This window comes from Pseudophryne corroboree, chromosome 1 (assembly GCF_028390025.1).
Source record: "Pseudophryne corroboree isolate aPseCor3 chromosome 1, aPseCor3.hap2, whole genome shotgun sequence".
Classification (NCBI taxonomy): Eukaryota; Metazoa; Chordata; class Amphibia; order Anura; family Myobatrachidae; genus Pseudophryne; species Pseudophryne corroboree.
The window spans coordinates 1,156,882,828-1,157,027,006 of NC_086444.1; the positions used below are offsets into that span (position 1 = coordinate 1,156,882,828).

The 144,179-nt window shown below is 48.7% G+C and overlaps 1 protein-coding gene and 1 pseudogene across 2 annotated transcripts; both read left to right on the plus strand.

Moving 5' to 3' along the window:
- The first annotated feature begins 12,051 nt into the window (after positions 1 to 12,051).
- SLBP (stem-loop histone mRNA binding protein) lies at positions 12,052 to 70,254 on the plus strand. Of its 2 annotated transcripts, XM_063924856.1 has the most exons (9): positions 12,054 to 12,271; positions 24,655 to 24,789; positions 27,613 to 27,744; positions 52,522 to 52,629; positions 53,410 to 53,472; positions 53,972 to 54,103; positions 55,100 to 55,246; positions 61,583 to 61,631; positions 67,970 to 70,254. In XM_063924856.1, the coding sequence occupies exons 1-9, from the start codon at positions 12,234 to 12,236 to the stop codon at positions 68,069 to 68,071; spliced, it is 906 nt and encodes a 301-aa protein (XP_063780926.1). In that variant the 5' UTR covers positions 12,054 to 12,233; the 3' UTR covers positions 68,072 to 70,254. The 2 variants fall into 2 exon arrangements, with proteins under 2 accessions (XP_063780928.1, XP_063780926.1); XM_063924858.1 differs by lacking the exon at positions 52,522 to 52,629 and having other exon boundaries at positions 12,052 to 12,271.
- Positions 31,185 to 31,300, plus strand: LOC134932603 (U6 spliceosomal RNA; annotated as a pseudogene).
- Positions 70,255 to 144,179: the final 73,925 nt, after the last annotated feature.

A 144,179-nucleotide genomic window follows, 5' to 3' on the forward strand; every position in this document is an offset into this window, starting at 1 on the left:
TATCCCCATTTTACACAGTACGGCAGGCAGATATCCCCATTTTACACAGTACGCAGGCAGGTGCCCACATTTTACAAAGTGCGGCAGGCAGGTATCCCCATTTTACACAGTACGGCAGGCAGGTATCCCCATTATTCCGCGAAAAACTCCGCCCCCCGAGCAGGAGCGCTCGGGGAGAGGAGATAAGGAGTCACAAAGTGCCGCGGCGGGCGCCCCGTACGGTTGCACGGCTCGCCCGCCGCTAGAAACGGCACTGCCTCAGGACCCCACACAGTGCATGTTTTGCAGGTCACCCAGCACATGCACAGGTGTATTAATTACTCACTGACACATTTTAAAAGGTCCACATGAGGAGCTAATTATGTCACTTGTGATTCTGTGTGGAGACCTGCAAAACATGCACTGTGTGGGGTCCTGAGGACCGAGTTTGAGAAACTGTGGAGTAGAGATGGGTGTTACGTGGCTGGAACAGGGCTGTTTGGTTAACAGCCTGACAGCTGCATTTTTTGCACCAGCTGCAAGTGGTGCAATTATTTTGCTGGGAGACCCAGGTTTAAGACATTGCAGTAGTCTAGGTATGATGATACAGATGCATGTATGACTTTACGAAGATTTTCTGAGGGAAATAGGTGCTTGTTTCGTGCTATGTTCCTCAGATGAAAGAATAAGGATTTGATTGTGGCAGCCACTATCCAGGACAACACCAAGATTCTGCACATGTTCAGTTCTATGTAATTCGGAATCCACAATTGTTATGTCCAGTCAGTTGGTTATGGTGGAGCCTTGTCCTTTGACCTATCATGAGGACCTCTGTTTAATCAGGATTTAGTCGCAGCCAACTGGCACTCATCCACTCCTGGAGCTCATCTAGACAGCCATTTAAGGTTGTTATTGGGTTCTCGGTACCCAGAGCAAAGGATAGGTACAGTTGGGTGTCATATGCATAACAGTGGTAGTCCAAGCCATGATGTCTGATTATTGCACCCAGTGGTAGAATGTATACTGCAAAAAGCATGGAAGATAGGATATACTATGGAACGCTGCATGGCGGGGGTGCAGATGAAGTCGAGTATGTATATTTCAGTGCTATGTCTTTTCCTGAATCCTGACATTGCATTAATTCATCCACCTTTGAATCCAATCCCAAGCTATATAATTTGTTAAACATTCTTTGGTGTAATTGTGAGGCGGCGGCGGCACGGGCCGGGGCACGGAGGAACTGGGATCCGAGAGGATCCAGGTTCCTCCAATCAGCGCCCCAGGATTTAAACTGGGCGCCGGACGCGAGCCAATCGCGGCTTGCGGTTTGGCGCCCAATGAGGAGTCGCCGCGGCGGGCCAATCAGTGCTCGCCGTGGCGGACCAATCGGAGTCCGCCGCGTCATGGCTCCGCCTCCTCCCAGCGGCTTATATCAGGCGCTGGGCGGCGGCGGAGCTCAGTTTCGCGCCGGAGCCGGAGCAGTGAAGAGCTCCAGAAGACAGCGGGAGAAGACGAGAAGCAGCGGCGCCGGAGGAGGATGAAGAACCAGCGACGAAGGAAGACGGCAGCCGGCGCGGAGAAGACAGAAGAGGCGGAGCCAGGAGTCCAGCAGCGGAGGTCCGGCGGAGAGTGCTGCAGAGAGAGGGAAGCAAAAGAGCTGACGAAGCTCCCCTCTGCAGCCTCTCCCGTCGAGGCGGGTAAAAGGCCTTGGGCCTGCACCACCCTCTTGTAGGGTGGTTCCCCACTAGACCACCGGGTGTTCGGGCATTAGGCCCGTGGGTAAAGTCAGGCCCTTCCGGCCTGTGGGCATTCAGTCGGGCCCTCCCGGCCCGTGGGCATAGTTAATCAGCTCCTCTGGTCCGAGGCTGCGAGTAGTCGGGGTTCCCCGTGGCCCGGTCTGGAGCAAAGGGGGCACGCATACCCAGACGGTGGTTTGGGCGTTAGGCCCAGCCGCCCAAGCGGCGCAGTAGGCGGGCACTAGGCCCGGGGGCAATCCAGGCAATAGGCCTGTGGGGACACTAGAGGGCATTACTGTCACAACTGAGGGCTGGTGCTGACCAGGGGGAAGCCTCAGTTGTAGCGGCTGAGGTATATGTGTACTTGGGAGGCAGTACAGGGTTCTTGGACATGCAGGGAACCTTTAGAACAAATGCCCGAAGGCGTGACCACGACAACAAGGGAAAGTTCAAAGGTTTTATTAAACACAGTTCAGAGGAATACTGATGACTTGGTACTGGTAATAGGAAACACAGTTCAGAGAAATACTTGGGATCGATGACTGAACACCGATGGTGACTTGGAATCGATGACGGAACACTGATGGTTACTTTGGGATCGTTGGTAAGCTTTGAGTGAAGCTGGGGTTCGCAGATAGAAATGCACTATTGTACTTAGAAGCACAGGTGAAGCATGATGCTGGGGAATGGCTGCTGGGAAGCCTGAATTCAGACACAGGTGAATCAGGGTAGACTGTAGAGGGTTAATCACTGGAGTGTCGGGTTACACTGCAGAGTATAATCACCAGGGAGTCCGGCTGTACTGCAGAGAAAGCCCATGGGAGAACTGCACACTGGAATAACTGAAGACAATTGAAGCACTGACATCTTTCCACCCCAGGAACAGGATATTTATACCTGCTGGGAAGCAGGGATTGGCTGGCTGATTAACCAGAGACCAGAGTGCAGCTGCTGTGTAATCAGGCTGAGAGCAGAGTGCAGCTGATAGGCTGAAAGGTAACATGTGATTAGGAAAATATGGCTGCGCCCATGGTAGCTTTTGGAGGGAAAGATTGTTTGTAACTTGAATGTGAGCTTTAACTATGAAGCTGCCAGAATCACAGTAAAGAGATTTGAGACAATGAGATGCAGCGTGCTGCACACAGACAGTGCAGATGGAATCCAGGCTTGGAACACTGGGACAGTCTCAGGAGGCATTTGGAAGGTAAATACTGATAAGGAATTACCTAGATCGTGACAATTAGGCCCTAGTGTATTTTGGCCAATTAGGGCAGCATACGGTGACCCTGGGCACCAGGCCCAGGTCACCCAACGAGGGACAAGTTAGGTGGGCGCTAGGCCCGTGGGTGAAGTCAGGCCTCCGGCCTGTGTGCAGTCAGGGGGCGCTAGGCTCAGTGAATAAGTGCCCCGAGGTGAATAAAGGTGGCACTGGGCACTAGGCCAGGCTACCCTGAGGTGTTAGGTAGGCAGGTCCGCTTGACCTGAGCCCCCGAAAGTGCACAGGAGGTGGGCAGGCTGTGTGGCGCCCACCCCCTTCCAGCGGTAGGGATTTAAAGGGACAGCACCGTTTGATGTTGTACTCCAATATGTATGTTGTTACCGTGCAGGGCAAAATGTTGTTATAGAGGTTGTACATAGTTTGTGTTGCACCACTTACACTTGAGCCAGTTTGAGGGCTTTGTTATGCAGTTAGTGTAGCGGATGCACACTAGATTAGAGTTAGGCCCTGCACGGCTGTTTCTCTCTTTGCCTCCTTACAGGGACCTGTAAGTGGAGAAGATCGGAGTACAAGACGTAGGACGGTGAGTAACATCTGTCTGTGTGCCCTACCTGTCTCCCTTCCTTCAGGGCGAACGGTGAGCCTTGCACGCCGGTGCAAGGTAGAATTTCCACCTGGTGCGAGAGTGCCAATAGGTGAAATTCGGGCTCTAAGGCGGACGCCTGGGATGACCCTCACCTAGCCCGAAAGCACTACTTTACTCGGCTCCGGAGGGCGTTTCGGTCCACAGTCAGGAGGACAGCACTCAGTAATCTGCTTCCTCCTAGGTCATCGTGTCCGGGTCCGACAGAGGAATTTCAGCCAGGTCCATTGAAGGTTCCGGTACCTGAACGTGAGAGATTGCGGCGGCTGGTAAGTGGTGAACCTACACCTGCACGGCAGCAGGCACTACACGCACCGCCGTCTCCCTCTTACATTTGGCGTAGTCGGCAGGATGACGGACGCGGAAAACAACGCTCCTCCGGGAACGGAGAGGAAGTTCAATTTTGGACCGGCATTGACGCATACCCCTCGGTACGATGGGCAGAATATGCCGTTGGCAGACTGGAAGAAGAGGCTGGATGGAATCATCCAGCTGTATGGGGTGCCCCCTGAAATGCAGTTGCACTTGGCCTTGAATACGCTGGATGGAGAAGCCTGGCGGTCTGTGATCCTTGTTCCAGATGAGGAGCGGAAGACGTTGGAAGAGGTACTCGCGATCCTCGAGGGTGCGTATGGTAACACGGCTTCTGCTGGAACCCTGCGTCAGCAATTGTTCAACCGATTCCAGAGGGAGGACGAGTCTATACCCCAGTTTGCCAATGCACTGCAGGAAATGTTGAGTGAAATCACGCGGCGTGACCCGTAAGGTTTGGGGTCCCTGGGTAACCCCAGCGTGATGCTGAGGGATCAGTTTGCACTTGGCCTACGGAGTATCCCTATTCGACAGATCCTGTTGGATAAGATCGCAAACGACAAGAAGATGACCTTCCGTCAGGTCCAAGTGGAGGCGGTCGCTAGGGATCGAAATGCCAATTTTGGACCTTATGCCATGGCCCCACAATGGTTGGCAATGGTTGGCACCGGTGTCTGCTGTGGCCAGCAGAGAACCCAGCCCAATGGAAGCCTGTGTCCAGGACCTTAGGGCGGCATTCGCCAAAGGCACTCTGGAAATGAAAGCAGAGATCTCCCAGTTGCGAGATGAGGTTCATAGGCAGGGAGGTCAGGGTGGGTCCGAAGATCGGGCACCACACCGTCTGCACCGTCTGCACAGGGAAGCACGAGCCACGTTGGGGGCGCTTGTCCCAGGGAAGGTAGGGGTCCCCGTTGCTACCGCTGCAATAGGTTTGGACACATTGCCCGGGAATGTAGTGAGCCTAGGCAAGACCCTTCGTTAAACTAGAGTCCCTCGCGGTATCGGGACCACCCGCGAGGGAGATGAGCGGAGGGGGAACCACTATAGTGGATTCGGCCGATATAGTGGGTGAGTGTCCCGTTGTGGTTGGTTGTCTTGGGGGAAAGGAGCAGAAATGCCTGTTGGATACCGGCTCGCAGGTCACCACCATGTCGGAGACTTGTTTCCTGGAGCATTATTCTCATTTGAAGGATTCGGTGTTGGAAAGCTGGGTTACCCTTACGGCTGCCAACAACCTTCCTATTCCGGTTGTCGGAGTGGTGTGGATGGAGATCTCGATCTGTGGACAGGCAGTGGGGAAGAAAGGAATACTGATCGTGGGAAGCTTGGGTTTGAGTCACGGACCAGTGATTGTGGGCATGAACGTCCTCCAAGATCTCAATCAGCTTTTGTTCCAGGAAAGGGGTCCGCAGTACTGGAAGGAAATGGGTGTCCAACGGCCGGTGCAACAAGCATTTCAGCAGGTGGGGAGAATATGTGAGGCTGGACATCGGCAAGAATCCCTGGGGGCAATTCGGACCGGTCATCGGCAACAGATAGAGTTACCTCCCCGCCAGGAAATAATCCTTCCCCTCAAGGTGCGGACTCACCAACGCTTGGAGGGATTGGAAGTGATGGTGGAACCCAATGGTTACCTTGGAATGGACTCTGGAATCATCCTAGCCCGAACCCTGGCGGTAGTAAGGGACGGCAAGGTGTTGGTTCGGCTGTGTAATCTCCTGGATGAGACCAGGAAAATTCCGGCTGGAGCCACCATTGCCAACGTAATGGCTGTCGCCCGAGACGGAGTTTCAGGGGGGCGACAGGTCTTGCTGCATACGGACGAACAAGGACCATGGTCCATGACGGTGAGCCTGGATAAGGATGAGGAACCCAGTACGGATTGGTGCGGCCGGGTTATCCGAGAACAGATGGATGTCTGTCTAGACGAATGTAGCCCCGTTATGGTACAGAAGTTGGAGCATATGCAGTGGGAACGGCGGTAGGCGTTCTCCCGGCATGAGGAGGATTTCGGATATACGGAAGATTTGAAACAAGAGATACGTACTGGAGAGAGCCCTCCAATCCGGGAAAGGTATCGTCCCATCCCACCTAAAATCTATCAGGAGGTCAAGAAGATGTTGCGGCAGATGTTGGACAACCAGGTCATTCGTGAGAGCAAAAGTCCATGGGCTGCGCCCATCGTGTTGGTACGGAAGAAGGATGGCTCCATCCGGTTCTGCGTGGACTATCGGCGGTTGAATAGTAGTACCGTGAGAGATGCCTACCCGTTGCCCAGGATAGAGGAGTCTTTGGCAGCCCTGGGGAATGCTCGGTATTTCTCCACGCTGGACTTGGCCAGTGGGTACTGGCAAGTGGCGGTTAACCCACCGGATCAAGAAAAGACCGCCTTTACAACTCCGATGGGGCTGTTTGAGTTCTTGCGCATGCCTTTTGGGCTCACCAATGCCCCGGCTACATTCCAGTGGATGATGGAGAGATGTTTGGGAGACTTGAATTTCGAAGCTCTGCTGATATATCTGGACGATATAATTGTATGTGCCCCCACTCTGGAGGAACATTTGACGCGTCTGGATGTGGTGTTGCAGCGCCTGGAGAAGTATGGACTCAAGCTCAAGCCCCGCAAGTGTCATCTTCTAAAGTCAAGCTTGGAGTACTTGGGGCATGTGGTGTCCAGAGAAGGAGTCTGTCCTACGCCCGGCAAGATTTCAGCAGTCCAGGACTGGAAGACACCCACCACTACCACTGAACTGCGTGCGTTCCTGGGGTTGGTCGGGTACTATCGGCGGTTTATCAAGGACTTTGCGAAAATCGCGGAACCATTGCATGCCCTGCTTCGAGGGGTGCCCACTACAAAAAAATCGCTGGTGATAGCCTGGGGTGAGGCACAGGAGAAGGCATTTCGGCGACTGAAGTAAATGCTCACGGAGGCTCCGGTTCTGGGGTATGCTGATTTTGAGAAACCATTTCGGCTCTACACCGATGGTAGCCTACAGGGATTGGGAGCAGTCCTTTAGCAAGAACAAGATGGCCAAGAACGGGTGATCGCATATGGTAGTCGAAGTTTGAGGGAAACCGAGCGGAACCCGGACAACTATAGCTCTTTTAAGTTAGAACTGTTGGCTGTCGTCTGGGCCGTGACTGAGAAGTTCGCCGAGTACTTGACCGCTAAACATGTGGAGATCTACACGGACAACAATCCCCTGGCCTATCTGGAAACGACCAAGCTGGGCGCCCTGGAGCAGCGTTGGGTAGCCCGGTTATCGAAATTCAGCTATAAGATACACTATCGGCCGGGGGAAGAGTAACGGGAACGCGGATACGCTGTCGCGGTTTCCTATGCCCCTGCCCCCGACTTCGAGGTACCTCGAGGACGAGAGCACTGAAGTCCCAGACTTGACCAGGATCGAAGGCCCTGTTACCACGGGAGGGCCAGCAGTAGTTGAGTGTGCTGCTCTGCTCCGGAACACGGAACAAGAGTGGGCTTCTTTACAGAAGAACGATCCAGGACTGAGCATCATAAGGCAATGGAAACAAAAGAGACATTGGCCTAGCCGGTGGGAGAGGAGTCGGCTGACTCCCTACTGTTGAAGGGTCCTGCGGAGTTGGGACCGATTACTCGTCTGCGCCGGAACGCTGCGTCGACTAGTGTACCTTCACCACGAACTCAGGGTGGTGGAACAGATTGTGGTGCCAGAGGCGGCTCTAAGGGCTTTAGTGATGGAAGCGCACGAGGGCGGAACCCATTTGGGGGCAGCAAAAACCTTTCAGTGGATGCAGCGCCAGTTTTTTGCCCCTCAGTTGTGGACGTTGGTGGAGAGAGTGTGCCGAGAGTGTCGGAGATGTGGGGTTGTCAAACCAAACGCACAGCATGCACCGGTACATACTGTTCAGACGAGTCGTCCCCTGGAGTTGTTGATGATTGATTACGTTCTGATTGGGGAGTCCATTAGTGGTCATCAATATGCCCTGGTCATGACTGATCACTTCACCAAGTTCACGTTCGTGGTCCCCACCAGAGATTAGACGGCGGAGTCTGCTACCAAAGCCATGGTCGAGCATTTCATCCGGCAGTTTGGGTGCCCCGAGAGGGTCCATTCAGACCAAGGGGCTTGTTTCCAAGGGAGACTAATGGAACAGCTGTGTCGACTTTATGGGATGCGGAAATCACGTACCACTCCGTATCATCATCAGGGAAATGGTGCCTGTGAGCGTTTCAATCGGACTTTGCTCCAGATGCTGCGGACCCTGGAGGACACCAAGAGAAGGAGGTGGCCCGAGCATGTGGCCGAGCTGGTGTGGGCCTATAACAACCGGGTTCACAGCACCACCGGTTACTCCCCTTTCTTTTTGATGTTTGGCCGCCCAGGGCGTGAAGCACAAGACCTGCACTTGGCTGAATTTCGGGAGGAAGGGGGTTCGTTGCCCTCAGACTTGATCGCAGAACATCAGCAGCGTTTAAGGGTGGCTCACGAAGTAACTCGGAGGAGGATAGCCGACCACACTCATATACCCCCTAGAACTCGAGGGGCGGAGCCTTTTGACGTAGGACAGCGGGTGCTGGTCCGCATGACACGGCCGGGCGGCAAACTGGCGGAGAAGTGGGAGGTATGGCCCTATGTTGTCCGAAAACGCCTTCCGAAGAGGGTCCGGTTTACCAGGTGGAAGCGACAGATGGGTCTGGTCGGTTGAGGACCCTTCATCGGGATATGCTGCGCCCTTGTTGGTTCCCAGAGGACGGGGAGAACGATGGTGCCCCCGGTCTGGATACGGCTTCAATGGCTGGGGAGGACACCGCGTTGACATCTTTGCCCAGGGGAGCTGGCCTGGATGAAGATTGGTGGGTCCCAGTGGTCCCACTGCACGACAGTAGCCCCCAGGATGCTGTGGCCCCCAGGCCTGTGGTACCTCCTTTGCCTCGGCGGTCCCAGCGTTCCAGCCGCGATGTGCCTGGTCCTCGGTATGCCGACCCGGATTTTATCTGGTCTCAGGCTTCCTTTGTAGGGACTACAAAGGACAAACGGGGGGGAAATGTGAGGCGGTGGCGGGCGGCGGCACGGCGGTCGGGCCGGGGCACGGAGGAACTGGGATCCGAGAGGATCCAGGTTCCTCCAATCAGCGCCCCAGGATTTGAACTGGGCGCCGGACGCGAGCCAATCGCGGCTCGCGGTTTGGCGCCCAATGAGGAGTCGCCGCGGCGGGCCAATCAGTGCTAGCCGCTGCGGACCAATCGGAGTCCGCTGCGTCATGGCTCCGCCTCCTCCCGTCGAGGCGGGTAAGAGGCCTTGGGCCTGCACCACCCTCTTGTAGGGTGGTTCCCCACTAGACCACCGGGTGTTCGGGCATTAGGCCCGTGGGTAAAGTCAGGCCCTTCCGGCCTGTGGGCATTCAGTCGGGCCCTCCCGGCTCGTGGGCATAGTTAATCGGCTCCTCTGGTCCGAGGCTGCGAGTAGTCGGAGTTCCCGGCCCGTGGCCCGGTCCGGAGCAAAGGGGGCACGCATACCCAGACGGTGGTTTGGGCGTTTGGCCCAGCCGCCCAAGCGGCGCAGTAGGCGGGCACTAGGCCCGGGGGGCAATCCAGGCAATAGGCCTGTGGGGACATTAGAGGGCATTAGGCCCTAGTGTATTTTGGCCAATTAGGGCAGCATAAGGTGACCCTGGTCACCAGGCCCAGGTCACCCAACGAGGGACAAGTTAGGCGGGCGCTAGGCCCGTGGGTGAAGTCAGGCCTCCAGCCTGTGTGCAGTCAGGGGGCGCTAGGCCCAGTGAATAAGTGCCCCGAGGTGAATAAAGGTGGCACTGGGCACTAGGCCACCCTATAAAATTATCTGTCCAATCCATGTGTTTGGAATGAAAATCTGGTAGTGTATGAGATAGGGATGGCCATCGACCATTGATGATTCATAATCATTGATTGTTTATGGCCGATGTTGAATATTTTGCCATCGATGAAAGAGAAAATCAGATAGTTCCCCCTCATCGATGGCTTAGCATAAATTATTTTTATTTTTACAAGGTCCCAGGACACAGTGCATAGCCCCATCCCTGACACCTGTGAAGCCCTGCCCCCAGGCTATGATGCTATGATTGGCCCGCGGGCCACTGAAAGAACAGGGATAAACATTGGTGGGTGAAACCATCGATGGGCTCCCATGGCATAGTTAGCTACCATCGATGGCCACTCGCAGTTTCACCATTGATGGCAACCATCAATGGTGAACACACCAATGGCCTTCCCTAGTATGAGAGCAACTGATAATTGGCCATTTGCTCCCAAACACTGGAAAACAGACAAAAATGGATGTTCAAATTGGTTAAATTAATTTGATTAAACCAATTTATCTGAAAATCCATTTTTGTCCATTTTCCGGCTTTTGCGAGCAAATGGTTGATATGTCATTTGCATACCTCCCAACATGACCCTCTCCAGGAGGGACATAATGCTCTGCTCCTGCACTTCCCTCTTAATTTATGCTTGCCATCACCTGTGCTGAAACACCTTTCTTATCCATTAACCTGTTCAATACAGGTGCTGGCAATCATACATTGAAAGAAAAGTCCAGGAGCAGAGCATTGTGTCCCTCCTGGAGAGGGTCATGTTGGGAGATATGCATTTGCTCCCATATATTACCAGATTTTCGCTCCAACCAGAAAGACTGGACAGATGATCTATAGCAGAGGTTCTCAAACTCGGTCCTCGGGGGCCCACACAGTGCATGTTTTGCAGGTCTCCTCACAGAATCGCAAGTGAAATAATTAGCTCCACCTGTGGACCTTTTAAAATGTGTCAGTGAGTAATTAATACACCTGTGCACCTGCTGGGTTACCTGCAAAACATGCACTGTGTGGGCTCCCGAGGACCGAGTTTGAGAACCTCTGATCTATAGTGTGTAACATAGAAACATAGAATTTGACGGCAGATAAGAACCACTTGGCCCATCTAGTCTGCCCCTTTTTTATCCAGGTATTCTCAACCCTTTTTGAACCTTAATTCGTTGTAAGGATATTCATATCCCTACACCAAGCATGTTTAAATTGCTCTACCATCTTAGCCTCTACCACCTCTGATGGGAGGCTGTTCCACTTATCCACTACCCTATCTGTGAAGTAATATTTCCTTAAATTTCCCCTGAACTTGAAGGAAAAATTACTTCACAGAAAGGGTAGTGGATAAGTGGAATAGCCTTATTGGAATAGTACCCAGCTTTAGGTTCCAGCCAGGGCCGGTTCTAGACCTTATGGCCCCCAGGGCAAAAGTTTCCTGTGGCTTCCCCCCCCTCAGTAAAATAGAGTTGGTGTGCGACAAAAATAGGGGCATGGCCACAGTTATCCCCCTGTACTTGTGCCCCCAGTAGCTGTGCCTTGGGGCCGCGCATCGTTCATCGTTGGTGCATACACACTGAGCGATCAGAACGATTTCTCATTCATTACTGAACGAGATTGTTCATATTGGCTGCACATATCAGCAAGTGTGTAGGGCGCATTATACTGGTAAAGCGGACCCTTCTCATGCGATATGTCTATGAACACTGCTTATATCATCCAATGGGAATTTCAGTTCCTCAAATGTTATGTTCTAACAACTCCCAATGCTGCAATTGCCATTTCTTTTATATATGTTCAACTGCATTAAGAGCTTACACGTTTAAATTCTATACCCTTACTTGTAGTTCAGCCAAGCATTTCTAAACTTGCATTGTTCTGCTCCTGCTTTAACCCCAATTAATGAAACATAAAATAAGGCTCCTTTAAGTTATTATTTGTCTTTGGATTCTTGCATTATTATTATTATTATTAGTAGTAGTAGTAGTAGTAGTAGTAGTATGTTAGGGGGAGGAGCTCACTATCTCTGCTCTTCCGCTTTAATTTTTTTATTTACTTCATTATTTTTTTTGCTTAACTTTTTATTTTTTTTGCGCCAAAAATATCTAGTCCGGGTTTGGCGGGGAAACCGGAGTCCCTCCCCCCCTCCACTCAAAGCACGTCTCTACACAGGGTAGCCAATCAGATCACTGAGCCGCCGTCGCGGGGTCCCGCCCACCCGGTGACTGACACCGCGTCCGGCCAGTCGCGCGACAGCTGCTCTCTCCCGCCGGCCAATCGCAGGCAGCTAGGGAGAGCGTTCCATAAGCAGCGGGCAGGGAGGGGGGAGTGGATTCTCATTTGGTCAGAGTTAGCCCGTCGGTGAAGTAGCAGTAAGGCTGCATGGGGTTTAGTCCACCCCTACAACTGGTCGGTGGTACATTCCGGAGGCGGTATAAGCCCGTGTTGCTGGCGCGCTTGGCTTTCAGTAGTAGTAAGTGGGGAGAGCGGTGGTGTTGTCGGCAGGATAATAGCAGACAGTATGTATAAGCCCCTGAAAAGCCGCCAGAGTGAGCGCAGGTAAGTCCCACAGTGTGCCGGCCTCTGGCCTGTCAATTACTGGGTTGTGGGGATCCCCGCAGCCGGGGGTGTGAGCGTAGGCCTGCGCATCCTGGTGCGGGTTATGGGGTGTTTATGGCCCTGGCTCAGTGAGGAGGTGCGAATGATGGCTTTGTGTCCCCTGTCCTGCGAGCTTGGCTCCCACCATAGGGCTGTAGTGTCCACCAGGAGGGAGGGTTCCCGCCTGGCTGCTTCCTATGCTCTGCTTACATTGCTACTTTATTTGGCTGCCAGGTCACTTATTCCTTCTGTGTTTTAATATTAAATGCCATGTGCTACATAATGTGTCCCAAGTGCCAGGTAACTCTGTCTCCATCACATGCTGTGTATCTCCATTGTGTTGTATTGCCTATAGCTAGCTTGCATACAATCTGCATTTGACTTGGCTGTGTATGTATAGTGTGTATGTATAGTGTGTATATATGTGTGTGTATATATATATATTTCTCTATCGTCCTAGTGGATGCTGGGGTTCCTGAAAGGACCATGGGGAATAGCGGCTCCGCAGGAGACAGGGCACAAAAGTAAAGCTTTCCGATCAGGTGGTGTGCACTGGCTCCTCCCCCTATGACCCTCCTCCAAGCCAGTTAGATTTTTGTGCCCGGCCGAGAAGGGTGCAATCTAGGTGGCTCTCCTAAAGAGCTGCTTAGAAAAGTTTAGCTTAGGTTTTTTATTTTACAGTGAGTCCTGCTGGCAACAGGATCACTGCAACGAGGGACTTAGGGGAGAAGAAGTGAACTCACCTGCGTGCAGGATGGATTGGCTTCTTGGCTACTGGACATCAGCTCCAGAGGGACGATCACAGGTACAGCCTGGATGGTCACCGGAGCCTTGCCGCCGGCCCCCTTGCAGATGCTGAAGTAAGAAGAGGTCCAGAATCGGCGGCAGAAGACTCCTCAGTCTTCTAAAGGTAGCGCACAGCACTGCAGCTGTGCGCCATTTTCCTCTCAGCACACTTCACACGGCAGTCACTGAGGGTGCAGGGCGCTGGGAGGGGGGCGCCCTGGGAGGCAAATGAATACCTATTTTGGCTAAAAATACCTCACATATAGCCTCCGGAGGCTATATGGAGATATTTAACCCCTGCCAGAATCCGTTAAGAGCGGGAGACGAGGCCGCCGAAAAAGGGGCGGGGCCTGTCTCCTCAGCACACAGCGCCATTTTCCCTCACAGAAAGGCTGGAGGGAAGGCTCCCAGGCTCTCCCCTGCACTGCACTACAGAAACAGGGTTAAAACAGAGAGGGGGGGCACTAATTTGGCGTTAGAAATATATAAAAAAGATGCTATAAGGGAAAACACTTATATAAGGTTGTCCCTATATAATTATAGCGTTTTTGGTGTGTGCTGGCAAACTCTCCCTCTGTCTCTCCAAAGGGCTAGTGGGTCCTGTCCTCTATCAGAGCATTCCCTGTGTGTGTGCTGTGTGTCGGTACGTGTGTGTCGACATGTAGGAGGACGATGTTGGTGAGGAGGCGGAGCAAATTGCCTGTAATGGTGATGTCACTCTCTAGGGAGTCGACACCGGAATGGATGGCTTATTTAGGGAATTACGTGATAATGTCAACACGCTGCAAGGTCGGTTGACGACATGAGACGGCCGACAAACAATTAGTACCGGTCCAGACGTCTCAAAAACACCGTCAGGGGTTTTAAAACGCCCGTTTACTTTAGTCGGTCGACACAGACAGGGACACTGAATCCAGTGTCGACGGTGAATAAACAAACGTATTCCTTATTAGGGCCACACGTTAAAGGCAATGAAGGAGGTGTTACATATTTCTGATACTACAAGTACCACAAAAGAGGGTATTATGTGGGATGTGAAAAAACTACCATAGTTTTTCCTGAATCAGATAAATTAAATAAAGTGTGTGATGATGCGTGGGTTCCCCCCGATAGAAAATTATGGGCGGTATACCCTTTCCCGCCAGAAGTTAGGGTGCGTTGGGAAACACCCCTTAGGGTGGATAAGGCGCTCACACGCTTATCAAAACAAGTGGCGGTACCGTCTATAGATAGGGCCGTCCTCAAGGACCAGCTGACAGGAGGCTGGAAAATATCATAAAAAGTATATACACACATACTGGTGTTATACTGCGACCAGCGATCGCCTCAGCCTGGATGTGCAGAGCTGGGGTGGCTTGGTCGGATTCCCTGACTAAAAATATTGATACCCTTGACAGGGACAGTATTTTATTGACTATAGAGCATTTAAAGGATGCATTTCTATATATGCGAGATGCACAGAGGGATATTTGCACTCTGGCATCAAGAGTAAATGCGATGTCCATAACTGCCAGAAGATGTTATGGACACGACAGTGGTCAGGTGATGCAGATTCCAAACGGCACAAAGGTGTATTGCCGTATAAAGGAAGAGGAGTTATTTGGGGTCGGTCCATCGGACCTGGTGGCCACGGCAACTGCTGGAAAATCCACCGTTTTTACCCTAAGTCACATCTCTGCAGAAAAAGACACCGTCTTTTCAGCCTCAGTCCTTTCGTCCCTATAAGATCATATCTGCCCAGGGATAGAGGAAAGGGAAGAAGACTGCAGCAGGCAGCCCATTCCCAGGAACAGAAGCGTTCCACCGCTTCTGACAAGTTCTCAGCATGGCGCTGAGACCGTACAGGACCCCTGGATCCTACAAGTAGTATCCCAGGGGTACAGATTGGAATGTCGAGACGTTTCCCCTTCGCAGGCTCCTGAAGTCTGCTTTACCAAGGTCTCCCTCCGACAAGGAGGCAGTATGGGAAAAAATTCACAAGCTGTATTCCCAGCAGGTGATAATTAAATTACCCCTCCTACTACAAGAAAAGGGGTATTATTCCACACTATATTGTGGTACTGAAGCCAGAAGGCTAGGTGAGACTTATTCTAAAAAATTTTTTGAACACTTACAAAGGTTCAAATCAAGATGGAGTCACTCAGAGCAGTGATAACGAACCAGGAAGAAGGGGACTATATAGTGTCCCGGGACATCAGGGATGCTTACCTCTATGTCCCAAATTTGCCCTTCTCACTAAGGGTACCTCAGGTTCGTGGTGCAGAACTGTCACTATCAGTTTCAGACGCTGCCGTTTGGATTGTCCACGGCACCCCGGGTCTTTACCAAGGTAATGGCCGAAATGATGATTCTTCTTCGAAGAAAAGGCGTCTTAATTATCCCTTACTTGGACGATCTCCTGATAAGGGCATAGTCCAGGGAACAGTTGGAGGTCGGAGTAGCACTATCTAGGATACTGCTACAACAGCACGGGTGGATTCTAAATATTCCAAAATCGCAGCTGATCCCGACGACACGTCTGCTGTGCCTAGGGATGATTCTGGACAAAGTCCAGAAAAAGGTGTTTCTCCCGGAAGAAAAAGCCAGGGAGTTATCCGAGCTAGTCAGGAACCTCCTAAAAACAGTGCATCATTGCACAAGGGTCCTGGTAAAAATGGTGGCTTCCTACGAAGCAATTCCATTCGGCAGATTTCACGCAAGAACTTTTCAGTGGGATCTGCTGGACAAATGGTCCGGATCGCATCTTCAGATGCATCAGCGGATAACCCTATATCCAAGGACAAGGGTGTCTCTCCTGTGGTGGTTATAGAGTGCTCATCTTCTAGAGGGCCGCAGATTCGGCATTCAGGATTGGATGCTGGTGACCACGGAGCCCAGCCCGTGAGGCTGGGGAGCAGTCACACAAGGAAAAAATTTCCAGGGAGTGTGATCAAGTCTGGAGACTTTTCTCCACATAAATATACTGGAGCTAAGGGTAAATTTATAATGCTCTAAGCTTAGCAAGACCTCTGCTTCAAGGTCAGCCGGTATTGATCCAGTGGGAAAAACATCACGGCAGTCGCCCACGTAAACAGACAGGGCGACACAAGAAGCAGGAGGGCAATGGCAAAAACTGCAAGGACTTTTCGCTGGGCGGAAAATCATGTGATAGTCAGCAGTGTTTCATCCCGGGAATGGAAACTGGGAAGCAGACTTCCTCAGCAGGCACGACCTCCACCCGGGAGAGTGGAAACTTCATCGGGAAGTTTTTTCCACATGATTGTAAACCGTTGGGAAATACCAAAGGTGGACATGATGGCGTCCCGTCTGAACAAAAAACGGGACAGGTATTGCGCCAGGTCAAGAGACCCTCAGGCAATAGCTGTGGACGTTCTGGTAACACCGTGGGTGTACCAGTCGGTGTATGTGTTCCCTCCTCTGCTTCTCATACCTAAGGTGCTGAGAATTATAAGACGTAGAGGAGTAAGAACTATACTCATGGCTCCGGATTGGCCAAGAAGGACTTGGTACCCGGAACTTCAAGAGATGCTTACAGAGGTCTTATGGCCTCTGCCGCTAAGAAGGGACTTGCTTCAGCAAGTACCATGTCTGTTCCAAGACTTACCGCAGCTGCGTTTGTCGGCATGGCGGTGGAAAGCCGGATCCTAAGGGAAAAAGGCATTCCGGAAGAGGTCATTCCTACCCTGGTCAAAGCCAGAAAGGAGGTGACCGCACAACATTATCACCACATGTGGCGAAAATATGTTGCGTGGTGTGAGGCCAGGAAGGCCCCACAAAGAAATTTCAACTCGGTCGTTTCCTGCATTTCCTGCAAACAGGAGTGTCTATGGGCCTCAAATTGGGGTCCATTAAGGTTCAAATTTCGGCCCTGTCGATTTTCTTCCAGAAAGAATTGGCTTCAGTTCCTGAAGTCCAGAAGTTTGTCAAGGGAGTATTGCATATACAACCCCCTTTTGTGCCTCCAGTGGCACTGTGGGATCTCAACGTAGTTCTGGGATTCCTCAAATCACATTGGTTTAAAACCAGTCAAATCTGTGGATTTGAAGCATCTCACATGAAAAGTGACCATGCTCTTGGCCCTGGCCTGGACCAGGCGAGTGTCAAATTGGTGGTTTTTTCTCAAAAAAGCCCATATCTGTTTGTCCATTCGGACAGGGCAGAGCTGCGGACTCGTCCCCAGTTCTCTCCCTAAGGTGGTGTCAGTGTTTCACCTGAACCAGCTTATTGTGGTGCCTTGCACCTACTAGGGACTTGGAGGACTCCAAGTTGCTAGATGTTGTCAGGGCCCTGAAAATATGTTCCAGGACGGCTGGAGTCAGGAAAACTGACTTGCTGTTATCCTGTATGCACCCAACAAACTGGGTGCTCTTGCTTCTAAGCAGACTATTGCTAGTTGGATGTGTAATACAATTCAGCTTGCACATTCTGTGGCAGGCCTGCCACAGCCAAAATATGTAAATGCCCATTCCACAAGGAAGGTGGGCTCATCTTGGGCGGCTGCCCGAGGGGTCTCGGCTTTACAACTTTGCCGAGCAGCTACTTGGTCAGGGGCAAACACGTTTGCTAAATTCTACAAATTTGATACCCTGGCTAAGGAGGACCTGGAGTTCTCTCATTCGGTGCTGCAGAGTCATCCGCACTCTCCCGCCCGTTTGGGAGCTTTGGTATAATCCCCATGGTCCTTTCAGGAACCCCAGCATCCACTAGGACGATAGAGAAAATAAGAATTTACTTACCGATAATTCTATTTCTCGGAGTCCGTAGTGGATGCTGGGCGCCCATCCCAAGTGCGGATTATCTGCAATACTTGTACATAGTTACAAAAATCGGGTTATTATTGTCGTGAGCCATCTTTTCAGAGGCTCCGCTGTTATCATACTGTTAACTGGGTTTAGATCACAAGTTGTACGGTGTGATTGGTGTGGCTGGTATGAGTCTTACCCGGGATTCAAAATTCCTCACTTATTGTGTACGCTCGTCCGGGCACAGTACCTAACTGGCTTGGAGGAGGGTCATAGGGGGAGGAGCCAGTGCACACCACCTGATCGGAAAGCTTTACTTTTGTGCCCCGTCTCCTGCGGAGCCGCTATTCCCCATGGTCCTTTCAGGAACCCCAGCATCCACTACGGACTCCGAGAAATAGAATTATCGGTAAGTAAATTCTTATTATTTATATAATGTGTGTATGTGTGTATATATGTGTATATATATATATATATATTATATACATGCAGAGAAGAAAGGCGGCACTCGGAGACTGTGGCAGATATGGTGAAACGAAACCAATCAGTGTTTAATCACGTCATTAAACAGATCGGTTTCGTTTCACCATATCTGCCAGTCTCCGAGTGCCGCCTTTCTTCTCTGCATATGTTGAGGTAGCAACAACCTCTAAGGAGGGCACCGGAGCAAGTAACCTGTTCGGAGCGGTGAGTGCCGGACCACACAGAGGATTATATATATATATATATATATATATATATATATATATATATATATATATATATATATATATATATATATATATATATATATATATATATATATATATTTTCACTTGTTTACTGTAAAATAAGTGGGCATTTACCTTCATGTGAATCTAATGCTACAGTGCCTGTCACAAAGTGAAATACAATTGTGCAATACAGTGCTTTGTGGTTTCCTACATTGCAATAGACCATGGTGTCTCTGCATTTCAGGATTTAATTGTTTGTCTTTGGCCTGCACATATAACTGCCTGAAGATGGGCAATTAAAGCCTGGAACATTACAGATAATCTTGCGTGAACAGCCTCTTTTTTATTATTAATAATACGTCCTAGTGGATGCTGGGAACTCCGTAAGGACCATGGGGAATAGACGGGCTCCGCAGGAGACTGGGCACTCTAAAAGAAAGATTAGGTACTATCTGGTGTGCACTGGCTCCTCCCTCTATGCCCCTCCTCCAGACCTCAGTTAGAATCTGTGCCCGGCCAGAGCTGGGTGCTCCTAGTGGGCTCTCCTGAGCTTGCTAGAAAAGAAAGTATTTGTTAGGTTTTTTATTTTCAGTGAGATCTGCTGGCAACAGACTCACTGCTACGTGGGACTGAGGGGAGAGAAGCAAACCTACCTGCTTGCAGCTAGCTTGTGCTTCTTAGGCTACTGGACACCATTAGCTCCAGAGGGTTCGAACACAGGGCCTGACCTCGATCGTCCGTTCCCGGAGCCGCGCCACCGTCCCCCTTGCAGAGCCAGAAGACAGAAGAGAAGCGATGAAATCGGCGGCTGAAGACTCCTGTCTTCATTAAGGTAGCGCACAGCACCGCAGCTGTGCGCCATTGCTCCCATAGCACACCACACACTCCGGTCACTGTAGGGTGCAGGGCGCTGGGGGGGTGCGCGCTCTGGGCAGCAATTATAAGACCTTTTGGCAAAAATACACATAATAGTCTCATAACTGTATGTGTAAAAAACCCCGCCATTAAAGTACATAAAACGCGGGACAGAAGCCCGCCGCTGAGGGGGTGGGGCCTTCTTCCTCAGCACACCAGCGCCATTTTCCCTTAACAGCTCTGTTGGAAGCAAGCTCCCAGGCTCTCCCCTGCAGTATACTGATACAATAAGGGTAAAAAAGAGAGGGGGGGGCACATAAATTTAGGCGCAAATAATATATATTAAGCAGCTATTGGGTAAATCACTTTTTGTAGTGTGAATCCCTGTGTTATATAGCGCTGTGGTGTGTGCTGGCATACTCTGTCTCCCCAAAGGACTTTGTGGGGTCCTGTCCTCAGTCAGAGCATTCCCTGTGTGTGTGTGTGTGTGTGTGTGTGTGCGGTGTCTGTACGGCATGTTTGATGAGGAGGGTTACGTGGAGGCGGGGCGGTTAAGTGTGGTGTCGCCCCCGACAGGGCCGACACCGGATTGGATGGATATGTGGAAGGTCTTAACCGACAGTGTCAACTCCTTACATAAAAGGTTCGATGACGCAGCAGCCTTGGGACAGCCGGGATCTCAGCCCGTGCCTGCCCAGGCGTCTCAGAGGCCATCAGGGGCTCATAAACGCCCGCTAGCTCAGATGGTAGACACAGATGTCGACAGTCTGACTCCAGTGTAGACGATGATGACACAAATGTACAATCTACAAAGGCCATCCGATGCATGATTACTGCAATAAAAAATGTATTGCACATTTCTGACGTTAACCCGGTTACTACCAAGAAGGGTATTATGTTTGGGGAGAAAAAGCAGCCAGTGACTTTTCCCCCATCTGATGAATTAAATGAATTGTGTGAAGAAGTGTGGAGTTCTCCTGATAAGAAACTAGTGATTTCTAAGAGGTTACTGATGGCGTACCCTTTCCCGCTAACGGACAGGTTACGTTGGGAAACATCCCCTAGGGTGGACAAGGCGCTCACACGCTCATCAATAAGGGTGCCACTGCCGTCTCAGGATACGGCCGCCCTAAAGGAGCCTGCGGATAGAAAGCAGGAAGCTCTCCTGAAGTCTGTGTATACACACTCGGGTACTATACTGAGAAATGCTATTGCTTCAGCATGGATGTGTAGTGCTGCAGCAGCATGGACTGATACCCTGTCAGACAACATTGATTCCCTCGACAGGGATACTATTTTGTTAACCATAGAACATATAAAAGACGTCGTCTTATATATGCGGGATGCACAGAGGGACATTTGCCTGCTGGCATCTAGAATTAATGCAATGTCCGTTTCTGCCAGGAGAGTATTATGGACTCTGCAGTGGACAGGTGATGCTGATTCTAAAAAACACATGGAGGTTTTGCCTTATAAGGGTGAGGAATTGTTTGGGGACGGTCTCTCGGACCTCGTATCCACAGCAACAGCTGGGAAGTCGACTTTTTTACTTCAGGTTCCCTCACAGCCTAAGAAAGCACCGTATTATCGAATCCAGTCCTTTCGGCCTCAGAAAGGCAAGCGGGTCAGAAGCGCATCCTTTCTGGAGAGGAAAGAAGCTGCACCAGGCAGCAAGTTCCCAGGAACAAAAATCCTCCCCCGCTTCCACTAAGTCCACCGCATGACGCTGGGGCTCCACAGGCGGAGCCAGGTGCGGTGGGGGCGCGTCTCCGAAACTTCAGCAACCAGTGGGTTCGCTCACAGGTGGATCTCTGGGCTGTACAAATTGTATCTCAGGGATACAAGCTGGAGTTCGAGGCGACTCCCCCTTGCCATTACCTCAAATCAGCCTTGCCAGCTGCTCCCAGGGAAAGGGAGGTAGTACTGGCGGCAATTCACAAGCTGTACCTCTAGCAGGTGATAATCAAGGTTCCCCTCCTTCAACAGAGACGGGGTTACTATTCCACAATGTTTGTGGTACCGAAACCAGACGGTTCGGTGAGACACATTCTGAATTTAAAATCCTTGAACACTTATATAAGGAAGTTCAAGTTCAAAATGGAACCGCTCAGGGCGGTTATTGCAAGCCTGGAAGAGGGGGATTTTATGGTGTCGCTGGACATCAAGGATGCTTACTTGCATGTCCCCATTTACCCACCTCACTAGGAGTACCTCAGGTTTGTGGTACAGGACTGTCATTACCAATTCCAGACGTTGCTGTTTGGTCTGTCCACGGCACCGAGAGTATTTACCAAGGTAATGGCTGAAATGATACTCCTTCGGAAGAAGGGAGTTATAATTATCCCGTACTTGGACGATCTCCTCATAAAGGCAAGGTCCAGAGAGCAGTTGTTGGTCAGCGTAGCACTCTCTCTCAGGAGGTGTTGCAACAGCACGGCTGGATTCTGAATATCCCAAAGTCGCAGCTGATTCCTGCGACGCGTCTGCTTTTCCTGGGCATGATTCTGGACACAGAACAGAAGAAGGTGTTTCTCCTGGTGGAGAAGGCCCAGGAATGGTCATCTCTGGTCAGGGACCTCCAGAAACCAAAACAGGTGTCGGTGCATCACTGCACGCGAGTCCTGGGAAAGATGGTGGCTTCTTACGAAGCAATTCCCTTCGGCAGGTTCCATGCAAGGATCTTTCAGTGGGATCTGTTAGACAAATGGTCCGGATCGCATCTTCAGATGCATCGGTTGATCACCCTGTCCCCGAGGGCCAGGGTGTCTGCTGTGGTGGCTGCAGAGTGCTCATCTTCTCGAGGGCCGCAGATTCGGCATACAGGACTGGGTCCTGGTGACCACGGATGCAAGCCTCCGAGGATGGGGGGCAGTCACTCAGGGAAGGAACTTCCAAGGACAGTGGTCAAGTCAGGAGACTTCACTACACATAACTATACTGGAACTAAGGGCCATTTACGATGCCCTGAGTCAAGCAGAGCCCCTGCTTCAAAACCAACCGGTGCTGATTCAATCAGACAACATCACGGCGGTCGCCCATGTAAACCGCCAGGGCGGCACAAGAAGCAGGATAGCGATGGCAGAAGCCACAAGGATTCTTCGATGGGCGGAGAATCACGTGCTAGCACTGTCAGCAGTGTTCATTCCGGGAGTGGACAACTGGGAAGCAGATTTCCTCAGCAGGCACGACCTCCACCCGGGAGAGTGGGGACTTCATCCAGAAGTCTTCACGCAGATTGTAAACCGTTGGGAACGGCCACAGGTGGACATGATGGCGTCCCGCCTCAACAAACTAAAAAAATATTGCGCCAGGTCAAGGGACCCTCAGGCGATAGCTGTGGATGCACTAGTGACACCGTGGGTGTACCAGTCGGTTTGTGTTCCCTCCTCTTCCTCTCATACCCAAGGTACTGAGGATAGTAAGAAAGAGGAGTAAGAACTATACTCATCGTTCCGGATTGGCCAAGAAAAACTTGGTACCCAGAACTACAAGAAATGATCTCAGAGGACCCATGGCCTCCGCCTCTCAGACAGGACCTGTTGCAGCAGGGGCCCTGTCTGTTCCAAGACTTACCGCGGCTGCGTTTGATGGCATGGCGGTTGAACGCCGGATCCTAACGGAAAAGGGCATTCCAGATGAAGTGATTCCTACGCTGATAAAAGCTAGGGAGGATGTGACAGCAAAGCATTATCACCGCATATGGCGGAAATATGTTGCTTGGTGTGAGGCCAGGAAGGCCCCAACAGAGGAATTCCAGCTGTGTCGATTTCTGCACTTCCTACAGTCAGGGGTGACTATGGGCCTAAAATTGGGGTCCATAAAGGTCCAGATTTCAGCCCTATCTATGTTCTTTCAAAAAGAACTGGCTTCACTGCCTGAAGTTCAGACGTTTGTTAAGGGAGTGTGCATATTCAGCCCCCTTTTGTGCCTCCAGTGGCACCTTGGGAACTTAACGTTGTGTTGGATTTCCTGAAATCCCACTGGTTTGAGCCACTTAAGACCGTGGAGCTTAAATATCTCACGTGGAAAGTAGTCATGCTATTGGCCTTAGCTTCGGCTAGGCGTGTGTCAGAATTGGCGGCTTTGTCATGTAAAAGCCCTTATCTGATCTTCCATATGGACAGGGCAGAATTGAGGACTCGTCCCCAATTTCTCCCTAAGGTGGTATCAGCGTTTCATTTGAACCAACCTATTGTGGTGCCTGCGGCTACTCGGGACTTGGAGGACTCCAAGTTACTGGATGTAGTCAGGGCTTTGAAAATCTATGTTGCCAGGACGGCTGGAGTCAGGAAAACTGACTCGCTGTTTATCCTGCATGCACCCAACAAGCTGGGTGCTCCTGCTTCAAAGCAAACTATTGCGCGCTGGATCTGTAACACGATTCAGCAAGCTCATTCTGCGGCAGGATTACCGCATCCTAAATCAGTAAAAGCCCATTCCACAAGGATGGTGGGCTCTTCTTGGGCGGCTGCCCGAGGGGTCTCTGCTTTACAGCTTTGCCGAGCTGCTACTTGGTTGGGTTCAAACACATTTGCTATGTTCTACAAGTTTGATACCCTGGCTGAGGAGGACCTTGCCTTTGCTCATTCGGTGCTGCAGAGTCATCCGCACTCTCCCACCCGTTTGGGAGCTTTGGTATAATCCCCATGGTCCTTACGGAGTTCCCAGCATCCACTAGGACGTCAGAGAAAATAAGAATTTACTCACCGGTAATTCTATTTCTCGTAGTCCGTAGTGGATGCTGGGCGCCCGTCCCAAGTGCGGACTCTCTGCAATACATGTATATAGTTATTGCTTAACTAAAGGGTTATTGTTATGAGCCATCCGTTGAATGAGGCTGTTATTGTTCATACTGTTAACTGGGTATGGTTATCACAAGTTGTACAGTGTGATTGGTGTGGCTGGTATGAGTCTTACCCTGGATTCCAAATCATTTCCTTGTCGGCTCTTCCGGGCACAGTTTCCCTAACCTGAGGTCTGGAGGAGGGGCGAGGAGGGAGGAGCCAGTGCACACCAGATAGTACCTAATCTTTCTTTTAGAGTGCCCAGTCTCCTGCGGAGCCAGTCTATTCCCCATGGTCCTTACGGAGTTCCCAGCATCCACTACGGACTACGAGAAATAATTACCGGTGAGTAAATTCTTATTATGTGACCACGTAGTGCTGTCTTTTGGATAATTTACTATATCTCGAATATATTTCTTATGATAGTGTAGGTCCAATCATTTAATCATCTTTGGTGTGTTCAGGTCTCCACCGCCCTCCAATTGGTCTCAGGGAAGCAGTCAAGTGTCGGATTATTACTTTAAACGGCGTGAGGATGAGCGTTTATCAGACACTGTTGATGCAAAGCATGTTAAAGAGCCGAACAGATGCCATGACAGGTAACAAATACCTTTTGTGAGTCTAAAGCCATATTTGTTTGTGGCAGCCATTTTGTTTCTACTAGTGACTGGTAATTGGATGAGAGGCCATGTTTAGTTTTGGCCTACGTGTTGTCTGGAAACCAGTCATTGTTCACTTTCCAGCTGGAGCGCATGTTTGGTGTAACTTGTTGGCTATAATCTACATGGTTTCCTACACCAAGATTTATATCTGATATTTGGTCATGGCCTGGTTTTGGGTGGGCAATGGTTAGGAGATGGGGCAGGCTAGGTAACTGTGAAGACTGTTCCATCTGCTCTCAGGCTGAGTGATTTACTAGGGTATTCAATTATCCGCAAATTCGCTGCAATTTTTCGCAGCAATCGGGCGAAAATTGCCACGAAAATGCTCTGTTTTTCGCCCTATTTAATTCCAAACGGGTTTCATGTAAAAATTCTTGCAGTGAAAAGTGCAGGTGAAAATGGGGAAATCAGCCTGTACCCCAAAAAATGCTGAACTAACATAGGAAAACAGAAGAGAAGTGTTAGAGATCTCATTAGAGCGTTTTTGGGGACTTACCGTATATACTCGAGTATAAGTCGACCCGAATATAAGCCGAGGCACCTAATTTTACCACAAAAAACTGGGAAAAATGACTGACTCGAGTATAAGCCTAGGGTGGGTAATGCACGGTGCCAGGGGTTTTCCTGCTCAGGGTGTCATGCTCGTTGCCAGGGGTTTCATGCGGTACGTGTTATGCTTGTTGCCAGGGGGTAATGCTTGTTGCAAGGGTTGTGCCCCCAGTGCCATATATACCCCCAGTGACAGATATCCCCCCCACAGTGCCAGATAAAAACATGCCCCCGTTGCTTTGCCCCCAGTAGTTATGCCCCTTCTTTGCCCCCAGTAGTTCTGCCCCCTTTCATTGCCCCCAGTAGTTATGCCCTCTTTCTTTTCCCCCAGTAGTTGTGCCCCCTCTTTCATTGCCCCCAGTAGTTTTGCCCCCAGTAATTGTGCCCCCTCTTTCATTGCCCCCAGTAGTTGTGCCCCCTCTCTCTGCCCCCAGTAGTTGTGCCCCCTCTTTCTTTGCCCCCTGTTGCTGTGCCCCTGTCGCCGCTTACAAACACACACAAAAACAATACTTACCACTACCCTGCTCCTGCTTCCCGACCGCTTCTTCTGCTGCTGCGCTGCTCCGCTCCGTCTGGCCGCCCGCTCCGGCACCCGATCATCTCTATGGGAGAGACGTCATGACGTCTCTCCCATAGCAACGCCGCACAGACACTAGAGGTCAATAATGACCTCTAGTGTCTGTCCCTGGAGCCGGCTGCAGCGGACGCCCACACAGCCCACGGCGTCTGCTGCAGCCGTTGACTCGAGTATAAGCCGAGGGGGGCTTTTTCAGCATAGAAAAATGTGCTGAAAAAGTCGGCTTATACTCGAGTATATACGGTAAATTGTGTGAAATGGCTGTTATATGCATTTTTTTTTAAAAATGCAAAAAAATTATAGAAAGCAAGTTTTGTTTTTTTTGAGCAAACTAAATGCTCTCATTAAACTTGGGGTACATGAAAATGGGTAGAAGTATATATTTGGGTCATTTTAGGGTACTTGGAAAAAAAAAAAAAAGTGGAAACAGACCGATTACTCCCATCTGCAAGCCTAAAAACACCTGTCCCACTCATAAAGCACCCCAATATACCTGTCCCATACCTTGAACCCCAATTTCCATCACGTTGTACTTTTTCACCCCAAAAATGACATGTCATTATTGGCCAATTAAAAATAATTAAAAACCTCAACGTGCCTAATTAGTCATTAAGGGGGGTGTCCCAGGAGTTCTGTACCATATCCAAACATTTTTACCTTAAAATAGTGACACTTCCCAACTTTTCACCTGGTCAGAGTAGGTGAAGTGAAATTAGTGAAAAAATGATCACGATAAATTTTCTAGGAAAATTGAATAGGCTGTAATTGCGTTTAGCTGGAAAAGTCTGTTTTTTCGCGCGAAAACCGGACTTTCCACGCGAAAAGTCTGTTATCGCTGCTACTTGAATATACCCCTATGGATGTAATACTGAAGGGGAGTTGTTCAGAAGTTTCATTGACTGACTGGCATGGATGTTAAGTATATAGCCCAGCTTGGTGTTACTGGGAAAGGATTGGTCTGGCTTAGCAGAGGGTGAGTGTGCTAGCTAGGAGTCCTGTCTATTTGTTCTAGTTGCTATACAGAGCTAGTTGCTCCCACCCAAGGTAATTACAGAAGCGCATCCTTTCCAACCTCACATGGTGCTAGCTTTTCCTTTATAATTTTTGTTAGCAACTTTGTTACCTTTTTATCTTCAGTATTAAATTATATTTGCTGAACTGCATAATAGCATGTTATCTAAAGCTTTGTGATAGCCAGAGGACACCTATTTTTATTTTTTTACTACATTCACTACTGCTAAAGCCCCCCCACATGGTACATTGTGTACCAACGATGCGACTGAGGGGCGACCTGATGCCTGCTATGTCATCTTCCCCCTCCCGTGCATAGCTGTGCATGGGATCATCGACCACATCAAATGCAGAAAGATCATGTGAAGCGATGGATGACCCCCCCCCCCCCCCCATTCGCACATGGAATATAGCGGTTTTATCGTTCAAATGTGTTGAATAGTACGCTATATCGTACAGTGTGGCGGCCTTCAGATCCTTAGCAAATTTACCAGTCATGTAAGCTTCAGGAATTTTGCTTTTTCTTTCTACTAAATATCTTTCCTGTATTGTCATTGTTCGGCTCGCCAATTGTGCATGCAGTGTGAAGAAATACTTTTTTTTTTTTTTTTTTTTTCTATCAGGTGTCCACCCCCATCCCGTTGGTCTCAGGGACGCAAGCGGCATTCAGATGGTAACTTTAGACGTCATGATGATGAAGAATCCACAATCTTTGATGAAAAGCATGCCACAGAATCAAATGCGCGTCCTGAAAGGTACTGTGTATTGTACGGCATCAAAACCTAATTACTCTGGATTGTTACTGAGCACTAAAACATGTTTGCTCAAGGTTTCTAATACAACACAATGTTTCACAGTACAAATAAGCAGGAGTCTTTTCTTTTAAGTAATGCAAAACTAGTTTAAACATCTTAATAGGGATAATCATTGGTGGTTATCCATCGATGGTATCATTGATAGATCAATGGTTTTACCTATCGATAGCAACCCCTGCATTACAGTAACATGAAATGTAGGCTAATCAGAGCCCGGGGGCATGGCTTAGTGGCTGTCAGGGGGTGGGGCTAAACTCCATGCCTTTACACTTTGAGGGATTAAAAAAAAAAATCTGAAGCACTGAACCATTGACGGCGGGAAACTATCTGGTTCTCCCCCATTGATGGTAAAAGTTTGATGTTGGTCATAGACCATTGACTTCGAAACGCTGATGGCCATCCCTACATCTTAATATAAACCTGGGTTTTTTTTCTTTTCCATCCCTGGTATAGCTGGAAGGCAAACAGGGATGACTTTCTGCATGTAATGGAGGCAGGGCAGGAGGGTGTGGGGGGTAACGGCTCAGAGGACTACTTCAAAGCCTCTGCCCTATTACATTGTGTGATATAATTGTAGTTGCTGTATGGAAAAATCTGCAGAATCTCTAATGGCAGCCTTAAGTAACAACTGAGGGAAAAAATATTCATTGCTCAAAACTAAGTGGATGCTTCAGAACTGGAATAGAATGCAGATCACTGGTGTCCTACAGGGGGCTTATTTAGTGCAGCTGTAAACTACACTGGCTCCACCCCTCCCATTACTACCCTGGCATCACCCCCACTGATACAAACATACCACCTCAGCTCTACCCTTCTGCTCCTGTCCAGTGACCTGCTACCCACACTGAGTCTTCACACTAGGCTGTTTGAGTAGGGTGCATGCCCAGCTAAAACAACTTCCTGCGTGGATAGATGCTGTGCGCACAGCATCTATTCATGTTAACCCTTAATATACCAGGTCTACCTCATCAATGTACTTTCTCTATCGTCCTAAGTGGATGCTGGGGTTCCTGAAAGGACCATGGGGAATAGCGGCTCCGCAGGAGACAGGGCACAAAAAAGTAAAGCTTTTACCAGATCAGGTGGTGTGCACTGGCTCCTCCCCCTATGACCCTCCTCCAGACTCCAGTTAGATTTTGTGCCCGAACGAGAAGGGTGCAATCTAGGTGGCTCTCCTAAAGAGCTGCTTAGAGAAAGTTTAGCTTAGGTTTTTTACTTTACAGTGAGTCCTGCTGGCAACAGGATCACTGCAACGAGGGACTTAGGGGAGAAGTAGTGAACTCACCTGCGTGCAGAGTGGATTTGCTGCTTGGCTACTGGACACTAGCTCCAGAGGGACGATCACAGGTACAGCCTGGATGGTCACCGGAGCCGCGCCGCCGGCCCCCTTGCAGACGCTGAAGAGAGAAGAGGTCCAAAATCGGCGGCTGAAGACTCCTGAGTCTTCATAAAGGTAGCGCACAGCACTGCAGCTGTGCGCCATTTTCCTCTCAGCACACTTCACACAACAGTCACTGAGGGTGCAGAGCGCTGGGGGGGGCGCTCTGAGAGGCAAATAAAAACCTTATTAGAGGCAAAAAATACCTCACATATAGCCCACAGAGGCTATATGGAGATATTTAACCCCTGCCTAACTTCAAAAATAGCGGGAGACGAGCCCGCCGTAAAAGGGGCGGGGCCTATCTCCTCAGCACACAGCGCCATTTTCTCTCACAGAAAAGCTGGAGAGAAGGCTCCCAGGCTCTCCCCTGCACTGCACTACAGAAACAGGGTTAAAACAGAGAGGGGGGGCACTGATTTTGGCGATATTGTGTATATATATAAAAGATGCTATAAGGGAGAAACACTTATATAAGGTTGTCCCTATATAATTATAGCGTTTTTGGTGTGTGCTGGCAGACTCTCCCTCTGTCTCCCCAAAGGGCTAGTGGGTCCTGTCCTCTGTCAGAGCATTCCCGGTGTGTGTGCTGTGTGTCGGTACGTGTGTGTCGACATGTATGAGGACGATGTTGGTGAGGAGGCGGAGAAATTGCCTGTAATGGTGATGTCACTCTCTAGGGAGTCGACACCGGAATGGATGGCTTATTTAGAGAATTACGTGAGAATGTCAACACGCTGCAAGGTCGGTTGACGACATGAGACGGCCGACAATCTATTAGGACCGGTCCAGGCGTCTCAGAAACACCGTCAGGGGTTTTTAAAAAACGCCCATTTACCTCAGTCGGTCGACACAGACACAGACACGGACACTGAATACAGTGTCGACGGTGAATAAACAAACGTATTTCTCATTAGGGCCACACGTTAAGGGCAATGAAGGAGGTGTTACGTGTTTCTGATACTACAAGTACCACAAGAAAGGGTATTATGTGGGAGTGGAAAAAACTACCTGTAGTTTTTCCTGAATCAGATAAAATAAAATGAAGTGTGTGATGATGCGTAGGGTTACCCCGATAGCAAATATTGGCGTTATACCCTTTCCCGCCAGAAATTAGGGTACGTTGGGAAACACCCCTTAGGGTGATAAGGCGCTCACACGCTTATCAAGTGGCGTTACCGTCTCCAGATACGGCCGCCCTCAAGGAGCCAGCTGATAGGAAGCTGGAAAAATATCCTAAAAAGTATATACACACATACGGTGGTTATACTGCGACCAGCGATCGCCATCAGCCTGGAGATGCAGTGCTGGGTTGGCTTGGTCGGATTCCCTGACTGAAAATATTTTATTCATGTAGAGCATTTAATAGGATGCATTCTATATTTCTCCTTCATCCACTAGGGGCCACTGGAGCGTAGTTACAATGGGGATATAGTAGGCAGTAATTGGGAGCTGGCACTTTAAAATTCTCAACCTGTGGCTAGCTCCTCCCCTACTATCTCCCCTCCAAGCCAGTCTTAGTATGTGCCCGATGTGAGCTGGTTCACTTGGGTTTAGCTGAAGAAATTTTTCTTTTTTCTTTATTATTTTATTTTTCTTTCTTACACTCACAGACTGGCAGCTCTGCCACTGCCAGTCTGCACCGTGGGAGCTGCCGGCGGGGTCCCATCGCAGCTGCGTGCGGCTAGGGATGGGCCCCGGCTGAGGGAGACACTGAGCTCTCCTGAGTCGGCGGACACCGCTGCGTGCGGCGCGTGTCGCGGCCACTCCATCCAGCAGAAGATTCCGGCAGCATGGCAGCGGTGAGTATCAAAAATGGCCGGACACCGCTGCGTGCGGCTCGTGTCGGGGCCACTCCATCAGAAGATGAGTACAAAAGGGACCGGACACCGCTGCGTGCGGCGTGTGTCGGAGCCTCGGGGTCGAGTTGGAGTACGCCTAAAGTGTGGTGAGTACAAACATCCCCCCTTGTCACTGATGTATGTTTTATCATGTGTTTGAAGTGCTTGCTTCGGCAGCACTAAATTGGAACGATATAGAGAAGTTTAGCAAAGCCCCTGCGCAGCATGAGCCCTGTGCAAGGATGACATGCAAATTCTTGAAGCGTTCCATATAATCCTGACCAGAATTAAACAGTTTCAGTTTTCAACATAGGTATGGTCCCCTATACTCCAGTCATAGAAGGCTGGAGTGCATCAAAGGCGCTTAATAATTTGAACTTGGCGCCATTATATGGGGGGCGGAGCTTCAGCCCGCTCTGTAAGCGGGCTCAGCGCTCTTCACTACCCGGCTGCAGAAGGCAGCCGGGGGATACACAGTGAGAATAGAAGCTGTATGCCAGAGTCTAAGGAGCATACTTAGCACATTATTATTTGCAAAAGTGAGTCATTATTGCTCACACAGCTAGGCTCCAGACTCTGGCACACAAGGTCACATGGGACTCGGTGCATGAAACGCTCCCCGGCCACAGCTTACAAGCGGCCGGGGAGATACAGGGCGCTTCCCGCTTATGGTAGAGCAGGTTTAAATTTGGCGCCGAAGCGGAGGGGGCGGAGCTAACTCCCGCTCTGTTCGGCGGGCTAAGCGCACTCCGTCCCCCGGCCGCTACAGGACACGCCGCTGCACTGTCACACCGCTCCCCGGCCGCTGCAAGCTCCCTTCCCTCTCCGGGCTGTTCAGGGAGGATAAAGGTAGGATGTGGGGGTGAAGGCTATTCCCGCTTTGCTCAGCGGGCTCCCGGCGGCGGATCGCAGCGTTCACTGCCTCTAGACACAAATCCTGTCTCAGGGGGGGTTTTTAAATTTTCTGTGCAGGGAGTTGCTGACATTCCTCCCTGCAGGAGAGTCCTCTGACAGGCATTTCATACAGGAGCCTGCTCTATTACAGGAGCTGGGGCTCATCTCATAATGATTCAAAAATGTGCACAATTTATTTACCATACATATACTACAGTATTTATCTACCCTAATGGGTTCACATACAGGGTTGGATTCACTGTGGGTGTGTATATATATATATATATATAGATGTGTATGTATGAATATATATATATATATAGATGTGTGGAGGTATGTATATAGATATATGCATACAATGCCGTATATAGGGCAGTGCGGATGGTGTGGTGGTTGGCGTTGCTGCCTTGCGGCATGGAGGGCGTGGGTCTGGTTCCTACCAGTGCCCTACTTTTGTGTAGTTTGTACAGAGGTGTCCACATACATCTTTAAGATAAAACAAACCACTTCCGCAATATTTTCTAATAACAAAATACCTCCTTGCCACATAACAATTTCCCCCATCTTTTCTCACAGTCTGGTCACCATTTTGAAAAGCCAGCGGAACCTCCGAGAAACATCTGGTGCACCTAAATTTAGCGGTACACTACATACAGTGTGGTCTTCCCTTTATTATTCCTTGGCTAGTTACTAATGCTATTTGTAATTTGGGGAATGCGTGTAAGGCATCAGACAAATAGCGCTGCGGCTCAGTACGCTAGTAGCGGGTATCTGTACAGGGGGACCAGGGTTTGAAAATAAAGAAACTTTAAGGGGAGCCCCTATAGCCTAGGGCTAAGACTCCTGTCCCACAGCGCAGCGCTACTGGTTCAGGTCTCCGCTGCTCCAGAAAGTTTATTTGATGTCGGTCACTATATATTATAGTGCAGACTTTACATATGGCTGTGTTTCTTTAACCCACCTTTTCTCCTCTCACCTGGGATAGTTAAAGAATTCCCTCTTAGGTGTGAAGTATGCGGTGGAGCCATCTGCAGAGCCCTCCACGCGCCTGCAGGACACTCCTGTTGAACAGCTCAGATTATACAGGTAATGTCACTATTAACCAGAGATCTTGTACGTCATTTCACCTCTCCAGGTTTCTAAAGGAACCTTGCTAACCTTCCAGGTTACAATACTAATGATGTCTGTTTTCTGTGGAGTCTGAACCAGTGTCTCAGAATATCCAGGTGCATTATACAGCAGTTCGTCTGGTACTGCAGGTAAAGGAGGCGGACACGTCAAGTCCATCAGGGTTCGACGCCAATGACGAAATGACAGCGACTGGCCCAGTCTCGGATGAGCTGTGCAGGCTCCGGTAGGCGGCCGTCAGACACCCGAACACACAAAATCAGGTATCAAACAATGTTTGTTTTCCCTACCCTCTTCCCACAGTCGTCAGGAGATGGTATCAGAACCTTTCTAGGATATACCCCTCGATGTACCGCCGGTCCAACAAGCTGCCGTTTTCCTGAGCAACCTTGTTCAGGGACCCATCGAAGACATATACGGCAGCATGTTTCTACCTTGTCCGGAACAGGTAGGTTGTGGAACAATTGTCCTCTAGGTTACAGGATGTTTCACATCAGGATCAATTGATACTTTGGTACAGGTCCGAATCACGATTCTGCTCTATGATCTTTGAAGGTCACCACGTCTGCAGACTCGGACCCTGCATTTTCGCTTGGGCTGTCTTAAACCGTCGACCTCTGGGGCTGCGACTGTGACAGGTGAACATGTAATCCTACGGGGCAGATGGTTCAGGGGAAGGAACTTTCTGCAGGATTTCTTGAACCATTGGAGGTAAGTCCACTTTGCTTTCTCCTAATACTGCCCCAGCTCCAAGACAGACCGTTACCGGTCTTTCCTTTAGATTTTTCCGTGACCCTTCGGAAACTTTCGACTCCACACGGGCGATATTTCAGTCGCCAGGGGATCTCAAAAAAAAAAAAAAAAAAAAAAAAAAAGCTGAAGCAGAGGTTCAGCATCATCCTTATAAACCCACTACAGGTCAGACTTTCCTACCACCTGGAGGGTCCCAGGGTAGGCGCAGGTCGGTGGTCCTATGGGAAGAACTGAGAAGGCTGGGGCAAACTAGATTTCGGAACAACCATCTCAGGAGTCCCTCGGCAGGGGGCGGCCGATTTACGATGACAAGAGTCATACTGCAGGCGGCGCTCCATATGCTTCTAACCGCAAAGAGTGTTGATCCCTGTTTTTCACATATCATTTGAATCGGGACAGTTCTCAGGCCTTTGTTTTCTTCTCACGTTCCGAAGCCAGTTGGCTCGGCCAGACCTATTCTGGCCTTACAATCCTTTCAGTCTGTGATTGCTATTTTTTTTTTTGAACAAGAAAGGGAGTTTTTACGTGTCCCTTGTCTTCAGAGATGCCTGTTTACTGATTTCAGTTGGACGGGCTTTTCTCAGATTCACATTACAGGATTCTCATTTTCACTGTCAGTCCTTTCCTCTCGGTATCTCTTCCGCTCCCACAGAGTTCAGGAAGATCACAGAATAACTCTTTCAAGGGCAGAAGGTGACGTTGGTTCCCTAAATGGACAATCTACTGCTGCTTTCCCACTCTGTACATTAGGTGGCTTCTGAATATCCGGAGGATCCAGGAGCTTATGGTTCAACACAGATCCAATTTATGCTCCTCATAGACGTTTCTCAACTTGGTCCGTCAGAGGATTTTTCCTTCCTCGGCACCAGGTACTCTATTCCTTCAGTCAAGTTGCGACGCAAGGAGTGGTCGCCTCCATTCCTCTCTGAGCGGGGGACAACATTCCTCTCTGAACGGGGGACAACATCCCTCTCTGAGCGGGGGACAACAATCTTCTTTCCGGGTCAAGCCACCAGGTCAGACTCCCGGGGGAGAAAACATTCCCCGGAGTTTTGTCAGCTGGTCCGCTGTGGGCGGAGATTTCGGATCGACCTCAGGGCGTTCTGACTGACTTTTTAACCCTTTACTACTCTCGGGCGTGAGCTCGGGCAGTAGCCGAGGAGGCCCTCAGGGCTCCGGGGAGTTTTCTGGTTATTCTATCCGGCCTCCCTTTTTAATTTCTACCTCCGGTTCGGTAACACAGGAGGGGATTATGCGTGCTAGTCCTCTCGGTGGCTCTGGTTGGGCCACAGATGTCTTGAAGATACAGATACACCTGTTGTCAGTAGAGGAGCCTATGCTACTACCTCGACTGGACTGTCCACTTCAACAACTTTTCCTTGTTCAATCTTACACTGGTTCCGTGTAACCGTGTGACTGTTCACGAGACCTCAGAAGGGAGTAGTTCCCTAGGTTGGTTAGGCCTACCGGGCCCCGATTTCAGAAGTCTGTTACCTCTTCTCGCTTTTGCCACTTTTGGAAAACTGTATCGGACATAATAAGCATAAAAGGGGTTTTCCCCTTCTTTCAGTTACCATTCAGCCGTCATCTTTGGTTTCTCTGGGAGGTTTTGCTCCGCTGCGCTTCATACCACACTGACCTGAATTTTAGGTCTCTGTTTTTTTTCGGTTTTCTTCCAAAAGAGATTAGCCTAGCGGCCGTAGGTTCGGCCTCTTTTTCAGGGAGTGCTCTATGGCATCTCCCCCGGCTGAGTTTCGGTCTCAGCGGTCGTTTCTTCCTGAGGGGATGTCCATTTTTCCGACAAATCTGACACTAGTGTTTTTTGGTCCTCTTTGAATGTTGTCATGGCTCGCCGACTCTCCCTACAGAGGTCTTCGGCTATTCGACAAAGTGTTTTCTTCTTGGTGCTGTACAATGCTCCCGTGCTAAATAGCCGGGGTCCCAACATACGCTGGGCCGTTGGATACATCTAACCATCAGACAGTCTTCTTGGAGGTTGCTAGGGAGCCTCCGTATTCCATTTCAGCGCACTTAACGCGCGTGGTAAGACCTTTGTGGGCGGCTGCCCGTGGGGTCTCCATAAATAGTTTGTCGGGCGGCTACTTGGTCGGACTGACATTCCTATTGTCAAATTCTACAAGTTTGACACTTTTGCGGCCTCTGCATCACAATTTGGCCGAGCAGTTTTTACAGGACTCGCAGCGCTCTCCCGCCCGTTTTTGGGAGCTCTGGGACGTCCCCATTGTAACTACGCTCCAGTGGCCCCTAGTGGATGAAGGAGAAAACAGGATTTTGGTACTTACCGATAAATCCCTTTCTCCGATTCCACAGGGGCCACTGGACGCCCGCCCAGCGCTGTTCCTCCTTGTTTTTTGCTTAACGGTTTGCAGATCACCATATGACTGCTTGTTGAGTTCAGGCTAGCCTGGTTTTTTGTCAGGTTCTGTTCCAGGTTTAGTTTGGGTTATCCTGGTTTACAGGGCGTCATTAACCTCCTCTACCTTAAGGTTTGTTTATTCCATCTCTCATCGGGCACAGTTTTACGTAGACTGGCTTGGAGGGGAGATAGTAGGGGAGGAGCTAGCCACAGGTTGAGAATTTTAAAGTGCCAGCTCCCAATTACTGCCTACTATATCCCCATTGTAACTACGCTCCAGTGGCCCCTGTGGAATCGGAGAAAGGGATTTATCGGTAAGTACCAAAATCCTGTTATATGTACGTGAGATGCACAGAGGGATATTTGCTCTCTGGCATCAAGATAAGTGCGTTGTCCATATCTCCCAGAAGATGTCAGGGACACGACAGTGGTCAGGTGATACAGATCCCATACGGCAGATGGAAGTATTGCTGTATAAAGGGAAAGAGTTATTTGGGGGTCGGTCCATCGGACCTGGGGACCACAGCAACAGCTGGGAAATCCAACCTTTTTTACCCCAAGTTACATCTCAGCTAAAAAAGACACCGTCTTTTCAGCCTCAATCTTTCCTTTCCCATGAGGGCATGCAGGCAAAAGGCCAGTCATATCTGCCCAGACATAGAGGTAAGGGAAGTAGACTGCAGCAGGCAGCCCTTTCCCAGGAAAAGAAGCCCTCCACCGCGTCTGCCAAGTCCTCAGCATGACGCTGGGGCCGTGCAAGCGGACTCAAGGTGGGGGGGTAGTCTCAAGAGTCTCAGGGCGCAGTGGGATCACTCGCAAGTTGACCCCTAGATCGTACGAGTATTATCCCAGGGGTAAAGATTGGAGAGTCGAGACATCTTCTCCTCGCAGGTTCCTGAAGTCTGCTTTACCAACGGCTCCCTCCGACAGGGAGGCAGCATTGGAAACAATTCACAAGCTGTATATCCAGCAGGTGATAATCAAAGTACCCCTCCTACGACAAGGAAAAGGGTATTATTTTTCCACACTATATTGTGGTACTGAAGCCAGACGGCTTGGTGACACATAGTCTAAATCTAAAATGTTTTGAACACTTACATAAAAGGTTCAAATCGAGATAAAGTCACTCAGAGCAGTGATAGCGAACCGGAAAAAAGGGGACTATATGGTGTCCCTGGACATCAAGGATTACCTCCATGTCCAAATTTTGTCCTTCTCATCAAGGGTACCTCTGGTTCGTGGTACAGAACTGTCAATATCAGTTTCAGACGATGCCGTTTGAATTATCCACGGCACCCCGGGCCTTTTTACCAAGGTAATGGCCGAAAAGATGTTTCTTCAAAGAAAAAAGGCATCTAAATTATCCCTTACTTGCACGACCTAAAAAGGGCAAGTTCCAGAGAACAGTTGGAGGTCGGAAGAGCACTATCTAAAGTAGTTCTTCGACGGCACGACTGGATTCTAAATATTCCAAGAATCGCAGCTGTTTTCCGACGATACGTCTGCTGTTCCTAGGGATGATTCTGGACACGGTTCAGAAAAAGGTTTTTCTTCCCGAGGAAAAAGCCAAGGAGTTATCCGACCTGTCAGGAACCTCCTAAAACCAGGAAAGGTGTCTGTACATCAATGCACAAGAGTCCTGGGAAAAATGGTGGCTTTTTACGAAGCAATTCCATTCGGCAGATTCCATGCAAGAATTTTCCAAAGGGATCTGTTGGACAAATGGTCAGGGTCGCATCCTCAGATGCACCTGCGAATAACCCTGTCGCCAAGGACAAGGGTATATCTTCTGTGGTGGTTGCAAAAGGCTCATCTATTGGAGGGCCGCAGATTCGGCATACAGGATTTGATCCTGGTGACCACGGACGCCAGCCTGAGAGGTTGGGGAGCAGTCACACAAGGAAGAAACTTCCAGGGGGTATGGACGAACCTGGAAAAGTCTCTTCACATAAACATTCTGGTACTAAGAGCAATCCAAAATGCTCTAAGCCAGGCGGAACCACTCCTGCAAGGAAAACCGGTGTTGATTCAGTCGGACAACATCACGGCGGTCGCCCATGTAAACAGACAGGGCGGCACAAGAAGCAGGAGTGCAATGGCAGAAGCTGCCAAGATTCTTCGCTGGGCGGAGAATCACGTAATAGCACTGTCAGCAGTGTTCTTCCCGGGCGTGGACAACTGGGAAGCAGACTTCCTCAGCAGACACGATATTCACCCGGGAGAGGGGGGTCTTCATCCAGAAGTCTTCCACATGCTAATAAACTGTTGGGAAAGACCAATGGTAGACATGATGGCGTCTCGCCTCAACAAGAAACTGGACAAGTATTGCGCCAGGTCAAGAGATCCACAGGCAATAGCTGTGGACGCACTGGTAACACCTTGGGTGTACAAATCAGTATATGTGTTTCCTCCTCTGCCTCTCATACCAAAGGTATTGAAGATTATACGGTGAGGAGGAGTAAGAACAATACTAGTGGCTCCGGATTGGCCAAGAAGGACTTGGTACCCGGAACTTCAAGAGTTGGTCACGGACGACCCGTGCCCTCTACTTCTGAGAAGGGACCTGCTACAACAGGGTCCCTGTCTCTTTCAAGACTTACCGCGGCTGCGTTTGACGGCATGGCGGTTGAACGCCAGATCCTAAAAGGGAAAGGCATTCCAGAAGAAGTCATTCCTACCTTGATTAAGGCAAGGAAGGAAGTCACCGCGAAACATTATCACCGCATTTGGCGAAAATATGTCGCGTGGTGCGAGGATCGGAGTGTTCCGACGGAGGAATTTCAACTGGGTCGTTTCCTACATTTCCTACAATCAGGATTGTCTATGGGTCTCAAATTGAGATCTATTAAGGTTCAAATTTCGGCCCTGTCAATATTCTTCCAAAAAGAATTGGCCTCAGTTCCTGAGGTACAGACTTTTGTTAAAGGAGTACTGCATATACAGCCTCCTGTGGTGCCTCCGGTGGCACCGTGGGATCTAAATGTAGTTTTAGATTTCCTCAAATCCCATTGGTTTGAACCATTGAAAAAGGTGGATTTTAAATATCTCACATGGAAAGTGACTATGTTACTGGCCCTGGCTTCCGCCAGGAGAGTATCTGAATTGGCGGCTTTATCTTATAAAAGCCCTTATCTAATCTTCCATTCGGATAGGGCAGAACTGAGGACTCGTCCGCATTTTCTCCCTAAGGTGGTATCAGCGTTTCACCTGAACCAACCTATTGTGGTGCCTGCGGCCACTGGCGACTTGGAGGACTCCAAGTTGTTGGACGTTGTCAGAGCCTTAAAAATATACATTTCAAGGACGGCTGAAGTCAGAAAATCTGACTCGCTGTTGATACTATATGCACCCAACAAGTTGGGTGCCCCTGCTTCTAAGCAGACGATTGCTCGTTGGATTTGTAACACAATTCAACTTGCTCATTCTGTGGCAGGCCTGCCACAGCCTAAATCTGTTAAGGCCCATTCCACAAGGAAGGTGGGCTCATCTTGGGCGGCTGCCCGAGGGGTCTCGGCATTACAATTCTGTCGAGCAGCTACGTGGTCGGGGGAAAACACGTTTGTAAAATTCTACAAATTTGATACCCTGGCAAAAGAGGACTTGGAATTCTCTCATTCGGTGCTGCAGAGTCATCCGCACTCTCCCGCCCGTTTGGGAGCTTTGGTATAATCCCCATGGTCCTTTCAGGAACCCCAGCATCCACTTAGGACGATAGAGAAAATAAGAATTTACTTACCGATAATTCTATTTCTCGGAGTCCGTAGTGGATGCTGGGCGCCCATCCCAAGTGCGGATTATCTGCTATACTGTACATAGTTATTGTTAACAAATTCGGGTTATATTGTTAAGGAGCCATCTTTAAGAGGCTCTTTCTGTTATCATACTGTTAACTGGGTTTAGATCACAAGTTGTACGGTGTGATTGGTGTGGCTGGTATGAGTCTTACCCGGGATTCAAATTGCCTCCCTTATTGTGTACGCTCGTCCGGGCACAGTACCTAACTGGAGTCTGGAGGAGGGTCATAGGGGGAGGAGCCAGTGCACACCACCTGATCTGGTAAAAGCTTTACTTTTTTGTGCCCTGTCTCCTGCGGAGCCGCTATTCCCCATGGTCCTTTCAGGAACCCCAGCATCCACTACGGACTCCGAGAAATAGAATTATCGGTAAGTAAATTCTTATTTTACCAATCTGGGGTCTTCAGAGGACTCCACGTTTTTTTGACTAAATTCTTAACTGATGCAGTAAATAAAGATTTTTTTTGGGGGGGTTTCTGTAGAGATGTTCTAGTAAGGGTACAACAGCATAAAATATTCTCTTTATTTCAAGCGTAGTTAGCCAATAAAAGCCATATACTCTTCATTAGTGTATACATTTTCTCGTACGTCCTAGAGGATTCTGGGGACTCCGTAAGGACCATGGGGTATAGACTGCTCCGCAGGAGACACTGGCACTGTAAGACTTTAGAATGGGTGTGCACTGGCTCCTCCCTCTATGCCCCTCCTCCAGACCTCAGTTAGATACTGTGCCCAGAGGAGACTGGATGCACTGCAGGGGAGCTCTACTGAGTTTCTCTGAAAAGACTTTTGTTAGGTTTTTTATTTTCAGGGAGCACTGCTGGCAACAGGCTCCCTGCTTCGTGGGACTGAGGGGAGAGACTCAGACCTACTTTACTGATGGGCTCTACGTCTTAGGCTACTGGACACCATTAGCTCCAGAGGGTCGGAACACAGGTGTCGTCCTCGCTGTTCGTCCTGGAGCCGCGCTGCCGTCCTCAGAGCCGGAAGATAGAAGCCGGGTGAGTAAATGAAGAAAGACTTCACAGGCGGCAGACTTCAGATCTTCAGTGAGTACCGCGCAGCAGTCACGCTGCACGCCATTGCTCCCACACACAAGGCACAGCAATGGCGCAGGGGGGGCTCCCTGGGCAGCAATAATTACCTCAAATAAGACTGGCACCAGGCTCAGATACTGCAGAGGCAGTATATGATAAAATCCCCGCCAGTATAAAAAAATTGTGCGGGACCGAAGCACGCCGTCGAGGGGGCGGGGCTTGATCCTCCAGCACTAACCAGCGCCATTTTCTCCACAGCATGCTGCAGAGAGGCTGCTCCCGGACTCTCCCCCGCTGAACCAAGTAACCGGATAAAATACGAGGGGGGCCACATTTATTTGGCGCAAATCATATACAAAAAAAGCACTGTATAGGCTGGGACTGTGCTTTCAGTGTCTAGTGGTGCTGGGTGTGTGCTGGCATACTCTCTCTCCCTCTCTCCCCCAAAGGGCCTTATTGTGGAGCTGTCCCCTTATTCATAGATCCCAGTGTGTGTGGGGGTGTCAGTACGTGTGTCGACATGTCTGAAGCGGGAGGATGCAGAGCAGATGGTGGTGCCTCAGTCGGCACAGCCGACACCGGATTGGTTGGATATGTGGAATGTGTTAAATGCTAATGTGACTTTATTACATAAGAGATTGGACAAAGCAGAGTCCAAGGACAAAGCAGGGAGTCAATCCATGGCTTTGGCAGTGTCACAAGACCCTTCAGGGTCCTATAAACGTCCCTTTTCCCAGGTAGCAGACACTGATACCGACATGGATTCTGACTCCAGTGTCGACTATGATGCGAGGTTACACCCAAGAGTGGCCAAGAGTATTCAATATGATTATTGCAATAAAATGTTATACATATCTCAGAGGACCCTTCTGTCCCTGACACGAGGGTCTGCATGTTTAAGGGGATGAAACCTGAGGTAACGTTTCCCCCATCTCATGAGCTGAACACTTTATTTTGAAAAGGCTTCGGAAACTCCAGACAAGAGACTGCAGGTTCCCAAGAGAATTATTATGGCGTATCCTTTCCCCTCAAAAGGACAGGTTATGGTGGGAATTCTCACCCACGGTGGACAAGGCTTTGACGCGCTTATCCAAAAAGGTGGCTCTACCGTCCCCAGCAGCCCTGAAAGATCCTGCGGATCGCAGGCCGGAAACTACCTTGAAATCAATTTATGCACACACGGGAGCCCTGCTCAGGCCTGCAGTAGTGTCTGCATGGGTTGGTAGCGCAATTGCAGCATGGGTAGATAACTTGTCATCTGACATTGACACCTTAGATAAGGATAGTATTTTGTTGACCTTGGGTCACATTAAGGACGCAGCGTTATATATGAGAGGCTGCGAGAGATATTGGGCTGTTGGGTTCAAGAGCCAATGCCATGGCAGTTTCTGCTAGGTCCCTGTGGACCAGTCAATGGACAGGTGATGCTGATTCAAAGAGACGTATGGAGGCTTTGCCTTGCAAGGGTGAAGTTTTATTTGGGGAGGGCCTTGCGGACCTGGTTTCCACAGCTACCACGGGTAAGTCTTCCTTTTTGCCTTATGTTCCCCCACAGCAAAAGAAAACACAATACCAGATGCAGTCCTTTTGGTCGCATAAGTTCAGAAAGGGTCGGGGCTCTTCCTTCCTCTCCAGAGGTAAAGGTAGAGGGAAAAGAGCACCAGCTACGGCTAGTTCCCAGGAACAAAAATCCTCCCTGGCCTCTACAAAATCCAGCACATGACGCTGGGGCACCGCTGCGGGAGTCCACACCGGTGGGGGCACATCTTCGTCTCTTCAGCCAGGTCTGGGTTCAGTCGGATTTGGATGCTTGGGTGATCGAAATTGTATCCCAAGGCTACAATCGAAGATGTGCCTCCACACCGATTTTTCAAATCTGCCTTGCCAGCTTCTCCCCCAGAGAGGGAAACAGTTTCAGCTGCCAGACGGCTCGGTCAGACAAATTCTGAATCTAAAATCCCTAAACTTATATTTGAAGAGGTTCAAATTCAAGATGGAATCTCTCTGGGCAGTTATCTCCAGCCTGGAAGGGGGGTATTTTATGGTGTCACTAGACATAAAGGATGCTTACCTTCATGTCCCCATATAGGCTCCTCATCAGGCGTACCTGAGATTCGCTGTACAGGATTGTCATTACCAGTTTCAGACGTTGCCGTTTGGGCTTTCCACGGCCCTGAGAATTTTCACCATGGTGATGGCGGAAATTATGGTGCTCCTGCGCAAGCAGGGGGTCACAATTATCCCATACTTGGACGATCTCCTGATAAAGGCAAGATCGAGAGATCCGTTATTAAAGAAAGTGTCTCTCTGAGTACTACAACAACACGGCTGGATTCTAAAGCTACCAAAGTCGCAGTTGGTTCCGACAACTCGGCTGACATTTTTGGGCATGATTCTGGACCGAGAAAAAGAGGGTTTTTCTCCCAATGGAAAAAGCCCAGGAACTCCAGAACATGGTCAAGGACCTGCTAAAACCAAAAAGTCAGTTCATTAATGCACTCGGGAATTGGGAAAGATGGTGGCGGCCTACGAGGCAATTCCGTTCGGCAGTTTCCATGCAAGAACTTTTCAGTGGGACCTTCTGGACAAATGGTCAGGGTCCCATCTACACATGCATCGGAGGATAAGCCTGTCCCCCAGGGCCCAGGGTATCTCTCCTGTGGTGGCTTCAGAGTGCTCACCTTCTAGAGGGTCACAGGTTTGGCATTCAAGATTGGGTTCTTGTGACCATGGACACGAGCCTCCGAGGATGGGGAGCAGTCACACAAGGAAGAAATTTTCAGGGAATATGGTCAAGCCAGAAGGCTTGTCTACACATCAATGTGCTGGAATTAAGGGCCATATACAACGGCCTACAGCAAGCGGAGAATCTTCTTCGCAACCTACCTGTTCTGATTCAGTCAGACAATGTCACAGCCTTGGCGCATGTAAACCGCCAAGGAGGGACAAGAAGCAGAGCAGCAATGGCAGAAGCCACCAGGATTCTTCGCTGGGTGGAAAATCATGTAAGCGCTCTGTCAGCAGTCTTCATCCCGGGAGTAGACAACTGGGAGGCAGACTTCCTCATCAGACACAAGCTCCATCCAGGAGAGTGGGGGCTTCATCAAGAAGTCTTTGCAGAGGTAACAAGTCGTTGGGGACTTCCTCAAATAGACATGATGGCGTCACGCCTCAACAAAAAGCTTTGGACGTATTGTTCCAGGTCGAGGGACCTTCAGGCAGTGGCGGTGGATGCCCTAGTTACACCGTGGGTGTTTCAGTCGGTCTGTGTTCCCTCCTCTTCCACTCATCTCAAAACTATTGAGAATCATAAGACGAACATGAGTGTAGACAATACTCATTGTTCCAGATTGGCCTCGTATTCAGATATTCAGGAAATGATCGCAGAAGATCCGTGGCCTCTTCCTCTCGGGGAGGACCTGATACAACAGGGGCCCTGCATGTTCCAGGACTTACAGCGGTTACGTTTGACGGCATGGCGGTTGAACCCCAAATCCTAGCTAGGAAGGGTATTCCGGGGGAAGTCATCCCTACTCTAATCAAAGCTAGGAAGGAGGTAACGGCGAGGCATTATCACCGTATCTGGAGGAAATGTGTCTTGGTGTGAAGCCAAGAATGCTCCTACGGAAGATTTTCAGCTGGGTCGTTTTCTCCATTTCCTACAGACAGGAGTGGATATGGGCCTAAAGTTAGGCTCCATTTAGGTGCAGATTTCAGCCTTCGCTATATTCTTTCAAAAGGAATTGGCTTCTCTCCCAGAGGTCCAGACTTTTTGTGCTGCACACCCAACCTCCTTCTGTGCCCCCAGTGGCACCTGAATGTGGTGTTACAGTTCCTGAAATCACACTGGTTTGAACCTCTTCAAACAGTTGAATTAAAATTTCTCAGTGCCTCGGTTTTCCTAACTCGAGCCATCCTGGCTACATAAATTTTTAAGGCCCTGACTACATCCAGGGACTTGGAATCCTCCAAGTCACCTGTAGCCGCCAAACTGTTTGTCCTGTATGCTGCCAACAAAGTTGGCGCTCCTGCTTCTAAGCAGACTATTGCTCGCTGGATCTGTAACACGATTCAGCAGGCTCATTCTATGGCAGGATTGCCGTTACCAGATTCGGTAAAGGCTAATTCCACTAGGAAGGTGGGCTCTTCTTGGGCGGCTGCCCGAGGCGTCTCAGCATTACAGCTGTGCCGAGCAGCTACTTGGTCGGGTTCAAACACTTTTGCAAAATTTTACAAGTTTGATGCCCTGGCTGATGAGGACCTCATGTTTGCTCAATTTGTGCTGCAGAGTCATCTGCACACTCCCGCCTGGTCTGGAGCTTTGGTATAATCCCCATGGTCCTTACGGAGTCCCCAGCATCCTCTAGGACGTAAGAAAATAACATTTTAAACCTACCGGTAAGTCTTTCTCCTAGTCCGTAGAGGATGCTGGGCGCCTGTCCCAGTGCGGACAAATTCTGCAAGGCTCGGATATAGTATTGCATACATAAGGGTTATGTTACAGTTGTGTTCAGTCTCTGGCTGATACTGTTTTGTTCATGTTGTTTTTTTCTTATACCATGTTATACGGTGTGGATGGTGTGGGCTGGTATGTATCTCTCCCTTAGATTAACAAAAATCCTTTCCTCGTACTGTCCGTCTCCTCTGGGCACAGTCCTAACTGAGGTCTGGAGGAGGGGCATAGAGGGAGGAGCCAGTGCTCACCCATTCTAAAGTCTTACAGTGCCCATGTCTCCTGCGGAGCCGTCTATACCCCATGGTCCTTACGGAGTCCCTAGCATCCTCTACGGACTAGGAGAAAAAGATTTACCGGTAGATTTAAAATCTTATTTTTACATCCGATTGGATACTGCATATTCTTGTAAAAAGGTAATCATTTTACTACTGTAACAATGCATCACTATTCATGTGTTGCCATCGCTACAGTCCTTAGCAGGGGTTCACTACGGCTGGCCGGCGGTCGGGCTCCCGGCGACCAGCATACCGGCGCCGGGAGCCCGGCCGCCGGCTTACCGACAGTGTGGCGAGGGCAAATGAGCCCCTTACGGGCTCGCTGCGCTCGCCACGCTACGGGCACGGTGGCGCGATACGCGCGCCACACTATTTTATTCTCCCTCTATGGGGGTCGTGGACCCCCACGAGGGAAAATAAGTGTCTGTATGCCGGCTGTCGGGCTCCCGGCGCCGGTATACTGAGCGCCGGGAGCCCGACCGCCGGTATACAGAAGACCACCCCTTAGCAGATGTCAGTGGTGGTTTTCCTGTATTACACGCATAGAAAACATTCTCATTTGTAGTATACCAAGCGAGGTCCCGGTGGGACCCCAGTTGAGTTTATTTACTACATTACACAATACCCCGGCTCTACCCCCTTATCTGCTGCCCATTGATCTGTAGGATTCCCCTAATCCCCCCCCCCCCCAAATCATAACATAATGCTCCAGACTGCTTCCAAGTGACTGTTATTACCCCAAATTACACATAACAGCCCAGCTCTGCCCCATTCTTGCTGATATTACCCTGCTCTGTATCATGTTGGTTTGCATCATTGTATGTACATTACACTGTGGCTGCTCACACACTGCCTGTACTTGTATATAGGAACGCTGTCCCATCCTGTGCCCTTTCGGCCAAGGGCAGCGTCTTCCTGTTACGGGATTCCTATTTCTTTTTCATCCACTAGGGGTCACTGGAGTACTCTTGGGATATGGACGGCTTAGCAGAAACAAAGGCACTGAATATTTAAATTTAGAACTCCCACCCCTCCATATCCCAGAGTACCTCAGTGTACGACCTCAGTGTTTTTTTCCGTGCTCACAGCAATAACGAGGCTTGTGGGGACTTCCCACACTTGGTGGAAGATTTTATTAATTTTTCATTTTTACTTTTTACTATAGAACATCCCTTCCCAGTTTCTGGAAAAACATGGGTCCGGGATAGTGCCGCTGCACAAAGAGCACCCTCACAGCCACAGGCCCACTGGCTCCTGCAACAGCTGGACGGAGCTTACAGAAAGAAGCCCCGTCACAGCCATGAAGAAGTGATCAAAGAGCTGGATGGAGCTTACAGATAGAAGCCCCGTCGCAGCTATGACCGGAGAGCTCTGAGCTTAGAAGCCTGTCGCAGACCTCCTACAAAAGGTATGCTGGGGAAACGGGGCGGTCAGCGCAGGCTGCCGCCCCGCTGTGTGGGGTCCGTTGATGTGCCCGCTCACTGCCACTTAGCCCAGCCGCTCCGTCCTCCCGGCCCAGGCGCTCCGTCCTCCCGCCAGGCGCTCTGTCAGCGCTGTATGGAAAGTGCAGCGCCCAGAGGGGGAGACCCGCCGCAGCTCGGCTAGCGACAGCTACGCGCCCCGGCCAGCCGCCCTCCGCTACTTTGAATGTCTCTCGCCTCCCTGCAATGAGCTTCCCGGCTCACCGCTAACACAGCGCTACAGGGAGTACAGAGAGGGGGGGGGGGGGGGGACCTGGCTGATTACAGCGCGGCTGCAAGGGGAAATAGCAGGCTGCCATATCTAGAGGAATGTTAATACAAAATTAACTGCAGGCAGTGTTTATATTAACTGGATTGTGACTTGCCTGTGATTATGCAGGGTATAATAGGCTATTGAGCCTATATTAACACTGAAGGCATGTATTGTAACCTGCATGTGTTTATTACGGTTTACTAGACAGTGTTTATCACTGTATAATAGGCTATTGAGCCTATATTAACACTGCAGCAGGTATTGTAACCTGTCCTGTGATTTTCAGTGTAAGCATGGCATGGGGGCCATTTTAATCATGTTTCCTGTTTCTTCCAGTTTGTAATTCCAGAACATTCCTGCCATACATCTCTACTCCACATGGAGGCGCAGGGGTGTTAGTGGGAATTTTGGTTCTTCGACATAAATATATATATTTTTATTTTATTTATTACACACCTTAAGTAAAGACTTTACTGGGTTGTGCAAGTGTCTGGCCTTTGGCTATTGTGTTGTCTGTGTGTATAAGGAGTAAGGCTCCAACACAGACTAAAAACAAGGTTTACTACAATGTCTGTACATAAATCTACCACAGATTCAGTTGCGTTGTAGGTTTCCACTCCGGAAGCCTGTTTATTCCCAGATCCTATGTTAAGCATTGGCAATTCAAATTGACTCCGTTCGACAGGAGTGGTAAGATCGGAGTCTCGGAAGTTACTCCGCCAGCTCTAACGGAGGAGTCTCAGACTTTCCAAAGGTCCAACTTCCTTTTGGGTACCAGGGTGTTAATTTAACTGGTCTTATCATTTAATGCAGTCTGACAAATTCTATGTCAAACCTCACAGCGATAACTACGAGTGAGAAGGGTACATTAGACCAGCAGTTTGGGCAACCATACATTGCTAATGACCAGTGAGTCAATGTCTCAAATTTACAGAGACTAAGGAGACTCTAACATCTAATCCGTCGAATTTAATAAACGACAGATCTTCAATGAGTTTCTTATTTAGAATATCTGACTAAGATTTAAGTCTATTTACCCGTTTCCACATCTAAATGGGAGAATCCGCCATTGGTGAATTCGTCTGTGTCAAACATTATAAAGACCCAAGATACATTTGGGTCACTAGACGCTCTATGTATGGAAACAATGACTATCACATTAGACTTATCGTTAATAAGAAGCTGCAGAGTATCTCTGTAAAGCTTCTGCTGACGCCTGTTACCTCGATTCTCGCTTTTTATCGTCGATAGTTTCAGCACGACAAGGCCAGAAGTTGTTTGGTACTAAATTTGATATTCAGGCCAAGGCGGGGGGGGGGTAAAGTCTAGCCATTGCCTCCTCCGGTATCAAAACGGAAATACTTTGGTCCGGCGTTTAAAGTCTTTAGACTTCACTCTTTTCAAGGCTGTGGTACAAAAACAGTCACAACTTGTAACGCCAGGGCGCTAAAGTCAACAAGCCAGTGGCTTGATGGCCTCTTAGGCCATCTCGAATTTCCAATTGTGGAAGCGCGCCTTTACACGTTACATTTGCCGGGTTTCCAGACATCCACTCATGGATGTATCCACTATTTAAAGGTTAAAAGACAAGACTGCCTCTGTCGGACGAAATTAGGCGTTTTGGCAGGTTGCCATTCAGTCTCTGCTGGTTTCAGCTGTTTTTATTTCCAGGCCTGGTACACCAACAGAGTCAGGGTTACTTATTCCCCTCTGTTTGGGGTACCGAAGCCGGAGGGCTCCGTCGCAGTCTCAATCAGCAAGTCACTTACTACAGTTTGAAAATGGATTTCTGCGGTTAGTATTTGCATATTTGGAGCCACAAGATTGCATGATTGCGCTTGATCTTCAGAATGCGTATTTACCCATTCCGGTTTGGTCACCGCATCACAGGTTCTTGCGTTTTGCAATACGCCACAACCATTAACCGTTTCAGGTTCTACCGTTTGGCCTCTTGTCAGCGCCTCGGGTATTCACCAAAGTGAGGTTGGTGATGATAGCTCATCTCAGAGCCCTGGCAGTGACAATCGTTCCATACTTAGACGATCTGCTCATAAGAACTCTGTCTCAACAGAGGTTCCTCTTACTTGCGCTACTAACGTACACCACGGTTGCAGTGTCAAGTTCAAAAACAATTGCATCTAATTCCGTCTTAACGACTTCAATTCCTAGGTATGAGTATAGATACGGTAAATCAAAGAGATTTACCTACTGCACCAGAAAGAACCGATTATACCATCTAGTACAATTAGTGCAAAAGCCACGCACACTAGCGGTACATTGGTGTATTCGCCTATTAGGAACAATGATGTGTTTTCAAAGCGCTTTAGTTCGCCGGGTTTCACTCGCGTTTCCCACAGGGGGGCGAGGGTGTCTATACTCTGGGCGAGAGTCTCAGAGGTTGAGGAGTTGTAGTTAAAAAGGTCAGCGACAGGGGTTCTAAAACGGATCACGACAGATTGCTGTCTATAAATGTCCTGGAACTCCGTGCAATTTACAATGCACTACATGCTTCGCTTTCAGTCTGTCCAAGTGCAGTCAGACAACGCAACGGGAGTTGCATACACAACATCCAGGGAGGACCGAGAAGCCGCATGGCAATGCGGGAGGTAGCTCGAATCCTCAATTGCCCAGAATACCACAAGGTGATATTGTCGACGGGGTTCATTCCGGGAGTGGACATCTGTTAGACAGATGATCTTAGCCGTCGGGATTTTCATCCAGAAAACTGGGCATTAAATCCAGAGGTGTTTCACATGTGGGTCCACAGGTGGGGTTACCTTCAGGTGTACATGATGGCATCTCGCCACAATTACAAACGCTCAGTATGTGTACAGAACGACAGATCACAAGGGCAGTGGCGGTGGAGGCTCTCACATTCGCGTGGTCGTACAGCCTCGTGTATCTGGGTCCACCGTTTTCCGCTGCTCTCTCCGTTGCTAAAACGGATCATAAGACAGTTCGTCACAGTCATACTAGTGATATCTCATGGGTTTCGGAGAGCTTGCTTCTCGAATCTCCAAGGAGTACTCGCACACGATCCTTGCCCGCTCATACTACGTCCAACCTGTTACAACAGGGACCGTTCTTTTACCCCTATTTACCTATGTACCGCGGCTGCGGTTGACGGGGTGGTGGTTGAGACCGCCCTCTTAAGAAAAGAGATAGGGCATTACAGTATCGGTTATACCAACCATGTTACGAGCTAGGAAGCCGGTTACGGCAGCTCATTATTACAGAATTTGGTGTGCCTATATAGGTTGGTGTGAAGCTCGGAAGTTTCCGACATCATCTTTCAAGTTACCCGTATTCTGTTATTTTACAGACGGGGTGGGATGGAGAACTGCGTTTATCTACACTGAGGGTGCAGGTATCTGTGTTGTCAATTTATTTTCAAAGACGTTTGACTCTATTGCGTCGGTACACACCTTTCTACAAGGTGTCATCAGAGTGCAGCCTCCATTTATCCCACCTACGGAGCCATGCGACTTGAAGCTGGGTTCAGATTTCTTACAGTTTTCATATTTTGAACCCTTACAACAAATGGGGATTAAGTTTCTCACTTGGAAAACGTTTTTTTTTTCTTCTAGCCTTAGCTTCGGCAAGGGTTTTGTTTTCAAATTTGGGTGCCTTGTATTCCAAGCCACCGTATTTGGGTTTCCTCATGACGGAGCGGAACTTCGGACGAATTCCGATTTCTTATTTTTCACATCAATAAACCAATAGTGTTTCCTGTGTTGACAGCACATTCTAGAATTCTGAATGTGGTATGCGCATTACGCGTTTATATGTCCCGAACGTCTACAGTTCGTAATACGGATACGTTGTTTGTTCTCCATGATGCTGCCAACTGGGGTTAGCCAGTTTCTCAGCAGACATTATCCAGTTGGATAAAACGGACTACACGTCAGGCTTACCTTAAGGCTAAGTTACAGTCGCCTACGTCAGTAATAGCTCATCCCACAGGTTCTGTGGGAATGTCAGGACCAGCTGGTCGTGGAGCTTCTACGTCGCAGCTACATAGTCTTCAGTGCACACGTTTGTGCGCGTTTACAAGTTTTGAAACGTTTGCGGCATCAGCATCTAGCTTTGGCCGCCTACTGTTACAGGTGTCAAACAGCTCTCCCGCCCACGAGGGAAGCTTTGGTACGTCCCAAGAGTACTCCAGTGACCCCTAGTGGATGAAAAAGAAAATAGGATTTTGGTACTTACCAGGTAAATCCTTTTCTTTGAATCCATAGGGGGCACTGGACGCCCACCCAGAGCAGTTTTACCTGGGTTGTATTAAGCTCAGAGGAGCTTATGGTACCACATTTTCACCGATTGGTTCAAATTATAAAGGTCTATCGGTTATGGTGTCAACTGTTTAGTTGACAGTAACGTTATGTGTCAACTTTGTTGTTGTCCGTTGTTATAGGAATTCTCCATTGTCAACCTCTCTATAGTTCCTGTTCGCTCAGTAAAAAACACTGAGGTCGTACACTGAGGTACTCTGGGATATGGAGGGGTGGAGAGTTCTAAATTTAAATATTCAGTGCCTTTGTTTCTGCTAAGCCGTCCATATCCCAAGAGTACTCCAGTGCCCCCTATGGATTCAAAGAAAAGGATTTACCTGGTAAGTACCAAAATCCTATTATCCCCCTGCCCCTCCCCCCAACCTACTGCTGACCTCTTCATGTGTGACTCCTGTATACTACATCCCTTGATGTGCCACTGTTGTCTTTAGTCAAGTGTATAGATTGTGTGAAGCAGAGGTTGGGGACAGTGGGAGAGCACTCCATTATATCTTCCTCTTCCACTGCTGTTAGACAGCGCAAGGCATTGTCAGTGCCCTTAGGGACTCTGCTTGGATACCCCAGTTTGTTCTGCAGTAAAGTCAGCACTATAGCTTGTAAATGTGAACAGCAATTTCTCAAGTGTCTTCATGATCGTGCTGCTTTTAGCAAATATAGCATGCATAATGTTTAAAACTGAAGCCAAAACAGGCTTTGCTGGAAAGCATGACAGAGATGGGGCATATTTTGCTGACCTCTTGGCATTCCTTTCCCACCAGCTTCACCACCCCAGAAAGCCACAAGCCAGTGTCCAGATGCAAAGACTGGGGTACTGCAGTGGAAGAGGAAGAGTCGCTGAAGGAAACAGTGGAAAAAGATCTGGCCAGGTATGACAGAGCTGAGTATTACACACACAGCTTGTCAATGCTGAAGTCTCAATGCTAGTTTATAGAATGTGTACAATGTAATGCATAGTCCCTCCTTCAATGGAGATTAGCCTAAAGTCTCACGGACATTAGGGTCCGTCTTGTCAGAAGTCTTTTAACACGAACTACCAGTATGTCTTTGTAAGGGAGCTAATGTGCACAGACAGTCAGACATACAAACCCTACACATTGGTCCCTGGTCAGTATTGAGGGAATGCACCAACTCCAGTCCCCAGGGAACCCTAACGGTGAATGATTGATGGCCCTTCTCACAGACTTACAAGTGAAGAGCCAAACAAAAAATTAGGTTGGGACTTAACTGGCGCTTGGATAGATCAGTTGTCTCCCCTGCAGAAGAATCCTCTTCAGGATGGAGTTGTACTCTGTAAATTTCACATAAATGGGGACAAATAATCATAGTGAAGTTCCATTTAATATAATACAACACAAGTGAAGAGGAATACAACGTTTGGCTTTTAAAATGTCAGCCAATGATCTGTGTGCCAGTAAGGAAATCTGGAAAACATGTTGGTGTTCCCTGAGTGCTGACAAACACTGCATAGATGCTAAATATTTAGTGGCATCAGCATTTTTGGCAAGGGTGATCACTGTCCTAAAGGACTCCAGGCGTGGTAATTACTGACACATTTTTAGATACGTGGGCTTTGAGGCCAATGTTTGGCCATCCTGTGTAATAGTACACAGCATCCTGGTGAGGCTTACATCTTTCCTGTGTTTCAGGTACAAGCGAAAGCTGCTAATTAATGACTTTGGTACAAGAGAAAGAAGAGGGTCCTCTGCAAGGTAAGTCTTGTGTCGTAATGTTTAGCAGTACGTTTCTTCAGGCTTTGCATCTTGTATTGATAGCCAGGGTTACATGCCTAAGCCAGGTATATCCGCTACAGGTAGTCCCTCTTGAATAGAGAATGGTTAAGATTCAGTGTAATGAGACTAAATTACTAGAATTGCTCTTTGTGCATGGTTACCCAGGCTATGCACTGCAGGAATTGCTGGGGTCAGGAACCCCTGTATCTGTGCTGGTTGCCATGTCTGTCTGTTGCCAGTGCTGTATTCCTGCGCATATACGGTCTGTTTATTCAAATAGACTGCTGCAGATATTAAAGCAATTGGGGCAGGGTTCCTGGTAGAAACGTGATGCACGGCAAGTTGCGTTCATAGGCTTAGCTTTAACATTCTGTTTAGTAAAGTACTACATGGGAACAGTAGTGCTGGGTGTGCAATATTGCCCCATTTAAAAGTGGCAGGTTAATGGATTTTGTTATCTGGTTGTGTATGCTTGCAGCTCTGATTCAAAAGACTCTTCTACTCATGGAGAAATGGAAACAGACCAGGAAGTTCTCACTAGAAGACAGAAGCAGATCAACTATGGAAAAAACACAAATGCATATGACCTATACCTGAAAGCTGTACCAAGGTAGGACCTGTGCATCTTAAGCTTATGTAACATTTGTCTCTAACGGAGAACAGGCATTGCATTAGATTTGGTCTAAGCATCCCTTTATCGTACAGAGGATTGTATTTGGCACATACTGTAGGTAACTGATTTCAATCGCAGAGCTTAGCCTGCTCACAAGTGGTGGAGGGGAAGCTTTGACACTGAGGCAATTCCAATGGGCAGTTTTGTTTTAATGGGGGGTTGACCTGCGATTTAGGCAAGTAATATATTTGCTTCTACTTTGTAATTATACTTTGTCATTTTGTAAGAGGTAAATAGTAGAGGTAGACATTCAATAGACATAAATACAAAGCTGTACATTTGTAAGACAATTAGGGCACGATTTAATTCAGTGACTGTTGAATAGCGCCGGGAATTAGTACCCAGCGCTATTCAATACGCCGCAATGTTAACTTGAAAAATGCCTGTTCTCCCAGATTAAACAGTGTTTTGTTAGAACGGACATTCTCCGATTTGAGAAGTGATAAAGCAGTGATAAGTGCAAGGTGATAATGCACCAGCCAATCAGCACCCTACTGTCAAGTTACATATTGGAGCTGATTGGGTGGTGCATTATCACCTTGCGCTTATTACGTGTGCCTGGCAGGATGCAGTTTTCTGCTCCATCCAAAGAAGAATTACGGATTTGTGTCACATGGTGCTGTATTGGAAAATGCCGGGAGCTAATTCCCAGCGCTATTCAACGGTCACTGAATTGAATCATGTCCTTAGACTGTTAAACAATCTGTATCAAGTCATTGAGACAGTGCAACATACAGGGTTCTCCAGTTCTGGTATTCCAGGAATGCTAAATCACTAGTAGGCTTGGTTATGTTCCAGACTACATCCCCTCCAGTCCAATGAGAATGTGTTGGTGCTCAGCAGAGGGCCGTTAGGATAAATGTTGGATTTGTTTTGGGTAGTAACAAAATGACTACTACTGTAACACTTATCTTTCTCCTCAAAACGTAACAGACACACAAGACAGCCAGGCGTTCATCCACGAACCCCCAATAAATTTAAGAAATACAGCCGCAGGTCATGGGACCAACAGATCAAGCTTTGGCGTATTAAGCTACATGCATGGGACCCTGTGGAGGAGGGGGATGACCTGCAGCCGTTGTAAGTACACTAGGTTATGTAGTCTGTATTAGATTGTAAACTTGCGAGCAGGGCCCTCCTACCTCTGACTGTTATTACCCAGTTTTGTTATAGCATTGTTTCCAATTGTAAAGCGCAACGGAATTTGCTGCGCTATATAAGAAACTGTCAAATAAATCCGCCATAATGTCTACAGAATACTACCAGGTGCGCTAATCACAGCCGCTAGACCTAAAATGGGACGATACAGAGACTTTGTAAATGTGTGTAGTTCATGAGCTAATCAGAATTGATGGTATTTCATTAAATTGGCTTATACATGTTAGATTTGCTGTCTAATCCCACAGCAGTAATCTGTGATAACAAATGGCCATGGTGCTGAAAATGTGTATTTCTCTATCGTCCTAAGTGGATGCTGGGGTTCCTGAAAGGACCATGGGGAATAGCGGCTCCGCAGGAGACAGGGCACAAAAAAGTAAAGCTTTACTAGGTCAGGTGGTGTGCACTGGCTCCTCCCCCTATGACCCTCCTCCAGACTCCAGTTAGATTTTGTGCCCGAACGAGAAGGGTGCAATCTAGGTGGCTCTCCTAAAGAGCTGCTTAGAGAAAGTTTAGTTTAGGTTTTTTTCTTTACAGTGAGTCCTGCTGGCAACAGGATCACTGCAACGTGGGACTTAGGGGGAAAGTAGTAAACTCACCTGCATGCAGAGTGGATTTGCTGCTTGGCTACTGGACACCATTAGCTCCAGAGGGATCGAACACAGGCCCAGCCGTGGAGTCCGGTCCCGGAGCCGCGCCGCCGACCCCCTTGCAGATGCTGAAGCGTGAAGAGGTCCGGAAACCGGCGGCTGAAGACTCCTCAGTCTTCATAAGGTAGCGCACAGCACTGCAGCTGTGCGCCATTTTCCTCTCAGCACACTTCACTGGGCAGTCACTGAGGGTGCAGAGCGCTGGGGGGGGGCGCTCTGAGAGGCAAATATAAACCTTATACAAGGCTAAAAATACCTCACATATAGCCCATAGGGGCTATATGGAGATATTTAACCCCTGCCTGACTGGAAAAATAGCGGGAGAAGAACCCGCCGAAAAAGGGGCGGGGCCTATCTCCTCAGCACACGGCGCCATTTTCTGTCACAGCTCCGCTGGTCAGAACGGCTCCCAGGTCTCTCCCCTGCACTGCACTACAGAAACAGGGTAAAACAGAGAGGGGGGGCACATTAATGGCTATATATATATATATTAAAGCAGCTATAAGGGAGCACTTAATATAAGGATATCCCTTGTATATATAGCGCTTTGTGGTGTGTGCTGGCAGACTCTCCCTCTGTCTCCCCAAAAGGGCTAGTGGGTCCTGTCTTCATTAGAGCATTCCCTGTGAGTTTGCGGTGTGTGTCGGTACGTGGTGTCGACATGTATGAGGACGATATTGGTGTGGAGGCGGAGCAATTGCCAAATATGCAGATGTCACCCCCCAGGGGGTCGACACCAGAATGGATGCCTTTATTTGTGGAATTACGTGATGGTTTATCTTCCCTTAAACAGTCAGTTGAGGACATGAGGCGGCCGGACAATCAATTAATGCCTGTCCAGGCGCCTCAAACACCGTCAGGGGCTGTAAAACGCCCTTTGCCTCAGTCGGTCGACACAGACCCAGACACGGGCACTGATTCCAGTGACGACGGTAGAAATTCAAACGTATTTTCCAGTAGGGCCACACGTTATATGATTTTGGCAATGAAGGAGACGTTACATTTAGCTGATACTACAGATACCGTAAAACAGGGTATTATGTATGGTGTGAAAAAACTACAAACAGTTTTTCCTGAATCAGAAGAATTAAATGACGTGTGTGATGAAGCGTGGGTTGCTCCTGATAAAAAGTTGATAATTTCAAAAAAGTTATTGGCATTATACCCTTTCCCGCCAGAGGTTAGGGCGCGCTGGGAAACACCCCCTAAGGTGGACAAGGCGCTCACACGCTTATCCAAACAAGTGGCGTTACCCTCTCCTGAGACGGCCGCACTTAAGGATCCATCAGATAGAAAGATGGAAGTTATTCAAAAGAATATATACACACATGCAGGTGTTATACTACGACCAGCTATAGCAACTGCCTGGATGTGCAGTGCTGGAGTAGTTTGGTCAGAATCCCTGATTGAAAATATTGATACCCTAGATAGGGACAATGTTTTACTGTCGTTAGAACAAATAAAGGATGCATTTATCTATATGCGTGATGCACAGAGGGATATTTGCACACTGGCATCTCGGGTGAGTGCTATGTCCATTTCAGCCAGAAGAGCCTTATGGACACGACAGTGGACAGGCGATGCGGATTCAAAACGTCACATGGAGGTTTTGCCGTATAAAGGGGAGGAGTTATTTGGAGTTGGTCTATCAGACTTGGTGGCCACGGCTACTGCCGGGAAATCCACTTTTTTACCTCAAGTCACTCCCCAACAGAGAAAGGCACCGACCTTTCAACCGCAGCCTTTTCGCTCCTACAAAAATAAGAGAGCAAAGGGCTTGTCGTACCTGCCACGAGGCAGAGGAAGAGGGAAGAGACACCAACAGGCAGCTCCTTCCCAGGAACAGAAGCCCTCCCCGGCTCCTGCAAAAACCTCAGCATGACGCTGGGGCCTCTCAAGCGGACTCGGGGACAGTGGGGGGCCGTCTCAAAAATTACAGCGCGCAGTGGGCTCACTCGCAGGTAGACCCCTGGATCCTGCAGATAATATCTCAGGGGTACAGGTTGGAATTAGAGACGGATCCTCCTCATCGTTTCCTGAAGTCTGCCTTACCAACCGTCTCTTCCGAAAGGGAGAGGGTGTTGGAAGCCATTCACAAGCTGTACGCTCAGCAGGTGATAGTCAAAGTACCCCTATTACAACAAGGAAAGGGGTATTATTCCACTCTATTTGTGGTACCGAAGCCGGATGGCTCGGTAAGGCCTATTCTAAATCTGAAGTCCTTGAACCTCTACATAAAAAAGTTCAAGTTCAAGATGGAGTCACTCAGAGCAGTGATAGCGAACCTGGAAGAAGGGGACTTTATGGTATCCTTGGACATCAAGGATGCGTATCTACACGTTCCGATTTACCCCCACACCAGGGGTACCTCAGGTTCATTGTTCAAAACTGTCACTATCAGTTTCAGACGCTGCCGTTCGGATTGTCCACGGCGCCTCGGGTCTTTACCAAGGTAATGGCCGAGATGATGATTCTTCTTCGAAGAAAAGGCGTATTAGTTATCCCATACTTGGACGATCTCCTAATAAGGGCAAGGTCCAGAGAACAGCTGGAGACAGCTTTAGCACTATCTCAAGAGGTGCTAAGACAACACGGGTGGATTCTGAATATTCCAAAATCCCATTTAATCCCGACAACTCGTCTGCTGTTCCTAGGTATGATTCTGGACACGGTTCAAAAAAAGGTTTTCCTTCCAGAGGAAAAAGCCAAGGAGTTATCCGATCTGGTCAGGAACCTCCTAAAACCAGGAAAAGTGTCAGTACATCAATGCACAAGAGTCCTGGGAAAAATGGTGGCTTCTTACGAAGCAATTCCATTCGGCAGATTCCATGCAAGAATATTCCAAAGGGATCTGTTGGACAAATGGTCAGGGTCGCATCTGCAGATGCACCTGCGAATAACCCTGTCACCAAAGACAAGGGTGTCACTTCTGTGGTGGTTGCAGAAGGCTCACCTATTAGAAGGCCGCAGATTCGGCATTCAGGATTGGATCCTGGTGACCACGGACGCCAGCCTGAGAGGCTGGGGAGCAGTCACACAAGGAAGAAACTTCCAGGGAGTATGGACGAGTCTGGAAAAGTCTCTTCACATAAACATTCTGGAACTAAGAGCAATCTACAATGCTCTAAGCCAGGCGGAACTTCTCCTGCAAGGAAAGCCGGTGTTGATTCAGTCGGACAACATCACGGCGGTCGCCCATGTAAACAGGCAGGGCGGCACAAGAAGCAGGAGTGCAATGGCAGAAGCTGCCAAGATTCTTCGCTGGGCGGAGAATCACGTGATAGCACTGTCAGCAGTGTTCATCCCGGGCGTGGACAACTGGGAAGCAGACTTCCTCAGCAGACACGATCTTCATCCGGGAGAGTGGGGTCTACATCCAGAAGTCTTCAACATGTTAATAGACCGTTGGGAAAGACCAATTGTAGACATGATGGCGTCTCGCCTCAACAAGAAACTGGACAAATATTGCGCCAGGTCAAGAGATCCACAGGCAATAGCTGTGGACGCACTGGTAACTCCTTGGGTGTACCAGTCAGTGTATGTGTTTCCTCCTCTGCCGCTCATACCAAAGGTATTGAAGATCATACGGCAAAGAAGAGTAAGAACAATACTAGTGGTTCCGGATTGGCCGAGAAGGACTTGGTATCCGGAACTTCAAGAGATGCTCACGGACGAACCGTGGCCTCTACCTCTGAGAAGGGACCTGCTACAGCAGGGTCCCTGTCTTTTTCAAGACTTACCGCGGCTGCGTTTGACGGCATGGCGGTTGAACGCCAGATCCTAAAAGGGAAAGGCATTCCAGAAGAAGTCATTCCTACCTTGATTAAGGCACGGAAGGAAGTCACCGTGAAACATTATCACCGCATTTGGCGAAAATATGTAGCGTGGTGCGAGGATCGGAGGGTTCCGACGGAGGAATTCCAACTGGGTCGTTTCCTACATTTCCTGCAATCAGGATTATCTATGGGTCTCAAATTGGGATCCATTAAGGTTCAAATTTCGGCCCTGTCAATATTCTTCCAAAAAGAATTGGCCTCTGTCCCTGAGGTCCAGACTTTTGTCAAGGGAGTACTGCATATACAGCCTCCTGTGGTGCCTCCGGTGGCACCGTGGGATCTAAATGTAGTTTTAGATTTCCTCAAATCCCATTGGTTTGAACCATTGAAAAAGGTGGATTTGAAATATCTCACATTGAAAGTGACTATGTTACTAGCCCTGGCCTCTGCCAGGAGAGTATCTGAATTGGCGGCTTTATCTTATAAAAGTCCTTATCTAATCTTCCATTCGGATAGGGCAGAACTGCGGACTCGTCCGCATTTTCTCCCTAAAGTGGTATCAGCATTTCATCTGAACCAACCTATTGTGGTGCCTGCGGCCACTAGCGACTTGGAGGACTCCAAGTTGTTGGACGTTGTCAGAGCCTTAAAAATATACATTGCAAGGACGGCTGGAGTCAGAAAATCTGACTCGCTGTTTATATTGTATGCACCCAACAAGTTGGGCGCACCTGCTTCTAAGCAGTCGATTGCTCGTTGGATTTGTAACACAATTCAACTTGCACATTCTGTGGCAGGCCTGCCACAGCCTAAAACTGTAAAAGCCCACTCCACAAGGAAGGTGGGCTCATCTTGGGCGGCTGCCCGAGGGGTCTCGGCATTACAACTCTGCCGAGCAGCTACGTGGTCGGGGGAGAACACGTTTGTAAAATTTTACAAATTTGATACCCTGGCAAAGGAGGACCTGGAGTTCTCTCATTCGGTGCTGCAGAGTCATCCGCACTCTCCCGCCCGTTTGGGAGCTTTGGTATAATCCCCATGGTCCTTTCAGGAACCCCAGCATCCACTTAGGACGATAGAGAAAATAAGAATTTACTTACCGATAATTCTATTTCTCGGAGTCCGTAGTGGATGCTGGGCGCCCATCCCAAGTGCGGATTATCTGCAATACTTGTACATAGTTATTGTTAACTAATTCGGGTTATTGTTAAGGAGCCATCTTTAAGAGGCCCTTTCTGTTGTCATACTGTTAACTGGGTTTAGATCACAAGTTGTACGGTGTGATTGGTGTGGCTGGTATGAGTCTTACCCGGGATTCAAAATGCCTCCCTTATTGTGTATGCTCGTCCGGGCACAGTACCTAACTGGAGTCTGGAGGAGGGTCATAGGGGGAGGAGCCAGTGCACACCACCTGACCTAGTAAAGCTTTACTTTTTTGTGCCCTGTCTCCTGCGGAGCCGCTATTCCCCATGGTCCTTTCAGGAACCCCAGCATCCACTACGGACTCCGAGAAATAGAATTATCGGTAAGTAAATTCTTATTTTCAGGTACTTTCCTTGGTAAACCATCACTTTGTAAAATGGCAAGAAAAATATTTTCTCCTTTATGTAATTGTAGTGGAGTCTTTCCTCTTAACCTGGCTTGCTAGTGAAGCCACGGTCATTGTAAAAGGGAAATGGTTACAAAGGGGTTAAATAAGACCAAGTAATACATTCTAAAAACTGGTAAATGTTTCGGTATGGAAAGTGAGCAGACAATGCGTTGTCCAGGCACGAAGTGGTTTGTCAGCAGCATACAGAGGCTACAATCTTACTTTTACTTTCCATTTACAGTACTGAAGACATGGTCTGCACAACTGAGGACACCACAGCGGAAGATCTTGTAAGTGGAATAATAAATGGAAGTGGACACTGTATGGCAGGTCCTCTTGTTCCCTGTTTTAGGTGCAATAGTCTTCTGCTAGTGGTCCGTCCTAATGCTGCTGGAGCATTTAGTTGGAAGGGTCTTGTGACTTAGAAAACAGCTGGTCTATTTTATATAATAGGCTTTTTTTTTATAGTAAATACACAGAGCAGGCCTGGCTGACCTGTGGTGTTCTAGCTGTTGTGAACTAAAAGTCCCAGCATGCCATGCCACAGTTTTGCTACTAGCTGATGTAAAAGTGGCAGGTCATGCTGGGATGTGTAGTTTCAAAAAAATCTGGAGTTCCACAGGCTTGGCCAGGCCTGCACTAGAGCAAGCAAATGACATAACTTGATAAACCCATATTTGGAGTGCCTGTGTTGCTGTAAACACCATGTTGCTGTAAACACCATTTCTCTATCGTCCTAGTGGATGCTGGGGTTCCTGAAAGGACCATGGGGAATAGCGGCTCCGCAGGAGACGGGGCACAAAAAGTAAAGCTTTTTCCGATCAGGTGGTGTGCACTGGCTCCTCCCCCCATGACCCTCCTCCAGACTCCAGTTAGATTTTTGTGCCCGGCCGAGAAGGGTGCAATCTAGGTGGCTCTCCTAAAGAGCTGCTTAGAGAAAGTTTAGCTAGGTTTTTTATTTTACAGTGATTCCTGCTGGCAACAGGATCACTGCAGCGAGGGACTGAGGGGAGAAGGAGTCAACTCACCTGCGTGCAGGATGGATTGGTTTCTTGGCTACTGGACATCAAGCTCCAGAGGGACGATCACAGGTACAGCCTGGATGGTCACCGGAGCCACGCCGCCGGCCCCCTTGCAGATGCTGAAATCAGAAGAGGTCCAGAATCGGCGGCTGAAGACTCCTGCAGTCTTCTAAAGGTAGCGCACAGCACTGCAGCTGTGCGCCATTTTCCTCTCAGCACACTTCACACGGCAGTCACTGAGGGTGCAGGGCGCTGGGAGGGGGGCGCCCTGGGAGGCAAATGAGTACCTATAAAGGCTAAAAATACCTCACATATAGCCCTAGAGGCTATATGGAGATATTTAACCCCTGCCTAATTTTTCTAAATAGCGGGAGACGAGCCCGCCGGAAAAGGGGCGGGGCCTATCTCCTCAGCACACGGCGCCATTTCCTCTCACAGCTCCGCTGGTCAGGACGGCTCCCAAGTCTCTCCCCTGCACTGCACTACAGAAACAGGGTAAAACAGAGAGGGGGGGGCACATTTATGGCGATATTTTGATATAACAAAGCAGCTATAAGGGAGCACTTATTATAAGGCTATCCCTGATATATATATAGCGCTTTTGGTGTGTGCTGGCAAACTCTCCCTCTGTCTCCCCAAAGGGCTAGTGGGTCCTGTCTTCGTTAGGAGCATTCCCTGTGTGTCTGCTGTGTGTCGGTACGTGTGTGTCGACATGTATGAGGACGATATTGGTGTGGAGGCGGAGCAATTGCCAAATATGAGGATGTCACCCCCTAGGGAGTCGACACCAGAATGGATGCCTTTATTTATGGAACTACGGGATAGTGTCAACACGCTAAAGCAGTCGTTTGACGACATGAGACGGCCGGACAATCAATTAGTGCCTGTCCAGGCGACTCAAACACCGTCAGGGGCTGTGAAACGCCCTTTGCCTCAGTCGGTCGACACAGACCCAGACACAGGCGATGACTCCAGTGGTGACGGTGACGAATCAACCGTATTTTCCAGTAGGGCCACACGTTATATGATTTTGGCAATGAAGGAGGCGTTACATTTAGCTGATACTACAGGTACCACTAAACAGGGTATTATGTGGGGTATGAAAAAACTACCTATAGTTTTTCCTGAATCAGAAGAAATAAATGACGTGTGTAATGAAGCGTGGGTTGCCCCTGATAAAAAGCTGATAATTTCAAAGAAATTATTGGCATTATACCCTTTCCCGCCAGAGGTTAGGGAGCGCTGGGAAACACCTCCTAGGGTGGACAAGGCGCTAACACGCTTATCTAAACAAGTGGCGTTACCCTCTCCTGAGACGGCCGCACTTAAAGATCCATCAGATAGGAGGATGGAAAATATCCAAAAAAGTATATACACACATGCAGGTGTTATACTACGACCAGCTGTAGCGACTGCCTGGATGGGCAGTGCGGGGGTAGTTTGGTCAGAATCCCTGATTGAAAATATTGATACCCTGGACAGGGACAATATTTTACTGTCGTTAGAACAAATAAAGGATGCATTTCTTTATATGCGTGATGCACAGAGGGATATATGCACACTGGCATCACGGGTAAGTGCTATGTCCATTTCGGCCAGAAGAGCTTTATGGACGCGACAGTGGACAGGCGATGCGGATTCAAAACGGCATATGGAAGTTTTGCCGTATAAAGGGGAGGAGTTATTTGGAGTCGGTCTATCAGATTTGGTGGCCACGGCTACAGCCGGGAAATCCACCTTTCTACCTCAAGTCACTCCCCAACAGAAAAAAGCACCGACTTTTCAACCGCAGCCCTTTCGTTCCTTTAAAAATAAGAGAGCAAAGGGCTATTCATATCTGCCACGAGGCAAAGGTCGAGGGAAGAGACAGCAACACGCAGCTCCTTCCCAGGATCAGAAGCCCTCCCCGGCTTCTACAAAAGCCTCAGCATGACGCTGGGGCTTCTCAAGCGGACTCGGGGACGGTGGGGGGTCGTCTCAAAAATTACAGCGCGCAGTGGGCTCACTCGCAAGTAGATCCCTGGATCCTGCAGATAATATCTCAGGGATACAGGTTGGAATTAGAGACAGATCCACCTCGCCGTTTCCTGAAGTCTGCTTTACCAACGTCCCCCTCCGAAAGGGAGACGGTTTTGGAAGCCATTCACAAGCTGTACTCTCAGCAGGTGATAGTCAAGGTACCTCTTCTGCAACAAGGGAAGGGGTATTATTCCACTCTTTTTGTGGTACCAAAGCCGGATGGCTCGGTAAGGCCTATTCTAAATCTGAAGTCCTTGAACCTGTACATAAAGAAGTTCAAGTTCAAAATGGAGTCACTCAGAGCAGTGATAGCGAACCTGGAAGAGGGGGACTTTATGGTATCCTTGGACATCAAGGATGCGTATCTCCACGTTCCAATTTACCCCTCACACCAGGGGTACCTCAGGTTCGTTGTACAAAACTGTCACTATCAGTTTCAGACGCTGCCGTTCGGATTGTCCACGGCACCTCGGATCTTTACAAAGGTAATGGCCGAGATGATGATTCTTCTTCGAAGAAAAGGCGTATTAATTATCCCATACTTGGACGATCTCCTAATAAGGGCGAGGTCCAGAGAACAGCTAGAGATGGGATTAGCACTGTCTCAAAAAGTGCTAAAACAGCACGGGTGGATTCTGAATATTCCAAAATCCCAGTTAATGCCGACAACTCGTCTGCTGTTCCTAGGGATGATTCTGGACACGGTTCAGAAAAAGGTTTTTCTCCCGGAGGAAAAAGCCAAGGAGTTATCCGAGCTTGTCAGGAACCTCCTAAAACCAGGAAAGGTGTCTGTACATCAATGCACAAGAGTCCTGGGAAAAATGGTGGCTTCTTACGAAGCAATTCCATTCGGCAGATTCCACGCAAGAATTTTCCAAAGGGATCTGTTGAACAAATGGTCAGGGTCGCATCTTCAGATGCACCTGCGGATAACCCTGTCTCCAAGGACAAGGGTGTCTCTTCTGTGGTGGTTGCAGAGTGCTCATCTATTGGAGGGCCGCAGATTCGGCATACAGGATTGGATCCTGGTGACCACGGACGCCAGCCTGAGAGGCTGGGGAGCAGTCACACAAGGAAGAAACTTCCAGGGAGTATGGACGAGCCTGGAAACGTCTCTTCACATAAACATTCTGGAACTAAGAGCAATATACAATGCTCTAAGCCAGGCAGAACCTCTGCTTCAGGGAAAACCGGTGTTGATCCAGTCGGACAACATCACGGCAGTCGCCCATGTGAACAGACAGGGCGGCACAAGAAGCAGGAGTGCAATGGCAGAAGCTGCAAGGATTCTTCGCTGGGCAGAGAATCATGTGATAGCACTGTCAGCAGTGTTCATCCCGGGAGTGGACAACTGGGAAGCAGACTTCCTCAGCAGACACGATCTTCACCCGGGAGAGTGGGGACTTCATCCAGAAGTCTTCCACAGGCTGGTAACCCGTTGGGAAAGACCAATGGTGGACATGATGGCGTCTCGCCTCAACAAAAAACTGGACAGGTATTGCGCCAGGTCAAGAGATCCGCAGGCAATAGCTGTGGACGCGCTGGTAACGCCTTGGGTGTACCAGTCGGTGTATGTGTTTCCTCCTCTGCCTCTCATACCAAAAGTATTGAGAATTATACGGCAAAGAGGCGTAAGAACGATACTAGTGGTTCCGGATTGGCCAAGAAGGACTTGGTACCCGGAACTTCAAGAGATGATCACGGAAGATCCGTGGCCTCTACCTCTAAGGAGGGACTTGCTTCAGCAGGGTCCCTGTCTGTTTCAAGACTTACCGCGGCTGCGTTTGACGGCATGGCGGTTGAACGCCGGATCCTAAAGGAAAAAGGCATGCCGGAAGAAGTCATTCCTACTTTGATTAAAGCAAGGAAGGAAGTAACCGTGCAACATTATCACCGAATTTGGCGAAAATATGTTGCGTGGTGCGAAGATCGGAGTGCTCCGACGGAGGAATTTCAACTGGGTCGATTCCTACATTTCCTGCAATCAGGATTGTCAATGGGTCTCAAATTGGGATCTATTAAGGTTCAAATTTCGGCCCTGTCGATTTTCTTTCAAAAAGAATTGGCTTCAGTCCCTGAAGTCCAGACCTTTGTTAAGGGAGTGCTGCATATACAGCCTCCTGTGGTGCCTCCAGTGGCACCGTGGGATCTCAATGTGGTTTTGGATTTCCTAAAATCTCATTGGTTTGAACCACTAAAAAAGGTGGATTTGAAATATCTCACATGGAAAGTGACCATGCTTCTAGCCCTGGCTTCTGCCAGGAGAGTGTCAGAATTGGCAGCTTTATCTTACAAAAGCCCATATCTGATTTTCCATTCGGACAGGGCAGAACTGCGGACTCGTCCGCATTTTCTCCCTAAGGTGGTGTCAGCATTTCATCTGAACCAGCCTATTGTAGTGCCTGCGGCTACAAGTGACTTGGAGGACTCCAAGTTACTGGACGTTGTCAGAGCATTAAAAATATATATTGCAAGGACAGCTGGAGTCAGAAAATCTGACTCGTTTATATTGTATGCACCCAACAAGATGGGTGCTCCGGCGTCTAAGCAGACGATTGCTCGTTGGATCTGTAGCACAATCCAACTTGCACATTCTGTGGCAGGCCTGCCACAGCCTAAATCTGTAAAGGCCCACTCCACAAGGAAGGTGGGCTCATCTTGGGCGGCTGCCCGGGGGGTCTCGGCATTACAACTTTGCCGAGCAGCTACGTGGTCAGGGGAGAACACGTTTGTAAAATTTTACAAATTTGATACTCTGGCTAAGGAGGACCTGGAGTTCTCTCATTCGGTGCTGCAGAGTCATCCGCACTCTCCCGCCCGTTTGGGAGCTTTGGTATAATCCCCATGGTCGTTTCAGGAACCCCAGCATCCACTAGGACGATAGAGAAAATAAGATTTTACTTACCGATAAATCTATTTCTCGGAGTCCGTAGTGGATGCTGGGCGCCCATCCCAAGTGCGGATTATCTGCATAAATTGTACATAGTTATTGTTAACTAATTCGGGTTATTGTTGAAGGAAGCCATCTTTCAGAGGCTCCGCTGTTATCATACTGTTAACTGGGTTTAGATCACAAGTTGTACGGTGTGATTGGTGTGGCTGGTATGAGTCTTACCCGGGATTCAAAATCCTCCCTTATTGTGTACGCTCGTCCGGGCACAGTACCTAACTGGAGTCTGGAGGAGGGTCATGGGGGGAGGAGCCAGTGCACACCACCTGATCGGAAAAAGCTTTACTTTTTGTGCCCTGTCTCCTGCGGAGCCGCTATTCCCCATGGTCCTTTCAGGAACCCCAGCATCCACTACGGACTCCGAGAAATAGATTTATCGGTAAGTAAAATCTTATTTTCATAGAAGTGCATTCGGCAGAGAATGGAGTACTCGTTAGGGGTTGATCAGGGCTGAAACCAAATGAGCGGCTGGTGGCTTGTTTGGTATTGTGAAGAGGTGACGACTGCAGCCAGTCATCTAACATTTGCCCAGCTTCCCATGCAAATAAGGCCTCTAACATTAAGATGTAATGAGAAGGTCGCTGACAAAATGCATGCAAGTTTCTCCTACTTAACCTGTATCATTCTTTCTGTCCAGTTTACAGGCACTCCGACCAAGGTCAGGAAAGTTGACGCTGAGGGAGACTTTGATCTGGACGCTTGTTTGCAAGATACAGGGGATGCCCAATGGCTGAACTAGGCGATAGTCTGACAAGGTTACAGTTCCTCCAAAGCTCGTATGCACTGTACATAAGTGTTTCCTGTAAATTCCCAGCGGATGGCGCTCCTACCTGTTCTGCAGACTTGCTGGACTCTAACTCCAATCTATTCAAGATATTTGAGCTGGCAGCTATATCTTAAAGCACTTGATAATAGCACAGCGGCAGCATTTAGCTGTGGTCACTGGATGGCAATGCTGGATTAGCAGAATTCAGAGCGGATGCATCTTTTAACTGTCTTTAAAGGACAACATTGCAGAACAGTTTCCTGGTTATGCTTTGTCATTAAACAAGTGGTTTGTCTCAGGTAATCTTAAAACATTAGTTGGCTACTTATGTAGTAGGTTGGTGTTCAGTTCTCGACCTGCTAGCATTATCATACCTTTGCTGTTTGCGGTGTTTTAAAATCGTTTCCCAAAGGAAGACCCCCAAACACTTTCTGCTTTTGGTTTCTTTCTGTTTTTGTTAACAGTTCACCTTTTTGTCTATAGTTTGTGGTTTTTTTAAGAGATTTTACCTTACTAAAAAGTTGCTATTTCAGTCACTCATTGTATAAGAGTCCACATAACGGGAGGGAAGCTGTTAGAATACCGCTAATCGGGATCCCGGCAGTCACAATGCTGACGCTGGAATCTTGACTAGCGGTAAAATGCTAACGTTGGAATCCTGGCGACATGGGCTATTCTTTGGCAAGCCACTGTGCTTGCCCTGCTGCTGGCATAATGGCGGACGGGATCCCATCCGCCGGCCTTTCATACTGATCCCTAATAGACAGACAATAGACAATGGGCAGTGACCAGATAAGTCGGACTATTAAGTTTGGATTTTAAACCCAGAAACTGTTTGACATTTGTCCTTAGCACCTGGTGCTGTTTGTGGCATTTGTCAGCTGTGGCTTGTCAACACTTCAATAAATAACTTGTGAGAACTGATGCTCTGGAAGTGGCAAGATGTAGTTACTCAGATCATAAGTCTAGGTTTAAAGGAAATATAGATTTTTATAGCAGTGTGCACATAATGGGTTTAACTCCCTTTATTATTTTTTTTGGAAACTGTAAATTGAAACCTAAACCATAGGTTGCCTTGTTACAATATAGCATCTTCTTGCAATCGTTCAATGCTTTCTTGTACATGTAATCTATTTCTGCAATAAGGAACCCTCCAGTAATCTGGGATAGTTGGGACTAGATTTCCATGTAATGAAGACTTAATCTTATTGTCCCAAAGACAACCGCAAAGTGATGGCCCTATCTTTCCATTAACATGGCACATTTATTGCTTATCCTGCTGCCCAAATACAGTAGTGACTCATTTGGTAATGAATGTATAAAGGAAGACGTATATTCATTGGGGGAATCCGTTGTTGCACTGGCTGTGCACACTATCTCCTGTCTAAAGTGACAGGAAATTGCAGGGGGTAATTCTATTGTGTTTATATAACACTTGTCTTGCCCAAACAGATGGGATTAGTCATGTAAAACTGCTGAATGTGCTGGGCTTAAAGTGTAAAGTATTTGGGCGCCCAACAGGTCACTTAGCTCATTTCAGATCACCTCTGGAGGCTGCAAGCTGAGTTGTCACTGGCGTTTGTGCCCAAACGTACCAACACTTGTGGCGGGAACAGTAAATGCCTGCTTTCAGGATACAGAAGCCAAAATCCTGGCACACCATGGCTATTCCCACTCGTGCAACCTGAAATGTGCGCACGTCTGCACTTCCGACATCCAAAAAGGAGTCAGGATGTCCAAAGATTGGATTAGCTGTGCAACTGTCACTTATGGGTGGACACGCTACACTGCTGGGTGCCCACAAGAACAATGTAAATCTTCCCCCGCCCCTCGTGTGAGAATTGGGACTAAACTTTTGGACCATATTGTACTACATTGTGGTAGGCCCCATCACTCATACCAGGAATTTCTGCTGGAGCTGGTCTCTAGATCAGGACTGCTAGTCTGGTACTATAGGACTGATAGTGCCGTGCTCACTGCAGGTGCATTTACAACATCTGCGTGCATATATAGCCCATTGTGCAAATTATAAATCTTGATCCACAAATCTGGTAGTTGGAGTGGTGCCCCCTTAGTGTCTACTATATTTCTCTAACGTCCTAGTGGATGCTGGGGACTCCGAAAGGACCATGGGGAATAGCGGCTCCGCAGGAGACTGGGCACAAAGTAAAAGCTTTAGGACTAGCTGGTGTGCACTGGCTCCTCCCCCTATGACCCTCCTCCAAGCCTCAGTTAAGATTTTGTGCCCGAACGAGAAGGGTGCAATCTAGGTGGCTCTCCTGAGCTGCTTAGAGTAAAAGTTTAAATAGGTTTTTTATTTTCAGTGAGACCTGCTGGCAACAGGCTCACTGCATCGAGGGACTAAGGGGAGAAGAAGCGAACTCACCTGCGTGCAGAGTGGATTGGGCTTCTTAGGCTACTGGACATTAGCTCCAGAGGGACGATCACAGGCCCAGCCATGGATGGGTCCCGGAGCCGCGCCGCCGGCCCCCTTACAGATGCTGAAGCAAGAAGAGGTCCATAAATCGGCGGCAGAAGACTTTCCTGTCTTCATAAGGTAGCGCACAGCACTGCAGCTGTGCGCCATTGCTCTCAGCACACTTCACACTTCGGTCACTGAGGGTGCAGGACGCTGGGGGGGGGGCGCCCTGGGAAGCAATGAATTTACCTTATTTGGCAAAAAATACATCACATATAGCTCCTGGGCTATATGGATGTATTTAACCCCTGCCAGTTTTCCAGAAAAAAGCGGGAGAAGAGCCCGCCGTGAAGGGGGCGGGGCCTATCTCCTCAGCACACCGCCATTTTTCCCACACAGCTCCGCTGGTAGGAAGGCTCCCAGAATCTCCCCTGCAACTACAGAAACAGGGTAAAAAAGAGAGGGGGGCACTTATTTGGCAAAATAACAGATATAAGCAGCTATAAGGGATAGACACTTATTGTAAGGTTGTCCCTATACATATATAGCGCTCTGGTGTGTGCTGGCAAACTCTCCCTCTGTCTCCCCAAGGGGCTAAGTGGGTCCTGTCCTCTATCAGAGCATTCCCTGTGTGTGTGCTGGGTGTCGGTACGTGTGTGTCGACATGTATGAGGAGGAAAATGATGTGGAGGCGGAGCAATTGCCTATAATGGTGATGTCACCCCCTAGGGAGTCGACACCTGAATGGATGGCCGTAATTAAGGAATTACGTGACAGTGTCGGCACGTTACAGAAAACTGTTGACGACATGAGACAGCCGGCAGCTCAGTTAGTGCCTGTCCAGGCGTCTCAAACACCGTCAGGGGCTATTAAACGCCCGTTACCTCAGTGGGTCGACACGGACCCAGACACAGACACTGACTCCAGTGTCGACGGTGAAGAAACAAACGTATTTTCCAGTAGGGCCACACGTTACATGATCACGGCAATGAAGGAGGTTTTGCACATCTCTGATACTGCAAGTACCACAAAAAGGGGTATTATGTGGGGTGTGAAAAAACTACCCGTAGTTTTTCCTGAATCAGATGAATTGAATGAAGTGTGTGATGAAGCGTGGGTTACCCCCGACAAAAAACTGCTAATTTCTAAAAAATTATTGGCACTATATCCCTTCCCACCAGAGGTTAGGGCTCGTTGGGAATCACCCCCTAGGGTGGATAAGACGCTCACACGCTTATCAAGACAAGTGGCGTTACCGTCTCCAGAAACGGCCGCCCTTAAGGAGCCAGCAGATAGGAGGCTGGAAAATATCCCTAAAAGTATATACACACATACTGGTGTTATACTGCGACCAGCAATCGCCTCAGCCTGGATGTGCAGTGCTGGGGTGGCTTGGTCGGATTCCCTGACTGAAAATATTGATACCCTGGACAGGGACAATATATTATTGACTATAGAGCATTTAAAGGATGCATTCCTATATATGCGAGATGCACAGAGAGACATTTGCACTCTGGCATCAAGAGTAAGTGCGATGTCCATTTCTGCCAGAAGAGGATTATGGACGCGACAGTGGTCAGGGGATGCGGATTCCAAACGGCATATGGAAGTATTGCCGTATAAAGGGGAGGAGTTATTTGGGGGCGGTCTATCGGACCTGGTGGCCACGGCAACGGCTGGGAAATCCACCTTTTTACCCCAAGTCACCTCGCAGCAGAAAAAGATACCGCCTTTTCAGGCTCAGTCCTTTCGTCCCCATAAGGGCAAGCGGGCAAAAGGCCACTCATATCTGCCCCGGGGCAGAGGAAGGGGAAAAAGACTGCAACAGACAGCTTCTTCCCACGACCAGAAGCCCTCCCCCGCTTCTGCCAAGTCCTCAGCATGACGCTGGGGCCTTACAAGCGGACTCAGGCACGGTGGGGGCCCGTCTCAAGAATTTCAGCGCGCAGTGGGCTCACTCGCAAGTGGACCCCTGGATCCTGCAGGTAGTATCTCAGGGGTACAAATTGGAATTCGAGACGTCTCCCCCTCGCCGGGTCCTGAAGTCTGCTTTACCAACGTCTACCCCCGACAGGGAGGCGGTATTGGAAGCCATTCACAAGCTGTATTCCCAGCAAGTGATAATCAAGGTACCCCTCCTACAACAGGGAAAGGGGTATTACTCCACGCTGTTTGTGGTACCGAAGCCGGACGGCTCGGTGAGACCCATTTTAAATCTGAAAGCCTTGAACACTTACATAAAAAGGTTCAAGTTCAAGATAGTCACTCAGAGCAGTGATAGCGAACCTGGAAGAAGGGGACTACATGGTGTCTCTGGACATCAAGGATGCTTACCTCCATGTCCCAATTTGCCCTTCTCACCAAGGGTACCTCAGGTTTGTGGTACAGAACTGTCACTATCAGTTTCAGACGCTGCCGTTTGGATTGTCCACGGCACCCCGGGTCTTTACCAAGGTAATGGCCGAAATGATGATTCTTCTTCGAAGAAAAGGCGTCTTAATTATCCCTTACTTGGACGATCTCCTGATAAGGGCACGGTCCAGAGAACAGTTAGAGGCCGGAGTAGCACTATCTCACCAGGTGTCAGTGCATCAGTGCACAAGGGTCCTGGGAAAGATGGTGGCTTCTTACGAAGCGATTCCATTCGGCAGATTCCACGCAAGAACTTTTCAGTTGGATCTGCTAGACAAATGGTCCGGATCGCATCTTCAAATGCATCAGCGGATAACCCTGTCTCCAAGGACAAGGGTGTCTCTCCTGTGGTGGTTACAGAGTGCTCATCTCCTAGAGGGCCGCAGATTCGGCATTCAGGATTGGGTCCTGGTGACCACGGATGCCAGCCTGAGAGGCTGGGGAGCAGTCACACAGGGAAAAAATTTCCAGGGCTTGTGGTCAAGCATGGAAACGTCACTTCACATAAATATCCTGGAACTAAGGGCCATTTACAATGCCCTAAGTCAGGCAAGGCCTCTGCTTCAGGGTCAGCCAGTATTGATCCAGTCGGACAACATCACGGCAGTCGCCCACGTAAACAGACAGGGCGGCACAAGAAGCAGGAGGGCAATGACGGAAGTGTCAAGGATTCTTCGCTGGGCGGAAAATCATGTGATAGCACTGTCAGCAGTGTTCATTCCGGGAGTGGACAACTGGGAAGCAGACTTCCTCAGCAGACACGATCTTCACCCGGGGGAGTGGGGACTTCACCCAGAAGTCTCCCACATGATTGTAAACCGTTGGGAAAAACCAAAGGTGGACATGATGGCGTCTCGCCTCAACAAAAAACTGGACAGATATTGCTCCAGGTCAAGGGACCCTCAGGCAATAGCTGTGGACGCTCTGGTAACACCGTGGGTGTACCGGTCAGTGTATGTGTTCCCTCCTCTTCCTCTCATACCAAAAGTACTGAGAACCATAAGAAGGAGAGGAGTAAAGACTATACTCGTGGCTCCGGATTGGCCAAGAAGGACTTGGTACCCGGAAATTCAAGAGATGCTCACGGAAGACCCGTGGCCTCTACCTCTAAGACAGGACCTGCTCCAGCAGGGACCATGTCTGTTCCAAGACTTACCGCGGCTGCGTTTGACGGCATGGCGGTTGAACGCCGGATCCTGAAGGAAAAAGGCATTCCGGATGAAGTCATCCCTACCCTGATCAAAGCCAGGAAGGATGTAACCGTACAACATTATCACCGTATTTGGCGTAAATATGTTGCGTGGTGCGAGGCCAGGAAGGCCCCTACGGAGGAATTTCAACTGGGTCGATTCCTGCATTTCCTGCAAACAGGACTGTCTATGGGCCTCAAATTAGGGTCCATTAAGGTTCAAATTTCGGCCCTGTCAATATTCTTCCAAAAAGAACTAGCTTCTGTTCCTGAAGTTCAGACGTTTGTCAAGGGAGTACTGCATATACAGCCTCCTTTTGTGCCTCCAGTGGCACCTTGGGATCTCAATGTAGTGTTGGGATTTCTAAAATCACATTGGTTTGAACCACTCACCACTGTGGACTTGAAATATCTCACAAAGTGGTAATGCTGTTAGCCCTGGCTTCAGCCAGGCGTGTATCAAAATTGGCGGCTTTATCCTATAAAAGCCCTTACCTAATTTTTCATACGGACAGGGCAGAATTGAGGACTCGTCCTCAATTTCTCCCTAAGGTGGTTTCAGCATTTCACTTAAACCAACCTATTGTGGTGCCTGCGGCTACTAGGGACTTGGAGGATTCCAAGTTGCTGGACGTAGTCAGGGCCCTGAAAATATATGTTTCCAGGACGGCTGGAGTCAGAAAATCTGACTCGCTGTTTATCCTGTATGCACCCAACAAGCTGGGTGCTCCTGCTTCTAAGCAGACGATTGCTCGTTGGATTTGTAGTACAATTCAGCTTGCACATTCTGTGGCAGGCCTGCCGCAGCCAAAATCTGTAAAAGCCCATTCCACACGGAAAGTGGGCTCATCTTGGGCGGCTGCCCGAGGGGTCTCGGCTTTACAACTTTGCCGAGCAGCTACTTGGTCAGGGGCAAACACGTTTGCTAAATTCTACAAATTTGATACCCTGGCTGAGGAGGACCTGGAGTTCTCTCATTCGGTGCTGCAGAGTCATCCGCACTCTCCCGCCCGTTTGGGAGCTTTGGTATAATCCCCATGGTCCTTTCGGAGTCCCCAGCATCCACTAGGACGTTAGAGAAAATAAGAATTTACTTACCGATAATTCTATTTCTCATAGTCCGTAGTGGATGCTGGGCGCCCATCCCAAGTGCGGATTGTCTGCATTACTTGTACATAGTTATTGTTACAAAAATCGGGTTATTGTTGTTGTGAGCCATCTTTTCAGAGGCTCCTTCTGTTATCATACTGTTAACTGGGTTCAGATCACAAGTTGTACGGTGTGATTGGTGTGGCTGGTATGAGTCTTACCCGGGATTCAAAATCCTTCCTTATTGTGTACGCTCGTCCGGGCACAGTATCCTAACTGAGGCTTGGAGGAGGGTCATAGGGGGAGGAGCCAGTGCACACCAGCTAGTCCTAAAGCTTTTACTTTGTGCCCAGTCTCCTGCGGAGCCGCTATTCCCCATGGTCCTTTCGGAGTCCCCAGCATCCACTACGGACTATGAGAAATAGAATTATCGGTAAGTAAATTCTTATTTTTTATTATTGTACCCCTCTAAGGGTATGCCATTTACCTGTTCTATCTGTACTAATAGATACGGGTGTGCCCCATTAACTTTGTTGGCAAGTTACACACCTTAACACTGTGTCAATCCACACAATATGAAATTGGTTTTCAACACAGTAGCTGGTCAGTCTTGTACCCGGCCAATGTGGTACTCTAAGCTGCATTGATATTCCATTCTGCAATGTGCACAATACTGGCCACATGTCGCTACAAATCAGATATTTGGGTTGCACAACCATAACCCTTTTCTACGTGGCAGAATTGATACTTTTAGCTGCCTGCATGGCTTTTATGTCTCGAGCAGTCTAGAACGTATTAAGGTAGATACGAAGTATGCTGTAAACTTTACAAGCCACCTCTCCTGAAACATAACATTGCTTGTCAGGGAAAACTCTTCACAATGATTTGGTAACACTGCTTCGCTGTGGACTGTAACATTGGTTTATGAAAGCTGCATGGTCAGTACTAGGATGTGTGAGCAGATTCCGACTCAGTGTATATAGTCTGCTTCAATGTATATATCTGCTTGCTGTGATTTTTTGATACTGCATATATTTAAATGACTTTTTCTAAAAAAAATAGTAATGCTTGATGTACAATTACTGTAAATGTTCCCATTGTACATGTTCCTTTGTTACAGACTTTCACAATAAAACTACTGTCATTTCTGTCTCGCATTTTATGATGGTATAGCAATGCCTCTTGCCTCAAAATTGATGCCCTTTTTTGGGGGTTTTAAGAGTGTAATCTCAATGTATGGTAGCTGCCAAAATAAACGTATGGTGGCTTGGTAAATTTGGCAAGAAACAAATAAGCACTTCCCTGCGCTAGATGTATTACAGCTGCAAATATAGATATTTCTCTATCGTCCTTGTGGATGCTGGGGTTCCTGAAAGGACCATGGGGAATAGCGGCTCCGCAGGAGACAGGGCACAAAAAGTAAAGCTTTCCGATCAGGTGGTGTGCACTGGCTCCTCCCCCTATGACCCTCCTCCAGACTCCAGTTAGATTTTTGTGCCCGGCCGAGAAGGGTGCAATCTAGGTGGCTCTCCTAAAGAGCTGCTTAGAGAAAGTTTAGCTTAGGTTTTTTATTTTACAGTGAGTCCTGCTGGCAACAGGATCACTGCAACGAGGGACTTAGGGGAGAAGGAGTGAACTCACCTGCGTGCAGGATGGATTGGCTTCTTGGCTACTGGACATCAGCTCCAGAGGGACGATCACAGGTACAGCCTGGATGGTCACCGGAGCCGCGCCGCCGGCCCCCTTGCAGATGCTGAAGTAAGAAGAGGTCCAGAATCGGCGGCTGAAGACTCCTGCAGTCTTCTAAAGGTAGCGCACAGCACTGCAGCTGTGCACCATTTTCCTCTCAGCACACTTCACACGGCAGTCACTGAGGGTGCAGGGCGCTGGGAGGGGGGCGCCCTGGGAGGCAAATGAAAACCTTTTTTGGCGAAAAATACCTCACATATAGCCCCCAGAGGCTATATGGAGATATTTAACCCCTGCCAAGATTCACTAAATAGCGGGAGACGAGCCCGCCGAAAAAGGGGCGGGGCCTATCTCCTCAGCACACAGCGCCATTTTCTCTCACAGAAAGCCTGGAGAGAAGGCTCCCAGGCTCTCCCCTGCACTGCACTACAGAAACAGGGTTAAAACAGAGAGGGGGGGCACTGATTTTGGCGATATTGAGATATATATAAAGATGCTATAAGGGAAAACACTTATATAAGGTTGTCCCTATATAATTATAGCGTTTTGGTGTGTGCTGGCAAACTCTCCCTCTGTCTCCCCAAAGGGCTAGTGTGGGTCCTGTCCTCTGTCAGAGCATTCCCGGTGTGTGTGCTGTGTGTCGGTACGTGTGTGTCGACATGTATGAGGACGATGTTGGTGAGGAGGCGGAGAAATTGCCTGTAATGGTGATGTCACTCTCTAGGGAGTCGACACCGGAATGGATGGCTTATTTAGGGAATTACGTGAGAATGTCAACACGCTGCAAGGTCGGTTGACGACGTGAGACGGCCGACAAACTATTAGTACCGGTCCAGGCGTCTCAGAAACACCGTCAGGGGCGTTAAAAACGCCCATTTACCTCAGTCGGTCGACACAGACACGGACACTGAATCCAGTGTCGACGGTGAATAAACAAACGTATTTCTCATTAGGGCCACACGTTAAGGGCAATGAAGGAGGTGTTGCATATTTCTGATACTACAAGTACCACAAAAAAGGGTATTATGTGGGAGTGAAAAAACTACCTGTAGTTTTTCCTGAATCAGATAAAATAAAATGAAGTGTGTGATGATGCGTGGGGTTACCCCGATAGCAAATATTGGCGTTATACCCTTTCCCGCCAGAAATTAGGGCGCGTTGGGAAACACCCCTTAGGGTGATAAGGCGCTCACACGCTTATCAAGTGGCGTTACCGTCTCCAGATACGGCCGCCCTCAAGGAGCCAGCTGATAGGAAGCTGGAAAGATATCCTAAAAAGTATATACACACATACGGTGGTTATACTGCGACCAGCGATCGCCATCAGCCTGGAGATGCAGTGCTGGGTTGGCTTGGTCGGATTCCCTGACTGAAAATATTTTATTCATATAGAGCATTTAATAGGATGCATTCTATATATATGTACGTGAGATGCACAGAGGGATATTTGCTCTCTGGCATCAAGATAAGTACGTTGTCCATATCACCCAGAAGATGTCATGGACACGACAGTGGTCAGGTGATACAGATCCCATACGGCACATGGAAGTATTGCCGTATAAAGGGAAGGAGTTAGTTGGGGTCGGTCCATCGGACCTGGGGACCACGGCAACAGCTGGGAAATCCAACCTTTTTACCCCAAGTTACATCTCAGCTGAAAAAGACACCGTCTTTTCAGCCTCAATCCTTCCTTTCCCATGAGGGCATGCAGGCAAAAGGCCAGTCATATCTGCCCAGACATAGAGGTAAGGGAAGTAGACTGCAGCAGGCAGCCCCTTCCCAGGAAAAGAAGCCCTCCACCGCGTCTGCCAAGTCCCCAGCATGACGCTGGGGCCATGCAAGCGGACTCAAGGTGGGGGGGTAGTCTCAAGAGTCTCAGCGCGCAGTGGGATCACTCGCAGGTTGACCCCTAGATAGTACAAGTATTATCCCAGGGGTACAGATTGGAGAGTCGAGACATCTTCTCCTCGCAGGTTTCTGAAGTCTGCTTTACCAACGGCTCCCTCCGACAGGGAGGCAGCATTGGAAACAATTCACAAGCTGTATATCCAGCAGGTGATAATCAAAGTACCCCTCCTACAACAAGGAAAAGGGTATTATTTTTCCACACTATATTGTGGTACTGACGCCAGACGGCTTGGTGAGACATAGTCTAAACTGAAATCTTTGAACACTTACATAAAAGGTTCAAATCGAGATGGAGTCACTCAGAGCAGTGATAGCGAACCGGAAAAAAGGGGACTATATGGTGTCCCTGGACTTCAAGGATTACCTCCATGTCCAAATTTGCCCTTCTCAACAAGGGTACCTCTGGTTCGTGGTACAGAACTGTCAATATCAGTTTCAGACGATGCCGTTTGAATTATCCACGGCACCCCGGGCCTTTTACCAAGGTAATGGCCGAAAAGATGTTTCTTCAAAGAAAAAAGGCATCTAAATTATCCCTTACTTGGACGATATCCTGAAAAGGGCAAGTTCCAGAGAACAGTTGGAGGTCGGAAGAGCACTATCTAAAGTAGTTCTACGACAGCACGACTGGATTCTAAATATTCCAAGAATCGCAGCTGTTTTCCGACGATACGTCTGCTGTTCCTAGGAATGATTCTGGGCATAGTCCAGAAAAAGGTGTTCCTCCGGGAGGAAAAAGCCAAGGAGTTATTCGACCTAGTCAGAAACCTCCTAAAACCAGGCCAAGTATCAGTGCATCAATGCACAGGAGTCCTGGGAAAAAGGGTGGCTTCTTACGAAGCGATTCCATTCGGCAGATCTCAGGGGATTTGCTGGACGAATGGTCCGGATCGCATTTTCAGATGCATCAGCGGATAATCCTGTCTCCAAGGACAAGGGTGTCTCTTCTGTGGGCAGCACACTCAGCATTCAGGACTGTGTTCTGGGGACCACGGATACCAGCCTGAGAGGCTGGGGAGTAGTCACACAGGGAAAAAATTTCCAAGGAAGTGTGGTCAAGTCTGGAGACTTCTCTCCACATGAATATACTGGAGCTAAGGGAAATTTACAATGCTCTGAGCCTAGGAAGACTCCTGCTTCAAAGTCAACCGGTGCTGATCCAGTAGGACATCATCATGGCGGTCGCCCACGTTATCAGACGGGGCGACACAAGAAGCAGGAGGGCAATGACAGCAAGGATTCTTCGCTGGGCGGAAAATCATGTGATAACACTGTCAGCAGTGTTCATTCCGGGAGTGGGCAACTGGGAAGATTTTCTCAGCATAAATGAATTCCACCCGGAAAAGTGGAAACTTAATCTGGAAGTTTCCACATGATTGTAAACCGTTGGGAAAGACCAAAGGTGGTTATGATGGCGTCCCACCTGAAGCGCCAGGTCAAGAGACACTCGGGCAATAGCTGGGACGCTCTGGTAACACTGTCGGTGTACCAGTCGGTGTATGTGTTCCATCCTCTGCTTTTCATACCCAATGTATTGAAAATGATAGGAAGGAGAGGAGTAAGAACTATACTCGTGGCTCCGGTTTGGCCAAGAAGGACTTGGTTCCCGGAACTTCAAGAGATACTAAGAAGGGTCTTGATTCGGCAAGAACCGTGTCTGTTCCGGGACTTACCGCAGCTGCGTTGACGCCAAGGCGGGTGAACGCCGGATCCTAAGGGAAAGAGGCATTCCGGAAGAGGTCATCCCTACCCTGGTCAGAGCCAGGAAGGAGGTGACCGCACAACATTATCACCACTTAGGTGAAAATATGTGCCAGGGTGTGAGTCCAGGAAGGCTCCACGGAAGAATTTCAACTAGGTTAATTTCTACATTTCCTGCAAACAGGAGTGTCTATGGGTCTCAAATTGGGTCCATTAAGGTTCAAATTTCGGCCTGTTGATTTTCTTCCAGAAAGAAATTGGCTTCAGTTCCTGAAGTCCAGAAGTTGTTAAGGGAGTACTGCATATACAGCCCCTTTTGATGTCTCCAGTGGCACTGGGCGATCTCAACGTAGTTTTGGGATTCCTAAAAAATCACATTGGTTTAAACAACTCAAATCTGTGGATTTGATATATCTCACATGGAAAATGACCATGCTGTTGGTCCTGGCCTCGGCCAGGCGAGTGTCAGAATTGGCGGCTTTATCTCACAAAGCCATATCTGATTGTCCATTCGGACAGAGCAAAGCTGCGGACTCGTCCCCAGTTTCTCCTTAAGGTGGTGTCAGCGTTTCACCTGAACCAGCTTATTGTGGTACCTGCGGCTACTAGGGACTTGGAGGACTCCAAGTTGCTGGATGTTATCAGGGCCCTGAAAATATAGTTTCCAGGTTGGCTGGAGTCAGGAAATCTGACTTGCTGTTTATCCTGTATGCACCCAACAATGCTGGGTGCTTCTGCTTCTAAGCAGTCGATTGCTCGTGGGATTGGTAGCACAATTCAACTTGCACATTCTGTGGCAGGCCTGCCACAGTCTAAATCTGTTAAGGCCCATTCCACAAGGAAGGTGGGCTCATCTTGGGCGGCTGCCCGAGGGGTCTCGGCATTACAACTTTGCCGAGCAGCTACGTGGTCGGGGGAGAACACGTTTGTAAAATTCTACAAATTTGATACCCTGGCAAAAGAGGACCTGGAGTTCTCTCATTCGGTGCTGCAGAGTCATCCGCACTCTCCCGCCCGTTTGGGAGCTTTGGTATAATCCCCATGGTCCTTTCAGGAACCCCAGCATCCACAAGGACGATAGAGAAAATAAGAATTTACTTACCGATAATTCTATTTCTCGGAGTCCGTAGTGGATGCTGGGCGCCCATCCCAAGTGCGGATTATCTGCAATACTTGTACATAGTTATTGCTAACTAAATCGGGTTATTGTTGTTGTGAGCCATCTTTTCAGAGGCTCCGCTGTTATCATACTGTTAACTGGGTTCAGATCACAGGTTGTACAGTGTGATTGGTGTGGCTGGTATGAGTCTTACCCGGGATTCAAAATTCCTCCCTTATTGTGTACGCTCGTCCGGGCACAGTACCTAACTGGAGTCTGGAGGAGGGTCATAGGGGGAGGAGCCAGTGCACACCACCTGATCGGAAAGCTTTACTTTTTGTGCCCTGTCTCCTGCGGAGCCGCTATTCCCCATGGTCCTTTCAGGAACCCCAGCATCCACTACGGACTCCGAGAAATAGAATTATCGGTAAGTAAATTCTTATTATTCCGGATTTATCTACCGGAAAAACAACAATGTCACAATGTAAAAGGTTATATCATATGCGCTACAACACTTGATGGGTATATAAACACAAAATGTCAGACCGGTTTGTTTTCGAGTGTCCCAAAGATCGCAATTGCAGTCTCAATATGATTTCTCCATGAACAGGTACATGTGAAAGAAAAAACAAAAACAAAAATCTCCAATGTGTAGTAGTTCTTTTCAAAATGTGAGGAATATGGCGTAACTAAAGGGTATCGATTACCCACTCCTTTGTGTCTTTATATGGTATAATGGGACCACCCGGAGAGTTTTGATTAAAAACACAGAATGCTCACTTTCTTGCTTACTTTATAATACATGAACGAACTCCTATAAAGGTTTCTTTCAATTTTTCCAAAGAGCACCCTTTTCACTTTCTTTTATAGATCTCTCTCAACAATGGTATATAAAGAGAAAAATTCCAATGTGTAATGGTTCTCCTGAACCTTGTATTATAGGTAAATGAGATATACGGGTGATATTATGACCCTTTCTCCTTTGTGTCTTATGAGTTTTTAAAGGACCACCTGAATTGTGTGATGGATCACAAATACAGAAGCTTACTTTTGCTTACATAAACACAGGCAGGTATACGCATATAAAGGTATCTTTTAGACTTGTGTGAAATCCACAAAAACAGGTATCTTCTAACATGACATGCTTACACGTATGCTTACTTGAAGTGTGCAGGGTATGTTCCTATAGCGGTTTCTTTCAATCACCTCTGTCTGTTATCTCCACCAAAAACCAGCCGTTTTGTAGTAAAAAAACGGATTGATTGGTTACAAAATACAAATTAAAACAAAAAAATAAAAATGAGATCGAGGGTCACCCTATTTAGGCAGATGTAAGAATCCCAGCAGAAGGTGGGAAACACAAAGGGGCCCAGATGTTCTCACCAATTCTGCTGGGTGCCAAAAAAATGAAGGTTACCAGGTTCTCACTGAAAGCATGCCACCAACGCATTTCGACTACTCTAGTCTTCCTAAGGGTGATGTTGGTGGTGGGATCCCAGAGCAATCTATTTAAGCTCTGGCTGGTCCCACCCCTTTTCAAATAATTGGTGGAGATGGGCTAAAATTTAGATATATAACACATTATACAAATGATGATATTCCTGGTACAGAGGAGGTATAAAATACTAAGAATAACTTGCATAGAGATTAAAAACAGCCTAGATTGATTGTTTCGCCGTTAATAGTGGTTGCCATGGGGACCCGGACTTGAACCAATAAAATGCTCTATTGCATGGAAAACTAGAGGTAACAATAAAGTTCTCTAGTGACAGGGGGGTTCGTGGAACGCATTCTCCGGGTTTGCGCCTCAAACACCGGAAGTGCGGGTGACGTGTTTCCTCTACACGTCCGCAAATTACAGAGCGTGGTGGGGCTTACAATTACATCCGGTAGCGCGGGGTGATGTATTTCCTATACACATCTGCAGTTAGGGCTTAGAATTACATCTGGAACGCATGCCAAAGACCTGCGTTCCAGATACTGGAAATGTGAATAACATGTACCTGTTCATGGAGAAATCATATTGAGACTGCAATTGCGATCTTTGGGACACTCGAAAACAAACCGGTCTGACATTTTGTGTTTATACCCATCAAGTGTTGTAGCGCATATGATATAACCTTTTACATTGTGGCTTGGTAAATTTGCCACTTTCAATATGGTTCTGAATTTTTTCTTTCCTCCTATTGGATGACAATAGATGGTAGGTAGGTATGTCAGTCTGCTCCCCTCTCCTACCCAGATGGGAAGTTGAGGTCTTAGAACATTTCTTCTTCATCCACTAGGGGACACTGGAGAGCAGTTACAATGGGGATATAGTAGGCAGTAACTGGGACCTCGCACTTTAAAACTTTAACAATGTGTCTAGCGCCTCCCCTACTATGTTTCCCCTCCAAGCCAGTCTTTTGTGCCCAAGGGAGATGGTCACTCTTGGGATTACTCCTGAAGATTTTTTTTTTTACACTCCAGACTGGCAGCTCTGCCAGTCTGCACCACTGGAGCTGCCGGCGGGGTCTCATCGCAGTTGTGTGCGGCTTGGGATGGATCCTCGGCTGAAGAGACTCGAGATGGCAGGACACTGCAGCGTGTTGGGGACCACTCCATCAGCACATCAGACCGGCGGAGGTAACTATTACCCCTGTCCGCGGCTCACATTGCCATAATTAAGCCCCACCCCCTGCCATAATGGGGGGGTGGAGCTTAATACTGCTATGTGCTCCCGGCGTCTCTCCGCGCGCAGGTGGCCATCTTCCAATGCTGCACAGAGGTACAGCAGCTTCATCCCAGGACACTGGGCAGTTTCAGTGGGGTGTTTGGTGGGGCACTACAGAATCATGAGGCACCTGTAATTTACTGAACGTGCCTGTCACTGCACGGTGGCGTACAGGACAGGTGTGGCTGTGTTAAAGGTGCTTCCATGGCTGGAAAGGGTTCCAAGGCAGCACAGCAAGTTTTTCAATGTCAGGAATGTTCTGCAATGTTCACTCAGACAGTGAGAATTCCCTGTAATGTGAGGATTGTGGGTCTGAACCATCTGCTCAGCCCTCATCACAGCTGCAGAGCACTCCTGTTTCGATAACACAGCTTACAGAAGTTATGTCGCTGTTATCTAACTAGAACTGAAGGCTTCTTGGGAAAATAGAGGCGGCCCGGTTCCAACAGCTTGTCCCGATGCCTGTGCTGGAACCAGCATGGGCCCGGTCTCTGGCAAAATCAGTTGAAGGGCTCTCTAAGGCAGTGCTCCCTACCCAGGCCCAGTCCTTAACTTCCCCTCCCCAGGTTTCAAAAAAAGAGGTTGCCAGCCTCCGTGACTTACGATGATATGCAATATCAATCCTGTCCAGATGCTTGGGTCAGGGATCTTATCCCTTGCGGTTACAAACTATTTTCAAACCCAACCGCCTCAGCGTTTCTTCACCACGGGTTTGCCAGTTTCCGACGACGGAAGAGTCGCCTTGCAGGAGGTGGTCCAGAAACATCTGTCCGCAAAGGTACTGATCACTGTTCCCTCACCTAATCGGAAACAGGGCTATTACTCAAGCCTGTTTCTCGTACCGAAGCCCGACTGCTTGGTCAGGCCAATTCTGAACTTGAAGGATCTCAATCCGTTTTTGAGGATATTCAAATTCAAGATGGAGTCTCTTCAGTTGGTTATTGCTGGGTTGGAGCAAAACGAGTTTATGGCATCCTTGGGCATCAAAGATGCATACTTACATGTTCCCCTTTGGCTTCCTCATCAGGCTTTTCTCCGGTTTGCGATACAGGACGCTCATTTCCAGTTCCAGGCCCTTCCGTTCGGTCTCTCTTCTGCTCCCAGAGTGTTCATAAAGGTCATGATAGTCCTACTTTGGAATCAGAGTGACGATTGTCCCCTATCTGGACGAACTGCTGCTGAAGGCACACTTTGCAGACCTGTTTCAGAATAGCCGGATAACCCAGGACCACCTGATTCTGCACGGGTGGATCCTCAACTTCCCGAAATCTAAATTACGCCCCTTGCAATGGTTGCTGTACTTGGGGATGGTTCTCGACACGGTTCATCAGAAGGTTTTTCTTCCTCAGGACAAGATCCCATCTCTTCAGACGTTGGTGAGGTTGGTCCTTCGTCACTGTCTGGTGTCTGTGTATTTGCCTTCTGGGAAAGATGGTAGCGGTGTTCGAAGCTCTTCCATACGGACAGTTCCGCTCTCGACCTTTCCAACTGTGGCTCCAACATCAGTGGTCAAGGTCTCCTCTATCAGCGGGTGACGCTGTCTCCAAAAGCAAGGTTGTCTCCTCTGGTGGCTCAGTTCGACTCGTCTGTTGGAGGGAAAGTGGTTTGGCATTTGGGATTGGACTCCTCTCACCACAGACTGATGGGGGGTTGTGACCCTGGAACATCGGTTTCAGGGGTGCTGGTCATTTCACTAATCCGCTCTCCCTATAAACATTCTTGAGCTATGGGCGGTGTACAACGCCCTCCTTCAGGTACATCACCTGCTTCGCAGTCGGTTCAGTCTGAACGCCACTACACTGGCATCAACCGTCAGTGCGGCACTCGCGGCTATGAGAGAGAGGTCACCAACATCCTCCTCTGGGCAGAGGAAAATGCTCTGTTGTCTACAATACTCATTTCTCTAACGTCCTAAGTGGATGCTGGGACTCCGTAAGGACCATGGGGAATAGCGGCTCCGCAGGAGACTGGGCACAAAAGTAAAAGCTTGAACTAGCTGGTGTGCACTGGCTCCTCCCCCTATGACCCTCCTCCAAGCCTCAGTTAGATTTTTGTGCCCGAACGAGAAGGGTGCATGCTAGGTGGCTCTCCTGAGCTGCTTAGAGTAAAAGTTTATTTTAGGTTTTTTATTTTCAGTGAGTCCTGCTGGCAACAGGCTCACTGCATCGTGGGACTAAGGGGAGAAGAAGCGAACTCACCTGCGTGCAGAGTGGATTGGGCTTCTTAGGCTACTGGACGTTAGCTCCAGAGGGACGATCACAGGTTCAGCCTGGATGGGTCCCGGAGCCGCGCCGCCGGCCCCCTTACAGAGCCAGAAGAACGAAGAGTCCGGTGAAATCGGCGGCAGAAGACGTTCCTGTCTTCAACTAAGGTAGCGCACAGCACTGCAGCTGTGCGCCATTGCTCTCAGCACACTTCACACTCCGGTCACTGAGGGTGCAGAGCGCTGGGGGGGAGCGCCCTGAGACGCAATAAAAACAGAAATACCTTAGGATGGCAAAAGAAATACATCACATATAGCTCCTGGGCTATATGGATGTATTTAACCCCTGCCAGTTTTCCAGAAAAAAGCGGGAGATAGGCTCCGCCCCTTCACGACGGCCTTATCTCCTCAGCACACAAGCGCCATTTTCCCTCACAGTTCCGCTGGAAGGACGGCTCCCTGACTCTCCCCTGCAGTCCCTACAGAATCAGGGTAAAAACGAGAGAGGGGGGGGCACTATTGGCAGCTAAATTATAAACAGCAGCTATAAAAGGGAGTAACACTTATATAAGGTGTTATATATATATATATATATATATATATATATATATATATATATATATAGATAGATAGATATATAGATAGAGATATATATATATATATATATATATATATATATATATATATTTCTCTATCGTCCTAGTGGATGCTGGGGTTCCTGAAAGGACCATGGGGAATAGCGGCTCCGCAGGAGACGGGGCACAAAAGTAAAGCTTTCCGATCAGGTGGTGTGCACTGGCTCCTCCCCCTATGACCCTCCTCCAAGCCAGTTAGATTTTTGTGCCCGGCCGAGAAGGGTGCAATCTAGGTGGCTCTCTTAAAGAGCTGCTTAGAAAAAGTTTAGCTTAGGTTTTTTATTTTACAGTGAGTCCTGCTGGCAACAGGATCACTGCAACGAGGGACTTAGGGGAGAAGAAGTGAACTCACCTGCGTGCAGGATGGATTGGCTTCTTGGCTACTGGACATCAGCTCCAGAGGGACGATCACAGGTACAGCCTGGATGGTCACCGGAGCCGCGCCGCCGGCCCCCTTGCAGATGCTGAATCAAGAAGAGGTCCAGAATCGGCGGCAGAAGACTCCTCAGTCTTCTAAAGGTAGCGCACAGCACTGCAGCTGTGCGCCATTTTCCTCTCAGCACACTTCACACGGCAGTCACTGAGGGTGCAGGGCGCTGGGAGGGGAGCGCCCTGGGAGGCAAATGAAACCTATTTGGCTAAATAAATACCTCACATATAGCCTCCGGGGGCTATATGGAGATATTTAACCCCTGCCTGTATACACTAAAGAGCGGGAGACGAGCCCGCCGAAAAAGGGGCGGGGCCTATCTCCTCAGCACACAGCGCCATTTTCCTTACACAGCTCCGCTGGTCAGGATGGCTCCCAGGTCTCTCCCCTGCACTGCACTACAGAAACAGGGTAAAACAGAGAGGGGGGGCAAAATAGTGGCAAAAAAATTATATATAAGAGCAGCTATACAGGGAGCACTTATTATAAGGCTATCCCTGTCATATATAGCGCTTTTTGGTGTGTGCTGGCAAACTCTCCCTCTGTCTCCCCAAAGGGCTAGTGGGTCCTGTCTTCGTTAAGAGCATTCCCTGTGTGTCTGCTGTGTGCCGGTACGTGTGTGTCGACATGTATGAGGACGATATTGGTGTGGAGGCGGAGCAATTGCCAAATATGGGGATGTCACCTCCTAGGGGGTCGACACCAGAATAGATGCCTTTATTTATGGAATTACGGGATAGTGTCAACACGCTAAAGCAGTCGTTTGACGACATGAGACGGCCGGACAATCAATTAGTGCCTGTCCAGGCGACTCAAACACCGTCAGGGGCTGTAAAACGCCCTTTGCCTCAGTCGGTCGACACAGACCCAGACACAGGCACTGATTCCAGTGGCGACGGTGACGAATCAACTGTATTTTCCAGTAGGGCCACACGTTATATGATTTTGGCAATGAAGGAGGCGTTACATTTAGCTGATACTGCAGGTACCACTAAACAGGGTATTATGTGGGGTGTGAAAAAACTACCTATAGTTTTTCCCGAATCAGAAGAATTAAATGAGGTGTGTGATGAAGCGTGGGTTGCCCCCGATAAAAAGATGCTAATTTCAAAGAAGTTATTGGCTCTATACCCTTTCCCGCCAGAGGTTAGGGCGCGCTGGGAAACACCTCCTAGGGTGGGCAAGGCGCTCACACGCTTATCTAAACAAGTGGCGTTACCCTCTCCTGAGACGGCCGCACTTAAAGATCCAGCGGATAGGAGGATGGAAAATATCCAGAAAAGTATATACACACATACAGGTGTTATACTAAGACCAGCTATAGCGACAGCCTGGATGTGCAGTGCTGGAGTAGCTTGGTCAGAGTCCCTGATCGAAAGTATTGATACCCTGGATAGGGACAATGTTTTACTGTCTTTAGAGCAAATAAAGGATGCATTTCTTTATATGCGCGATGCACAGAGGGATATCTGCACACTGGCATCACGAGTAAGTGCTATGTCCATTTCGGCCAGAAGAAGTTTATGGACACGACAGTGGTCAGGCGATGCGGACTCAAAACGGCATATGGAAGTTTTGCCGTATAAAGGGGAGGAGTTATTTGGAGTCGGTCTATCAGATTTGGTGGCCACGGCTACAGCCGGGAAATCCACCTTCTTACCTCAAGTTACTCCCCAACAGAAAAAGACACCGACTTTTCAACCGCAGCCCTTTCGTTCCTTTAAAAACAAGAGAGCAAAGGGATATTCATATCTGCCACGAGGCAGAGGAAGGGGGAAGAGACAGCAACAGGCAGCTCCTTCCCAGGAACAGAAGCCATCCCCCGCTTCTACAAAAGCCTCAGCATGACGCTGGGGCTTCTCAAGCAGACTCGGGGGCGGTGGGCGGTCGTCTCAAGAATTTCAGCGCGCAGTGGGCTCACTCGCAGGTAGATCCCTGGATCCTGCAGATAATATCTCAGGGGTACAGGTTGGAACTAGAGACAGATCCACCTCGCCGTTTTCTGAAGTCTGCTTTACCAACGTCCCCCTCCGAAAGGGAGACGGTCTTGGAAGCCATTCACAAGCTGTACTCTCAGCAGGTGATAGTCAAGGTACCTCTTCTACAACAAGGAAAGGGGTATTATTCCACTCTATTTGTGGTACCGAAGCCGGATGGCTCGGTAAGACCTATTCTAAATCTGAAATCCTTGAACCTGTACATAAAGAAGTTCAAGTTCAAGATAGAGTCACTCAGAGCAGTGATAGCGAACCTGGAAGAAGGGGATTTTATGGTATCCTTGGACATCAAGGATGCGTACCTCCACGTTCCAATTTACCCTTCACACCAGGGGTACCTCAGGTTCGTCGTACAAAACTGTCACTATCAGTTTCAGACGCTGCCGTTCGGATTGTCCACGGCACCTCGGGTCTTTACAAAGGTAATGGCCGAGATGATTCTTCTTCGAAGAAAAGGCGTATTAATTATCCCATACTTGGACGATCTCCTAATAAGGGCAAGGTCCAGAGAACAGCTAGAGTTGGGATTAGCACTGTCTCAAGAAGTGCTAAAACAGCACGGATGGATTCTGAATATTCCAAAATCCCAGTTAATGCCGACAACTCGTCTGCTGTTCCTAGGGATGATTCTGGACACGGTTCAGAAAAAGGTTTTTCTCCCGGAGGAGAAAGCCAAGGAGTTATCCGAGCTTGTCAGGATCCTCCTAAAACCAGGAAAGGTGTCTGTACATCAATGCACAAGAGTCCTGGGAAAAATGGTGGCTTCTTACGAAGCAATTCCATTCGGCAGATTCCACGCAAGAATTTTCCAGAGGGATCTGTTGGACAAATGGTCAGGGTCGCATCTTCAGATGCACCAGCGAATAACCCTGTCTCCAAGGACAAGGGTATCTCTTCTGTGGTGGTTGCAGAGTGCTCACCTATTGGAGGGCCGCAGATTTGGCATACAGGATTGGATCCTGGTGACCACGGACGCCAGCCTGAGAGGCTGGGGAGCAGTCACTCAAGGAAGAAACTTCCAGGGAGTGTGGACGAGCCTGGAAACGTCTCTTCACATAAACATTCTGGAACTAAGAGCAATATACAATGCTCTAAGCCAGGCAGAACCTCTGCTTCAGGGAAAACCGGTGTTGATCCAGTCGGACAACATCACGGCAGTCGCCCATGTGAACAGACAGGGCGGCACAAGAAGCAGGAGAGCAATGGCAGAAGCTGCAAGGATTCTTCGCTGGGCAGAGAATCATGTGATAGCACTGTCAGCAGTGTTCATCCCGGGAGTGGACAACTGGGAAGCAGACTTCCTCAGCAGACACGATCTTCACCCGGGAGAGTGGGGACTTCATCCAGAAGTCTTCCACATGCTGGTAAACCGTTGGGAAAGACCAATGGTGGACATGATGGCGTCTCGCCTCAACAAAAAACTGGACAGGTATTGCGCCAGGTCAAGAGATCCGCAGGCAATAGCTGTGGACGCACTGGTAACGCCTTGGGTGTACCAGTCGGTATATGTGTTTCCTCCTCTGCCTCTCATACCAAAGGTATTGAGAATTATACGGCAAAGAGGAGTAAGAACGATACTAGTGGTTCCGGATTGGCCAAGAAGGACTTGGTACCCGGAACTTCAAGAGATGATCACGGAAGATCCGTGGCCTCTACTTCTAAGGAGGGACTTGCTTCAGCAGGGTCCCTGTCTGTTTCAAGACTTACCGCGGCTGCGTTTGACGGCATGGCGGTTGAACGCCGGATCCTAAAGGAAAAAGGCATGCCGGAAGAAGTCATTCCTACTTTGATTAAAGCAAGGAAGGAAGTAACCGTGCAACATTATCACCGAATTTGGCGAAAATATGTTGCGTGGTGCGAAGATCGGAGTGCTCCGACGGAGGAATTTCAACTGGGTCGATTCCTACATTTCCTGCAATCAGGATTGTCTATGGGTCTCAAATTGGGATCTATTAAGGTTCAAATTTCGGCCCTGTCGATTTTCTTTCAAAAAGAATTGGCTTCAGTTCCTGAAGTCCAGACTTTTGTTAAGGGAGTGCTGCATATACAGCCTCCTGTGGTGCCTCCAGTGGCACCATGGGATCTCAATGTGGTTTTGGAATTTCTAAAATCCCATTGGTTTGAACCACTAAAAAAAGTGGATTTGAAGTATCTCACATGGAAAGTGACCATGCTTCTAGCCCTGGCTTCGGCCAGGAGAGTGTCAGAACTGGCAGCTTTATCTTACAAAAGCCCATATCTGATTTTCCATTCGGACAGGGCAGAACTGCGGACTCGTCCGCATTTTCTCCCTAAGGTGGTGTCAGCATTTCATCTGAACCAGCCTATTGTAGTGCCTGCGGCGACAAGTGACTTGGAGGACTCCAAGTTACTGGACGTTGTCAGAGCATTGAAAATATATATTGCAAGGACAGCTGGAGTCAGAAAATCTGACTCGTTGTTTATATTGTATGCACCCAACAAGATGGGTGCTCCTGCGTCTAAGCAGACGATTGCTCGTTGGATCTGTAGCACAATCCAACTTGCACATTCTGTGGCGGGCCTGCCACAGCCTAAATCTGTAAAGGCCCACTCCACAAGGAAGGTGGGCTCATCTTGGGCGGCTGCCCGAGGGGTCTCGGCTTTACAACTTTGCCGAGCGGCTATTTAGTCAGGGACAAACACGTTTGTAAAATCCTACAAATTTGATACCCTGGCTAAGGAGGACCTGGAGTTCTCTCATTCGGTGCTGCAGAGTCATCCGCACTCTCCCGCCCGTTTGGGAGCTTTGGTATAATCCCCATGGTCCTTTCAGGAACCCCAGCATCCACTAGGACGATAGAGAAAATAAGAATTTACTTACCGATAATTCTATTTCTCGGAGTCCGTAGTGGATGCTGGGCGCCCATCCCAAGTGCGGATTATCTGCAATAATTGTACATAGTTATTGTTAACTAATTCGGGTTATTGTTGTAGGAAGCCATCTTTCAGAGGCTCCTCTGTTATCATACTGTTAACTGGGTTTAGATCACAAGTTGTATGGTGTGATTGGTGTGGCTGGTATGAGTCTTACCCGGGATTCAAAATTCCTCCCTTATTGTGTACGCTCGTCCGGGCACAGTACCTAACTGGCTTGGAGGAGGGTCATAGGGGGAGGAGCCAGTGCACACCACCTGATCGGAAAGCTTTACTTTTGTGCCCTGTCTCCTGCGGAGCCGCTATTCCCCATGGTCCTTTCAGGAACCCCAGCATCCACTACGGACTCCGAGAAATAGAATTATCGGTAAGTAAATTCTTATTATATGTAGCGCTCTGGTGTGTGCTGGCAAACTCTCCCTCTGTCTCCCCAAAGGGCTAGTGGGGTCCTGTCCCTCAGAGCATTCCCTGTGTGTGTGCTGGGTGTCGGTACGATTGTGTCGACATGTATGAGGAGGAAAATGATGTGGAAGCAGAGCAATTGCCTGTGTTAGTGATGTCACCCCCTAGGGAGTCGACACCTGACTGGATGGTTGTATTTAAAGAACTACGTGACAATGTCAGCACTTCACAAAAAACTGTTGACGACATGAGACAGCCGACAAATCAATTAGTGCCTGTCCAGGCGTCTCAGACACCGTCAGGGGCGATAAAACGCCCGTTACCTCAGTGGGTCGACACAGATACTGAGTCCAGTGTCGACGGTGAGGAGACAAACGTAATGTCCAGTAGTGCCACACGTTACATGATCACGGCAATGAAGGAGGCATTGAAAAGTACTAAGAATCATAAAAAGGAGAGGAGTAAGAACTATACTCGTGGTTCCGGATTGGCCAAGAAGGACTTGGTACCCGGAACTTCAAGAGATGCTCACGGAGGACCCGTGGCCTCTACCTCTAAGAAAGGACCTGCTCCAGCAGGGGCCTTGTCTGTTCCAAGACTTACCGCGGCTGCGTTTGACGGCATGGCGGTTGAACGCCGGATCCTGAAGGAAAAAGGCATTTCAGAAGAAGTCATCCCTACCCTGATAAAGGCCAGGAAGGATGTAACCGCAAAACATTATCACCGCATTTGGCGAAAATGTTGCGTGGTGTGAGGCCAAAGAGGCCCCTACAGAGGAATTTCAACTGGGTCGCTTCCTACATTTCCTGCAAACAGGACTGTCTATGGGCCTAAAATTAGGGTCCATTAAGGTTCAAATTTCGGCCCTGTCGATTTTCTTCCTAAAAGAACTGGCTTCAGTGCCTGAAGTCCAGACGTTTGTCAAAGGGGTACTGCATGTACAGCCTCCTTTTGTGCCCCCGGTGGCACCTTGGGATCTCAATGTGGTTTTGGGGTTCCTAAAATCACATTGGTTTGAACCATTCACCACTGTGGAATTAAAATATCTCACATGGAAGGTGGTAATGCTGTTAGCCCTGGCTTCAGCCAGGCGTGTCTCAGAATTGGCGGCTTTATCTTATAAAAGCCCTTACCTGATTTTTCACACGGATAGGGCAGAATTGAGGACTCGTCCTCAATTTCTCCCAAAGGTGGTTTCAGCGTTTCACGTGAAGCAGCCTATTGTGGTGCCTGCGGCTACTAGGGACTTGGAGGACTCCAAGTTACTGGACGTAGTCAGGGCCCTGAAAATATATATTTCCAGGACGGCTGGAGTCAGGAAATCTGACTCGCTGTTTATCCTGTATGCACCCAACAAGCTGGGTGCTCCTGCTTCTAAGCAGACGATTGCTCGTTGGATTTGTAGTACAATTCAGCTTGCACATTCTGTGGCAGGCCTGCCACAGCCAAAATCTGTAAAAGCCCATTCCACAAGGAAGGTGGGCTCATCTTGGGCGGCTGCCCGAGGGGTCTCGGCTTTACAACTTTGCCGAGCAGCTACTTGGTCAGGGGCAAACACGTTTGCTAAATTCTACAAATTTGATACCCTGGCTGAGGAGGACCTGGAGTTCTCTCATTCGGTGCTGCAGAGTCATCCGCACTCTCCCGCCCGTTTGGGAGCTTTGGTATAATCCCCATGGTCCTTACGGAGTCCCAGCATCCACTTAGGACGTTAGAGAAAACAAGAATTTACTTACCGATAATTCTATTTCTCATAGTCCGTAGTGGATGCTGGGCGCCCGTCCCAAGTGCGGATTGTCTGCAATACTTGTATATAGTTATTGTTACAAAATTCGGGTTATTATTGTTGTGAGCTATCTTTTCAGAGGCTCCTTCGTTTATCATACTGTTAACTGGGTTCAGATCACAGGTTGTACGGTGTGATTGGTGTGGCTGGTATGAGTCTTACCCGGGATTCAATATCCTTCCTTATTATGTACGCTCGTCCGGGCACAGTATCCTAACTGAGGCTTGGAGGAGGGTCATAGGGGGAGGAGCCAGTGCACACCAGCTAGTTCAAGCTTTTACTTTTGTGCCCAGTCTCCTGCGGAGCCGCTATTCCCCATGGTCCTTACGGAGTCCCAGCATCCACTACGGACTATGAGAAATAGAATTATCGGTAAGTAAATTCTTATTTTCCGGGGTGGAAGCTAATTATCTCAGCCGCCAGGCCATGCACATGGGGGAGTGGTCACTCAATCCCCAGGTCTTTTGTCAGCTGGTCCGCCGGTGGGGAAGACCACAGATCGACCTCATAACGTCCCGCCTGAACTATCAACTGCCTCTCTACTACTCTCGGATGAGGGACCCGGCGGCCGTAGATGCCCTCACAGCGCCTTGCAACTTCCGGTTTGTTTTATCTTTCCTGTTGCTGCCTCGGGTTCTTCAACGCATCAAGCGAAGACGCACTGGTCCTCCTGGTGGCTCCAGTTTGGCAGCGCAGGACTTGGTACTATGCCCTACACCGGTTGTCAGTAGCGGAGTCTTGGCCCCTGCCAATACGAGACGATCTACTACAACAGGGTCCTTTTTTCTTTATCCAGACTTACGCAGGCTAAGTTTGACGGCGTGGGTGTTTGAGAAGGCCATCTTGAGAAGGAAGGGTATTCCTCGTACGGTTATACCTACTATGCTCCAGGCTCGGAAGTCGGTCATTTTGTCGCGCTACTGCCGCATTTGGAAGGCTTATGTGGCCTGGTGTGGACGCCGAGCGGTTTCCCCTTCAGTTTTTCACTTAGCCCGCCTTCTCCTTAGGACTGCCTCGCTCTACTGACTCAATGTTAGTATAAGTAAAAATTCATAAAATGTAAAGCTGTTAAATGCTGAACCAGCTCCTACCAGCATCAACATGAAACAGTAGCCTGGGCTGTGGGCATGGTATAGGGGGGAGGGGGTAGAACTAGAGTACCTTGGGAGCTGTGAAAGTTTTAATGATTTTGTGCCCGGTCTCCCTCCCCCACCCCCTCTATACCCTGCCCACAGCCCAGGCTACTATTTTGTTTTGGTGCTGGCAGGAGCTGGTTCACCATTTAACAGCTTTTATTTTTATGAATTTTACTTATACTAGTAGTGTGCATGTGTAGAACTGGCACAAAAGGGCTATACTAACAATTGTTTAATGTTTTAATCTCAAAAGGAGACTTTTGTCAGTATAATATATGTATGTAAGGCTGGCACCAAAGGTGGGGGCGGAGCTATCTCAGAGAGGGACCTGAGGCATTTTGTCACCTTCCTCTGCTTTATTGCAGCACACACAGCGCTTCCTGATCCTCAGACATGCTGGAAATGTGATACAGGGTGTAACAAGGTGGGGGGGGGGAGCCGATTGTGTACACTATCTTGATCCTACCTGGGACAATAACTGTTAAGTGTTTACTGTGTAATAGGGAGCTGACAGTCTCACTGGGGCTGTGCAGCTCACGGTGTGCTGGTGTCCTCTCTTCTGTGTGTCCTCTCATACAGTAGGGCAGGCTTGCATTACAACAGTCTGTGTATGTTGTGCTTACTGTGAATATGGGTAAACACAAGCTGTGCAGTATGTCACACTATAGTCTCTCCCTTAGGTGGGTACACACTATTAGATATATCTGCAGATCAATTGATCTGCAGATATATCTATGTACGGATCGGGCAGTGTGCTGTGCATACACACAGCCTGATCCGTCGGGGGACTGACGTCATGAACTGGGCGGGCGGGCGCTCGTGCCCGCCCAGTTCACCTGTCAATCACCGCCGGCCGCCGCAGCATGTGTACGGGCGGTCGGACGACCGCCCCGTACACACACAGCGACGGGCCAATATATCGTTAGATATATTGGCTGTCGGCTGTGCTGCGCGGCCGACGCGATACGTCTGTGAACGACGAAGTTCACAGACGTATCGCCCGTACACACTGGCCGACGGTCCCGCGATGTATCGGCCGTTCAAGAGAACGGCCGATACATCGACCAGTGTGTACGGGCCTTTATATAATGGCTCTTTCCTGTAAACCATGCAGTCAATCTTCACAAATCAGTGAAGGGCCTGGGGGAGAGGGTCCAGAGCCCCACTAGTTAGGTCTCCCAGCTCAATGCTAATGTGCAGAAAACTCAGCTACTGCAACAAGCTGTTGCAGATTTAGCTGCTAGGGCAGATACAGTCCCCCTCCCTCATACAGGTCCCCAGAAGCATGGTTTACCTGTTATTCTCTGATACAGATGATGGGGATGACCTCGACCCCATTAGTGGGGCTCCCGATGCTGCTCAGGGTATTGAACCCCTCATTTTGGCTATAAGGGTTGTTACAGCTCCCTCTAGAGGACGCTGCATCACAGCAGTCTTTTTTTCTTTTGGGGAAAATTACAGGAAGTTTGTTTTGGACACCGTTTTTGTACAGTTTCCGATTTGCCCCGAAGGTTAGAAAATTGTGGGAGGAACCCTCTCGCCTGTCTAAAAAGGCGGTGCTACCCGCCCCGGGCTCCTTTACCGTGACGGGTCCAAGTGATAGGAAGATGGAGACTACCCTAAAATTTATATACACAGCAGCCGGTATATTGCCAAGACCGGTCATTGCGGGTTGCTGGATGACCCATGCTATTCATTCTTGGACCACTCAAATTCAGCGGGGCCTCTCGGGAGATATGCCCTTAGTTACTATGGTAACTCTCCTGAAGCACAGTCAGGACACTACCCGAGTCCTCTGTGATTCGCTCAAGGAGATGGGGAACATTAATGCTCGGTTTTCTGCCATGGCAGTGTCGGCGTGCGGGGCCTTGTGGTTGTGTCAGTGGATTGCAGACGCAGAATCAAAACTTAGTTTGGAATCCCTCCCCTTTTTGGGGTCAAATTGGATACCTGGATTTCCAAAGTTAAGGCTGGGAAATCTACGTTTCTCACCTCTGGGGCCCCGCCGGCAAGACGCTCTATACGGGGCAGTCTGTCCAGTCCTTTCAGTCATACAGATTTCGATCTAAGGCCAGAGGTGCCTCCAATGCGGTTAGAGGCAACAGAGGTAAGGCCAGAAAACCTGCAAGCACCAGTTCTCAGGAACAGTCCACTGGTTCTGCTTTCACAAAGGCCTCAGCATGATGGTGCCCACCCACCTTGAGGTGGGAGCTCGACTGTGCCACTTCAGCTGCGTCTGGGAGACCTTCTGCCAGGATGCCTGTGTCAGAGATCTCGTTCCTCAGGGCTACAGGCTGGAGTTCGACAGCTTGCCAGCTTTGGAGGATATGCAAGTTACGTTGCAATAGGCAATCCGAAAGTTGGTTCAATCCCGTGTCATTTGTTCCAGTACCATTACCGCAATGTGGCACTGGGTTTTACTCAAACATGTTTGTGGTGCCGAAAACAGATGGTTTGGTCAGACCTATTTTGAATCTCAAATACTTGAATCCTTACTTGAAGGTGTTCAAGTTCAAGATGTAGTCCCTGTCAGCAGTGATTGTGGGTCTGGAAGAATGGGAATTTATGGTCTCCTTGAATATCAAGGATGCCTATCTCCATATTTCAATTTGGCCGCATCATCAGTCGTACCTGTGATTTGCCCTCCTGGCCAATCATTTCCAATTCCAAGCACTACCCCACAGCCCCGAGGGTATTCACAATGGTGATGGCGGAGAGGATGATATAACTCCGGGTCCAGGGGATCAATGTGGTCCCTTATCTGAACGATCTTCTGATAAAGGCATGATCTAGGGACCTCTTGTTGCTCCATATCGATCGCACCATCCATCTTCTTTCATACCATGGGTGGATTCTCAACTTGTAGAAGTCCCTACCTAGAGCCAACTCAGAGCCTCCTGTTCATTGGGCTGTTGCTGGATACTGTGGCCCAGAAGGTGTTTCTACCAGCGGACAAGGTGAAAACACTTCAGGAGATGGTCCGCATGGTGCTCCGGGAAAAAGTGTTGCCTCATACCAGGCGATCCAGTACGGGAGATTCCATGCCAGAACATTTCAATTGGCTCTCCTGAGCAAGTGTTCCTGATAGCATCTCCACTGGATGATTCAGTTGTCGCCTCAAGCCACTATTTCCCTCCTGTGGTGGCTACAGTCCTGTGCACATTTATTGATAAGCTGCTCAATCAGATTGTGATATCACTCGAGTGCTAAAAGGGAGGGGTAATTCTGGGTAAGAGAAAAACATAGAACTATCCCTAATGCACATGGAGTGAGAAATAATACTACATAATAATCAGATAATACAGCGATCTTAGTTGCGTATATCTGCAGATATAGGGTTAAGCCCCCAGGCCGAATGGCAAGGCGTCTGTCACTAGGGGTCCCTAATACTAGGTGTGGGTGCGGGACCCCATCATGTTGGCACAGTTTGGCTACCCCAGGGCAGCACACAGGTGAAAATTAGTAAGGGTTAATAAGAAGCACATAAATGCTATGTAAGTGAGGTGTGAATAAAATAATACAAAAAATATATACAATGTGACGGGTAAAAACACAAGTGTTAATAAAGTGTTAGGGTGTGCTAATACCAACACAGTGAAAATCGCACCGCAAACCCACCCCATAAATAATGACAAATATGTCTGGCTACAGTCCTCCCAATCGCCTGGAGAGCTGGAGTTTCGGAATTCAGGATTGGACCCTCCTCACGACGGATGCAAGTCTACGGGGATGGGGAGCTGTCACATTCTGGAACGTCGGGCGATCTACAATGCTATGCTTCAGCCCTCTCCTCTGCGCAAGGATCACGCGATCCAGGTACAGTCTGACAACGCCATGGCAGTATAGCAATCATCAAGGAGGTACAAAAAGCAGAGCCTGCATGCGAGAGGTGTCAGAGATACTCATCTGAGCAGAAAGAAATGCAAGAGCTATGTCGGCAATATTCAATCTGGGTGTGGACAACTGGGAGCCGGACTTCCTGAGTTGTCATGATATCCACCTGGGGGAGTGGGAGCTCTACCATCTGGTGTTCCAGCAGATCATCGACCGGTGGGTTTGCCACAAATAGACGTGATGGCTTCTCGTCTCAACAAGAAACTTCCCTGGTATTGCTCACGGACCAGGACCCTCAGGCGAGGGCAGTGGACGCACTGGTGTCACCTTGGCGTACCGGTTGGTCTGCCTGTTTCCTCCGATTCCGTTGCTCCCAAGGGTGCTAAAGCGAATCAGGAACAAAGGTGTTCAGGCAATTCTGATTGCTCTGGATTGGCCTCGGAGGGCATGGTACGAGGATCTTCTGGACATGTCTGTCGAAGACCCTTGGCCTCTACCACTAAGAAGCGATCTTCAACAAGGATTATTCGTCTACCTGGACTTTACGGCGACTTCGTGTGACGGCATGGAGGTTGAGCAGAACATCCTAGCTCACAAGGGCCTTTCCAAGAGGGTTATTGCTACCATGCAATGTTAAAAACTGAAACAATTGATGCGCTTGTCAAGTAGCAGCTGGTATAATAGTCGTCACACTCCAAAGTAACATGCAAAAGAAAAAAATGGGGAGTAACCAGCGCTAAGGTTATTAAATTAATTAATATGAAGATGGTCTGAAATATAATATCGCAATTATACATAAAAAGGTTTAGTTAACCACACATAGAAAACATTTTATTCGTATGTCACAGGGTGACTGATTTGTTAAAAGCTTTCATTGCAATCAGATATAAATAAAATATAATATATACTCTATTATTTGAATTGCCACTTATAAGTATTTGTAATACCCAGACAAAAAATTCTTGGGAATCTGCTCAGTGTGAAAGGGTACAGGAACAATATCCCGGGACGAAATACTCGTCTCGGTATTTCATCCCAGGTCTCGACCAGGGTTGAATCCGGGATGCGGGGCAGTGTGAATGGGTATGCCGAGTCAAGGCGACCCTGCACCCGTTCTCTGCATAGGAGGAGGCAGTGCTTGGAGATGATGATCTCCAAGCACAGCCTCCGGTAACGTCACCAACCCAGCAATTTGCCATGTCGGGCAGCAAGTCTGAAGGGGAAGCACCTGTGTACACATTCCCGGATGTGACCCGGCTCCTGTCAGTGTGAAAGGGGTATAATTTACCATTTGCTGGACTAGGACCTTGTCTCCGGATATAGTCAGCGTGAATATAAAGCACTGTGATTTGCTTTCAGTCAGAGTGTCCTCCTAGATCTTTAAGCCAGCTTGCTCTGGCAATGTAGTCAATCCGAAGGTGGATCTTTCATGTTTAGCACAACGCTGCCACTTTATCCGTGTGGAGTTGATGAAGGTCCAAAATGATATCCAGAGAGTTAGTAAAGTCTTTGGTAAATAGTGGCAAGTCAGCAGGATGCAGGCTTAACGCATTTCGCTGGGTAATAAGCGCCCAGCTTCTTCAGAAGCATATACTAAAATGTCTCCAGGCAGCCCTTTTTATACCGGGTTAATGGTGGATATGATTACACCTGTGTTCAGCAATTAAAATATTACAGATTTAGTATTTTTTTATGTTTCTTAATAATCAGATAGGCAATCCCATTTTGTAATCACCACTTACTTCAGTACACGTCCTGGTCATTTGATCATCCCGATCACGTGATCACGGTTAGCCTATCGTGAGCTGTAAGGGAGAGAGGGCAGACACTGATCGTCTGTTTCGATCACGAGATATGCTAGTCACGTGATCGGGTCACATGGTATCCCCTTGACCAATGTGTTCCTGGATAAGATCTTATACTAGCTGCTACTTGACAAGCGCACCAATTGTTTCAGTTTTTTTTACATTGCATGTTTACGTCTTGGTGCTGCAGTTATGAGTTGCTTTTCAAGTTATAATGATAGAAATATCAGAAGGCAATCCTATTTAAGTGGGAGGACTCACAGATGGTAACTTCTGAATCTGACCAATCAAATATGATTAAAGATTTCTGTAAATTAGGGGATTTGCTGAAGGCAGAATCAAGGAACTGGCTGGACAGTACCAACCTTCAGCAATATATTGACAAAAAAATGATACCTAGAGGGTTGCGCCTATTCAAGCCATCTGTATTTCAAGATGACTTAGAGTATCAAAACAAATGGGATACATTACTAGACAATTGCTTATTAGCATTAATGAAATCCGATAGATTCAGAACATCTAAAGTTCAAAAAATTGAAAGAGATTGATGCATTGAAGAAGTCAATGGATAATTATAAGACTGATACTGGGTTTACCGAGAGATCAAGGGGTTAATTAGGTTCGGAGGTTCGACTATCTAGCCTGGTGGCTAAAGTCCTCTCACATAGACTAGGGTCGACCCTTCTGGATCCCGGATTTGGTACTCCTCACCACAGATGCCAGTCTCCGCGGATTGGGTGGGGAGAGGAGGGGGCAGTGACCGGCCAACTTTCCTTTCAGTGCTGTTGAACTCCCATGGAAAGTTGCTTACCAATCAATGTCCTGGAGCTACAAGCGTTCTACAGTGCACTCACTCTGGCACGGACCATTCTCTAAGGGAGACACCGGTCCAGGTCCAGTCCGATGATGCCACTGCAGTGGCCTATCTCAACCATCATGGAGGCACTCAGTCTGTTTGCAATGCATGAAGTGGCTCTCATTCTCCGATGGGCAGAACGCCATCTTCCAGCCATTTTGGTGGTGGTCATTGCAGGGATCCTCTACTGGGAAGTGGACTTCCTCAGTGGCAGGACGTGCATGCCAGCGAGTGGGTTCTACACCCAGAAGTCTTCCAGCTACTTGTGGACTAATGGGGCATGCCGGACGTGGACCTCTGTGGCCTTACGACACAACCACAAGGTTTCCGTCTATGGATCCAGGATGAGATCCCGAAGCAGCTTTCATGGACGCCCTAGCAGTAAATTGGACTTTCTCTTACGTCCTAGAGGATGCTGGAGTCCACATTAGTACCATGGGGTATAGACTGGTCCACCAGGAGCCATTGGCACTTTGAGAGTGTGGGCTGGCTCCTCCCTCTATGCCCCTCCTACCAGACTTGGTTTAGAAAATGTGCCCGGAGGAGCCGGTCACAGCTAGGGGAGCTCTACAGAGCTTTTCTGTAAAAGTTTATTTTTAGAGTTTATTTTTTTACAGGGAGGCTGCTGGCAACAGCCTCCCTGCAGCGAGGGACTAAGGGGGGGGGGGGGGGATCAGTGTCCGCCTTGCGGGGTCTGAGCCACTGTCTCCGCTGACTGGACACTGAGCTCCAGAGGAGTCGGATTGTTCCCCGCCACGGGACCGCTCGCCCCAGCAGCATGCTGCCAACCCCATACAGAGCTGAAGATGTGGTGAGTGAGACACCGACTCCCCCTAGCAAGCAGGGGGCTGGTGTGAAGATGGAGGCAGCGGGTAGGGAGCGCAGTATTAACTGCGCTCCTGAGAAGGCTCAGTGGCACATGGTGCGGCTCTGTGAGGGGCGCCCTAGGCCAGCGCTGACCCCCTACACTGGTCCAGAAGCCTGTCGGGGTCCGCGGATCTCAGCCAGCACATTTTTCCTCGGGCCAGTATAATCTATGAAGAGCGGGAAGATAGTGCCATTAAGGGGGCGGAGCTTCTCATAGCGGACCCAGCAGCGTTCCAGCGCCATTTTCCTGCCTGCACAGCGCTGAGAGGAAGAACAGGTCCCTCCACAGCAACTCAATCTATCTGTACACGGTACCAGTGGGTTGTAGAAGGGAGGGGAGGCTGTAATAAGACTGTGTGTCCTATTAAGGTGCACAGTCCGCGCTGACAAGGAGTCTCCCTTTGCTAAAAGCGCTGTGTGTGGGTTGGCTCCAATCTCTGTCTCTTGCCATTTTTGGGGGGGAAACTCTATCTGCCCTCACCTGTGTGTGTGTGTGGGTGGAGTGTTTGGTGGTCTCCTTTAGCTATGTCCAGGGACACTGTGTCATATGCTGCAGAGGATTTATTTTCCCAGGATGATCCCATTCCATGTAATCAGGATAGCACTGGTTTAGCACAGATACCAGCAAGGGAGCCTGAGTGGTTTTCCTCGATCAAATCTTGGATTACTCTGATTTCTGACATGGTTGAAAGTAATGAATATGCAACCCAGGTATTACAGAGCTCTATGGCAGTATGACCGGTTTCTGGTAACTCGGGACGCCCCGCTATATACCTCCACAAACGTGCGCTTATGCATATCACACAAGACGGCACGGATACCGATTCTGACACCACAGATGGTCATGGGGATGTGATGCGGGGTCCGCATCTATTGCAAAAGGGGTGCAATTGTTGATGGAGGCTATCAGGGATGTATTGAATGTTAATGATACCACACTTGAGGAGGCTTTTTTCACTGAAAATAAAAAAGCCTCGCTAACCTTCCCTGCATCAAAGGAATTGAATGCTATATTTGAAAAGGCATGGGGTAAACCCTGTGAAAAAATACCAGGTCCCTAAAAGGGTACTGGTGGCGTTTCCTTTCCCTGAGGAGGATAGGTAAAAATGGGAAAACCCGCCGATTGTTGACACATGTGTCCAGACTCTTAAAGAAGATGGTTTTGCCTGTTCCAGGATCTATCGCCTTAAGGGGGTCATTCCGAGTTGAGTGCTACTAGCTGCCGTTGTTCGCAGCGATCAGGCTAAAAATTGGCATTTCTGCGCATACGCATTGTACGCAGTGCACACGCGCGTCGTACTTTCACAAAAGCCGACGTACTTTCACACAAGGTCTATCGACGCTTTTCAGTCGCACTGCTGATCGTTGAGTGATTGACAGGATGTGGGAGTTTCTGGGTGGAAACTGACCGTTTTCAGGGAGTGTGCTGAAAAATGCAGGCGTGCCAGATAAAAACGCAGGAGTGGCTGGAGAAACGGGGGAGTGGCTGGCCGAACGCAGGGCGTGTTTGTGACATCAAAACAGGAACTAAACAGTCTGAAGTGATCGCAGTGTAGGAGTAAGTTTCGAGCTGCTCAGAAACTGCACTATCATTTTTATATCTCAGCTGCGATCCTTTCGTTCACACTTCTGCTAAGCTAAGATACACTCCCAAAGGGTGGCGGCTTAGCGTTTGCACTGCTGCTAAAAACAGCTAGCTCGGAATGAGGGCGTAAAGGAGCCGGCTGATAGAAAATTGATAACACACTTAAATCAATGTACACTGCTTCAGTGGCCATATTACGTCCCACTATTGCTACTGCATGGATTGCAAAGGCTATAGTAAAGTGGTCGGCTACCTTTCTGGAGGATTTGGATACGATGGATAGGGATGACGTTGCTTTATATTTATGCAATATACATGATTCAGCAGGTTTTATGGTAGAATCCATGAAAGACCTGGGTTCCATGGCTGCGGGAATATCTTTCATGTCTGTTTCAGCTCGTCGGGGACTGTGGCTGCGCCAGTGGTCGGCCGACGCGGAATCCAGGCAAAGTGTGGAGGCCCTACCCTATACAGGTCAGGCTCTCTTTGGGGAAGCTCTAGATACGTGGATATCCACGGCTACAGCGGGTAAAGCCCAGTACCCACGGGCCGATGCAGGAGAGGTGTGCTGAGCGAACCGCTCAGCACACATCTCCTGCCGCTCAGCACAGCGCGTTCTGTGCTGAGCGTGCGGGGGGAGACGGGGGGGGGGGCTGCTCATTTCACTCAGCGGGTGAAGTGAGCGACCCGCTAGATTGGCCTGCATGCATCGCTATCGCTGAGGGGGCTACACACGGAGCGATCATGCTGATATTCTAAGCAATCTAGTCAGATTGCTTAGAATATCGCTCCGTGAGTACCCCCCTTTAGTCTCTGTTTCTTCCCTCAGCAGCAACTGCTCCGAAGAAGTCCTTCTCTTGATCTGCAATGCAGTCCTTTCGGCCTAACAGGCCTAGAAAGGCCAGAACGTCTAATACCTTCTTTAGGGGAGGTCGAGTTAAGTCCAAGAAACCTGCAGTTGCAGGTTCCCAAGAGCAAAAGCCTGCTTCAGGTACGCTAAAGTCCTCCGCATGACTGTGGACCGCGAGGCCTGGAGATGGGGCCAGTGGGAGCCAGACTCAGACACTTCAGTCACGTCTGAGTATCGTCCGGCCTGGATCCCTGGGTGATAGATATTGCATCCCAGGGATACAGGCTGGAATTTCAAAGTCTCCCTCATCGCTTTTTAAAATCAGGCTTGCCAACTCTGTTGACAGCACTGTACTGCAGGACGCTTTTCAAAAACTGGTGGAGGCACAGGTCATTGTGCCAGTACCACCTCACATGCAGAACAAAGGTTACTATTCGAACCTTTTCGTGGTACCGAGACCGGATGGTTCGGTCAGGCCCATTCTGAACCTAAAATCATTGAACCCCTTTCTAAAGTAGTTCAAGATGGAGTCTTTCAGGGCGGTGATATCAGGTCTGGAAGAGGGGGAATTCCTGGTATCACTGGATATCAAGGATGCGTACCTCCACATTCCGATCTGGCTGCCACATCAGGCTTATCTCCATTTCTCATTGCTGGACTGTCATTTCCAGGGCATGCCATTCGGCCTCTCCACAGCGCCATGGGTGTTTACCAAGGGGATGTCAGAAATTATTCTCTTCCGCAAACAGGGTGTGAACATCATTCAATATCTGGACGATATGCTGATAAAGGCATCATCCAAGGAGAAGCTGCTGCAGTCCATTGTTCTCACAACACGCCTCTTCAAGAGTCATGGTTGGATTCTGAACCTACCAAAGTCACATTTGGAACCAACCCAGATGTTGTCCTTTCTGGGAATAATCCTGGACACGGAAGTGCAAAAGGAGTTTCTTCCGCAGGAAAAGGCGTTGGTGATACAAGCTATGGTCCGGGATGTCCTGAAGCCAGCCCAGGTGTCGGTTCATCAATGCCTTTGCCTATTGGGAAAGATGGTGGCCTCTTACAAGGCTGTCCAGTACAGGAGGTTCCACGCTCGGACCTTCCAACTGGATCTCCTGGACAAATGGTTGGGATCTCATCTCCACATGCACCAGAGAATTTGTCTGTCGCCAAAGGCAAAGATTTCACTCATCTGGTGGCTCCAATTTGCCTCACCTTCTGGAGGGCCGCAGGTTCGGGATTCAGGACTGGGTCCTTCTAACCACGGATGCGAGCCTTCTGGGCTGGGGAGCAGTCACTCAAGGAGTAACCTTCCAAGGACGGTGGTCAAGCCCGGAAGCCGGCCTGCCCATCAACATTCTGGAACTAAGCCGTCTACGACTGTCTTCTGCAGGCAGCCCCTCTTCGGGCCATTCAAGTGCAGTCGGACAACGTAACAGTGGCTTACATAAACCGACAAGGTGGAACGAAGAGCAGAGCGCCAATGTCAGGTGACAAAATTACTCTGGATAGAAAAGCACGCGTTGGCGCTGTCAGCCATCTTCATTCCGGGAGTAGACAACTGGGAAGCAGACTTACTCAGCAGACACAATCTCCATCCAGGGGAGTGGGGTCTCCATTCGGAGGTGTTCAAGGAAATAACAGACCTTTGGGGATTACCCCTAATAGACATGATGGCCTCTCGTCTCGACAAGAAGCTTTGGCGTTATTGTTCCAGGTCGAGGGACCCACAGGCAGTGGATGCCCTGGTGTCTCCGTGGGTGTTCCGGTCAGTGTACGTGTTTCCACCACTCCCACTCATCCCAAGAATCCTAAAGCTCATAAGGAGAACAAGGGTTCAAGCGATCCTCACTGCTCCAGACTGGCCAAGAAGGGCTTGGTACGCTGACTTTCTGAATCTACTGCAAGAAGGACCGAGGCCTCTTCCTCTTCGGGAGGACCTGCTGCAGCAGGGGCCATTCGCCTATCAAGACTTAACGCGGCTACGTTTGACGGCATGGAAGTTGAGTGCCTGATACTAGCTCGGAAGGGCATTCAGAAGAAGGTCATTCCTACCCTGATACAGGCTAGGAAAGGAGTAATGTCTAAACATTACCATCGTGTTTGGAAGAAATGTCTCTTGGTGTGAATCCAAGAAGTTTCCTAAGGTGGAGTTTCAACTCGGACGTTTTCTCCTTCCTTCAAGCAGGTGTGGCTTTGGCCTGAGGTTAGGATCTGTGAAGGTCCAGATATCGGCCCTATTCATTTTCTTTCAGAAACAATTGGCAGCCCTACCTGAGGTTCAGATTTTTTTGAAGGAAGTTCTGCACATCCAACCTCCCTTGGTAACTTAACGTGGTGTTGCAGTTCCTCCAGTCGGATTGGTTTGAGCCTCTACAGGAGGTTGAGGTCAAATTTCTTACATGGAAGGCGTCACGTTGGCCTTAGCTTCTGCTAGACGCATGTCCGAATTGGGGGCTTTATCCTGTAAAAGATCTTACTTGATCTTCCACGAAGATAGAGCTCCGGACACGTCCGCAGTTTCTTCCGAAGGTTGTGTCGGCATTTCGTATCAACCAACCTATTGTGGTGCCAGTGGTTACTGACTCCTCAATTACATCAAAGTCCTTGGATGTTGTAAGGGCTCTGAAGATATATGTGAAGAGAACTTCTCATCACAGAAAGTCGGACTCTCTGTTTGTCGTATATAATCCCAAGAAAATTGGGTGTTCTGCTTCTAAGCAGACTATTTCTCGCTGGATTAGGTTCACTACCCAGCACGCTTATTCTACGGCAGGACTGCCGTGTCCAAAATATGCTAAGGCCCACTCTACTCGTAAGGTGGGGTCTTCCTGGGCGGCTACCTGGGGTGTCTCGGCAGTGCAACTTTGCTGAGCTGCAACTTGGTCTGGGTCGAACATGTTTGCAAAGTTTTACAAGTTCGATACTTTGGCCTCTGATGATCTGACATTCAGTCAATCAATTCTGCAGGAGCCTCCGCGCTCTCCCTCCCGTTTTGGGAGCTTTGGTACATCCCCATGATACTAATGTGGACCCCAGCATCCTCTAGGACGTAAGAGAAAATAGGATTTTGGTACCTACTGGTAAATCATTTTCTCGTAGTCCGTAGAGGATGCTGGGCGGGTCGCCCAGCGCTTCGTTTTCCTGCAAAAATGTTATTTGGTTCAGTACTACTTCGTTTAGTTGAGTACTGCATTGTTACTTGGTAAGTAATGTTTCAGCAGTTGCTGAGTGTTCAAGCTTCGTTGGCTTGACGTGCCTTGTATGTGTGAGCTGGTACAAATCTCACCACTATCTGTGTATAAACCTCTCGAAGATGTCCGTCTCCTCGGGCACAGTTTCTAGACTGAGTCTGGTAAGAGGGGCATAGAGGGAGGAGCCAGACCACACTCAAACTCTTAACGTGCCAATGGCTCCTGGTGGACCCGTCTATACCCCATGGTATTAATGTGGACCCCAGCATCCTCTACGGATTACGAGAAAAGGATTTACCGGTAGGTGCCAAAATCCTATTTTCCGTCTGGCATACCTCTTCCCTCCAATCTCCCTCCATCCTCGCAGGACTGTACTCTCAGCTCAGGAGCGTCTCCCTTGATCAACTGATTTGGGACATCCCCATTGTCTCCCCTGTGGAGCCCTATGGACTCTGAAGAAGAAAAGTAGAGTTATATTACTTACCTTTGTTAACTCTTTCTTCCAAGTCCATAGGGTCCACAGGGTGCCCACCCTGACGCACCTGCCTTCTATGAGTTTTTTTTCTCTGTTGTATGAGAGTGTGATTCTTCTGTATACCAGTCTTCCTTCTCTACTATTCTGCTCCTGCCTTGGGCTTGTTAACAAAACTGAGTAGCCTGGGCTATGGGCGGTTTTAGGGGGGAAGGACTAGACCATCCTGGGAGCTGTAAAAGCTTGGTGACCGGTACTGTCCAATCGCCTACACCCCATTGTCTCCCCTGTGAACCCTATGGACTTCAAAGAGTTATCAAAGATAAGTCTAACATAATGCCTTTTTTTTTTTTTACCTCATTCCTGCATAGTAATAACGGACAAGGCGCAAAACCATAGAAGAACTGCTACAGACCTACCACCTTAGACAGGAAAAGACCATTACCTCACTACTTCAGTGCAGCCCTTACAGTGAGTTACATAAAAGAAATGTTGTTATGCTCCATCTGTCTTCCTGGTTTTCAGTGTATTTAAGTGCCCCAGGAAGCTGTTTTGTTTTTTAAATAGGGCTGCACTGTTCTGTACTTATAATATTTGAATTTTTCTGTTTACTCTCCTGCTTTCTTCCGCTTTGGTCTCCATTGTGGGAATCACAGGCTGGTGCTGCTACTCTTCTAGAGTGTAAAGTGTTGACCAACAGATGACTGCTACCATGTTGTGGTTTTCTCTACAGCTTCCCTCTTCAGTGGAGGAGCACAGTACCAGGCGTCATGCAACAGACTAAGACTATATCATACAGTTACCCTGGAGGGGAAGGAGCTGGCTCTGTGGCTTCTTCCCCCTGCAGTGGAGCTGACAACTCCCCAGAAGAAATCCATTCCTGTTGTAGCTAGCCTCTGTTCCAGACTGTATCCCATCTTTAGGATGACCTTGCAAAGGTCAACACGTGAAAAGGTCGACATGAGTTTTTCACATTTTTAAAAAGTGTTTTGAACTTTTTCATACTTTACAATCCATGAGGACTATGATTGGGAATAGTAACCTTGCCCAAGGCATGGTGAGCGAACACAGTGCACTAATTCACTTTACAAAGAAAACGACACCAACAAAATCTAAAAAACTCATACCGACCTTTTCCATGTTGATCTAATGCCTGTGTTGACATTTCAGGTATCTACCCAGTCACTGTTAATGCTGATTAACTTTCAGGGAAAAAAAGCAATACCTTTAACTTGTATATGTGCAGACTGTTGCGACTGCTAGGCGTGTGTATGTGAAACCCCCTAACAGATGCGTACACACGCCGTAAGCACAGAGTAGCTACACGTGATGCGGAATACAGTCTATAACCCCTAGCAGGAAAGGGACACGACGCCAATTGTATTTAAATATGTTGGGATCCAACCGACCAACAGTTATTTACTAAAAGGGGGTTACAACAATAATACAGTAACAATAAGAGAAGAGGCTACAATCAATGATACATACGTTTGTACGCCAGCGCCACCCAGTTCCGGTCCTAGAGAATGTGTTTGACCGGCCAGGCAGCGTGACTTTTATACATTTGTCCAAATCATGAAACAATGGAATCTGTAATCTCTTCACCCATAGGTCAAAGGGCTGGTCATTTACTGTACAGGAGGGGGTCTTAGGTTGGTTTGAATAGGTGGGCGATGCCTGGTCCAGGTGCACTTGCAGGTGTTATCCACTGGGTTCCCGCCGAATATCAGAGTACAGTAAATACAGTGTGATATTGATATTCTGTTCCTGCACATAGATATGTGCAGGAGCGTGCTATCTTCTGCAAACTGCTACCAGAATATTGCCCTTAAAATACTGTACAGCTGGATACCAAACACCACCTCCTAACCTAATTCTGTCCCCTCATAGCCTGTAAAGTCGAATCCCCCTGTTGTACCTATTAAACAAATGAAACTCGCTGGTGTGGTGCGTGTAGACTATGTAAATTATGTGCTATGTGAATTAAATATGAGATATGTCTTTGTGGCTTTTCCATGTGAATGCATATGCTACCGTAATTACTCATAACACGCAAGGCCGCGTGAGCGATTATATGTAGCTTGCGAGTATGTGCACGCACGGCAGAACAAGCACCCACACGGAGGCCATCTGTGTGGTGTTTGTATGTGATGAATGTGCCTATAATATTTTCGACTTCGACAGTCCACCCTTTGGCAGTCAATAACTGCCACACATAACTAATAAACTGAAAATATTATCTATACATTATATACAACGTTCGGATGACTGGGGGAGAGTTGTAGGTGGGAAATGTATAACCTAGTGAGATAGGAAAAAGCATGTATGTGTGAACTAATGTCTGAGGGGCATGTATCATCGTGCTGTACATGTTCTAAGTAAGCTTCGAGGTATTGCGAAGTATACATTAACTCCTTATCCCGTATTAAGGGTCTGTAAATGGGCAAACAAACACTACCCGAGCTCTTTCTAGGCAAGGCCAGTAGCCCTCACCTTTCCAGCTTCTTATACCAACAAATGGGGAGCACATTTATCTGATGATACATGGAGGGAGGGGGGGGGGGGGGGAACGTATGTGAGTGCTACTATATGTGGATAACATCTGCCGACTATGTGTGCCATTATCTGGAGGTTGCAGAGGTGAAGGCAAGACATATTCATATATAAAGAAAATACATTCACATAACATTGGGTATGGTTGACGTCTTTTCCGGTTGGATGTTTCTGGGTAGAGAGGGAAACAGAAATGGTGAAAGAAACAGGCCATGAAATTTGTTTGCAATCCTTATAACACTGTTTCTACGGATGGATCATAAATCAAATCTGCTGCTGTGACAACGCCCTCGCTCCTTAGACTCATTAAATTTGTGCTGTGCTTGCGCTGCGTCAGAATTCGAACACACCTGAATATCAAACCTATAATTATGATGACACCCATGATACAAAGGAGAAACTTTCCCACAGTCACGATTACACTTTACGCCCATTCTCCTAACCCTGAGAACCATTTGTGTGGGTTCAACCATGAGACCCAGCCGGTCAGTTCATTACCCACAGCTGTCAAGGTAAGGTTGTGTTTCCTCCGGAACTCCCACTTTAACTGCAAGATCTCGTCTATCTTTTGATCGATGATCTCCGTGGGGTCGTCAGTGCTATTCGTAATATACGTACAGCACTTCACACCATATTGAGTTGCCAGAGTAACAGTACCCACCTGTCACAGCCGTGACATAATTAAGGACCATCCTGTGCTGGATCAGCTCCTTCTTGTAGGCTTGTAACTCCCTGCCCGTATACCTGAAGGTATCTCAGTGATATTGTCTATCAAGTTTGCTAGCGCATGGATATACCTATAGTTTATAGTTCCTCTGGCAGTACGGGTGATATCTAATGCGAGAAGGAACTGAATCCCGGTGGATTTGTGGATCAAATCAGAGGCTGCATGCTCTGTTCTATCTATGAGGTGTCTCTTGATGGGTATGAGTAAAAAGAGTCTGAGCATTGCGGTGAATGTCTTTAATTTTATCGTGCGTTATGGTCATGACCTCTGGTAGTACTCTCCCAATATAGCACAACCCTTCAGAGCTCGGAGTAAGCCACTTGTACGCTTTCCTCGCACATATGAAATATGCATCATCTGGGAGAACATAAGGGACAAAATGTAAGAACACCATATCACATATATTCCTGCTAAAGAAACGAGTCCCTAGTTCTCTCATTTGCTCACTACAAGTATCGGGCTGAATGATATGGGCACAATACCCCTGCGACACTTTCCCAGCCCACATGGTTTTGATACCACGTGTATACCTATACCGAAAATACTTCCCACTGGTGGCTATCTTGCGTACAAGTTCAGAGTCGATAGGTAGGCTATCAGCTCTGTGAAAAGGTAATTGGTTATTCCAAGTCACTTCCCAATATCATGGTTTCCAGAAATTGGACACATTAAACCATAATAGTGACCTATCTACGTGGTACTGGTGGAGCTTCAAGCTAGGGGGCCTAGATATGTTGAATTTCTTGTCCACCGGTCTCCCACCCGGTAATTCGAGTACCTCCTCTATCGTTAAAGGATATGGCACTAATCCCGACTTACTCAGTCCTTGAGGTACTTGAGAACACACCCAGCATTCAGTTTGGTTTAAGACCGTACCCACTAATGAGTGCTAATCACTCAAAGGATGTCGGCTAATGTCAATATTACTGTTTGACGGACATCTCTGGATGCACCCATCTTCGACTATGTTCTCGCAATTTCTACATATACAATATTCGTCAGACAATAACCCTTCACAGTGCCTCTGAGCTCCGTGACTACCAGATTGCTTACTGATACCAGCCTTTACTAAAGTGATGTGCTGATCCTGAGATCCTGCAAATCCGTACTCGCCATCAGAACCCATTCCAGATCCTTGCTCGACGTCTCTGGGACCCTCACAAAAACAGATTGTCCTGATCAAAAACAGTGTCACCAGAAAAACCCGAAACACAGTCTCTTGAGGTAGATCCATTTAGTTAAGGAGCAAAAAGAAAAACAAGTAGGGAAATAAAAAAGAAAAATGCGGGGGGGAAGAAAAATGGTACGACAACTGTCTTTGATTTTGTTATCCGCGCTCAGGTGCCATTCAACAGTCCTGCCTCTCAGCTTTCCCGTAACAAATTCTCTAGTGATACGAGGTTCTCTTCACCTTGCTCTTTGTCACGAGTTTTCTCCGGGTCAGCAACCTTCTTGCAGTGGGATGAGTGGACCTAGGTCTCTCTCTCGGCAGCCTTTAGTGCTATCGTGCTGGTCAACAAAACCTGATACGGTCCTTCCCACCTGTCTACGAGGCAACCTGAGCGTAAAAAAATTTGAATCATCACATAATCCCCAGGCTCAATGTCATGACAATTGCTGCTTGGTAGGTCAGGAATCGCCAGCTTTAGCTTCCTTTGTTGGTTTCTCAGTTGCTGGCTCATCCTAACCAAATATTGCACAGTTATTTTGTTATTGCACTTCAAATCATCCTGGGGGTCTATCATTACATGAGGTTGTCGACCAAAAAGAACTTTGAAGGGTGATAAGTTAAGCGGTGACCTGGGAGTGGTTCTGATGCTGTACAACACTAGTGACAAAGCTGGCCACAACAATCCAGTTTCAGCCATCACTTTGCTCAGCTTATTCTTAATAGTGCTGTTCATTCTCTCCACCTTCGCACTTGCCTGTGGCCGGTATGGAGTATGCAGCTTGCTAATAATACCCATCAGTTTGCACATGACCTGAAAGACTTCACCTGTAAAATGGGTACCCCTATCACTTTTTAATTATTCTAGGGATACCATATCTGCGCACAAATTCCTGCACGATTTTCTATGCAGTGAACACAGCAGTATTTGTGGCAGCGGGGAATGCTTCTACCCAGTTGGATAACACATCAGTACATACTAACACATATTTTAAATTCCTACAGGATGGTAACTGTATGAAGTCGATTTGTATTACCTGAAAAGGTCCGTCTGTAGGAGGGATATGGGATGGCTCTGTTGGTATTGCCTTACCAATATTCTTCCTCAAGCAAGTAAGACATGTCATTGCTTTCTTACCTGCATGAGAAGAGAACCCTGGTGCACTCCAGTAGGCTCTTGCCAGTTTGCACATACCTTCCTTACCCAAATGAGTTAGACCATGTGCCGCCTCAGCTAGACTTGGGAGATATGCTCTGGGGGCCACTGGCTTACCGTGTCCATCTGTCCAAAGTCCTGAGGACTCCTGACCATATCCCTTCGCCTTTCAGACTGCCTTTTCCTGTAGGGAACACAAATTTTGCATTTCAATTGTTGCATGTTAACCGTTTCAAATGTCATCAGTGATGTGATGTTAGTTCGTATGGTAGTGCTCACTACTGACTTTGCAGCTTCGTCTGCCCGGCTGTTACCAAGTGAGATTGGGTCTTGGTTGTAGGTGTGTGCTTTACACTTGATAACAGCCACTCTGGTTCCTGTATTGCTGTCAAAAGCCTTTTGATGTAAGACGCATGCGCTACAGGTGTGCCAGCTGCCGTCATGAAATTTCTGAGGCGCCATAGGGCCCCAAAATCATGCCCCACTCCGAAGGCGTACCTAGAATCTGTGTATATATTAGCTGACTTACCCTTTGCCAACTCACATGCTCTGGTCAGTGCTACCAGCTCAGCGACTTGTGCTGAGTGTGGTGGGCCAAGGGGTTCAGCTTCTATAATACTTTCGTCATCTACAACTGCGTATCCGGTGCACAGGTCTCCAGATTCCGTCTGTGGCAACTACCGTCAGTGTAGAAGGTAAAGTCTACTCCTTCCAGTGGGTTGTCACTAATGTCAGGTCTCGCAGTGAAAGTTTGGTTCAGGTATTCCATACAATCATGCGTAACAGTATCTGTACTAAATCCTCCTTCAGCATCGTTCTCATCCTCCACCCTTTGTGCATGACCAGGCACACTTGGCAAGTAAGTTGCAGGATTTAGTGAGCTGCACCTCTTAATGGTGATGTTTACAGGTGCCATCAGTGATAGTTCCCACCCTGTAAACCGATCAGATGAGACATGTCTGGTTTGGGCGGAGTTAAGCAAGGCTGATACTGTATGAGGTGTATGGTTTGTCTAGTCGTGTCCTAACACTACGTCCTCGCTTTTGCTCACCAGGAGAGCTATGGCTGCAACGCTTTGCAAGCAATTGGGGAGAGACCGTGCTACAGTGTCCAACTGTGCACTGCACCGGTCTGCTGGCATCACCATGTTTCTGTGTTAAGACTCCTGCTGTGCACCCAGCATTTTCAGTACCGTATAATTCAAAGGGCTTCTCATAATCTGGCATATCCAATGCTGGTGCTTGCGACAAGCTCTGTTTTAGTCTCTCAAATGCCAGTTTGGACTCATCTGTGTGAGAGACCCGTTCTGGTTTATTTGAGGAGACCATTTCTTGCAGTGGTAGTGCCAGTATATAGAACCCTGGAATCCAGTTGCGACAGTACCCACACATTCCAAGGAAAGTGCGGATCTGTTGCTGAGTTTGTGGCAGAGTCATGTCGCGGATGGCCTGTATTCAGTCAGTGGTCAGATGCCTAAATCCCTGCGTCAAGCAATGCCCCAAGTATTTAACCTTAGCCCGGCCCAACTGCAACTTATCCTTTGAAACCTTGTGTCCTGACTGGGAGAGATGAAACAGAAGTTGTTTAGTGTCTTCCAAGGACGACTCGAATGAGTCAGAGCACAGAAACAAGTCATCAACATACTGTATTAGCACTGACCCACTCTTACGTTGAAAAGATTGCAAACAGTCATGTAAGGCCTGGGAGAAAATACTTGGGCTGTCAATGAAACCTTGGGGGGGACGAGTCCAGGTGTACTGTACTCCTCTGTATGTAAATGCAAAAAGGTATTGGCTGTCAGGGTGGAGAGGGACAGAAAAGAAGGCAGAACAGAGGTCAATGACAGTGAAGAATTTTGAGGTTGAGGGAATCTGCATTAGGACGACAGCTGGATTGGGCACTACGGGGAATTGACTCTCAACTATCTTGTTTATCTCCCTTAGATCCTGCACTAGCCGGTAACCCCTCCCCCACTCTTTCACAGGGAAGATGGGACTATTGGCTGTGCCGGGCGTCCTGACTAGGATGCCCTGCTGTAGCAGCCGCTCTATGACCGGGTACACTTCTAATTCTACCTCTGGCTTCAGTGGATACTGGGGAATTTTTGGAGCTATCCTGCCATCTTTTACTTGTACTGCTACTGGGGCTACATTCGCCATCAATCCAGTGTCCTGTCCATCTTTGGTCCAAAGGGAACCCGGTATTTGCGAAATCATTTCCTCTACCTTTGATGGACACGTGTCTATAACAGTAGAGTGCAACATTAGCCTTTGAGGGGTGTCTAATATATCTTGCACCTCTTGTGCAAGGTTCTCAGGTATATCTAAGAACACCCACTCGGGTACAGTATATGAGACCGCATTTTACACAATAGGTCTCTGGGGGTCATTTCAAGTTGTTCGCTATGCTGCGATTTGTTGCAAAATGCGCATGCGCAAGGCATGCAGGGCGCATGCGCTTAGTTATTTAACTAAAAACTTAGTAGATTTGCTGTGGATCCTGCTGCGCTTTTCAGTCGCACTGCTGATCGGTGAGTGATTGACAGAAAAGGGACGTTTCTGGGTGGTAACTGAGCGTTTTCCAGGAGTGTGCTAAAAAACGCAGGCGTGTCAGGGAAAAACGCGGGAGTGTCTGGAGAAACGGTGGAGTGGCTGGCCGAACGCATGGCGTGTTTGTGACGTCAAACCAGGAACTAAATGGACCGAGCTGATCGCAATCTGTGAGTAGGTCTGGAGCCACTCAGAGACTGCAAGGAATTATTTATTAGCAGTTCTGCTAATCTTTCATTCGCTATTCTGCTATGCTAAGATACACTCCCAGAGGGCGGCGGCCTAGCGTGTGCAATTCTGCTAAAAATAGCTAATAACTCGGAATGAGGGCCTCTGCCAAGTAGATTAGTCGGAGCCGATGCAGCCAGCAGGAAAGAATGCTTGGTTTGCAAGGGCCCTATCGTAACCTCTGCAGGTCTACTCAAAGGGTATTGCTGCACCTTTCCTGTTACTCCTATTGCCGAAATAATTTTTCCCGTGGTCGTTATACTTGTGGAATTTAACACTGATCTGGCCGCCCCTGTATCTACAAGAAAGGGTAATGATACACCAGCTACATCAACCATGACCTCAGGTTCACCACCAAGGCCAGCAATCAATTTCACTGGCTGCAAACTACAGGTGTAGCCTAACCTCTATTGTGTAGTGGGACCCTCCCGTAGGGCATTGGCAGCTACAATATGTGAGGGGAATAACTGTGAATTTTCGGGGGCCTGCTAGTCCCTCCTGGGTGGGTACCTCCTTGTTTCCCCTCTATGCGGCTCATAATCCCTTCTATGTGGTCCCTGGTCCCAACTATGTGTATTGTAGCGTGGTTCGTAATCAGGTCTAGGGGGTCTATAAACGTTGTGTCCCACTACTACAATCCCTTGCGTAATGCCCTTCCCTCTTGCAAAGAAAACATGTTGTTGACCGTGGCTTACCATCAGGGGTCTGGGGTTTAGGTTGATTATGCTTTGTTGTAAGAGCCTGTATACTTACCATCATCAGTTTATCCCCTTGTGACTCCCTGTGTTTACTGATGTTACGATCATGCTCGATAGCGGACTCTCTTAGCGCAGCCACGGAAATACCTCTCCAATTAGGCAGAGAGGTTTGCACTCTCGTCCTCAGTGCCTCCTTCAATCCATCCATTAGCACAGAGACAGCTACCTCCCTGTGGTTGGCATTCTCTTTAATATCCTCTATCCCAGTGTATCTAGCCATTTCCAGCAGGCTCTATAGAAATATTCGGATGCCATTTCACTGTCCTTCTGTCTTATGGAGAAAATTTTGTTCCATTTAACAACATTAGGGAAATACACTCCTAATTGTAGGTTAATTTGCCTTACATTCTCCTGGTTGTACTCATCAGTGAGAGGCACTTCATCTAATTTGCAATCAGTTATGAATTTTGGGATGTCAATATTTGAAGGGAAACTCACTCGTAGCACTGTTCGCCAGTCTTTATTTGTGGGCTCATGGGCATTGCCCAATTCTTTAATAAATTTCTGGCATCCAACTAGATCTGTTCTGGGATCGGGGAATTCTGACATAATCGATCTCAGTTCTGATCGGGACCAAGGACAATGCATTGTTCCTGATGGGAGTTACTCCCTGACTATCTGTTCTTCCATTGGGCACTGCAATCACCCTGACTGGATTTAACTCAACCACATCATTTTTGTTTGATTCTATAATACGGGGGGCTATTGTCTCTGCATAATGTATGGTACCGTACTTACCGGTGGACACAACCTCACTTACCCCTCCACTGGGGGGTATTGCTACTACTCTTGATGGTTGGGCCGTGCCCACCTGGGTATCCTGTATGGTGGCTGCTAAAGAGAGTGCCGATATCGTGCTGGGCTCATCATCCTCCTCAACCTTGGTGAAAATTCAAAACGGGATACAACTGGCAAGGGTTATGTTTAACACATTGATTAATCATTTTGCTATTCGTTACCAATGCACCATTGGTTGTATCCAATTTCTCCCCATCGACATATGACGGTGGTGGTGCGCTCGCAATCGCTTTCCCGCTAGGTTTGGAACTTGCTGTGCGAGCCAGTTCCCTTTGCAACCCCCCCCCCCCCCTCTTGCTGCCACAGATTTAAACAGTCGGTATGTCTGATCCTCTGTTTTCTAGATTTGACCAGACATATTCTAATCCTTATGTTCTGTAATACCTCCGATTCAAAGCTACCCACCCTAGGGAATGATGCCCTATCTTCAGCAGTCATACGCACCCATTCACTTCAAAAAGCCTCCGCGTGTGAACCATACTTCTCACACATTATAAACCGAGCTGACCCCCTGGGCCGCAGCTCTCCTGCCTGAACCCTGGCTTCCGAACGCTCCTCGCTTGTGCAATTGGATCCCATCGCAGACTTTTTGCCTGTGAACGCAATCCCCAACTGCACAATTGAGATGACTGTGAAAGTCCGAGCGCTTTCCACTCACTCCTCCGCTGATGTACCACGACTCACTCCAATAGTGAATGACGCGTACCCAGTGAGGATCCTACCTGGTTTCCTATTCACTGGAAGTTTTTAGGATTGACTTACCTTTTCCAGTGAATATCTACCGTTGAAGATTTTCCTGAGAGAGACCAGCGAAAACTTCTTCCCTTTTTGCTATACACAAATCACGCTTGCGTATGCTCTACACGGTGCTAATGATACATCGGTTTTACGCAAAAGCTTGCAAAAGGGTATCAAGTTGCGCCACGTATCACACACACAAACGCGCGGTCCAATCGCACAGCTTATAGGTACTTGTTACCTATCCGCCCTACGACCACTGGAGTCGAATACACAAGCTGCGCTCCTCAGCCGGAGCGTAACACAAATCCTTTACTTCAATTCACAATTCTATACTTCACAGTGCACAATTCTATATCACGCTCCTCTGCAAATCTCACGATTTGCGTATTTCTCTATTAACGTAAGTCGGTAGCCTTACGCCACCGAGCCTCTACTTACTCAGTGTCACCACGGGACCCCGACTTCCGGGGTTCAATCCACTCGGTCCTACTTTCAGCTCACACAAATACACAGTGTTTTTCTTTTTCTGTACAGAAAAAAATCACTCCCTTTGGTTGGCTACTTTACCCCAGAGGTAGTACAGTTTAAACAAAAAATATCAAGGTAACCTGCTTTTGAAATTGGATAGTTATGTGCTACAGTATTAAATTTACTCCCACTTTAATATTGAACAGCTATCGTGTAGTTATACCTTGCGCCCGCAACTCTACACAACCTTGTGTAAACACGCGACCGTGCGTGCCTCTACGCCACGTGCACGCTTCCTTACGCTGTCCTCACGTTCTGTACCACGTGTACAAACGTGCGTTTGCAATTTACTTAAACCACACAATCTCTATAAATGTGAGCAATAAAAACTATCGCTCACTAACACAACCCACACTTGTTCTGTATAATCCTTAACGACTAGGCCAGACTAGGTGTTTTGTGTTTTACAATTACACCCTTAATACACTTTTTCAAATATATCTAAATAGCAAACAAATGTATCCGATTTCACACAGATCTAAAATGACTGTTAACCTATGGCAACAATATGTGAGAGAGTATGCAAAGTATTTGTACGCTTTGTGTACGCTTTTCGCGCCAAAAATGTACACACAAATTTTAAACGGCTTTTTTTCCTGTGTCCTTCGGATTACAACAACAGCACTTCTAGGACTAGACAGAACAGACGTGCTTTAACAGCACAAACTGATTTCAGCACAATGAAAAGGTTATTTAACATGCGTCTCCACCCTTTGCTGATAGATCAAAAGCTATGGCCTGCAAATCTGAGTGTGTGTTGAACCGGAGGAGCCCCCAATTGTTAATGCTGATTAACTTTCAGGAAGAAAAAGCAATACCTTTAACTTATATATGTGCAGGCCGCTGCGACCGCTAGGCGTGTGTGTGTGAAACCCCTAACAGATGCATACACGTTGCGTGCGCACGCCGTCACGCTGTAAGCACAGAGTAGCTACATGTGAGGCGGAATACACTCTAACCTCTAGCAGGAAAGGGACACGACACCAATTGTATTTAAATATGTTGAGATCCAACCTAACAGTTATTTACTAAAAGGGGGTTACAACAATAATACAATCACAATAAGAGAAGAGGCTACAATCAGTGATACATACGTTTGTACGCCAGCGCCACCCGGTTCCGGTCCTCAGTCTATCTGGATAGATAACCTTCAGAGAATATGTTTGACCGGACAGGCAGCGTGACTTTTATACATTTGTCCAAATCATGAAACAATGTAATCTATTCACCCATAGGTCAAAGGGCTGGTCATTTACAGTACAGGAGGGATCATAGGTTGGTTTGAATAGGTGGGCGATGTTTGGTCCAGGTGCACTTGCAGGTGTTATCCACTGGGTTCCCGCCGAATATCAGAATACAGTAAATACAGTATGATATTAATATTCTGTTCCTACGCATAGATATGCGCAGGAGCGTGCTATCTTCTGCAAACTGCTACCGGAATATTGCCCTTAAAATACTGTACAGCTGGATACCAAACACCACCTCCTAACCTAATTCTGTCCCCTCATATCCTGTAAAGTCGAATCCCTTCGTTGTACCTTTCAAACAAATTAAACTTGCTGGTGTGGTGCGTGTAGACTATGTGCAAATTATGTGCTATGTAAATTAAATATGAGATATGTCTTAGTGGGTGTGGTTCATCAAATCGACAGTGTCTAGGTCGACAATGTTTAGGTCGACCACTATAGGTCGACATGGATGGAAGGTCGACAGGGTTTCTAGGTCGACATGTGCTAGGTCGACAGGTCTAAAGGTCGACATGAGGATTTAAAAAAAAATGGCGTCGTTTTCTTCGTAGAGTGACCGGGATCCCAAATTAGTGCACCGCGTCCCCTCGCATGGCTCGCTTCGCTCGCCATGCTTCGGGCATGGTGCCTTCGCTTTGCTCGGCACACTTTACCGTTCCAATCGTAGTCCACGTGGATCTTTAAGTATGATTTTTTTTTTAAAAAGAATTTAAAAACAAAACAACTCATGTCGACCTTTAGACCTGTCGACCTAGCACATGTCGACCTAGAAACCCTGTCGACCTTCCATCCATGTCGACCTAGTGACTGTCGACCTATAGTGGTCGACCTAAACATTGTCGACCTAGACACTGTCGATCTTCAGACCGGATCCCGTCTTAGTGGCTTTTCCATGCGAATGCATATGCTACAGTAATTACTCATACCACACGCTAACATGCAAGATCGCGCAAGCGAATATACGTAGCTTGCGAGTATGCGCACGCATGGCAGAACAAGCACCCGCACGGAGGCCATCTGTGTGGTGTTTGTATGTGATGAATGTGGCTATAATATTTTCGACTTCGACACTGTCGACCAATAATGGTTGACCTAATGACTGTCGACCCAGTTACTGTCGACTCTATGATCCACACCCGTTCCAGCCTCTCCTCCGCATTTCCTGTCTATTTGCCTCTCCCTGGAAGGTGAAGAACAACAGTGTCTTGTGCGATTTGTAATACTGGGTTGTCTACATTCCAGCTGTGTGTTTGCAATGCTGTTTTGCTAGATACCTGCATTTCTCTGACGTCCTAGTGGATGCTGGGAACTCCGTAAGGACCATGGGGAATAGCAGCTCCGCAGGAGACTGGGCACAACTAAGAAAGATTTAGGACTACCTGGTGTGCACTGGCTCCTCCCTCTATGCCCCTCCTCCAGACCTCAGTTAGAATTTTGTGCCTGGCCGAGCTGGATGCACACTAGGGGCTCTCCTGAGCTCCTAGAAAAGAAAGTATAATTTAGGTTTTTTATTTTCAGTGAGATCTGCTGGCAACAGACTCACTGCTACGAGGGACTAAGGAGAGAGAAGCGAACCTACCTGCTTGCAGCTAGCTTGGGCTTCTAGGCTACTGGACACCATTAGCTCCAGAGGGATCGAACACAGGCCCAGCCTTGGTCGTCCGGTCCCGGAGCCGCGCCGCCGTCCCCCTTACAGAGCCAGAAGCAAGAAGACGTTCCTGGAAATCGGCGGCAGAAGACTTCGGTCTTCATCAAGGTAGCGCACAGCACTGCAGCTGTGCGCCATTGCTCCCCATGCACACCACACACTCCGGTCACTGATGGGTGCAGGGCGCTGGGGGGGGGGGGGGCGCGCCCTGGGCTGCAATAATAGTACCTTGCTGGCAAAATAAACACATAATATAGTCATTAAGATTATATATGTGTAAAATCCCCTGCCAGATATACATATAAAAAAGCGGGAGAAGTCCGCCGGAAAAGGGGCGGGGCTATCTCCCTCAGCACACTGGCGCCATTTTCCCTCACAGCTCCGCTGGAAGGACGCTCCCCAGGCTCTCCCCTGCAGTTTCCAGACTACATAGGGTAAAAAAGAGAGGGGGGCACTAAATTTAGGCGCAATCTGTGTAATATCAGCAGCTATAGGGGAAAAATCACTGTGGGTAGTGTGAATCCCTATATATATAGCGCTCTGGTGTGTGCTGGCATACTCTCTCTCTGTCTCCCCAAAGGACTTTGTGGGGTCCTGTCCTCAGAGCATTCCCTGTGTGTGTGCGGTGTGTCGGTACGGCTGTGTCGACATGTTTGATGAGGAGGCTTATGTGGAGGGGGAGCAGATGCCGATAAATGTGATGTCACCCCCTGCGGGGTCGACACCTGAGTGGATGGACATGTGGAAGGAATTACGCGACAGTGTCAACTCCTTACATAAAAGGATGTGGGACAGCCGGCTTCTCAGCCCGTGCCTGCCCAGGCGTCTCAAAAGCCATCAGGGGCCCTAAAACGCCCACTACCTCAGATGGCAGACACAGATGTCGACACGGATACTGACTCCAGTGTCGACGACAATGAGACTAGTGTACACTCCAATAGAGCCACCCGTTACATGATTACGGCAATGAAAAATGTGTTGCACATTTCAGATATTACCCCAGGTAAAACAAAAAAGGGTATTATGTTTGGGGAGAAAAAGCTTCCAGTGGTTTTTCCCCCATCCGATGAATTAAATGAAGTGTGTGAAGAAGCGTGGGTTTCCCCCGATAAGAAACTGGTAATTTCTAAAAGGTTACTAATGGCGTACCCTTTCCCGCCAGAGGATAGGTCACGTTGGGAGACATCCCCTAGGGTGGATAAAGCACTCACACGTCTGTCAAAAAAGGTGGCACTACCGTCTCCGGACACGGCCGCCCTAAAGGAGCCTGCAGATAGAAAGCAGGATGCTATCCTGAAGTCTGTATATACACACTCAGGTATTATACTGAGACCAGCTATTGCTTCAGCATGGATGTGCAGTGCTGCAGCTGCGTGGTCAGATTCCCTGTCAGATAACATTGATACCTTAGACAGGGACACTATATTGCTAACCGTAGAGCATATTAAAGACGCAGTCTTATACATGAGAGATACACAGAGGGATATTTGCCGGCTGGCATCTAAAATAAACGCAATGTCCATTTCTGCCAGGAGAGGATTGTGGACTCGGCAGTGGACAGGTGATGCTGATTCTAAAAGGCACATGGAAGTTTTGCCTTGCAAGGGTGAGGAGTTGTTTGGGGATGGTCTCTCGGACCTCGTTTCCACAGCTACAGCTGGGAAATCAACATTTTTACCCCATGTTCCCTCACAGCCGAAAAAAGCACCGTATTATCAGGTACAGTCCTTTCGGTCCCAGAAAGGCAAGCGGGTTAAAGGCGCGTCCTTTCTGCCCAGAGGTAGAGGAAAAAAGCTGCAGCATACAGCCAGTTCCCAGGAACAAAAGTCCTCCCCGCTTCCTCTAAGTCCACCGCATGACGCTGGGGCTCCACAAGCGGAGCCAGGTACGGTGGGGGCCCGTCTCAAGTACTTCAGCGACCAGTGGGCTCGCTCACGGGTGGATCCCTGGACTCTACAGGTAGTATCTCAGGGGTACAAGCTGGAGTTCGAGACGTCTCCCCCTCGCCGTTTCCTCAAATCTGCCTTGCCGACAGCTCCCTCGGACAGGGAGGCAGTGCTGGAGGCAATTCACAAGCTGTATTCGCAGCAGGTGATAGTCAAGGTACCCCTCCTTCAACAAGGACGGGGTTACTATTCCACAATGTTTGTGGTACCGAAACCGGACGGTTCGGTGAGACCCATCCTAAATTTGAAATCCTTGAACACTTATATACGAAGGTTTAAGTTCAAAATGGAATCGCTCAGGGCGGTTATTGCAAGCCTGGACGAAAGGGATTACATGGTATCACTGGACATCAAGGATGCTTACCTGCATGTCCCCATTTACCCCCCTCACCAGGAGTACCTCAGATTTGTGGTACAGGACTGTCATTACCAATTCCAGACGTTGCCGTTTGGTCTGTCCACGGCACCGAGGGTATTTACCAAGGTAATGGCAGTGATGATGATACTCCTTCGAAAAAAGGGAGTTATAATTATCCCGTACTTGGACGATCTCCTTATAAAGGCGAGGTGCAGGGAACAGTTATTGATCGGAGTAGCACTGGCTCGGGCAGTGCTACAACAGCACGGCTGGATCCTGAACATTCCGAAGTCGCAGCTGGTTCCTACAACGCGTCTACTGTTCCTGGGGATGGTTCTCGACACAGAACAGAAAAAAGTGTTTCTCCCGGAGGAGAAGGCCAAGGAGTTGTCATCTCTAGACAGAGACCTCCTAAAACCAAAACAGGTGTCGGTGCACCACTGCACGCGAGTCCTGGGAAAAATGGTGGCTTCTAACGAAGCAATTCCATTCGGAAGGTTCCATGCAAGGATCTTTCAGTGGGATCTGTTGGACAAGTGGTCCGGATCGCATCTTCAGATGCATCGGCTGATAACCCTGTCTCTAATGGCCAGGGTGTCGCTGCTGTGGTGGCTGCAGAGTGCTCATCTTCTAGAGGGCCGCAGATTCGGCATACAGGACTGGGTCCTGGTGACCACGGATGCCAGCCTTCGAGGTTGGGGGGCAGTCACGCAGGGAAGAAACTTCCAAGGACAATGGTCAAGTCAGGAGACTTCCCTACACATAAATATTCTGGAACTAAGGGCCATTTACAATGCCCTAAGTCAGGCAAGACCCCTGCTTCAACACCAGCCGGTGCTGATCCAGTCAGACAACATCACGGCGGTCGCCCATGTAAATCGACAGGGCGGCACAAGAAGCAGGATGGCGATGGCAGAAGCCACAAGGATTCTCCGATGGGCGGAAAATCACGTGTTAGCACTGTCAGCAGTGTTCATTCCGGGAGTGGACAACTGGGAAGCAGACTTCCTCAGCAGACACGACCTCCACCCGGGAGAGTGGGGACTTCATCCAGAAGTCTTCAAAATGCTGGTAAACCGTTGGGAAAGACCACAGGTGGACATGATGGCGTCCCACCTCAACAAAAAGTTGAAAATATATTGCGCCAGGTCAAGGGACCCTCAGGCGATAGCTGTGGACGCTCTAGTGACACCGTGGGTGTACCAGTCGGTTTATGTGTTCCCTCCTCTACCTCTCATACCCAAGGTACTGAGAATAATAAGAAGAAGAGGAGTAAGAACTATACTAGTGGTTCCGGATTGGCCAAGAAGAGCCTGGTACCCGGAACTTCAAGAGATGTTATCAGAGGACCCATGGCCTCTGCCGCTCAGACAGGACCTGCTGCTGCAGGGGCCCTGTCTGTTCCAAGACTTACCGCGGCTGTGTTTGACGGCATGGCGGTTGAACACCGGATCCTAAAAGAAAAAGGCATTCCGGAGGAAGTTATTCCTACACTGATTAAAGCTAGGAAAGAGGTGACCGCAAACCATTATCACCGCATATGGCGGAAATATGTTGCGTTGTGTGAGGCCAGGAAGGCCCCAACGGAGGAATTTCAACTGGGTCGTTTTCTGCACTTCCTGCAGTCAGGAGTGACTATGGGCCTAAAATTGGGCTCCATTAAGGTCCAGATTTCGGCTCTGTCCATTTTCTTCCAAAAAGAACTGGCTTCACTGCCTGAAGTTCAGACTTTTGTTAAAGGAGTGCTGCATATTCAGCCCCCGTTTGTGCCTCCAGTGGCACCGTGGGATCTCAACGTGGTGTTGGATTTCCTAAAGTCGCATTGGCAGCAATTAGATTACCTTTTGGCAAAATGTGCACATAATACAGTTTATAAAACTGTATATGTGCAAAAAACCCCGCCATTAACATTATACAAAACGCGGGAGAAGCCTGCCGCTGAGGGGGCGGGGCCTTCTTCCTCAGCACACCAGCGCCATTTTCTCTTCACAGCTCCGCTGGAAGGACGCTCCCCAGGCTCTCCCCTGCAGTATCCAATACAACAAGGGTAAAAAAGAGAGGGGGGGGGCACATAAATTTAGGCGCAATTGTGTTAATAAGCAGCTATTGGGAAAAATCACTCTTTTTAGTGTAAATCCCTGTGTTATATAGCGCTGTGGTGTGTGCTGGCATACTCTCTCTCTGTCTCCCCAAAGGACTTTTGTGGGGTCCTGTCCTCAGTCAGAGCATTCCCTGTGTGTGTGCAGTGTGTCGGTACGGCTGTGTCGACATGTTTGATGAAGGTTACGTGGAGGCGGAGCAGGAGCCGATAAGTGTGGTGTCGCCCCCGACGGGGCCGACACCGGAGTGGATGGATATGTGGAAGGTATTAACCGACAGTGTCAACTCCTTACATAAAAGGTTTGATGACGCAGCAGCCTTGGGACAGCCGGCATCTCAGCCCGCGCCTGCCCAGGCGTCTCAGAGGCCATCAGGGGCTCATAAACGCCCGCTAGCTCAGATGGCAGACACAGATGTCGACACGGAGTCTGACTCCAGTGTAGATGAGGATGAGACAAATGCACAGTCCACAAGGGCCATCCGATGCATGATTACTGCAATGAAAAATGTATTGCACATTTCTGACATTTAACCCGGTTACCACCAAAAAGGGTATTATGTTTGGGGAGAAAAAGCTGCCAGTGACTTTTCCCCCATCTGATGAGTTAAATGAATTGTGTGAAGAGGCATGGTGTTCCCCTGATAAGAAACTAGTGTTTTCTAAGAGGTTACTGATGGCGTACCCTTTCCCGGCAACGGATAGGCTACGTTGGGAAACATCCCCTAGGGTGGACAAGGTGCTCACACGCTTATCAAAAAAGGTGGCACTGCCGTCTCAGGATACGGCCGCCCTAAAGGAGCCTGCAGATAGAAAGCAGGAGGCTATCCTGAAGTCTGTATATACACACTCAGGTACTATACTGAGACCTGCAATTGCTTCAGCATGGATGTGTAGTGCTGCAGCAGCATGGTCTGATACCCTGTCAGACAACATTGATTCCCTCGACAGGGATACTATTTTGCTAACCATAGAGCACATAAAAGACGTCGTCTTATATATGAGGGATGCACAGAGGGACATTTGCCTGCTGGCATCTAGAATTAATGCAATGTCCATTTCTGCCAGGAGAGTATTATGGACTCGGCAGTGGACAGGTGATGCTGATTCTAAAAGGCACATGGAGGTTTTGCCTTATAAGGGTGAGGAATTGTTTGGGGACGGTCTCTCGGACCTCGTATCCACAGCAACAGCTGGGAAGTCGACTTTTTTACCTCAGGTTCCCTCACAGCCTAAGAAAGCACCGTATTATCAAGTACAGTCCTTTCGGCCTCAGAAAGGCAAGCGGGTCAGAAGCGCATCCTTTCTGCCCAGAGGCAGGGGTAGAGGAAAGAAGCTGCACCAGGCAGCCAGTTCCCAGGAACAAAAATCCTCCCCTGCTTCCACTAAGTCCACCGCATGACGCTGGGGCTCCACAGGTGGAGCCAGGTGCGGTGGGGGCACGTCTCCGGAACTTCAGCGATCAGTGGGTTCGCTCACAGGTGGATCTCTGGGTCATACAAGTGGTATCTCAGGGATACAAGCTGGAGTTCGAGGCGACTCCCCCTCGCCGTGACCTCAAATCAGTCTTGCCAGCTGCTCCCAGGGAAAGGGAGGTAGTACTGGCGGCAATTCACAAGATGTACCTCCAGCAGGTGATAATCAAGGTTCCCCTCCTTCAACAGGGACGGGGTTACTATTCCACAATGTTTGTGGTACCGAAACCAGACGGTTCGGTGAGACCCATTCTAAATTTGAAATCCTTGAACACTTATATAAGGAAGTTCAAGTTCAAAATGGAATCGCTCAGGGCGGTTATTGCAAGCCTGGAAGAGGGGGATTTTATGGTGTCGCTGGACATCAAGGATGCTTACCTGCATGTCCCCATTTACCCACCTCAACAGGAGTACCTCAGGTTTGTGGTACAGGACTGTCATTACCAATTCCAGACGTTGCCATTTGGTCTGTCCACGGCACCGAGAGTATTTACCAAGGTAATGGCCGAAATGATGATACTCCTTCCAAAGAAGGGAGTTATAATTATCCCGTACTTGGACGATCTCCTTATAAAGGCGAGGTCCAAGGAGCAGTTGTTAGTCAGCGTAGCACTATCTCGGGAAGTGTTGCAACAGCACGGCTGGATTCTGAATATCCCGAAGTCGCAGCTGATTCCTGCGACGCGTCTGCTGTTCTTGGGCATGATTCTGGACACAGAACAGAAGAAGGTGTTTCTCCCCGGGGAGAAGGCCCAGGAATTGTCATCTCTGGTCAGGGACCTCCTGAAACCAAAACAGGTGTCGGTGCATCAGTGCACGCGGGTCCTGGGAAAGATGGTGGCTTCTTACGAAGCAATTCCCTTCGTCAGATTCCATGCAAGGATCTTTCAGTGGGATCTGTTAGACAAATGGTCCGGATCGCATCTTCAGATGCATCGGTTGATCACCCTGTCCCAGAGGGCCAAGGTGTCTCTGCTGTGGTGGCTGCAGAGTGCTCATCTTCTCGAGGGCCGCAGATTCGGCATACAGGACTGGGTCCTGGTGACCACGGATGCAAGCCTCCGAGGATGGGGGGCAGTCACTCAGGGAAGGAACTTCCAAGGACAGTGGTCAAGTCAGGAGACTTCCCTACACATAAATATACTGGAACTAAGGGCCATTTACAGCGCCCTGAGTCAAGCAGAGCCCTTGCTTCAAAACCAACCGGTGCTGATTCAGTCAGACAACATCACGGCGGTCGCCCATGTAAACCGCCAGGGCGGCACAAGAAGCAGGATGGCGATGGCAGAAGCCACAAGGGTTCTTCGATGGACGGAGAATCACGTCCTAGCACTGTCAGCAGTGTTCATTTCGGGAGTGGACAACTGGGAAGCAGACTTCCTCAGCAGGTGTCACGTCTGGCGGGGTTTGAGGATCCGGCAGCTGAGATTTGCCCGAGGAGGTAGCAGGCTGTGAATGAACCAGATGAGGGGGCTGGATATAGTTCCTTCGCATGGGACATGGAGCAATGAAGAATGTAGGCGGGGTTTGAGAGTCAATGGAAAGTATTTATTATGTACAGAGCTGAGGTAGGGAACTGAGGCTGAAGCACAATGGTTAAAGACGTGGCTGGAGGTGAAGAACTGCGGACTGATTTGAAAAACGAGACTGTAGATGATGAACTGTGGAACTGTGGATGGTAGTTGGAAACGTGGCTGGAAACAAGGACTGTGGTTTGGAAAACGAGGCTTGAAGATAATAATCTGCAGGCTGTGGTCAGTGGTACAAAGGCGTGGCTGGTGAAGGAGATCTGTGGAGTGTGGCTTGAAAGACGAGGCAGAAGACCCGGGGCCGACTGTGCCCAAAGAGTCTTACTGGACCGGGTTTTCCAGGAGCGCTTCCACAGGCAGTAGCAGGCAAGAAACGGCAGGGCTGCAGCAGCAACAGAGAACCGACCAAGCAGGATCAGGAGGAACCAAGATACAGCAGGAATCCTGGGAGCACAGGCTAAAGCACCTACAATAGGGTTGTAACTTGAAGCACTGGCATCCCTGTCCTAAACCAGCCCCATTTTATAGGGAGAGCTTCCCCTGGATTGGCTGGAGGAAACAGGAACTATGCTTAAAACTTGGTCTCCAACATGGCGGCGCCCAGTAATGCAGACCTTTTTGCAAAGCCACATTGCTCACTGCCCCTGGTCTCCAAGCAACGGTTCAGCAAGAGCGACCCGCGGTAGCGGCGTCCCGCCACCACGAGCGGACCCCCTCACCTCCGCTACTGCTGCCCACGGATCCGGCGCAGCAGCCCACCTCCGCCGCTGCCCGCACAACGCCAAGGAAGCCAGCCCCGCGGCCCCAGCGTACCGGTAAGACTCCGGACGCTGACAGTACCCCCCCTTTTGCGGGTGGAATGTGGTTTAGTTGGAAACTTGGCATGAAATGTCAGAAGAAGTCTTGGAGCATGGACATCCTCTGCATCTACCCAAGATCTCTCCTCTGGCCCATACCCTTTCCAATCGACAAGGTACTGGATGCGACCATAACGTCTGCGAGAATCGAGGATCTTGTGAATCTCAAATTCATCTCCATGTGCTGATTAGATCTTGGGTGATTTAGGCAGAGCGGCTCTGAACCGATTAAGTACCAGTGGTTTTAAGAGAGAAATATGAAATGCATTAGGAATTCTTAACTGCGGAGGTAATTTCAATTTGTAAGCCACAGGATTCAACACTCTTTCGATTGGGTAAGGCCCAATAAATCTGGGAGCAAACTTTTTTGTAGGAACCTTTAATCTTAGGTTACGTGTGGAAAACCAAACCCGATCTCCTACCTTAAGGCTTGGTACAGCTTTTCGTTTCAGATCTGCATAGGTCTTATATCTCTTGGATGTCTTGAGCAAAGTCTTGTGAACTTGTTTCCAGGCTTCAGTAAATTGACGAAGTGTTGACTATGCGGCCGGAACCTCGAGCGTAGGCAGAAGTTGGAAGTCAGGAACTCTTGGCTGGTAACCATAATTAATGAAGAATGGAGAAGATTTTGTGGCAGAGTGATAAAGATTGTTATGGGCAAATTCTGCGAACGGGAGGAAGTCCAGCCAGTCGTCCTGTGAGGAGGACATGAATAAATGCAGAAAAGTCTCCAGATCCTGGTTCACTCTCTCTGTTTGACCATCCGTTTGAGGATGATATCCTGAGGTGAAGTTTAATTTCACGCCAAGAGCAGAACATAGGGATCTCCAAAACCTGGCCACAAATTGAGGACCTCTATCAGACACGATCTCCTGGGGTAGACCATGGAGTCGAGAGATCTCTGCTATAAACAATTTTGCCAACTGGGATGCAGATGGAAGATTAGCCAGAGGAACAAAGTGTGCTATTTTAGAGAATCGGTCAACTATGACCCATACGGTGTTCCGCCCACCAGACATAGGTAAATCTGTAATAAAGTCCATAGAAATATGCGTCCATGGTCTTAGTGGTACCGGCAAAGGATGGAGTAACCCGGCTGGTGGACCTTTGGGACTTTTATGCTGGGCACATTTTGGACAGGCAGCTACGAATTCCTGAACGTCAGTCCTGAGATGAGGCCACCAGTAGGAGCGTTGAATGAATTTAAGTGTCTTATGACCGCCCGCATGGCCCATGAAGGAGGAGGAGTGAGCCCATGTAAGAAGTTTTTTGCAAAGATTTGGTGCAACGAAGATTTTCCCTGGAGGAGGAAGTGGAGAGGTATTAGTTGCAGAAAAAGAGGTGGATTCCAGGATAAATTGCTCTTTTGAACGGTCAGAGGGTTCTTCTGAACTTAGGGAGCGAGATAATGCATCTGCCTTTTTGTTGAGGGAACCTGGTCTGTAACTGAGTTTAAAATTAAAACGGGTAAAGAAGAGTGCCCATCTTGCTTGGCGTGGGTTCAGACATCGGGCTGACTGTAGATACAGGAGGTTCTTGTGATCCGTGGTCACCGAAATTGGATGCTGAGCTCCCTCCAACAAATACCTCCACTCCTCAAAGGCCAACTTAATTGCCAGTAATTCCTGTTCCACAATAGCGTAATTCTGTTCAGCGGGGGAGAATCTTCGCGAGAAGAATGCACAAGGATGGATCTTCTTGTCCTCGAAAAGCTGGGATAATACTGCTCCTACTCCTACAGTAGAGGCATCAACCTCCACCAAGAACGGACGGCTGAGATCGGGTTGTCGAAGAACTGGAGCAGTCGTGAAGGCTTCCTTTAAAGATGAAAAAGCTTCCAAAGCCTCCGGAGACCACTTGGCAGGATCAGCTCCCTTCCTAGTTAATGCGGTTATAGGAGCTATGACAGAAGAATAATTTTGAATGAATCTTCGGTAGAAGTTAGCAAACCCCAGGAAGCGTTGAATTCCTTTAAGGGTAGCTGGAAGTGCCCAATCCTGAATCGCCTGGACTTTAGCGGGGTCCATCTGTAACCTCTGCCTGAAAGAATGTAACCGAGGAATGGAATCGTGGGTACTTCAAAGGTGCACTTCTCTAACTTACAGAATAACTGATTCCTTCGTAAACGAGTTAACACATCTTTGACTTGTTCCCGGTGGGTCTTCAGATCCCTAGAAAAAATGAGGATGTCATCCAGATACACTACCAAGCAGTCATAGAGGAGATCTCTGAAGATTTCGTTAACGAACTCTTGAAAGACGGCTGGGGCGTTGCATAGGCCAAAAGGCATTACCAGGTATTCGTAATGGCCGTCGCGGGTATTAAATGCCATCTTCCATTCGTCCCCTGGGCGAATACGTATAAGATTGTAGGCCCCCCCGTAAGTCCAACTTAGTAAATACAGTAGCTCCTTTAACACGGTCGAACAGTTCTGATATCAGAGGTAACGGATATCTGTTCTTAATTGTTATGTCCTTGAGACCTCTATAGTCAATACAGGGCCGCAACCCCCCATCCTTCTTTTTGACGAAGAAAAACCCTGCTCCGGCCGGAGATGTAGAAGACCCGATGAACCCTTTCTCCAAGTTCTCCCGTATATACTCCGACATGGCCTGTGTCTCGGGAAGTGAGAAAGGGTAAATTCGACCTCGGGGAGGAGTCTTACCAGGTACTAGCTCAATGGGACAATCCCAAGTACGATGCGGAGGCAAGGTGTCCGCCCCATGCTTACTGAAAACATCTTGAAAAGATTGGTACTCCACAGGAAGGCTGGAAGGGTTGGAAGAACAGAGAGGTCTAACTGAAGGTAAACAGTTCTGAAAGCAGTCTTGTCCCCAAGAGAGAACATCCATAGTTTGCCAATCTATGTGGGGATTGTGTCTGATTAACCATGGAAACCCTAGGATTAGTTCATGAGAGGCTTTAGGAATTACAAGGAAAGAGATTTTTTCTGAATGGAGAACTCCGACCTTCATCTTGAGAGGAATAGTACGAAAGGATATAATACCCTCTGGGATATAACTTCCATCCACTGCGGTAACAGAAATGGTACGATCCAAAGGAACCGTTTGTATTCCAGATCGTTTGACCAGAGCTGACGTAATGAAGCTTTCGGCGGCTCCGGAGTCGAGTAGTGCAGGGATGAGAAGAAAAGAAGAAGGGAGCTCCAATTGGGTTAACAGGACAGACTTTCTTGGTATGTAATTCTGAGAATTCTCCTAGCTTGACCTCTCCAGCACAAACTAGGAGCGGGCGTTTCCCGGACGTAGACTGCAAGTTTTAACAAAGTGATCAGATGCACCACAATACAGGCAGAGGTTCCCTTGTCGCCGTCTCTGACGTTCTTCATTGGAGAGGTGGGAGCGATTAATCTGCATGGGTTCTTCCACAGTTGGTGATGATGGTGTTGGTGGAAGAATAACTCTAGGCTTAGGGCGATCTGACCGCAACCTCTCCATACAGCGTTCTCTGTACCTCAGATCTAACTTATTGCATAAAGAAATTAGTTTATCCAACTTATCAGGTACGTCCTGAGTTGCGAGGTCATCTTTGATCTTTTCGGAGAGACCGCTCCAGAAAGCTGCAATGAGAGCCTCCTCGTTCCAGTTCAGTTCTGAGGAAAGGGTGCGAAACTGGATCACGTACTGACTGACCGTACGCGTGCTCTGACGCAAGCGCAGGATCTCCAATGAGGCGGCAGAAGTCCTGCCCGGTTCGTCGAAGATTCTTCGAAAGGTGGCCATGAATTCTGGATAGTTAGATAAGATGGGATCCATCCTCTCCCACAAAGGTGAAGACCATTCCAACGCTTGCCCGGTAAGTAAAGAAATTATATAGGCTACTTTGGTTCGTGCTGATGAGAAGTTGGCCGACTGTAGTTCGAACTGGATTTCACACTGGTTAAGAAACCCGCGGCATTGTTTTGGATTCCCATCAAATTTACTGGGAGGTGGCAAATGCAAACGTGGAAGTGGTACTGGTACAGGAGGAAGCAGGACCGGAGGTACCAATGTGGGAGCAGTTGTAGATACTTGAGGTGCCGTCATGGCAACACAGAGAGAATCGAGACGTTCGGATATACTCTGCATGAACTGCACGATTTGAGATTGTGTGGCCTCCTGCTTACTTAAGCGAGACCAGATATCTGCAGTTGAATCCCCTCCTGAGGCCTGATCACCCGTCGAATCCATTGGGCCAGTGCTTACTGTCACGTCTGGCAGGGTTTGAGGATCCGGCAGCTGAGATTTGCCCGAGGAGGTAGCAGGCTGTGAATGAACCAGATGAGGGGGCTGGATATAGTTCCTTCGCATGGGACACGGAGCAATGAAGAACGTAGGTGGGGTTTGAGAGTCAATGGAAAGTATTTATTATGTACAGAGCTGAGGTAGGGAACTGAGGCTGAAGCACAATGGTTAAAGACGTGGCTGGAGGTGAAGAACTGCGGACTGTGATTTGAAAAACAAGACTGTAGATGATGAACTGTGGAACTGTGGATGGTAGTTGGAAACGTGGCTGGAAACCAGGACTGTGGACTGTGGTTTGGAAAACGAGGCTTGAAGATAATAATCTGCAGGCTGTGGTCAGTGGTACAAAGGCGTGGCTGGTGAAGGAGATCTGTGGAGTGTGGCTTGAAAGATGAGGCAGAAGACCCGGGGCCGACTGTGCCCAAAGAGTCTTACTGGACCGGGTTTTCCAGGAGCGCTTCCACAGGCAGTAGCAGGCAAGAAACGGCAGGGCTGCAGCAGCAACAGAGAACCGACCAAGCAGGATCAGGAGGAACCAAGATACAGCAGGAATCCTGGGAGCACAGGCTAAAGCACCTACAACAGGGTTGTAACTTGAAGCACTGGCAACCCTGTCCTAAACCAGCCCCCTTTTATAGGGAGAGCTTCCCCTGGATTGGCTGGAAGAAACAGGAAACAGGAACTATGCTTAAAACTTGGTCTCCAACATGGCGGCGCCCAGTAATGCAGACCTTTTTGCAAAGCCACATTGCTCACTGCCCCTGTCTCCAAGCAACGGTTCAGCAAGAGCGACCCGCTGTAGCGGCGTCCCGCCACCACGAGCTGACCTCTTCACCTCCGCTACTGCTGCCCACGGATCCGGCGCAGCAGCCCACCTCCGCCGCTGCCCGCACAACGCCAAGGAAGCCAGCCCCGCGGCCCCAGCGTACCGGTAAGACTCCGGGCGCTGACAGCAGGCACGACCTCCACCCGGGAGAGTGGGGACTTCATCCAGAAGTCTTCAAGCTGATTGTAAATCGTTGGGAACGGCCACAGGTGGACATGATGGCGTCCCGACTCAACAAAAAGCTAAAAAGATATTGCGCCAGGTCAAGGGACCCTCAGGCGATAGCTGTGGACGCCCTAGTGACACCGTGGGTGTACCAGTCGGTTTATGTGTTCCCTCCTCTTCCTCTCATACCCAAGGTACTGAGTATAATAAGAAAGAGAGGAGTAAAAACTATACTCATCGTTCCGGATTGGCCAAGAAGAACTTGGTACCCAGAACTACAAGAAATGATCTCAGAGGACCCATGGCCTCTGCCTCTCCGACAGGACTTGCTACAGCAGGGGCCCTGTCTGTTCCAAGACTTACTGCGGCTGCGTTTGACGGCATGGCGGTTGAACGCCGAATCCTAACGGAAAAGGCATTCCAGATGAGGTCATTCCTACGCTGATAAAAGCTAGGAAGGATGTTACAGCAAAACATTATCACCGCATATGGCGGAAATATGTTGCTTGGTGTGAGGCCAGGAAGGCCCCAACAGAGGAATTTCAGCTGGGTCGATTTCTGCACTTCCTACAGTCAGTGGTGACTATGGGCGTAAAATTGGGGTCCATAAAGGTCCAGATTTCGGCCCTATCTATTTTCTTTAAAAAAGAACTGGCTTCACTGCCTGAAGTTCAGACGTTTGTTAAGGGAGTGCTGCATATTCAGCCCCCTTTTGTGCCTCCAGTGGCACCTTGGGATCTCAACGTTGTGTTGGATTTCCTGAAATCACATTGGTTTGAGCCACTTAAGACCGTGGAGTTAAAGTATCTCACGTGGAAGGTGGTCATGCTGTTGGCCTTGGCTTCGGCTAGGCGTGTGTCAGAGTTGGCGGCTTTGTCATGTAAAAGCCCCTATCTGATTTCCCATATGGACAGGGCGGAATTGAGGACTCGTCCCCAATTTCTCCCAAAGGTGGTATCAGCGTTTCATTTGAACCAACCTATTGTGGTGCCTGCGGCTACTCCGGACTTGGAAGACTCCAAGTTGCTGGACGTAGTCCGGGCCCTGAAAATGTATGTTTCCAGGACGGCTAGAGTCAGAAGAACTGACTCGCTATTTATCCTGCATGCACCCAACAAGCTGGGTGCTCCTGCTTCAAAGCAGACTATTGCTCGCTGGATCTGTAGCACGATTCAGCTGGCACATTCTGCGGCTGGACTGCCACATCCTAAATCAGTAAAAGCCCATTCCACGAGGAAGGTGGGCTCTTCTTGGGCGGCTGCCCGAGGGGTCTCGGCTTTACAGCTTTGCCGAGCTGCTACTTGGTCGGGTTCAAACACATTTGCAAAATTCTACAAGTTTGATACCCTGGCTGAGGAGGACCTTGAGTTTGCTCATTCGGTGCTGCAGAGTCATCCGCACTCTCCCGCCCGTTTGGGAGCTTTGGTATAATCCCCATGGTCCTTACGGAGTTCCCAGCATCCACTAGGACGTCAGAGAAAATAAGAATTTACTCACCGGTAATTCTATTTCTCGTAGTCCGTAGTGGATGCTGGGCGCCCGTCCCAAGTGCGGACTCTCTGCAATACCTGTATATAGTTATTGCTTAACTTAAGGGTTCTTGTTATGAGCCATCTTTGAATGAGGCTCAGTTTTTTTTGTTCATACTGTTGACTGGGTATAGTTATCACGAGTTGTACGGTGTGATTGGTGTGGCTGGTATGAGTCTTACCCTGGATTCCAAATCCTTTCCTTGTAATGTCAGCTTTTCCGGGCACAGTTTCCTTAACTGAGGTCTGGAGGAGGGGCATAGAGGGAGGAGCCAGTGCACACCAGATAGTACCTAATCTTTCTTTTAGAGTGCCCAGTCTCCTTCGGAGCCCGTCTATTCCCCATGGTCCTTACGGAGTTCCCAGCATCCACTACGGACTACGAGAAATAGAATTACCGGTGAGTAAATTCTTATTTTTTCTTACACCACTGTAATTTGTTTACTGCTGTGATTGCTGTTTGGTAGACTTATTGTGTCAACTACTGTGTGATCTACAATCCAGCTGCCTTTCTGGTTCTTATGGTGGATATGACAAAGTCCACTAAGGGAGGTGCAGTGGCCATGTTTATTTGCACTCATTGATTCATCAAATTGCAATGTGGACAGCAGGACTAGTTCCAGGAAGTGTAATACCTATTATGGCGAAGCCAGCGTGGCCTCAGGAATTGGGCAGGTCAGTGGCTGAGCTGGTTAAGTTGGTGGCTCACCAATGGGAGGAACAAAACAAGGTGCCTTCTGCACCTGTCATTCCAGCACATATGCAGGACTTCCAGGGGGTAGCATGGCCTCAACTTTTCCCTTTTGGGGGAGCCTGCTTGGGTACATAGAGTGTTTGGCTTCTGCGTTTGTAATGGTCTCTTTGTACTTAGAGATTCATTGAGGAACCACATTTAGTACTCGCAGAAACATCACTCCTTCTTTAGGAGTAATCTGAGGAAGAGATGGAGTGCTTCTGGATAACTTGCCTCTACAGGATAGCTTTGAACCCTCATTTGGCCAAGGGATTGCAGATCTAATTCTGCTTAAAAGCTTCCACAGGCTCCAGTCAAGGTTGCAGGACCTTTTAAGCATAAGAAGAAGATTTACTTTTCCAACCTATTCAGAGCTGCCTGTGGATCACATGTTGAAGTGGGTACAAGGTAGATGCTCCAGTGGTGTTTAGCCAAGACTACTATTCTTCCATTTCCTGGGTTGGCATCCTTTAAGGAACACGTTAGACAAAAAGCTTGATGGATGTCTTTGCTCTATTTATCTGTTCATGGGTGCAGTGTGGCTGAATGCCCATGCTGGCTAGTGCATGATGTGGCTCAGGTCCAGAGTCTGGGTGGCTAAATTTGCCAGTGACCATTGTTTGATGTTTATGGCCGGGCTGTCAAGTCACATGCGAGGAATACATGTGGCACACCTGTTGAAAGTTGCTGAGCTAAAGGGAGCAGTTTTGCATTGTAATAAATCTTGTTCCAATGCATGGGGTGCACTCAGGTAATAATAGTGACGTTTGCATGTAGCACACAAATACAGGCCAGCTTTACTTTGTCTTGGCGATCTAGAGATGAGTTAGGATCTACGCCATCCAAATGCTAGATCTATCTGCACATTTTAAATTCCTGCAATTTCCTCCAGCTACGCAATCTCTGGACCTTTACTAACCCATGTACGGCATTACCATCTATGCTTATGTAACATATGCTTATGTATGTGAAGACAATGAAGAAGATTATTAAAAATATCATTTGCACAAAAAAAGAATTACTATTTCTCTAAATGTCCCGTATTGAATTGTCCCAATCCTCACTGGCAATTTATGGTGGAGCTCAAGGATCCTACGGTGCCACATTATTGCATTTGGACTGTGGTGTAAACTGTACTTATTGCACAAGGGGTTAAGCACTTTCTAGAAGAAATACTGATCCTGGGTTCAAACACCTGAATGGGTCAGAACAGAAAATGTTACTGTACTCTGATTTTGCACAGAGATGTAGGTGGCAATCAGTTATCTCTGTAATAATTATCCCAAGGAACAAATGTCTCTGTCTTTACTATCCAAAACAAATTCATGTCTCTATATTGATCATCCAAACAAATAATACCCCTTTTCTCTTACGCCCTAGAGGATGCTGGGGACTCCGTAAGGACCATGGGGAATAGACGGGCTCCACAGGAGACAAGGGCACTAAAAAGAACTTTAGGTATGGGTGTGCACTGGCTTCTCCCTCTATGCCCCTCCTCCAGACCTCAGTTTAATACTGTGCCCAGAGGAGACTGGGTGCACTACAGGGAGCTCTCCTGAGCTTCCTGAATAGAAAGTATTTTGTTAGGTTTTTTATTTTCAGGGAGACCTGCTGGCAACAGGCTCCTTGCATCGTGGGACTGAGGAGAGAGAAGCAGACCTACTTAAATGCTAGGCTCTGCTTCTTGGGCTACTGGACACCATTAGCTCCAGAGGGAGTCAGAACGCAGGTCTTCCCTAGCAGTTCGTCCCGGAGCCGCGCCGCCGTCCTCCTCGCAGAGCCGAAGATAGAAGCCGGGTGAGTATAGGAAGGCAGAAGACTTCACAGGCGGCAGAAGACTTCAGAGCTTTGGAGAGGTAACGCGCAGCGCCATTGCTCCCACAACACACACACACAGCGCACACTGTGGTGTGCAGGGCACGGGTGGGGGGCGCCCTGGGCTGCAATGTAGAACTCAGCACTGGCTTTTAGGAATATAATTACTCAGTTTGATATTATTTCAGAGCCCCCGCCAGTTTAAAGAAAGACCGGGACCGAAGCCCGCCACTGAGGGGGCGGGGCTTCTCCCTCAGCACTCACCAGTGCCATTTTCTCCTCAAGCACACGCTGAGAAGCTGGCTCCCCGAACTCTACTCTGCTGATCACCGGTGACAGAGGGTTTTAAAGAAGGGGGGGGGGCGCATAATTGGGCGCAGTGAATAGTGCTGTATCTGGGTGATATTTTTCTTTTTCCCAAGATTATTGGCGCTGGGTGTGTGCTGGCATACTCTCTCTCTGTCTCTCCAAAGAGCCTTGTGGGGGAACTGTCTCCAGATAGAGCTTTTCCTGAGTGTGTGGTGTGTCAATACGTGCGTGTCGGCATGTCTGAAGTGGAAGGCTCTCCTAGGGAGGAGGTGGAGCGTATGAGTGTGGTGTCACCGCCGGCAACGCCGACACATGACTGGATGGATATGTGGAATATTTTAAATGCAAATGTGAATTTATTGCACAAATGTTTGGACAAAGCAGAGTCCAGGGACATTAAGGATGCGGTCCTTTATATGAGAGAGGCTCAAAGGGATATCGGCATACTGGGGTCCAGAGCAAATGCTATGGCGATTTCTGCGAGGCGGGCACTGTGGACCCGACAGTGGTCGGGTGATGCCGACTCAAAACGGCATATGGAGGTTTTGCCGTACAAGGGTGAGGAGTTGTTTGGAGAAGGTCTCGCGGACCTAGTTTCCACAGCTACTGCTGGTAAATCAACTTTTTTACCTTATGTTTCCTCACAGCCTAAGAAAGCGCCACATTATCAGATGCAGTCCTTTCAGCCGCATAAATCCAAGAGAGCTCGGGGTTCTTCCTTTCTTGCCAGAGGTAAGGGCAAGGGGAAAAAGCTGCGAACTACAGCCAGTTTCCAGGAACAGAAGTCCTCCTCAACTTCTACTAAATCCACCGCATGTCGCTGGGGGAGTCCGCTCCAGTGGGGGCACGTCTTCGTCTTTTCAGCCAAGTCTGGGTTCACTCTCAGGTGGATCCCTGGGCAATAGACATTGTTTTCCAGGGGTACAAGCTGGAATTCGAAGAGGCGCCTTCTCGACGTTTTTTCAAATCAGCACTGCCGACTTCTTCCCCAGAGAGGGAGGTAGTTTTAGCAGCAATTCAAAAATTGTGTCTCCCAACAAGTGGTGGTCAAGGTTCCCCTGCTGCAGCAGGAAGTGATGGGCTATTACTCAACCCTGTTTGTGGTCCCGAAACCGGACGGTTCGGTCAGACCCATTCTAAATTTAAAATCCTTCAACCTATACTTAAAGAGGTTCAATATGGAGTCGCTCAGGGCGGTCATTGCAAGTCTGGAAGGGGGAGATTATATAGTGTCTCTAGACATAAAGGATGCATACCTTCATTTCCCCATTTATCAACCTCATCAGGCGTTCCTGAGATTTGTGGTGGAGGATTGTCACTACTAATTTCAGATGTTGCCGTTTGGGCTGTCCACGGCCCTGAGAATTTTTACCAAATTAATGGCGGAGATGATGGTGCTCCTGCGCAAGCAGGGGGTCACAATTATCCCATACTTGGACGATCTCCTGATAAAAGCGAGATCGAGAGAACAGCTGCTGGTCAAAGTATCACTCTCCCTGAGGGTGTTACAACAACACGGTTGGATTCTAAACCTGCCAAAGTCACAGTTAGTTCCAACAACCAGATTGCCTTTCTTAGGCATGATTCTGGACACGGAACAAAAGAGGGTCTTTCTCCCGACAGAAAAGGCCCAGGAACTGCAGGACTTGGTCAGGAACCTGTTGAAGCCAGACAGGGTGTCAGTACATCACTGCACGCGAGTGCTGGGGAAAATGGTGGCGTCTTAAGAGGCCATTCCATTCGGTAGGTTCCATGCCAGAACCTTTCAGTGGGACCTTCTGTACAAGTGGTCCGGGTCACATCTACAGATTCATCAGATGATCCGCCTGTACCCCAGGGCCAGGGTATCTCTCCTGTGGTGGCTGCAGAGTGCTCACCTTCTAGAGGGTCGCAGGTTTGGAATCCAGGATGCGAGTCTCCGAGGATGTGGAGCAGTCACACAGGGAAGAAACTTCCAGGGTCTGTGGTCAAGCCAGGAAGCTTGTCTACACATCAACATTCTGGAATTAAGGGCCATATACAACGGCCTTCGTCAGGTGCAGACCTTACTTCAAGATCTACCGGTTCTGATTCAGTCAAACAACATCAGAGCAGTGGCTCATGTAAACCGCCAAGGCGGCACAAGGAGCAGGGTGGCAATGGCAGAAGCCTCAAAGATGCTTCGATGGGCGGAGAGTCATGTAAGCGCTCTGACAGCAGTCTTCATTCCGGGAGTAGACAACTGGGAAGCAGATTTCCTCAGCAGACACGATCTGCATCCAGGAGAGTGGGGACTTCATCAGGAAGTCTTCGCAGAGATTGCAAGTCAGTGGGGTCTGCCTCAAATAGACATGATGGCTTCACGCCTCAACAAGAAACTTCCGAGATATTGCGCCAGGTCAAGGGACCCTCTGGCGATTGCAGTAGACGCACTGGTGACACCGTGGGTGTTTCAGTTGGTCTATGTGTTCCCTCCTCTTCCTCTCATCTCAAAGATACTGAGTTCAGGTGATTCTCATCGTTCCAGATTGGCCTCGAAGGGCCTGGTATCCGGATCTACAGGAAATGCTCTCAGAGGATCCGTGGCCTCTTCCTCTCAGGGAGGACCTGTTACAACAAGGGCCCTGTCTGTTCCAGGACTTACCACGACTGCGTTTGACGGCATGGCGGTTGAACGCAGGATCCTAGCGGGGAAGGGCATTCCGGAGGAGGTCATTCCTTCTCTGATAAAGGCTAGGAAGGAGGTGACATCGAAACATTATCACCGTATCTGGAGGAAGTATGTGTATTGGTGCGAAGCCAAGACTGCTCTTCCGGAAGAGTTCCATCTGGGCCATTTTCTCCACTTCCTGCAAACAGTAGTGAATTTGGGCCTAAAGTTAGGCTCCATTAAGGTTCAGATTTCGGCCTTATCCATTTTCTTTCAAAAGGAATTGGCTTCGGGGCGT

Bases quoted from the DNA above. Each gene is read 5' to 3' on its own strand.
- SLBP (XM_063924856.1), top strand. From the start codon at position 12,234: ATGTATAAGCCCCTGAAAAGCCGCCAGAGTGAGCGCAG. The intron at 52,630-53,409 runs GTATGACAGAGC...CCTGTGTTTCAG, and splicing joins GTGGAAAAAGATCTGGCCAG to GTACAAGCGAAAGCTGCTAA. The intron at 53,473-53,971 runs GTAAGTCTTGTG...GTATGCTTGCAG, and splicing joins AGAAGAGGGTCCTCTGCAAG to CTCTGATTCAAAAGACTCTT.